Genomic DNA, 123,275 nt, shown 5'->3' with positions numbered 1-123,275 from the left:
TCCTGTTGATTCTGCCTTTCAACTATGTCTCTTGAATCTTCACATTTCCACTAACACCAGGCTAGTCTAAGCCACCATTCCTTTCTGCTTGGGATAGGATAACCATGAACTATAATGGTGTGTACATGTCCACTCTAGTTGTTTTACAGCTCTTGCTCTCCATCTCACAGTGGTCTGCATTGCTGTGGCCCACTCTGACTTGGTCAGAGGTGGAGGAAGGGGTGCTGTCCCCTGATAAGACCTGAAGCTGCTATATCCTTTTGGATAACGCACTTACCCACTTCCTCCTTCCAGGGCCTTGGTCAGCCATATTGGTGTAGCAGGTTTCTCCACTCTCCCTCCATCTCAGGCCAAGTCTTAGTGTGGTCACAGCAGTGCCGCTGGTGCTGGTGAAGGGGTGGCGAAGGGGAAAGGAGATGAGGATAGAGTTGAGTCTTCAGGCTCACAGGTTCTGGGACTATACACCAGCTTCTCTGGTTGAAGGCAGACCCTCAGTCTTAGGTGACAGAGCTCTTGTCCAATTAAGACTTAATTCTAGTGGGGTCACTGCCTAGGGGAAGCCTCCTTCAAGTCCTCAGGCTGGTATTCTGGGGTTGACACACATGGGCACAGCACCGATCATGCTGTTTTGTAATGGTCCATTCATGGACATGATTGTGTCCACGACTCCCTTGAGAGCAAGGTTCCTTTCTGTGTCCCCAGGACCTAGCCAAGAGCCCAACACTTAGTAGGTATTGCTGATAGACTGAATGGGAGCACGGAAACATGAAGTCACACAGTGGAAAGAGAAGTAGTTTTGCGCAGAAAGGCAAGGTAATTTTCTCTAGAGGACAGGAAGAGGAGTGACAAGTCTTATTGGCACTGCAGGTCTTCCTCCAAAAAGCAGTTTCACAGTAAGGAAATTCAAGAGATCTGCTCCAAGTAAAGGAAGACTGCCACATCCTCCTTCTGCTCTATATTTTCTAACCAAACTTAACCATCATCGCATCCTGCCCAGCTATCCTGTGCCATTCAGGTTTCCTTTCAGCTCCTCTGTTCTCATAATTCAGCACACAGCTCAAAATCCTATCCTTTATTAGATTAGAAGCTCCTTGAACTTTAGTCTGGACTTTCTTCACTGCTGAATTCCCAGTGCTAAGCTTGTGGTGGGCATGCAATGATTTGCTAGAATGAATACTTAATTCTGTCCTATACTTACCTTCCACTCTCTCCTTGTCTTCAACCAAGTGGTATTACTGCTGTATACTGTATAGCCCAATATTGTCACATCCCACTGAGGTCTTTAATAGGTATTTATTCTGGGGGGCCTTGGTGGCTCAGTCGGTTAAACGTCTGCCTTAAGCTTAGGTTATGATCCCAGGATCAGCTGCATTTGGCTCCCTGCTCAGCAGGGAGACTGCTTCTCCCTCTTCCTCTGCCTGCTGCTCTGCTCCGCTTGTTTGTGTGCTTGCTGTCAAATAAAAAAATCTTTTTTTTTTAAAGATTTTATTTGAGAGATAGAGAGAGAGAGAGAGAGAGATAGCAAAAGAGAGCACGAGTGCGGAGCAGAGAGAGAAGCAGGCTCCCCACTGAGCAGGGAGCCTGATGTGGGGCTCGATCCCGAGACCATGACATGAGCTGAAGGCAGACACTTAACCAACTGAGCCACCCATGCACCCTTAAATAAGTAAAATCTTTATTTTATTTTTATTTATTTATGATAGTCACAGAGAGAGAGAGGCACAGAGACACAGGCAGAGGGAGAAGCAGGCTCCATGCACCGGGAGCCCAATGTGGGATTCGATCCCGGATCTCCAGGATCGTGCCCTGGGCCAAAGGCAGGCACCAAACCGCTGCGCCACCCAGGGATCCCAAGTAAAATCTTTAAAAAAGGGTATTTATTCTGCTCAAGGCACTGAGTGATAAATACAAAGATAATGGTCAGGGATCCTTAAAGAACTTAGCTCAGAATTAGGACATGAACACATGTAACTGCAGCAGAGGGACAGTGAAGAATGCCTTGAAAAGAGTGGACATTATGCCTAACTGAAGTCCTATCTTTGTTCTTTTTGACAACCCTATGAAATAGGTACTATTATGCCCATTTTATAAATGCAGAAACCATCGCACATAGTTTTAGGTAAATTGCCTAAACTTACATAGCCAATGGGTGGCCAAACAAGGATTCAAACACTTGAATCCATGTTCTTCACCATTCTACCATGTTGCCTTCTGTCTGAGAATGAAGAGGTTTTCAGGCACAGGAAATAACATGAGCAAAGAGAGCAGAAGACCATAGAGGTCGATTATAGGGAAGAGACAGGGATCCCTGGGTGGCGTGGCGCAGCGGTTTAGCGCCTGCCTTTGGCCCAGGGCGCAATCCTGGAGACCCGGGATCGAATCCCACGTCAGGCTCCCGGTGCATGGAGCCTGCTTCTCCCTCTGCCTCTCTCTCTCTCTCTCTCTCTATCATAAATAAATAAAAATTAAAAAAAAATTTTTTATAGGGAAAAGGCAAGTGGCCAACTCAGCACTGGGTGTCCAAAGGTGAGGATTGGGGCATGAGGGTGGAATGGAAGGCTGGGGTCAAATCGCTGGAGGTCCTTGAATGCCTTAAGAAATTTGAACTCTAAGAGTTGGAAAATCATAAAGATTTTTTAAGTCAGGGAATAAGAGCTACATTGACCAATTGTGCTCCATTTCAGATGATTACACGGTTTCTCTGTGGATAGAACGAACTGAAAAAGGCAGGACTTAGTGGGAAGATCAGATGGGCAGCCACTGCAATCCCCTCCATTAAAGGTGGTGAGGCCTGAACCAGGATACTGATGACAGGAATCAGAAAGGGGAGATTACACCATCAGTAACTGGATGTGGTAGGGAGGTGTCAAAGTAATTCAAAGCTTTGGTGCCTGACTGGCTGGTAGGACATACCATCAGCTGAAACTGGAATTATGTGAAGGATCAGACTTGAGAGAAGTTTGGTAATTCGAGAATTTGGTTTCTCATGGGTATTCCTCTGGAGCCATAGCTGGTTGATCTCCCTTCTGAGATAGTAGTCAGAGTGCTCCCACTTTCCCATCAACGTGGAGTCCTAGAATTCCTCAATGAATCCAAAGTTTTGTTCAGGTTTCGTGAAGTCAATAATTATTGAATTTCAGGGACGCCTGGGTGGTTCAGTGGTTGAGGGTCTGCCTTCGGCTCGGGTTGTGATCCTGGGTACCCTGGGATCGAGTCCCGCATTGGGCTCCCCACAGGAAGCCACTTCTCCCTCTGCCTATGTCTCTGGCTCTCTGAGTAAATAGCATCTTAAAAAAAAAAAAAATTATTGAATTTCTATGTGCCTAGCACTGAGCTAGGTGATGTGGAAGATATATAAAAATCCTTTATCATCTTTGATGCTTCCTTGTTAAATCCTTGCATAATTCTCCTTTAATATTTTCTTTGCTCATATTTAAATAGTCAAAATGTTTATGTGTTCAACTCTACCTAAAACTCTCTAAAGGACTAAAAAAAAAAAAAAAAAAAAAGTATAAAAATCAGTTCTTGTCCTGAACTTACAATTTTACTGGAAAGCAGTAAATATAAAATGAATTACACCCAGATTCTGAAGAGCTTACATGGGGTAAGTAAGCTTAAATGGGATAAGGAGTTAGATCCTGGTGAGGCCGGCCAGGAAAATGTGGCACAGACATGAGCTGGTAAAGGGGAGTTGAAGGTATTTCTGGCAAATAAGAATGGAAATGGTTGACAAGGCCTGATTTAGGTATCAAGGGTGTAGGAGAGGGGAGTATGTCCATGTTGCCAGGGCAGGTAGCTGAAAAAACCCTTACTGGGATCAGACACCTGCACATGTCCCTGTCATTCTCTCTACAGGCCAGTCTGCCTCTTGCACTGCACCCTGCCTGCTTAGAATGTCACTTTCATTTTCTAACATGCCTTCTTTCTGGGCAGGGATTTTGCTATTTTATGAAAAGAGGCAGATCTGAGCATCCGACATAAGGTTCAAATTGAACAGCTTCTCTTTCCTCAAGGTGAGAACACAGCTGCATGAAAGAGCATGAAAGAAACATTGTACTACTCCTTCCTGAAAGACTGAGGGAGAGAGGAAACTATCACTATAAACCTATGGTTAGCTTTTTTTTTAAAAAGATTTTGAGAGACAGAAAGGGGAGTGCACGAGAAGGGGGAGTGGCAGGCTGAATGTGGAGCCTGACCTAGGACTCAATCCCAGGATCCTGGGATCATGACCTGAGCTGAAGGCAGACGCTTAGCCCACTGAATCACCCAGGCATTAGCTTTTGTTGCTAAACTTTCTCTTCTTTTTTTTTTTTGGGAAACAGGAGACCGAGGCTTTTATCTGCTCTAACAATTAGAGCACATTTCCTTTTACCAGGTAGCTCTCAAGCATTGCAGTGTAGTATTAAAAGGGTAAGATTAATCCAAGACTGGTTGGGTATACAAATGTCCATCTCGAAGGCAAAGGCCAGGCAGATGACTCCTATTCCCATCACCCTGAAGTTCATCGCAAATCCTAAAAGTTTCAAAACCAGAAATTCTAAACCCATTTAGTAAGCACCTCCATGCCATAGGCTCTACCACACAGAGATTATATATCTAAACTGAGGAAAAAAGTAGACCTAGAAGAAAATTCTTGTGGGAAAGAGTGGAAAGGAAGTGCATTCCAAGACATACCACCTAAGACCGAAAGGAAATTAACCACTATTGTTTCCTCCTATGGCAGTTTTTCCTCTATACTTGGGCAGGCTGTCTTGAGAAGCTCAATTCCAAACATCATAAGCAACTCGTTCACAAGAATCTATTCCTTGATTACTTCACGTTATTTGTAGCCTGTAACTCCATCCCTTCCCAGCTTGAATGGATGGGGCAACAATCACGACAGACTCTGCCAAGTTTCCACAAATCATTGGTTTATTAGAAAGTTCCTTTCCCTAATTTTACAGCATATATATCTCTATCATATGTGATAAAGTTAAATACAATCTGTAATGCTTGTAAGTAAGGATAGGTTATTTTATTTTTCCTTTAAGTTTTAAAATCACTATTCTGAAAATTTAAAGAAAACTGCCCCCAGGAAGGTAGAGAGGCAGCCAGAGTATGGCTCAATCTACAAGCTAATGGGAAGCAGCACAAAAATGTTAATACTGTATTATTTAAATATTTACATGGGCTGAAAGCAAAGAAAAATGAGTCCCTTCACTTCAAACAGATGATTTCATTTTTCCAGTGCTAGTTATCAAAAGTGATGCTTCTCACTCAGATGAGGAGAACTGAACAGGTAGGAGGCTCAGTCAAGAGCCTTGTTTGCCCTTGCTTCTCACTCAAAACTTTTTTCTTTTGGGAATCTGAGAAGAAAGGCAGAAAATGCAGAGCCTTGGCCCAAGTACGTATGGTTTGTTTCTTCCTGTTCAGTAACCACCCAACCAATTCTAGCCACAGGAATAGGTAGGGAAATGCTAACTATGCCAAAGATGAGACCTGCAACATAAATGGGTCAGTATGTTAATTAGTTCTGAGAGCCCAGGTGAAAGGCAAGAGGAGGAAGAGGAATTGAGGTGGTGCTTCCTCTGGTAGGTGTCACGGGAGAAAAGGAAAAAGAACATCTTCACTGCTTAAACTAAGCTGGGCAGAAGGCATGGAAACTATGAAGCAAAAGAATCTGCAGTATCTGTAAATGTGCTCACCTCCCAACAAGAGGAAGAAACTGTCCCAACTCTATGACCCTTAAGTCTACTTCTACTTCAGTTTCTAGCCAACCCAAAAGGCACATTAAAAAAAAAAAATTGTCAGAGGGGGGCGAAGTATTAGGAAGGCAAATGGACTGCCTGGAACAAGGCACCCAGGAACCCTCCCCCTCTCCCCCCCAGGACAACCACTCTGAATCTCACTGCTTCCAGAGAATAAAGCTCTCAAATCTCTCCCTCCTCTGTGGGCCTACCTCTCTGTATAAAACTGCAAAGCACGAGGGAGATGTCATAACTGAGGATCCCTCTGACACCCTCAGCCGACTGCTGCCCATTAGTTCAAAAATCCCAGTGCGGGGCGCACCTCTTACTGCAAATTAAACATTTTGTCCCAGCAAAAAATGTTAAACAATGTTCTTTTTTTTTTTTGTTTTAACATTTTTATAGTTCATAACTTCAAAAAATACATGAGCTTGATAAAATATACATGCTTAGTCATTTTTGCATCTAGCAGAAAACAGGTACTTTATTTTTTGTTTTCATTTTATAACCTTTAAAGTTTCTTAATTCAACTAGGGCAAACATATTTACACAAAGCCACCAGAACAAGGATCACTTAAAGAGCTGGATGTAAAAAATATTATTGCAGTATACTACAAATATGGAACTTTTTTTTATATGAGCTACAAAAAGCAGCATTTACGTTTATAGAGTTCAGTGCAATTTTTTACATTAAAAAAAATCCTATAAATTAAGAAGGAAACATCAACATGACAGAAGAAAATACACCCTTCAGACACATGAGCTCCTCTCTGGGTAAGCACACGGGTGACTTTATGTTCCGCATAGCTTCTATTCATGATAGCATCTTCTTTTCTGGGATATGCAGATATCTCTTCTGGGATGAGGGATATGAGGACAACAGTGCCAATGTGTGGCTGTTTGTGTGGGAAGTGGATTGAATAACAGCCTGAGTAGCATCTAGTTGCAGGTCAGACTCCCTTTCCACCTCACCCGGGATAGCATAAGGTCACCAAGGGATGGTCAAAGACATTGAGAGCGCAGGACCAGATGGCCAAACCGCCGGCCAGAGAGGAAGAAAATGTTTCAAAATTTACAGAAGGGGAGAGCAGAGGATAAAAAGTAGAGGGAGGAGACGAGTATCCAAACTCGAGTTTGGAGATGTTGCCGCAGAGGGGTGGGGAGCACTTACTGGTGTTCCCTAGCTTGGAAACACAGGAGGAGGGACAAAGAGAAAGGGGGAAGGGGGGAAAAAATCCCTGATAGTAAACCCAAAGCAAACCTCAAATCTAAAACCACCCCTGCAAGCCAAAACTTGATTCTTTGGCTGTCAGACACTGCCCATCCCAGCTTGTACTTGCTGGTATTAATGGCTCAACACCCCCGAGGGAAGATATATGGGTCACCTTCCCTGGCCCTACCTGGGCTCCCAATCCCCAACTCATGTGCCATGGCTAGGCGGATGCTGCAGGTCTTGACCTGAGAAGATGGGATGAAGTAGTGGGTGAAGGTGGAGGGCAGTGGCAGCTGCCGCAGCAGGCCGTGGAGCAAGCAGGGTAGGGTAGAGGGCAGCATGTGGGACAGGATGGAAGGTGAAGGGCCCAGGATGAATGGCTGAGGCAGGAATGATGTGAATGGGATGGCTAGCGAGAAAGGTGGCGGGATGGCCAGGGATGATTGAATGAGTGAGGTGGGACAAGGAAATGGGGGTTAAGTGGGGCTGGGGAATATGATGTACTTGGGCAAGTGGCTGGGGATGAGGGTGGGGGTGAATTCCAATTGCAGCAGCAGCTGCTGCCGCATGATGCTGTAGGATGGCATGCTGAACAGTTGTGATCGAGGTGGCAGAGGCTGTAGCTGGCTGCTGAATGTGGATGGGCTGCAGGGCTGGAGTGGCTGGGGCCAGGGCAGCAGAGGCTGGAAAGGCCTTTACTTGCTTGGCCAGAAGCTGCTGTTGGATGTGTTGCTGTGCGGCTTGCTGGAGCTTGCTGTACTTCTCCATTTCCTCAGGAGTGAAGGTGATAGGCTGGCTCTCCAGAGGGGCCAGGGAAGCATCCTCAGCCCCATCAGCCGACTCAATACTAGGATCCCCACTGGGAGGTGCATAACTGGGGAAGTGCTCAAGGTCTGGCGCTATAGGCAGCAAGCTGGATTCCACAGGGCCTGGCTGACTGCCACTATCCAAGGACTCTAGTGTGTCCCCATCACTGGGGTCAGGGAGGTAGTTATGGGAGATGGTGGGGTCCCCAGGATAGCAGTCAGAGTGCACTGGGGTGCCTAGTGGAGCCACAGGATGATCAGCAGTAGCTTCTTCAGACTTTGGCTCTTCTGGGGGTGGGTCTGATAAGGGGCCAGCTGTTTCCTCTGAAGGGAACTGATGTCCAAATGGGGCATCGCTACTCCCTGGAGGCCCTTCTTCTGTCTCTGACTGTTCTTGCTCTTCCCCCCTTTCTAAGCCAGACTCTTCACATTTCTTGGTGGTGGGTTTTCGGGTAGCTGGGAGCTTCCCTATTAGTGGAAGGACAGGCTTATTGCCAAGAGATGGGGGGAGCTTAGGGCCAAAGTAACCTTGTGGGGGGTCTTTGAGTTTGAGCCCAGCTTTATTAGGGGTGGCCAGCACCTCCTCACTCACACTGGGTTTCCTCTCCACCTTCCTTGACTGGATCTTCTCCAGCAGCAGTTTGGCAGTGACGGAATTCTTGTCTTCAGGGCTGCAGTCACCTTCGGATCCCCTTCCTGTGCCAACATTGCTGTTCTGGGAGGGTGGACCTGTCCCTTTACCATCATCTCCTCTGCCATCTTCTTTCTTCCCAGGACCTTCTCCCCGGCCTGATCGGAAATAGTGGGGAGACTGGGAGCGGTAGATTTTAGAGCGGATGAAGTCTCGACGACCAGAACGCCTCTCCTCTGGGCTTTCATGACCCCATGATCCCTTCCTGGAACCCGATCTCTGGGAAGGGCTCCTGGTGCTCCGGCTGCGGTCACGGCTGTAGCTTCGGCTCCGCTGCCAGCTGTGGGCTGTGGTGCTGCGGCTTCTCCGTTTGCTCCGGCTGCGGCTACAACTGCTGCTGCGACTGCGGCCCCGGGACCTTGAGCGCTCCCTGGTGTGACTCCGAGAGCGGCTTCGGGACTGGCTGCAACTGAGGCTATAGTCATCATCGGAAGAGGAGTATTTGTGCCGTTTGGACCGGTGCTTGGAGCTGGCATAATCAGAGTCATCAGAGTCATGGGAGCGCTTGGAGTGCCTTCGAGATCGATCACTATAGTCACTGTAGCTGTCATCAGAGTAGCTGCGCTGTCTACTATAGCAGCTCTGATCTGAAGAAGCATCTGAGCTACTTGAGTAAGAACGCCGGGAGGAACGATGTGAGGAATGGCGCCGGCCCGACCGGGAGCGGCTACGGGAATGCTCACTGCCTGAGTCTTCTTCCTCTTCCTCCTCCTCACTGTACTGGGAAGGAGATTTCTGGTGTAGCCGATGTGAGGAAGCATCATCACTGTCCTCATCTCCACTACTGGGGCGACTCCGATGGCTGGATCGGCTGCTCCGTTTGGTGCTAGTTCTTCGCTGGCAGGACGAAGTCAGAGGCTCACCTCTGTGTTTCCTGCCACCATGATCCTGGGAATCACCACCACCTCCACCTTCATCCTTCTTGCCACTGCTCCCTTCTTCAGCCGGGAGGGGTCTCCGCTGGGAAGCATCTTGAGCTCGCCTCCGCCGTCTGGGCGGTGCAGGGCTACCACTCCCAGGGGGCTCTGGTTTGGGTCCCCGTTCAGAATCTGCTGGAGCTGATGACTTATTCTTCTTTCGTTTTCGTTTCTTGCGCTTCTTAGACTTCTCCCCAGACTCTGTCTTAGAGCTTTTCTCTTCTGGGTCAACCTTGTGTTTCCGTTTGTGTTTGTTGGATTTTTTGTGTTTCTTTTTCTTTTTGTGTCGGTGGGACTTCCCAGATCGTTCTTTCTTGCTAGGAAGGCTTCTCCCTGTGTCCTCTGTCTCTGACCCATGGCTACCCCCAGGTTCCTGCTTGTTCAGATTGCTACAGGCAGACCCTGAAGCAGGTACATCCATTCTGCCTCCCGAGGAATGTTCTATATTCTCTCCTCCTTCCTTGATTTTATTTGGCTCACCAGCATCAAGGCCTTGGAGATGGTCCTTTGAGGAGCCTATGTCCTTTGGTTTTTCTGTCCCTTTAGCTCTGGCATCTTTGTTCCTTGAAAGTTTAAAGTCAAAGTATAAAGGGTTACAACTGTATGAAATGGAGGGTTCTGCCTTAGTAAAAATTAAGAGTTCTGATGGCCACTGGAGGGCAGTGCTTTCATCTTTGCTCAAAACTGGAAAGAAGGGACCAGTAGGATGTTTGGGTCCCTCCTGGCTTTCTTTCCCTGGTGTGGTGATCTGAGAAGTTTCTTTAGAAGGGTTAGACTCACATATTTGGTTCTCTGAAACCTTCTGACTTGCACTCTCTACATCCTGCTCACTCACATCCCCTCCTGAGGACTTCTTTGTCTCAGCTTTGCTTCCAGGCTCTGAGGGCTCTGTGACACTGGTTTCTGTTTGTTGCTCAGAGACTTCATCAACTGTCTTCTCTGCTCCTTGGCTTACTGCCACCTTGACACAGCCCTTAGGCTTGGGAGAACTGCTTTTTTTGCTCTCTAGGGCATTTTTTGGGTGTATACTATTATCACCTTCCATTTGTTCACTGGCTCTCATAAAGAGTAGGAAGGGGAAATTTGGTTTTACTTTGCAGTGTGCTGGGGGAATGTAGTGGTAATACTCTGGCTCTGCAGCCCCAGCTCCTTCTTCTCGCTTCATTCTTTTTAACTTAGATAATGTTGAGGCAAGGGACCCTCCATCCTGAGGGTCTTCATCGTCTTTTTTACCATCAAGATTACTGCTACCATCAGAGTCTCCCATCTTCTGCAGTCCTTGATCAGAACCCTTCTCATCGGCTTTTGATCCATCTTCAGAGGTCCCTTCCTCTGCATGGTCCTTGAAAACTGATGCTATTGACTCGAGTTTGACAGGAGCCTTCTTGGCAAAGGAAAATGACACTCCCAATTTTTGCAGTGGGGTCCCTAAATTATTCTTAATGCCAAAGCTGATGCCTTGGGAAGCTAACCCAGGGGCCTGTGTCAGTCCAGTGGTATTAGTGATTTGTACTGCAGTGAAAGGGCCTCCTTTATCTGTGGAGAATTCAGATCCTGGGCCACAAGTGGCAGTGGCACTTGTGCCACTGTTTGTAGCTGATTCATCTTTATCATCATCTCCACCTTCTTCATCTACAGCCACTGTGGTTGGTCTGAACATGGGACCACTTCCAGGTGCACTACACAATGGTTTAGAGAAAAAAAAAAAAAAAGTTTAGGGGCACATTTCATACTTCTTACTTAGCACTTATCTCTTATGTTCCACCATTCATTACAGTAGGCTTCAAAGACACTAAGTGGTGGCTGTTTCCTAGCCTTGTACTAAAAAGAGAACTTGCTCTGTGAGTTTAGGCAAAGTCTCATACTGTTAATCTACTAATTTGCTGTATTTCCAGCGCCAGCCAGTTACTACTATTTCTTCCTAAACTGATTAAAATTTAAAAAGGAAAGACATATCACACAATTTTCTGTTGTTACCACCTAGTATGGTTGACCCATCCCATATCTATCTATCTATCTATCTATCTATCTATCTATCTATCTTTCTTTCTTTCTTTCTTTCTTCTTTCTATCTATCTATCTATTTATTAAAAATTTTTATTTATTTATTTATGAGAGAGAGAGAGAGAGAAAGAGAGAGGCAGAGACAGAGGCAGAGGGAGAAGCAGGCTCCATGCAGGGAGCCCGACATGGGACTTGATCCCAGGTCTCCAGGATCAGGCCCTGGGCTAAAGACAGCGCTAAACTGCTGCACCACCGGGGCTGCCCCTCTTTCTCACCTTTTTTTTTTTTTTTTTTTTTTAAAGATTTTATTTATTTATTTATTCATGATAGACACACACACACACACACACACACACACACACACACACACACAGAGGCAGAGACACAGGCAGAGGGAGAAGCAGGCCCCATGTAGGCAGCCCAACATGGGACTCGATTCCAGGATTCCAAGATCATGCCCTGGGATGAAGGCAGGCACTTAAACCGCTGAGCCACCCAGGCTGCCCCTCTTTCTCATTTTTAAAAGTTTGTTTATTTATAAGTAATCTACCTCTATACCCAATGTAGGGCTTAAACTCATGATCCTGAAATAAAAAAATCACATGCTCTACCAACTGAGCCAGTCAGGCACCCCTGTTCTTCTTTCTTACTGAAACATCCTGCCCATCAGTATGCCATCAAACGTGTGTCTGAACATCTATTTACAAAGGTTGAATTTCACCCAGCTAAAACAAAACCAAACCAAAAACCCTCTAATTTCCTCTGTATTTTCAAGTTTCATTTTTTAAAATGTGGGTATTTTCTGAGTTCAACATAGTCAGAAACCTCCACCATGGTTCTCTATGGTAGTCTATGGTTAGTATGTCTGTTTCAGAAACCTAAGCGGCTGTACCTATTTCTTGGGCACTACACAAAGCGTTTGCTTTGGTTTTGTGGTAATTTCTGGGCATTCTATACAATGATCATGATGCTATCAAACACCTACCCAGCTTTGAAAACAGGAACATGGAGGAGCCTCAAAGCCAGTATTTTAAACTCATCATGCCTGAAATTTTTAGTGTGTAGACTATACACTTGAGGTACCTTTCAAGCCAAACTCAAGAAGTGAGGAGAATTAGGTATCTGTTTGGATGAAGCCTCGTTATCTGATTCCTAGCTACTAGCTGTCTTAAACTCAGGAACTAAATATATTTGGATAATCCCTTGCTATCTAGACTCTCGGTAATGGAAGATATGAACCCAAAAGATTTACATAGCAAGAGATATTTATACTGTGCCACAAAACCCACCCTACAGCAAAGAGACCCTCAAGGTGAATAAAAAGGGATTTTTAAAAAAAATTTTTTATTTATTTATGATAGTCACAGAGAGAGAGAGAGAGGCAGAGACAGAGGCAGAGGGAGAAGCAGGCTCCATGCACCGGGAGCCCGACGTGGGATTCGATCCCGGGTCTCCAGGATCGCGCCCTGGGCCAAAGGCAGGTGCCAAACTGCTGCGCCACCCAGGGATCCCTAAAAAGGGATTTTTATTTAGTCTTTGCCATGTTAATTTCTTCAATAACACTTATTGTGGGATCATGCATTAATTCTAGGACAGTGAAATACCTGATGATGGGTCAAAACCAAGAGATCACTTGGTCATATTTTAACTGTTTACTTAATAAAACTGAGAAGTACAAGCCACCTGAAGAAAAATATGTATTAAAATATGTCTCACATTATAAAGTGACCTGGTATATACTTTTTGAAGAGGTACCCTTGCAATGTACCCAAGAGGAATGTGTTGTGATATAAAAAGCTGCCAAAGTTTATAGGCAGCTTAACTCAACATTAGAGCTCACTGGTTAATTCTGTTTCAAAACTCATACTACATGTTCTCGCTCTTCCTTCTTCCTCTAAAACACTAGAGAAGTAAATAAGTAAAAAAAAGGATCCTGAGACAAAAATGAACTTAGTAAGTCCAGGAACTTGGAAATTGGCCCCAAGTTGGCTGTGAACTTTTGAAAACCACAATCATAGTTTCTCTTTCTACTATAATCAGTTCTGTCCTTTGGTCCTGGCTAGCCATTAAAAACAAACATGGGGGCCTAAGTCTTTCTGATCGAGGCACATACCTCATGAATCCTCAGATGCTCAAAGACTGGGTCCCCAAAGTCTAGTTGCTTGGAAATTCAGCCCTAGGTAGGGTAAATTCCATCTAAGGCTAAATACCAGCCCCTAAATTGATAATAATCAAGAATCATGAAGGAAGGTTAAAAAGAACACTCAAGAAGGCAGGAACCTACAGAGAAATAAATGGATAGAATTCCCTAGGTTTCAGTGATTAGAATGGACTGTATAATACTTAAAAGGAAGTTAAAACACTTGAATCTCTGCCCCCTACTGTTTATAAAATAGAATATTGTAATATGTATACTTTTCTATAAAAAATAGGTTGGAGAATGGGAACAATATTTGTATAATTTATTGAGCAGCTTCTATGGCACTCTTTTATAAGGCATTTCTGATGTAAAGATAAACTACTCACAATGACTGCAAGAAGTAAACTGTTATTATCATCTCCCATTTCACAGATAAGGACACCAAGGCATAGAGCTTAGATAGCTAAAGTCACACAGATAGGCTATGGCCTCAGAAGTATACACTCATTCATAAATCAGTATATTATACTCTAATAACAGATACGCTTTCAGTTTGAAAGATTTACTAATAATAATTCTTAAATCTTAATTTAGGTCTTACAGTTATAATCTTAAATCTATAATCTTAAATGTTAAGGATTAAAACTATCTAATAGAACTCTCTGAGAGAAAATATCCTCACCATTCAGCTTGTTTCCTTTGCTCTGCCAATTCATGGAGCCGCCGAAGGGCTTTTTCCTGTTTCTTCTCATCTTTGCGGGATCTCGAAGAGACATTTCGAGCAAACTCTCTCTGCTTGAGATCTTTCAATCTCTGGGGTAACAAAAAAAGGGGAATAGAGGGTGGGTGATTTAAAATAACGTAGGGGTCCAGAAAACAAGGCCTTTAGAATATTTACCTCAATCAGTGGTTATAGTGCTAGCATAGAACACACTGTTACATTCTTATAGTAATTGAAAACACAATGGCTGATTACTTTGGATAAAACACTTGTAGTACCTGCATTTCTAGTTAGGACAGCATACCATTTGCTTTATGGGGCAAAATTAAATGATTTCAAGAGCAATAAGCAAATTTTAGAACACTAGGAGGAAAGAAAAGGGACTATTTAATCACCTGCTCCTCCAGGATGCAAAACTAGACAAACAGAACATGAGATAAACTGTAATAACACAAGCCAAAGAGAACAGAAAGGGGTTAGGCTAGTACAGAAAATTACCCAGGTGTAAGATCTTAAAAAGCAATGTACAGCTTACATGGGGAGGTTATTTGAATAAAAAATAACAAATAGAAAGCACACTTTTATTTCACCATAAAAAGGTGCTATTATTTCTTTTCAGCATGAAGAGTTTTCCTGTGACTATCAAACAAACCGTCTTCCAATGCTTGCATGTTCAGAGCTCACCAGTCTGACCACTTGCATCTGGTCAGTCTGCTGAAATCAGAGAGTAATATACATAGCTCTTTCATTCCTTCATGGCCCTGAGAGGAACATCCAGGGGATGAGGAGGGAGAATAGAGATAAGTCAAAGAATTTATTACTTAAAATCCTGATAGAAGAATGGGCTTTTCATTCTCAGAAACTCTATATAATTTTCCTTAAAACAAAACAAAACAACAACCAAAAAAGAACAGTGCTAAGACACACTGGTGACAAAGTCCAGACATATCTGCAATGAAGACAGAACTAAAATTATTTCCAACACACTAGATAATATAGAAAACAAACCAAAACAAAACACATACATTAGCCTATGCTTTTACAATAGCATTAGGAAAAGGAATTTGACCCAATATAAAGTGGACATTGCTTTGTGGAAGGGCATGATGTTCAACAGACAGAGGAATTTTCTTATCTAATATTTATGAAATGTGTTTTGAATATTTTTGAATTGGGAGGGGAAAAGGGTGGAGAGACACACACAAAAAAATATATACAGCTAAAGACACTAGTAGAAAAACTCACTCTTGTGATCTGGGCTCCCAAATTAGAAGGATTTGCTTTCAATACATCAGCTGAAAATGTCACATCACAAAGAAAAAAAAAAGTAAAAATAAAACAAGAGTGGAAGAGAAAAAAAAATAAAGCAAGCATTACTACACAGGCTCTCTTAGTGAATCTGCAAACTATTATACTGAACAATCAGGGACAAAGCCATCAACTCTAAAAGGGTTAGGGAGAAGGGAAGCACCTGTACAACACATATATGTGTACATACACACAGACCAACACAGTAATCATCTCTCCTAGATAAACAGACCTAACTGCATTCGGGAAAAATAGTTAACAGAACTTCAGGAAAGACCATTTGTGACCTAAAAACAGTCTATTTTCATTTATCTTTATTTTGGGAATGTTTAAGTAACCAAAAGAAGGCAAAATATTTTACTAAAGTTGGCTATCCAGAATTAAGGTTTTTATAAAAACCACTTCAAAATGGAGAATCAACTATTTTCAGTAAATATGAATTCCAATTTCTTTTCAAGGAGTATGAGGCAGAAAGAGGCTGTCAGGACTATTATACAATTATTTCAGGTGACAAACCTAGATTTTTTCTATGCCAAACGTTTACCAAGTTTTCCAGCCAAAATTTAAATTCAACGTATCTTTCTCATACCTTTCATTTTCTCTCTCACCACCCCAGAGGCCTGCAAAATCTCCCTGTGCCTCATTACTTCTTTCCTTCTTACAAATATTTCATTACTTTTAGGAGTTATTTCCCAAACTAAACGACACTGTTTAAAAAATAATGAGTATTTTACCAAAGCCTGGAGTTTCTATGCTAAGTCAGACATAGGTTAGGCTTTCTAATCATTCAGCAACCACATGGTACAACTTTAAAGTTGAAGGGATAAAACCATGTCCATATCATTCTGAAGATGCCCTATCTCAAATTCCTACCACAACATAATCGGAAGTAGAGAGGGAAGACAATGGGATGATACCAGTACACAAAGCGGAGTTGCAGCCCCATTCTAGGCAAAACTATATACCTATATAGGGTGTAGCAAACATTTCTAAATCACCTTTACAAACTTTATTTTTAAAAAGATTTTATTTTTAAGTAATCTCTACACCCAATGTGGGGTTTAAACTCAAACCCCAAGATCAAGAGTCACATGCTCTACCAACTGAGCCAGCCAGGTGCCCCTGCCTTTACAAACTTTAAAGTCTAGCGTCACAAATGTAAAACTGGGTACCCCAGAATTTTTTTTAAATTTATTTTTATTTTTTTTGGAACCCTAGAATTCTAACCCAAACTTTACAGGGCTTGGCAACTCTCCCAAACTTGAAATGTTTGAGGTCTCTTAGATCTAGAGGGCATTTTGAGGATAAAAATGGATTCCTAATTCCAAGTTTCTCCTTCCTACCCAAGGTCAAACTAAATTCCCCTCACAAAGTCTCAACTCAGGGCAGCCCCGGTGGTGCAGCGGTTTGGCGCCGCCTGCAGCCTGGGGTGTGATCCTGCAGACCCGGGATCCAGTCCTGCGTGGGGCTCCCTGCGTGGAGCCTGCTTCTCCCTCTGCCTGTGTCTCTGCCTCTCTCTGTGTCTATGAATAAATAAATAAAGTCTTAAAAAAAATAAACAAAGTCTCTACTCATACCTCAAATTTTTCTTCTTTCTGAACTTAGTACTTTGTCAAGCACTTATCTGGCAACCATCATCATATTTTGCTCTGACTATACCTATTTCTGACTTTCAGAAAGGCAGTGTTTATGTCGTTTCAGAGTCAGAAAGACTTGCGTTCAAATTCATTAATTACCAGGCAAGTGATTTCATCTCTCTGAGCTCCAGTTTCCCCATTAGAAACACAGGACCATTCTGACACTATGAGGGTAAGTGTCAAAATAATGTATGTCAAAACTGTTCATATTCCTCTCCCTTTTTATTAGGGGCAGAGATTGTCGCTTATCTTTTTAAATTTTATTTTTATTTTTTAAGTAATCTCTACACCCAACGTGGGGGCTTGAACCCACAACCCCGAAATCAAGAGTCCCATACTCTACCAACAGACCTGAGCTCCCACTTTTTTAAATCTAAAACATTTTTTTTTAATCTAAAATTTTTAGGTAATTTCTACACTCAACGTGAGGCTCACATTGCTGACGTTTATCATCAACCCTGCAGTGCATGGAACAGTATTAAGTCTACAGAAAGCATCTGGTAAATAATTTGGCTTAAATATTGAATCCAAATATTGGATCCTTGATTTTTCCTCATTTGTAGTAAAGTTTGATATGAAATATTTTTTCTTTTTTAGAGAGGGAGAAAGCAGGGGGAGGGACAGAGGTAGAGGGGGAGAGAGAATCTTAAGCTGGCACCTTGTCCATTATGGAGCCCAAGGCAGGGATCGATCTCAAAACCCTGAGATTGTGATCTGAGCTGAAGAGTTGCTAAACTGAAATCAAGAGTCGAATGCTTAGCCAACTGAACAACCCAGGGGCCTCTGATAGGAAATATTTTTGTATCTCTACCAGAGACATAGGTTAACATTGTGTGGTTTTCCTAGCTATTATTCTCATCTAGTAAAGAAGTCTCATTCTTTAGAATCAAAAAGATTAAAATGTTAACCCCTTACTTCTAGATAAAATTAGGCCAGGGGTGCCTGGCTGGCTCAGTTGGTAGAGTATGCCACTCTTGATCTTGGGGTCATGAGTTTGAGCTTCATGTTGGATGTAGAGATGATGATGATTAGACAGAGAGAGAAACGTAAGCAGACTCCAGGCACAGCGTGGAGCTGACACAGGGCTCAATTTCACAACCCTGAGATCATGACCTGAGGTGAAATCAAGAGTCAGATGCTTAACCGACTTAGCCACCTAGGTGCCCCTAGAAATTACCTTAAAAAAAAAAGAAAAAGAAAAAAAGGCCAAATAGGAAAAAAGATATTAACCAGAAAGTTCTCAATTTCCTATATAAAAAGTAATTTTTATAAAGGTAAAAGTCCCTAATTCAGCATCAGGTTTTCTAAAGTTGGCTATTTTATTCTAAAAGCCTGTCTCGGGCAGCCCTGGTGGCGCAGTGGTTTGGCGCCGCCTGCAGCCTGGGGTTTGATCCTGGAGACGGGGGATTGAGTCCCACATTGGGTTCCCTGCATGGAGCCTGCTTCTCCCTCTGCCTGTGTCTCTGCCTCTCTCTCTCTGTGTCTATGAATAAATAAATAAAATTAAAAAACAAAACAAAAAAAAAACAAAAAAAAACTTAAAAAAAATAAAAGCCTGTCTCATTAGCAATTGCATGTTCATATGAAATTACGTGTCCTATACTTTTATTTTCCTCCTAAATTCTAAAGAGGAACACAACTTCAGATAGCTTCTAAGGTAAGAATAGAGCAGCAACACACCTGCCTGTCAAAGATACGGAGCTCCTATAAGGAGACTAAATATTATCGATGTGTTATCAACCCAAAAACTTTTCGAAGGCTGAGCAAATTTCATTTGATACTTAAAAATAAGTTAGATTCCAAATGGGGACACAGACTGAGTGGATATAATTAATCATTTAAGCTAACTCCAAAGCTACCATGTCCTTATCTCTGAAAATTATAAAGTATGCTTCCTCAAGTGTTGCTAATAACTTTCCTTCTTCTTTGAACTATTAGTACTTATTAATAAAATTTAAGCCATATAACACCTTTTTAGCTGGACAATAAGGAAAAGGGAGACTAATTCCCATTCAAAATGAAAGGGTTTGAAGATCCTGTTCTGAAAAACCAATAGTATGTTTCCCAAAAAAGTACATACTTTTGTGGCAAAGAACAAAATGGCCATTTCTCACTGATTCTCAATCACATGATAGCTGGTATTTCCACTAAATTTCCGAAAAGACCAATACAGGTGGAGACAGACCTTAACAAATAATCCAGCACTTGAAATACCCAAATAACCATGGCTTTTTGGGCTAAAGACCCCTTCAATGCAAATGTCATGCCAATTCTTAAAACATAGCCTAAATAGTGCTGTGTTGGCAGCAAAAATGTGTACTCCAGACATAAACTCCTGCTCCACTGTCCAACTCTGAACAAATTAAACCAGAGAAATGAGAATCTGGTAAATCTTACCAGGTTTTTAATGTGGGTGATAGATATGCCCATATTATCAATAATGTGGGATATGAACAGCAAGGAGTGGCACTGTGTTTGACCTGGGAATGAATGAGACAAAGATATATCTGCACACGGTTTTCTCTAATAACAAAACATGGGTCTGAATTAATAAAATATTTTAATATATATTTTGATGGTACTCTTTTCTTTTTCTTTTTTTTTTTGATGGTACTCTTTTCTAACAAAAATTGATGCTGTAATTTTTTTATATTTGATTTGGTATAATCTAGGAATAAATCTCTTTCTCAAGTATTTTAAATCTAGTATCTCCATTCAAATAAAAACAGGCTACTGTTTCCAGATGAAGGGAATTTCAGACATTGGAGAATAGAGAATACTTCCTAATGCCATTAAAAATCCTATGTTCTAGGGGGATCCCTGGGTGGTGCAGCAGTTTAGCGCCTGCCTTTGGCCCAGGGCGCGATCCTGGAGACCCGGGATCAAATCCCACGTCGGGCTCACGGTGCATGGAGCCTGCTTCTCCCTCTGCCTATGTCTCTGCCAATCTCTGTGTGACTATCATAAAAAAAAAAAAAAAAAATAAAAAATAAATAAATAAATAAATAAATAAATATCCTATGTTCTAATATTTAGTCAACCCTAAAGAGAAAACCTGATTGTCTCTTTAGGGTCAAAAGATTACCCATGGTTTCCTCCACTTACCAAACAACCCCACTCTCCCAGAACAGGGATCAAAGCTTACTCTTCCTTTGTACTAACCCTGCATTGCACACACTGCTGTCTATGGCACAAAAGAGATGCTCAATAAACATTTATCAAACTGGTTTGTTTTAAAATGAGTTGCTGGGAAAAGGAACACATACAAATACTTTATGGATTATTTGTTGGTTATAAACAGAGACAGGAAACAGCGAAGAAACTGTATGCACCTCAATCTCTTCTTCTGGTTAAGTATAATGCAGCACACACACACATACACACCCGCCCCCTTTTTAAAATAAAATCTGCACCCGACATGGGGCTCAAACTCACAATCCTGAGATTAAGCGTTGCACGTTCCACTGACTGAGACAGTCAGGTTCCCCAATCCAGGTTTTTCTGAACCTCAGCCACTCGCTTTCCCCTGTCATCAATTCTGCATATCCAAAATCCATGGCTCCTTCTCCCCAGTTTCCTGCCTCTTTCTCATGACACAACATTAATCTCCTCTCCATTCCCAAAGTGGAGTAAATTATGCTCTAGCTATTACTTGGCCAGGTTACCTGGATACAAGTCTTGATGTTTGATACTTCTGAATGAGACCATCTAGAACAACACACCATGTGGTGAGGAAAGAAAAAGACCAAGAAAGAACAAAGAAAGCCTCAGTATTAAACTACTCAGGGAAGGAAGACTGTAGCTGAATGGTTAAGGAAATCCAAGTTACTGGGCATTAGATGTAAACTCTTTCTTTTAGCACATGCTTATGAGTAAGTGATGACAATAAATTTTATTAAGTAACAGAGAAAAACAAATGTTTGGTAACAAAACTAAAATGCTGATTATAGATCTGAAAAAAAAAATCAGACGGAAATAGAGCAGTATACATTCTTTTTGCTGGCTAAGAGTAGTCCTAATTAGTCATCTGACAGTACTTACCACTTATGCCCCATTATTTTGCAATACAATGCCTATTAATATCATTTGGTGAATATCAAATAAATATGTTACAAAATTGTTAATCATCTTGATATGTTCAGGAATTCAGCAAAAAGCCTTAAAACATGGTGTATTTTTACAGAACCAGGTGTGTCTGCTTTAATTTTTTTTTCACACACACACATACTATGTACATACAATAATCACCATCACCAAAACTTAAGCTGGATAATGAGGTTTTAAAAATAAATTTTATTGAGATACAATTCACATAGCATAAAATTCACCCATTTAAAGTGTAAAATTTAGTGGGTTTCTCAGAATTGTGTAACCATCATCACTATCTAATTTTAGAACATTACTCCCAGAAGAATCTCCATGCTCATTAGCAGTCACTCTCCATTATCCCTTTCTACCCAGTCCCTGGGAACCTAATATGTTTCTCTATAGATATGTTTATTCTAGACACTTTATATAAATAAAATCATACAATATGGCGGGGTGGTTACTCTCAGTATATTATTTTTGAGGTTCGTGTATGTTGTATTTATCAGTAATTTATTCCTTTTTATTGCTGAAGAATATTCCATTGAATAGTTATACCACATTTTGTTTATTCATCAGCTGATAGATATATGGGTTGTTTCCACTTTTTGAATACTATGAACAATAATTTTTGTGGGGACATATATTTTCATTTCTCTTGGGTATATATAGGTCATTTAGTAACTCTATATTTAACATTTTGATGAACTGCCAAACTGTTTCCCTGAGGAACTACATCATTTTACAACTCCACTAGCAGTAACAGGCACATTCCAGTTTTTTTTTTTTTATATCCTCTCCAGCATACTACAGTGTCTTTCTAACTCTGGCCATCCTAATAGGTATGATATGGCATGCCACTGTGGTTTTGTGGATAATGATTTTTAAATATAACTATATTATGGGGCACCTGGATGGCTCAGTAGGTTGGGCATCCAGCTCTTGATTTTGGTTCAGGTCATAATCTCAGGGTTGTGGGACTGAGCCTCACATCAGGTTCTGAGCAGGGAGTCTGCTTAAGTTTCTGTCTCCCTCTCCCTCTCTTTGCACCCCTCCCGCCCTAGTGTGTTCACTCTTTCAAATAGATAAATCAATTTTAAAAGATACATATAACTATTTAGCCCTCCAGATCATATCTGGAGGCAAAGGTCTGCCCTCTTTGTAAAATATAAAGGAGCATAATTCCTAAGAACTACTTAGGCCTATAGCAAATGGAACAGCAGCATCTCGGTTCAGAGATCTCTGATCAGAACTGTCACTCAGACCTATCATTGTTTCTTAGGTTGTTTTACCTTTTCAGACTACAATAGAACATAGAGCCTAATGCAAGAATCTTTACCACAGTGCATCACTGTGATAAGTATAAATTGATAAGTATAAATGTACAGGGGCAGAAAACAGGCTGAAAACTGCAGAACATAAATAAGGTAGAATCATTTTTATTCATATTGGGAATGTGTGCCAAGATGAAGAACAGTTAGAAATTTCTACGAAGAAAATGTGGGGTTTACCAACAAAGTTCCCAAAGGATCTGTTTAGGGTTACCCTTGCCTGCTCACAAAAGCAGAATTTTCCTAAACAGAAACAGAGTTTTCCAAGGTTAACTAGGTTATGAGAGGTGGATATAAGAAGTTTATTCCCAACAAAAGCAGAGGTAGCAAGTATGTAAGATTCAATAAGTGAAAAGGCTCAAAACATGCTCAGTTTTTGGAGGATGAATAAATGATGTCAATTCTTTTATATTAAGCAGAACAGTCCCCAAGAAAAATAACATACACAGTAGTACAAACTTTCATCTCCGGTTACAGGTTATTTAAATAAAACTACAAGATGCTCAAATTCTTTTCATACTTGCTTTGCTTCTCACATAATCTCTTCAGAAGTGAATTATGCTGTTTAAGTCAATATTTATGAAGCTTTCGGATTCATAAATACTTTATGGTTTTCCTAATCTATTTCACACCTCTGCCATAATTTATGGTTTTCTAAGGACAGAAATTCCATAAAATATGAAATACAGATGATGTGTAGAGTATCTTTACTGGTATCTAATCTTAGTGGTTTCCTTTTTTTTTTTTTTTTAAACACTTTGAGAGAGAGAGAGACACATAATGAGAGACAGCATAAGCAGGGGGGAGAGGGAGAAGCAGGCTCCCCACTGAGCAGGAAGTCCGATGTGGGGCTCGATCCTAGGAACCTGAGTTCATGACCTAAACTGAGGGCAGATGCTTAACGGACTGAGCCACCCAGGGGCCCCTTCTTTTCTTAAATTATTATTATTATTTTAAAATTATTATTATTTTTAATGTAAACTTGATGCCCAATGTGAGGCTCAAACTTACAACCTCCAGATCAAGAGTCATATGTTCCACCAACTGATCTAGCCAAGTGCTCTTGTGGTTTCAATTCTTTTATTTATTTATTTTTCTTATTAATACAGTATTTATTTGTCTTTCCTCTGTCAAAGGTTTCAATTCTTTTAGAAGAGTTGATTTTCTTTTTTATTTTAGCTCTGGAATTATTTCTCAATTTTATTTATTTTTTATTGTCTTTTAAAACTTTACTCTCATGTTTCCCTTGCACCAAATATCATAGAAACACTGAAAAAGGGAACTCAGTCTGAATTTCCTCAAATCTGTAGTGCCTTGCCAGAGGTCCAACTGGTTTTGATGTGCTTATTGTCCTAACACTCTCCCTATGTACCAGAGGATCAAAAGCAGGAAAAGATCCTAAGAGGCAAAAATGCAACCAGTAAACAGTGAAACGTCAAGTGGAAAGTGCTCCAAGTTTGAATGGAGTCCATGTGAAGTCTAAAAATGTTCATTCCTTCCATCATCAAGGAATTTCTCAGAAACACTTCAATTCAGAACCTATTTCATTTTTGAGTAATGAAGAAAAACTAAAATTTCTGTTCCATGGTAATATGCATTACCAGATACTGTAACAGTCAACCAAAAGTAAGCAATGCTGTCAAAAAGTAATTGTAACAGTTTAGACAAAGTTAACTAAATTATGCAGTAACAGATTCCATTCTGTATAATTCAGAATAGAGCAGTCACTGATAAAACCACTACTATTATAGTTGAAACAGACCTTGGTACTAAATGAGAGTTCAGTCTTTTCAAAAAACACAAAAGGAGTTTCATATTGAACTGATTTTAGCAGAAAGAAAAGGCAGGCCGAAAGCATTCTTTCCTCTAAGACACGGACTCTTTCTACAAGTAAAAAGAATTTCTCAAAGCTGCTTTAAAGCACCAGATTTTGAGAACTGGATCAGACTACAGCAGATAGTTTTGAAATTGTAAAGAAGTTGGACCCACACTTAAAGAGGAATAAGGAGGCAGCTTTTCAATGTGCTACTTCCCAATGTCAATTAGAATGCTGAGGTTAGAAGTCTGTGTGGAGACAAAAGGGAGGTACAGGCCTGGGTCACAAACTCAAATGTTTATAGATTTGACAGTTAACATAATGAGTCACAAAAGGTGATGTAAGAGAAAAGATAAAGTGGAAACCACAGCTAATTGAAGAGTGAGCATTGTGCCTTTCTGAAGAGATAGCAACTATTCAGCTTTAGCCAACTATTATATTAAAATGTATGCCCAATGTTCTTAGGTATTTCAATTTTTCAAGATAAGACAAAGTTTGAATTACATAGGATCTCATTTTTAAAAACTGGGGACCAACCAAGATTAAAAGGAAAAAATCTAATACTTATGAAGGCCAGGCAACATACATCTGTGGGACAATTTGTGATCTCTGATTTATGTACTGGAGGCTGGCTGGTAAGGAAGAGCCTTCGTGGCACAAATAAAAGAAAGTGAGGTTGGGAGAATCCTTACTAGGTAAAGAAAGCAAAAAAAACAATAGCAACAAAAAAACAGTGTTAAAATAAGGCACTGAGTATTATTACTGTGTTGCTACAAATTTACCTCTGAGAAAGAGAATGCTTTTTGCAGTTTTAAATTTAGACCCTATGAAAAGCTCAAGAAAATTATTTCTGTGGTCATATCCACTAGTAGACATGTTTTAAGATACTCAAGGTGAGGAGGCAGAGATGGAAAAATGTTTAGTTTCAAAGTAACTGAGTACAAGCCAAGAGGGACAACAGGTGGGTACTAATATTTATTAAGCACTGAGGCATATCAGGACTAAATTATAAAAAATGAATCAGATTGGGTTATCTCTTGAGGAATGGAGAGGCTTTCCCTTCAAAATGTATTGAAATTATCCCCTTAAAATGAGGGTTAAACTGCTAAAAAGAGCCAAAATGTCTAATGAGTTTTTTCATCTTTGACAATTAGGCTGGGTCTTAATATTTGCGAGTTAATGACTTTCTTCACAAAACTCTTGGAAAATTTGAGAAAAACTACTGTGTAGTGAGAGGCACATAACCACTCCAAAATCACCACAAATGAGGGTGACCATGTAGCCTTTTTTTTTTTTTTGAGAGATTATTCTTGCTTAATAAAGATAAGGGTGTGCTCAGAATCCAGTCTATACTAGTAGTTTACCATTATCATGATAGATTATTTCTCTGGAAATTTTTAATGGTGAAAATCTGATAGAAAATGCGAACTAGGGATTACTAATATAGGGTTGAATGTACTTACCTATTATCTCAGATTCATAATAATCCTGTGTGCCTTCCTGGAAGACAAGACAGGGTGTCTTTATGATTTTGAGCATGAATTTGGAAAATGGTAGGTCCACTGTATGGTAAGTTTATGTCCATCAAAGAGGAATAAAAAACAGGACCTACCTCCTCTTAGGGATTATTTAGCTGTGTTATACAAGGGCAATTAAAGGCTCCTTAGAAATTCTAAGTACAGGGAAGAATAGAACTATAAAAAATTTAGTACTGTGCATTTTCTTGTTTATATGTTTTTAGCATTGTTTCAAGATTCTACTATTTGTGCTAAGAGAGCAATATAAAGAAAGATGAAAAAGCCTACATTTCAACCAAATAAAGAACACTCCACTAAAAACAAACAGAACAACAAACTCATACCAACTCTGTTCTTTTTTTAATACCTAAGATGGGCTTTTGATCACGGTAAAGAAATAAGCTCACATGCATTCATTAATCATACCAGCTAAAGATTTCTTCCCAGACCAAGGATCACAAACATATTTCTATATTAATGGAAAGGCAGTCCATGAATTCCCTATAAGAAATCCTTATGTTTTTATTTTCATTTTGATGATAATCTTAAAAAAAAAGTAATAAATGAGTATCTGGGATCATCTAGATGAGTACTTTATAAATGTTTAGAACATAACTGGGGACTTAAAAACGATAGTGATTCGTTTGTACCAAGCAAAGGCGAAATGATATCACAATATCATATACATATTTGAGAGTTTTTCAATAATCCTAACAGAACAGCGTTTCTCAACCTTAGTATTACTGATATTTTGGGAAAGGTAATTCTTTGTTGCAGGGAACCTTCAAGCGCATTGTAGGATGTTTAGAAGGACCCCTGGCCTCTACCCACTACATGCCAGTAGCACCATCCCCCTAATTGTGGTAATCAAAAATGTCTCAAGGCAGCATTCAATGGTCCTTAGAAGACAAACTCTCCCCGTGTGGAAAACCAGTGCAAAAGAGAAAAGTGGAGAACTGGGTCATTCCAAGGCACACAGGAAAACAAACATGTCAAATTCAAATGAACCAGAACTGTAACAATTACTACTACTCGCAAGTTGAAAGCAACATCACTAAAACATCACTCATCATATTAATATTGTCAATGTGCAATTCACTAGTTCTGTACTTCTGCTCATACTTAATTTGTAAATCTGTTGCTTTGATAAAAATTTTTTCCCTTTAAGGAGCAACCTAAACATTGTTCAGTCTGAATTACAATTTTCCTGATTTATCTTTTCCTAAATAGAAATTATTCAAATTTCTCATTTACTAAGAAGTAACTTTTTTAGGGATGCCTGGGTGGCTCAGTAGTTGAGTGTCTGCCTTCGGCTCAGGGCGTGATCCCGGGGTCCTGGGATCGTGTCCGGCATGGGGCTCCCTGCGAGGAGCGTGCTTCTCCCTCTGCCTGTGTCTCTGTCTCTCTCTGTGTCTCTCATGAATAAAAAAAGTGACTTTTAAAAATGTCCTTTTGGTGCCTTAAAGTTTCTTTTAGAGTCTTCTAATTTGTCACAATTTTTATTTTTATTTTTTGTTAAAGTAAACTTTACAGCCAATGTGGGGCTGGAACTCATGACCCTGAAATCAAGAGTCACATGCTTGACCAACTGAGCCAGACAGGTGCCCCATCAGTCCATTCTTAATTGAAGACATTCTCAAAAACCCAAAAAGGCAGTCATATGTTTAGATGTTAACTGTCTTAATTCTATAAAAAATAACCCCCAAATATGAATTATATATACATTGATAAGGTAGAAAAGTTACTGAATAAGCAGTATTTGCTGTTATAACTTTTTTCTTTACACAGGACTCTTTGGAAAAGATAACTGCCAATATATCTTATCCATATATATCCTAAATTTCTCTTCTTCAAATTAAGCAGAACTGACAATATAGTATAACAATGTCCAAAGGTGTATGTCTGTCTTGAATACAACTCTATCAGTGGAAGAATCTTAAAATAGTTAGATGAGTTAAATGTAGAAGAGATTGTTACAAAAAGTATAATAGCTTACAAACTATCTTTGTGCTAGTAATCAAAGCTTGCCCTTTACCTGTGCACTGAAATCTTATGGTTGGTTGAAAGATGAAGCAAAGGTTAAAAAAAAAAAATGTTGGTTCAACAGATCCACTTAAGAGAATACTCCAGCAATGCTCATAAATCTTCCAAGTTTAACAAATATGACTACTATACCTCCAAAGACCTAGCAAGTTCTGCTAAAATCACCCAAAATCAAATGGTTCCATGGCAGCCTGGGTGGCTCAGCGGTTTAGCGCCGCCTTCAGCCCAGAGTGTGATCCTGGGGACCCGGGACTGAGTCCCATGTCAGGCTCCCTGCATGGAGCCTGCTTCTCCCTCTGCCTGGGTCTCTGCCTCTCTCTCTCACTCTCTCTCCCCCCCTCTCTCATGAATAAATAAAATCTTAAAAAAAAAAACAAAAACAAAACAAAAAACAAAATCAAACGGTTCCAAAATTCTTTAAGAACTGTGCTTTAGGGCAGCCCGGGTGGCTCAGTGGTTTAGCGCCGCCTTCAGCCCAAGGCATGATCCTGGAGACCCAGAATCGAGTCCCGCGTTGGGCTCCTTGCATGGAGGCCTGCTTCTCCCTCTGCCTGTATCTCTGCCTCTCTCTCTCTCTGTGTCATGAATAAATGAATTTAAAAAATCTTAAAAAAAAAAAAAAAAAAAAAAGAACTGTGCTATAAGATATAAAGATTCATTTCTTCCTTTTAAAAAATCCTACCTTGGGAATTACTGCTACCTTCTTTATGCCTATAACTAGTTAGGTATAATTTTATTTTCTAAATATGAAATTCAAATGAAAGCAAAAAAAAAAAAAGACTTCAAAAGAAAGTATAAATCACTTTTGAGCAAGCTCTTAAAACATGCAGCATCAGAGGTTTTTATTAAAGTTAAGACAGCATCTAATTCTGTTTTTCTTCTCTAAAATTTATCTACCTTTGAAGGTATACCAAATAACAAAATGACTTACTGATAGGAAGTAGTAGCCAATAAAGCATGAACTCCTACATATAGAAGATGAAGTGACCAGCAACTGGGAGACCAGCAATTGTTCAACGTTTAAAATGTTCAGAGAGACAAAAGGAAACAAAGCTCCTAGTGATCCTCAGTTGAATTACCAGATTAAACACAAATGCAGGAATCATTCAAAGGCATAAACTTTTAGTAATATTTATGAAGCTCACAATTCTTCACTCTACATAAATTCTTGGAAAGGGAAGGTCTGTCAGGACTTCTGTCACTGAAAAAAAATCAAGTAAGTCAGATGGACCTCAGACAAAGACTGGCAGATATAAGAAAGCATAGACATGAAGCTTTGGGTACATTTATAAAGTTTAATAGTTGTAACAAATAAAGTATCCTCTTCTTTGTTAGCAAGTAATTCCTCACCTGCTTGTGTGCATGATCATAGGAGTTGATATGGTTGTCAAATTCCTGATGTTTCTGATATTGCTTATCACAGAGTTCACAGTAGAAGTTGGCTCGGAGGTCTTCCAATGCTTTGGCAATTGCCTTCTCTTTGTCAACATAATCCTATAAGAACCACAAAATACAAACAAAATGAACTTGGCAGAATTTTTTTTAAAGATTTTATTTATTTATTCATGAGAAACACAGAGAGAGAGGGCAGAAACATAGGCAGAGGGAGAAGTAGGCTCCCCAGGGGAGTCCAGTGTGGGACTCGATCCTGGAACTCCAGGGTTACACCCTGAGCCAAAGGCAGAAGCTCAACCACTGAGCCACCCAAGAGTCCCGAACTTGGTAGAATTTTAAATAAACCTTATAAAGAGGGAGTCTTACCTGAAGAGACAACAGGGGGCTTATTTAGTGGCACCAGTAAAAGCCAGATGGAACACAAGACACAATTTGGTGGGGTAATTTGTGTGGAGTGGTACAAAGAGCTGTCTTCAAATAAACATTCAAAAAGAGTTTTTTTTTTTTTTAAAGATTTTATTTATTCATTCATGAGAGACAGAGAGAGAGAGAGAGAGAGAGAGAGAGAGAGAGAGAGAGAGGCAGAAACAAAGGCAGAGGGAGAAGCAGGCTCCATGCAGGGAGCCTGGTGTGGGACTCAATCCTAGGTCTCCAGGATCACGCCCTGGGCTGAAGGCGGCACTAAACCGCTGAGCCACCTGGGCTGCCTCCCACCTTTTTTTTTTTTTTTTAAGAGTTATTTATGTATTTTAGAGAGAGAGAGAGAGAGAGAGAGAGAATACCCACGCATGAGTAGGGAGAGGGAGAGAAGTAGATTCCCTGCTGGGTCGAACCCTAAGACACAGGGCTTGATTCTAGGACCCTGATAACATGAACAGAGCCAAAACCAACAATCAGACCTCAACCAACTGAACTACTCAAGTACCCTCAAGAGGAGTTTAATTTTACTTTGCCTTTTGGCATTATGGTGGCATCCCCTACTCCTACCCTTGGCTAAAAGAAATAAATAAAACACCCAACCAACCAGAAATAAAAAACACAATTTAAAAAAAAGTAGGTTCCACATTCACCGTGATGCCCAATGAGGGACCTGAACTCACAACCCTGAGATCAAGAACTGAGCTGAGGGCAGCCCCGGTGGCCCAGCGGTTTAGTGCCACCTTCAACCCGAGATGTGATCCTGGAGACCTGGGAATGAGTCCCATGTCAGGCTCCCTGCATGGAGCCTGCTTCTCCCTCTGCCTGTGTCTCTGTCTCTTTCTCTGTCATGAATAAATAAATAAAATCTTAAAAAAAAAAAAGAACTGAGCTGAGATCAAGGTTGGACACTTCAACCAACTGAGACATCCAGGCACGCCAAAACACAATTTTTATTGCACTGTAGAAACAACAGAAGTATAATCCATAAAAGAGGCAATAAAAAACAAAACAAAGCAATCATCACCTCAAACTAAAATCAGGGCTGTGATGGGCAAGGGCTCTCCTTAGGACATATGGTGACACTGAGGCTTGGCGTTTTTTTTTTTTTTGTCTGTTTGTTTGTTTGTTTTTAGGCTTGGTGTTTGAGTAAGATGGGGGAGCTAGACCAGAGAAGCCTCATTAATAAACGAAAGGATCTGTAAGTGGGCTAGAGAGTACCCAAGGACCTCTGTGTCTTTGCAGAGGGAATAAAAAATACTCCCAGAAAGCATCCTTCATTTTAGCCCTTTAACATTTTCCTAGATTAAGACCAAGAAAACAGGGGTTACAATCAAAGATTACTACACATGAAAGAAAATAAGTCTATCTACAAGTGAGAATCATAGGAAACAAGCAATGGATTTAGGTGCCCCAAATCTCAAATATTGGAATAGTCTGTTATAGAATATAAAGCAACTATAAAATGTTTAAAATATAAAATGGGATTACAACAATGAGCAAACATAAAACATATTTAAAAAACCAGGCAGACCGTAGGGGCACCTGGCTGGGTTAGTTGGTAGAGCACGTGACTTTCAATCTTGGGCTTGTGAATTCAAGCCCCATGTTGGGTGTACAAATTGCTTAAAAATAAATTTCTTGGGCAGCCCGGGGGGGGGGGGGGGGGGCTCAGCGGTTTGGCGCCACCTTCAGCCCAGGGCCTGATCCTGGAGACCCAGGATCGAGTCCCGCATCGGGCTCCCTGCATGGAGCCTCCTTCTCCCTCTGCCTGTGTCTCTGCCTCTCTGTGTGTGTGTCTCTCATGAATAAATAAAAATCTTAAAAAAAAATAAAATAAAATTCTTTTATAAAAAATCTTTAGGGACGCCTGGGTGGCTCAGTCAATTAAGCATCTGCCTTCAGCTCAGGTCATGATCCCAGAGACCTGGGATAGAGCCCTGCAACGGGTTCCCTGCTCAATGAGGAGTATGCCTCTCCCTCTGCCCCTCTCCCATGCTCGTGTGCTTACTCTCTTGCCCTCTCTCAGATAAAGTCTTTAATAAATAAATAAAATCTTTTTTAAAGATTTTATTGACACAGAGAGAAAGCACAAGCAGGAGAAGCAGCAGGCAGAGGAAGAAGCAGAGAAGCAGGCTTACTGCTCAGCAGAAAGCCCAACTAATACTAACTCAGGTCCCTGGGATCACAACCTGAGAGGAAGGGGGACACTTAACTAAGCCACTCAGGAGCCCCTAAATAAAATCTTTGAAACAAAAAAACCCTAGAGGTGCCTGGCTGGCTCAGTTGGTAGAATATGCAACTTAATCTGAGAGTTTTAAGTTTGAAGCCCTATGTTGGGCGTGGAGCCTACTTCAAAACAAAACAAAACAAAACAAAACAAAACAAAACAAAACAAAACAAAAACCTAGGCAGACTGCAGAAAGAACTAAATGAGACTTTTATAACTAAGAAACCTAATTGTAAAAAAGAAATGAAAAAATTATTCAGCTAGTCAGATGATAGATTAAAAACACAGACCAGGGCAGCCCCGGTGGCTCAGCGGTTTAGCACCGCCTGCAGCCCAGGGCCTGATCCTGGAGACCCATAATCGAGTCCCACATCGGGCTCCCGGCATGGAGCCTGCTTCTCCCTCTGCCTGTGTCTCTGCCTCTTTCTCTTTCTGTGTCTCTCATGAATAAATAAATAAAATCTTAAAAATAAATAAATAAATAAATAAATAAATAAATAAATAAATAAATAATAAAAACACAGACCAAATACAGCTCAATATGTGTAAGAGGGTGTTTGGGTGGCTTGGTCAGTTAATAAGTGTCTCTCACTTTTGATCTCAGCTTAGGTCTCGATCTCAGGGTTTTAAGTTTAAGCCCCCACCTCAGGCTCTGTGCTGGGCGCGGAGCCAACTTGATAAAAAAAAAAAAGATAGTAATAATAAATTTTTAAAAAATATAGTAGGGAGGTAAAAATGTTCCGGAATTAGACTGTAGCAATGGTTGCACAAACTTATGAAATATATTAAAAACAAATGGACACCTTTAAAAGGTGAATTTTATAGTATATAAATTATATCTCAATTTTAAAAAGAGGTAATATAAAAAAATAAAATAAAATAAAAAGAGGTAATATAAAGAGGTAAAACAGATTGAAATTACTTAGAATGGCACAGGGACAAAGAAACATAATATGAAAAAGAGGCTTAAGGAGCCATGGAGAATAATTATATTAACATGAGTATAACTGGAATCCCAGAAAGAGAATAGAGCATAGATGAGAAACATAATTGAAGATACAAAGGCTGAGGATTTTTCCAAACTAGTAAGACATAACTCAACAGATACAGGAAGCACAACGTACACCACATAGACCAAATAAAAATACGCGCCTAGGCACACTGCAGTGAACCTACAAAGGGACCAAAGACCATCAAATCATAAAATATCAAGAAAAAAATTAAAGATCACCCACAATCAGATTGACAGATTAAAAAGTAACAGAAGCTAGAAGACAGTGTGCTTCAGTGTGCTGAGAGAAAATATATTTTATTTGTTGTATACCAAAATGACCTATTTTTCAGAGTTGAAGAAACGAAGGCATTTCCAGATAGTTTTACCAGCCAAAAAGATTCATTAAAAAAAACCTTCCTAAAGCAGTATTTCTGAAATCACAGGTTTTGACTCACCAATGGGTCACAACATTAACATTTAGAAGAGTATAATAGGCATGAAAAAGGGGAAAAATAGTAAAATATGGAGTGTATTTCACATAAGGGTAAATACTGTCTTGTAAAACTTTTGTTTCAGTTCTAAATGGTTGCAATATTAAACCTATTTCTTACTGTAGACCTGAAAGTCACTGTATCCTTAAGAATGTATTTTAGGGAAGAAGGAAAATGACATCAGTGAAAAGGTCTGAAATCTCAAAGTAAATGGTAGGCAATAAATATATATTTATTATAAATATAGAATAAATATATACTTATTATATAAACATATATATTACATATATAATAACAAAAACACCTAGTTTACAGGACTGAAAAAGGATAAAAGCAAAATGCTAGCTGACACAGCCAAGTATAACAAAAGAGGGAATTCAAAGTTTAAGTGTTCTAGAGTTCTACTAATTGAGATAGAGTTAACTTTAAACTTTGTTAGACTTTGTTAAAAAATAAGCATAATTTATATTAAAATTCCAAAAGTAATTATTAGAATAGAAAGAGTAAAGGGGGGAAAAAGGTAAGAAAACTTCAATTTTATAAAACTAAGACAGACCAGAAAAATCAGGAAAATAGAAGTAAAAAGATAGACTGATAAGTAATCACCAGAAACATAAATATACTAAAAAACTGCCAGAGGGTTCCCTGGGTGGTTCAGCGGTTTAGCGCCTGCCACCTTCAGCCGGGGCGTGATCGAGTACCACATCGGACTCCCTGCAGGGAGCCTGCTTCTCCCTCTGCCTGTGTCTCTCGTGAATAAATAAAATCTTAAAAAAAAAATAAAATAAAATAAAAAAAGAATTGCATGCTCTGCTGATTGAGCCAGCCATGAGCTCCATCTTTTTTAGACTTTAAGGCAAAAAGCATTACTTGAGACCATGGCCAATTATGAAGTTAAATATTAAGAGGCTATTCTCTACATAAATTGCACTGCTAATCTGAAAAGCCAACATAGATATGTTGGTTATCCACTGATCTTTATGAGGTTTTGGTTCAAAACTCTAAGACTGACCCAAAAAAAGGTGGTCCAATTTGCCTCAGCAGTTCCACTTAAAAACTAGACACCAAAACAAGCTAAGTACAGCTGAACATTGAACATCATGGTTTTGAACTGCATGGATCTGGTTATATGAGAATTTTTTCTAATATATATATTTTGGAGATTTGTAACAATTTGAAAAAACAGATAAACCACGTAGTTTGGTTTATACTAGACCACAGACTATTATAGTCTAAAAATATTTTAAAAATTAAACAGTATATCGTTAATGCATAAAATACATGTAGATACTAATTTATCTTTTACTACCATAAAATATATATAAATCTATTATAAAAAGTTAAATTAAAATTTAGGGGGATCCCTGGGTGGCTCAGTGGTTTAGTGCCTGCCTTTGGCCCAGGGCATGATCCTGGAGTCCTGGGATTGAGTCCCACATCGGGCTTCCTGTGTGGAGCCTGCTTCTCCCTCTGCCTGAATCGCTCGCTCTCTCTCTCTCTTGCTCTGTCTCTCATGAGTAAATAAATAAAATCTTAAAAATTAAAATTTAAAGGCATTTGGGTGGCTCACTCAGCTAAGCATCTGACTCTTGATCTCAGGGTCATGAGTTCATGCCCTGAGCTGGGCTCCACACTGAGCATAGAGCCTACTTTAAGAAAAGGAAAAAAAGGAAAAAGAAAAAAAAGTTATAGTTTATCAAAACTTACACTTACAGATCTTTAAGGCACCAGTGGCAGGGAGAAGTGTAAACAAATGTAAAGATAATGTATTAAATCATAATTGCATAAAATTAACTGTAGTACATGCTGTACTATAGTAACAATTTAATTTAAGGTCATCTCTTGTTGCTACTGGGGTGAGCTCTAGTATCCACTTACATAGTTGTGTGATGCTAATCATCTGCATGAGCAGTTCTGCTCTCTAGCAAATTTGGTATTGCAATAAAAAGTGATCTCTCCCACTTCTTTTGTATTTTTTCATCATGTTTAGTGCAAAATTGTAAACCTTGAATCACACCACAGGACCCATAGAAAGTGCCATCAGTGACACTGGAAGTGCTCACAAGCAATTGCTTGATATAGACCATAGATTCAAATCTGCAACAATGGCTACCTGCCATTTCAAGATAGATGAATCTTCAAATATAAGTGTAAGGACCACTGTGGGGGGAAAAAAAAAAGAAAAGAAAAGAAAAAGAAAAGGAAATCCATGAAGCTGTTGCTGCAGCTATATTAGCAGGTGCAAAAATCTTGCACTTTTTGTGTAAAACCATGCATTCATTCATTGAGAGGGGGAGTTAGGGGGTTGGGGAAAGGGAGGGGCAGGAGGAGAAGGAGAGAGACAATCTTAAACAGACTCCACACCCAGCACAGAGACCAATGTGGAGCTCAATCTCACAATCCTGAGATCATGACCTGAGCCAAAAATCAAGGGTTGGACACTAACCGACTGAAATACCCAGGCACCCCATTTTATGCAAAATCTTTTAATCTCATATTGAAAATGCAAATTTTTTGTGGGTTTAGGATTGCTATTAGAAAGGAATATGTATAGACTCTGGTAATGTTCCAAAAAATCAAAGGGATTACACAACAACGTACAGCAAAAGGTGAAGGGTCTAAAGCTGGAGAATTAAATGCCAGCAAAAGAATGGTCTGATAATTTTACAAAGAGGTTTGGCTGAAAAATGTCAAGATAACAGGAAAAGCGGCTTCTACCAACTAAGAGGAGCAGATAGTTCCCAGACGCTCTTAAGAAAGTCACTGAGGAGAAAGGTTAACTGCCTGAACAAATTTTTTTTTAATTTTTAAAAAAAGATTTTATTTATTCATTCATGAGAGACAGAGAGACAGAGAGACAGAGAGAGAGAGAGAAAGAGAGAGAGAGAGGCAGAGATACAGGCAGAGGGAGAAGCAGGCTCCATGCAGGGAACCCGACATGAGACTCAATCCTGGAACTCCAGGATCACGCCCTGGGCCGAAGGCAGACTCAACCACTGAGCCACCCAGGTGTCCCACAAAAAAAAAAATTTTTTTTTTTAATAAAGGAAGGGAGAGAGAGAGAGAGAGAGAGAGGGAGAGAGAACACAAGCAGGGAAGCGTAGAGAGGGAGAGAGAAGCAGATTCCCCACTGAGCTTGAAGCCTGATGTGGGGCTCAATTCCATTATACACAAAACACTATAGAAAGCACCGTCAACACTATGGAAGAACCTCCAAAATGAGATCAGGAAAGTCTAGAAGGATTATACCACTGAAGACGCCACTGTTGTTACAGAAAAAGCCCTGAAAACCTTAAAAGCCCCAACAATAAATTCCTGCTGGAGAAAACTGTGTCCAGATGTGGTGTGTTACTTCACAGGATTTACAATACAGCCAATGAAGGAAATCGTGAAAGAAATTGTAGATATGGGAGAAAAAAAGGTGGTGGTAGGAGAAGGGTTTCAAGATACAGATCTTAAATTCAAGAGCTAAAAGATACCACACCAGAGGAATTAACACGAGACAAATGCTTCCAAGCCAGTGACAGACAATAAGGAAGCAAATGCAGAAGCAGCAGTGCCAGAAAACAAATTGACAGTACACTATCTGGAAGATGGGTTCTGATTATTCAAGACTGCGTTGACGACTTCTGCCACATGGACCCGTCTATGATATGGACACCGAAATTACAGCAAATAGAAGGCTATGTATAGAAACATTTAAAAAATATTTTATTTATTTATTCATGAGAGACAGAGACAGAGAGAGAGAGAGAGAGAGAGAGGCACAGAGATACAGGCAGAGAGAGAAGTAGGCTCCACGCAGGGAGCCCGATGTGGGACTCGATGCTGGGACTCCAGGATCACGCCCTAGGCTGAAGACAAGCGCTAAACTACTAAGTCACCCAGGGATCCCCTAGAAACATTTTTTAAAAAAGATTTTTATTTGAGAGAGACAGAAAACGCATGAACAGAGAGAAAGAGAAGCAGACTCCTCCTCAAGCAGGGAGTCCAACACAGGGCCAACCCCAGGACCCCAAGACCACAACCCAAACCAAAGGCAGAAGCCCAACTGACTGAGCCACACATGTGCCCTAGTGACATATTTTTAAAAAATGAAAAAGCAAAAAGTCACATAAAAATAATGACAATGTTTCTTTAAAGTTACACTAAGTGTGCCAGCTGCTTTTCTTTTCTACATCCTCCACACATCCCTCATCTTCCTCCTCAATGTGAAGACAATGAGGATGAAGACCTTTAAAATAATCCACTTCCACTTAATGAATAGTATATAACCATCATGCTGTACAGTTAATAAACTTATCTCGTGTCTTTTTGTGAAAATCCAGTAACTATATAGCAAAAATTGTGTGAGATGTTTTTGTGTCATCATCGCCTGAGTATTATGTGGGACATCATGCACAAGACTAGTATGGAAGTGGGTAGACTATCCTTAAATAGCAATAAGGTAAATGACATTTGACAGGCTTGATCCCAGGTCCCCAGGATCATGACCTGAGCCGAAGGCAGACACTTAACCGACTGAGCCACCCATGCGCCCCTATCTTTTCATTTTTGATGTCTAGTATTAGTAATAAGTATAACATCTACAGTGTTTTATATCAAATAAGACAATATTGATGCAGGTACTGACAGATGGCTCATCTTCTAAACAGATGACAAACATATTATCAACAAATACTTTTAAGTGTATCTTCTCTTATGATTTTAATATTTGCTTATCTAGCTTACTTTATTATAAGAATACAGTATATAATACATATAACATATAAAATATGTGTTAACCAGTGGTGCTGTTATTGCTTAAGACTTTTGGCCAACAGTAGGCTTTAACTAAGTAAGTTTTTGAGGGAATCAAAAGTTATCACAGATTTTTGACTATGGGAGGATCATGCTCCTAACCCCTGTGTTGTTCAAGGGTCAATTGTGTATTCATTTGCTAAAGGTAGTACAGAAGAATGAGAAAAGGAAAGGAGTAAGTGATGACTTGTTAACCCTTTACAGCAAAGGTGCATACATTAGTCTCACAGTTAGTAGATACTTCTAGTTAACAGATCTAAAGAGAAGTCTCATTTCAAAGGCTTCTAAAAAGATTTATTCTTCCAAAAGAGAGATCAGAGGACTGGATTAAATAAAACACAACACCTCTCTCACTTAAATACTGTTTTGTAAGAGATTCTTCCTTCTACTTCAGGTCTCTAAATAGGAATCACATTCCTCCTTCCTAAAGTATGTTCTTTAAAATTTCTTTTAGTCTTTTGGTGGCAAAATTTTCTACCTGAAAATTTATCTACTTTTATCTCTAATCTTAAAAGACATTTTTGCTGTGTGTACAATTCTAGGATGATTATTGTTTGCTCTAAGTACATTTAAGATTCCATTACACGCTAATAGAATCAACTTTGTATTTTGACTTCTTTGTTACTGCAACAATTCTTTGAAGATTATGTTTTTTGTTATTATTGTATAGTTTTGCCAGACTGTGACTATGTATAAACTTTTTTTTTTCTTGCTTGAGATTTATTAGGCTTACTAAATCTGAAATGTGTTTTTCGTCAATTCTGGAATCTTTTCTTTGAGCCTCTGCCCTACTTTTTCTTTCTAAAACTAACATATTAGAGCTTCTCATTTTTTATCATCTAACTGAAACTCTTTCACATATTTTCCATTTATCTTTCTTTCTTGCCCTCTCTCTTCTCTTTTTGCTACATTCTGGGTATTTCTTCACATGTATTATAGCTTAACATTTAGCTTTGTGTAATCTGCTATTAAATCCTCTCATTGAGGTTTTATACAGTTTCTTGCCCTTTACTCATAATCTCAATTCTTTTCTTTTTTTTCCCTAAAGATTTATTTTATTCATGAGAGAGACAGAAAGAGGCAGAGACATAGGCCGAAGGAGAAGCAGGCTCCATGCAGGAGGCCCAATGCGGAACTCAATCCCAGGACTCCAGAGAACTATGTCCTGAGCTGAAGGCGAGTGCTCAACCACTGAGCCACCCAGGCGCCTCCCCTATTTCTTTAAACATTATCTAATATGCTTTTTTATATGCTATATCCGAGCTGACAATTCCAGTATCTTCAGCCTTAAGGGGTCTGATTCTGCTCTTTTTCTCCCCTCCCTGGCTAACTTTAGCCCATAACGTCTAGTTTCTCAGTCGGGTTTATGACTATGATCTCCTATTTTGGGGGGTTTTATCCAGAAGTTCTTTGATGCTTAAAGTTGCTCTAGCGAAGTCTGAATTTGCTTCTTCTCAACGGCACTATCTACCCGAGACCATTTTATTTTTTTTTTTATTTACTCATGAGAGACACAAAGAGAGAGGAAGAGACATAGGCAAAGAGAGAAGTAGGCTCCCTGCAGGAAACCCGATGTAGGAGTCAATCCAGGATTCCAGGATCATGCCCTGAGCCGAAGATGCTCAACTGCTGAGCCACCCAGGCACCCCCACCCCGGCAACTTTAAAGCACATATTTGTTCTTAAAATGTCATTGACTATTTCATAAATATTTCTCACCATACAAAAATAATTGAGGAAATATTATTTGCACAATCCTTTTTAAAGAAGTTATTGGGATATCAACTGTAGGAAATCATGAGGAAAAGACTCAGCAAAAGGACTGGCAGGCTTTGAATATATTTATACATAGAGTTGAGGTTCAGAGAAAGGGGATAGTAAGCAGTGTGTCAGAGATCAGAAGGTACATGCTATACGCCTCACAAAATAGAAATGGAATCAACTATTATAAAACAGGGTAGGTAGGGCAGCCCCGGTGGTGCAGCGGTTTGGCGCCACCTGGGTGCAGCCCAGGGCGTGATCCTGGAGACTCAGGATGGAGTCCCACGTCGGGCTCCCTGCATGGAGCCTGCTTCTCCCTCTGCCTGTGTCTCTGCCCCCCCGCCCCCGTTGACAATAAATAAATAAATAAATAAATAAATAAATAAATAAATAATAAATAAATAAATAATTAATCTAGGGGAAAAAAACAGTAGGTAGAGGCAAATGGGAATTAGAGTTTTGCTTATTATTGCATTTGTAATAAAAGTAAAAAGAGGGATCCCTGGGTGGCGCAGCGGTTTGGCGCCTGCCTTTGGCCCAGGGCGCGATCCTGGAGACCCAGGATCGAATCCCACATCAGGCTCCCGGTGCATGGAGCCTGCTTCTCCCTCTGCCTGTGTCTCTGCCTCTCTCTCTCTCTGTAACTATCATAAATAAATATAAAAAAATTAAAAAAAAAATTAAAAAAAAAAAAAGTAAAAAGAACTTTATTCAAAGCTGAAAGTATTATAAGTATTATAACCCATATTTAATTGTATGCTACATACTGAGTGTATTTATTAGCATTAGCTGGTAGATGAAATGAAAGGAAATAAGAAGAGGAAAGCAAGTTAACCTGATGCTTCTAACAGTACAAAAATAATGGACACTCTTAAAAAAAGAGAACAAAGGGTAATTTTATTAAATTAAAGGTAACTACTGGGCAGCCCGGGTGGCTCAGAGGTTTAGCGCCACCTTCAGCCTCAGGTGTGATCCTGAAGGCCGGGATCTAGTACCACATCGGGTTCCCTTTGTGGAGCCTGCTTCTCCCTCTGCCTGTGTCTGCCTCACTCTCTCTTGTCTCTCATGAATAAATAAATTTAAAAAAAAAATTTTTTTTTAAAGAGGTAACTACAACAAAAATACAATCCATCTATATCTATACCACAGAGTCAGGGACCTTAAAAAAGGTGTAATATGGGGATCCCTGGGTGGCTTGGTGGTTTGGCGCCTGCCTTTGGCCCAGGGTGCGATCTTGGAGTCCCGGGATCGAGTCCCGTGTTGGGCTCCTGCCATGGAGCCTGCTTTTCCCTCCTCCTGTGTCTCTGCCTCTCTCTCTCTCTGTGTCTATCATAAATAAATAAATAAATAAATAAATAAATAAATAAATAAATAAATCTTAATAAAAGAAAAAAAAAGAAAAAGAAAAAGGTGTAATATAAAATAAACCAAACTTATCTGTCACATAAAACATAAAAATTGGGGCAGCTGGCTGGTTCAGTCAGTTAAGCATATGACTCTTGATCTTGGGGTGGTGAGTTTGAGAGATTTCTTAAAAAATATATACACAGTTAATTCATTAAAATTTTTTCATATTGTGGGATCCCTGGGTGGCGCAGCGGTTTGGCGCCTGCCCTTGGCCCGGGGCGCAATCCTGGAGACCCGGGATGGAGTCCCGTGTCGGGCTCCCTGCATGGAGCCTGCTTCTCCCTCTGCCTGTGTCTCTGCCTCTCTCTCTTTGTGTGTGACTATCATGAATAAATAAATAAAATCTTAAAAAAAAAAAAGAAAAGAAAATTTTTTCATATTGTATCATAAAGCAAAACCCAAGTCCATGATGATTATAAGACACACATCCAGAACAACATCATTCAGAAAGACTGAATAAAATAAAGGCGGGGGGGCGCCTGGTGGCTCAGTCTGACGCTCAACCAACTCTTGATTTCAGCTCAGATCATGGTCTCAGCATTACTGGATGAAGCCCTGTGTTGTGGCGGGCTTTTCACTCAGCAGGGAGTCTGCTGGAGATTCTTTCTGTCTCTCCCCCTCTATCTCCACCTGGGTCTCTCTAAAATAAATAAACAAATCTTTTTTAAAAAACATACCAAAAAACCCCCCAAAACCCAAAGATATACAAGGCAATATACACAGAATGAAAGCAGGAATAAGGTCTTACTTTCACTCGAGGTACAGATTACACTATAAAGCTTTAAACAAGATAAAGGCACTTTATAATGTCAATGATGGCAACTCATGGTATCTAAAAATTTTAATATCATAATCTAGCAGCAACATTCATGGAGAAATTAGAGGAGATTTATTAAAGTAAGGAGACTCAAATCATCTCTCATTTAATGACAGATTAAAAAGATAAAAATTAACAAGGACATAGAACACCTTGATCTATTAAGTTGTGTGGCTTGAAAACAGGAAACACACCTTTTATTTTTTTTTATTTATTTTTTAAAATTTATCTCTGATAGTCACACACACACACACACACACACACACAGAGAGAGAGAGAGGCAGAGACATAGGCAGAGGGAGAAGCAGGCTCCATGCACCGGGAGCCCGACGTGGGATTCGATCCCAGGTCTCCAGGATCGCGCCCTGGGCCAAAGGCAGGCGCTAAACCGCTGCGCCACCCAGGGATCTCAGGGAACACACCTTTTAAAATACTCATAGAATGTTCAAAAAAAGACCATATTAGGCTATAGAAGAAACTGTAATAAATTCCAAGAAGAGATAATATAAAGCAACATATATGAATACAGTAAAATAAAACTAGGAACTAATATTTTTAAAGGTTTTTCTATAAATCTGAAATCACAGAATTTCTAGAGGAAAAATGATAATGACTACATTATTTATCAATATATACAGGTGTCAAGTGTAGCTGCAGTCAGGAAAAATACATAGGTAGAACTACTTAAAGTAACAAAATAATAAAAACAAAAGCCACACTCTGGAGAAATTCATACATGTATACTAGGAAATAGGTTTCCATTTATATAAGGTTAAAAACCATGTAAAATTAAACAATACATGTTTAGGGATACAAAACAGATTGTAAAACCATTTTAAAAAGTAAAGGACAACAGGCACCTGGGTGGCTCAGTCAGGCGTCTGACTCTGACTCTTGGTTTTGGCTCAAGTCATGACCTCAGGGTCCTGAGATCAAGCTCCGCATCAGGCTCTGTGCTCAGTGCAGAGTCCACTTGGGATTCTTGCTCCCGCTCTCACTCTCCCTCTGCTCCTACCCCTCTGAGCTCTCTATTGCTCTTTAAAATAAATAAAACCTTAGGGGGAAAAGGTGGGTGTCAATAAGAGATAACATTTCCTGAATCACTATATGAGACCAGTATTACCCTTATAAAAACACTTCACAAGAAAACTACAAACTATAACTACAAATTCATATTTCTTATGAATATAGATGCAAAAATCTTCAACAAAATGCTAGCAAACTAAATCCAGCAGTATATTATTATTATTATTTTTTAAATTTTTATTTATGATAGTCACAGAGAGAGAGAGGCAGAGACATAGGCAGCGGGAGAAGCAGGCTCCATGCACCGGGAGCCCGATGTGGGATTCGATCCCGGGTCTCCAGGATCGCACCCTGGGCCAAAGGCAGGCGCCAAACCGCTGCGCCACCCAGGGATCCCCCAGCAGTATATTAAAAGGATTATACACTATGACCAAGTAGGACTTATTTGAGGAATGCAAAGTTGGTTCAATACATAAAAATGATGTGATGCACCATATTAAAGGGGGGGAATCCTTATTTTTTCAATAGATGTAAAAAATAAAGCATTCAACAAAATCTAATACCTTTTCATGACAAAAACACTCAATAAACTACAAATTGAAGGAAACTTCCTCAATCTGATATGGATATCAGTGAAAAACCCCTGGCTAATATACTTAAAGGTTAAATACCAAAAGCCTGATCCCACTCTAAGATCAGAATGGAGATATCTGCTTTTGCCACTTCTACGTAATACTATACTGAAAGTTCTAGGCAGGGCAATTAGGGAAAAAATAGGCATCTAGATTGGAAAGAAGAAAGTAAAAGTATCTGTATTCACAGATAATATGATATGTAATAAGTCCTAAAGGATTCACACAAAAAAAACTATTAGAGCTAATAAATAAGTTTAACAAAGTTGCAGAAAATACAAGATCAATATATGAAAATCAAAAGCATTTAAAAAATAATATTTAGGATTCAATTTAACAAAAGAAGTACAACACTTAAATATTGAGAGAATTAAAGAAGATCTAAAGAAATGGAAAAACATCCTGTGTTCATGGATTGGAAGATTTAACATTGTTAATACTCCCAAAACTGACCTACAGATTCAGATTCAACATAATCCTTATTAGAATCCCAGCTGACTTTTTTGTAGAAATTGACAAACTGATTCTAAAATTCATACAGAATTGGGAGGGATCAAGACTAGCCAAAACAATCCTGAAAACGAATAAAATAGGAAGGATGCACACTTCCCAATGCAAACCTTACTACAAAGCAGCAATAAGCAAGACTCTCATTTTTTTTTCCTTTTTTATTTATTATCAAATAAATAAATTTGAAAGAGAGAAAGAGAGAGAGAACAAGCAGGAGGGGCAGAGGCGGGGGCGGGGGGGGGGGGCAGAATTCCAAGCAGGCTCCCCGCCAAGCCAAAAGCAGGGTTCAAACTCAGGACCCTGAGATCATGCATGACCTGAGCTGAAACCAAGAGCTGGATGCTTAACTGATTCCAGGACATCCGAGGACCATGACCTGAGCCAAAGGCAGACAAAGACACTTAAACAACTGAGCCACCCAAGCATCCCAAGACTACTTAAGAAGTTTAGTTCTAAATTTATGTAAATAGAGAAAATGGTGGCTACAGAGAGTGGGAGGCAACAGTTTTCTTTTTTTGTTAGTGGTTCTCTTTTCCCACAAATGTGTGAGCATGTTTACTGGTGATAGGAAAAGAGCGAATAATAAGAGAGGCTGCCAAGGTTACACCTTTACAGAGATATAAAGTCCTTTCATAAGATAGAGATCTAGGATCTAGAATTCATAGGTAGGAATTATGCTTTGACAACTGGTAAAGCAGGAGAAATACTTAAGGACAGGAATATGTGGGTCCAATGTGGATATTATAGGCAGATGATGCACTCTCACCTGATGGTCTAAATTTTCTTTGTTAAATTTTCTATTAGGGGTAAGGGAAGGTGGAAGAAGGACAAGGGGTGGCTAAGGGAAGATGAGGGCCTGAGAACAAATGCTTAAGAAAGAAAGCTGAGGGGATCCCTGGGTGGCTCAGCGGTTTAGCGCCTGCCTTTGGCCCAGGGCGTGATCCTGGAGTCCTGGGATCGAGTCCCATGTCGGGCTTCTTATATAGAGCCTGCTTCTCCCTGTCTCTCATGAATTAAAAAAAAAAAAAAAAAAGAATGAGGGGACTAAGCAGGAAATTACATATGAAAGGATTATCTGGCAGTTCTGGAAGCCCAGTGAATCAGAACCAGTCTCATACTGCACTATAGTAAAGATGTAGAAATGCAAGTATTTGTACTGAATGGGGAGATAGGCTTTTGGTAAGTAGTAAGTAGCTATGACACAAGGATTAGGAAGAAAAAAGATGGGATCAAAGTGTTGAGGGAAGTAAAAAAATCTGTGGTGCTTGAGAAGTGCAAATTAAGGACAGTCTAAGTTACTAACATCAAGGTTCCAAGGTCATGTGAAGGTGAAGAATAAATATAGTGAAATAAATTAATAACAAGCAGGAAGGGGAAAGGTTTCATAAATAATACAGTTCAGAGTTGACAAGATTTCTATGAATTCAATCAATAAAATGGGGATAAGTAATTCTTGTTCTACCTAATGCAAAGAGTTCAAATGAGAAAAAATTTTAGTACAAAGAGCCTCAAAACATAATGCATTATCTTAAGAGGCTGTGAATTACTCAGCTATTTCATTTATTATTTACTTTGACTTGAAAACAACATATTCTTTACAATATTTCTATTTCTGACAGTAAACCAAACAAATCTGGCTCTTCTCTTTATTTCAAAGAATTTTATTCAACACATACTTATTGAGTATTTATGTGCTAGGCATCATGCTGGTACAGTATACTGGCAATAAATATGTGCAGTCTCTCCCCTCAAGGCCATTTTTGCCCGTACAGTAATCAGACTATATAAACAAGTGAACAAACAAAACTTTATAATTAGAAATAATTAAAGACAGTGTTGCAAGAGAATAAGGCAGAGTGGAGGATTTATTTAAACTGAGTGATGGGGATCCCTGAGTGGCTTAGCGGTTTGGCACCTGCCTTCAGCCCAGGGCATGATCCTGAAGTTCCGGGATCGAGTCCCACGTTGGGCTCCTTGCATGGAGCCTGCTTCTCCCTTTCCTTGTGTCCCTGCCTCTCTCTGTCTCTCATGAATAAATGAATAAAATGTTTAAAAAAATAAACTGAGTGATGAGGGAAGGTTTCTAAGCTGAGTCCTAAAGGATAGAAAAGAACCCTGTGAAAGATGAGGAAACATAGTGTCATAACCATTCAGGGCCTAAGGACAGTGTTTAGACAGAAAAATAGGGCCCAGGTCTGAATATGAAGAACTCCAACATCTAAAGTTCATGGCGAAAACAAGGGACCAACAAAGGAATCTATACAGAAGCAGCAAGGGAGATGGGAAGGAGGAATCTAGGAGAGTATGAAATCTTCAAAAGCAAGAGAAAAGAAAATGTTTTAAATAGAACAGAATGGTCAATTGTATTCAATGCTGCCAGGAAACAGAATATGGGATAAGAATTTTAAAATATCTACTGGATTTAGCAAGTAGAGGTATTTTGTGGCCTTAAATAAAGTGGTTCCATGAAAAGTGCTAAACCCAGCCTAAATGGGTTGAACAGTGCATAAAGAAAAGGGCAGGGAGGGCAGCCCAGGTGGCTCAGCAGTTTGGCGCCTGCCTTCGGCCCAGGGTGTGATCCTGGAGACCTGGGATCGAGTCCCACATCGGGCTCCCTGCGTGGAACCTGCTTCTCCCTCTGCCTGTGTCTGTGCCTCTCTCTATCTCTGTGTCTCTCTCATGAATAAATTAAAAAAAAAAAAAAAAAAGAAAAGAAAAGAAAGAAAAGAAAAGGGCAGGGAGAAGAGAATAGGAAAGGAAAAAAGGAAGAGGAGGAAGATTTCACCATTTTACACTTCTGGATAAAAATAAAACACACAGGGGGCCTAACTCAGGCTCCTAGGATGAAGCCCCATGTCAGGCTTCCTGCTCAGCAGGGAGTCTGCTTGTCCCTCTCCTTCTGCCCCTCCCCCTCCCCCATGCTCTCTTACTCTCTCTCAAATAAATAAATAAAATCTTAAAAACCGCACACAAATGGGATCCCTGGGTGGCTCAGCAGTTTAGCGCCTGCCTTCAGCTCAGGGTGTGATCCTGGAGTCCTGGGATCGAGTTCACATCAGGCTCCCTGTGAGGAGCCTGCTTCTCCCTCTGCCTGTATCTCTGCCTCTCTTTCTCTCTGTGTCTCTCATGAATAAATAAATAACATATTTAAAACACACACACACAAAAGTACAAAATTTAATATGTAGTTGAGCTCAAGGCAGGGCAATCCGTAGATGCTTGAAGATGACGCTATTAAGTTCTCCTTGTGAAAAGTTCAGAGATATAAATAGTTGTCTCCATGGGGTACCTGGTTGGCTCAGCCATAGAGCATGCAACTCTTGATCTCAGGGTTGTAAATCTGAGCCCCACACTGGGTGCAGAGATTACTTAAAAAATAAATAAAAATTAAAAAAAAAAAAAAAAAGAGTTGCCTCTATCCTTGAAACAGGAACTAGAAAAAATTACACTGTATCATTGCCTGCTGTCCATGAAAGCAACATGAAACTCACCATGTATCAGGGTATAAATGGAAAGGGTCATGTATAAGAGGTTGAATTTCAGACCAGTCATTGGTGGAATTGAAGGATTTACAATTTCTACTCACAGCAGGAACCCTTAATTTAGGTATTAACATTTTGAAACCAGTCTACCAGTTAAAGACCCTAGATTTTAGCAAAGGCACATACGAAAGAAACTACCTCATAAGAACTCCCTCCAGCTGAGTGAAGTAAGTCAGTCGGAGAAGGACAAACATTATATGTTCTCATTCATTTGGGGAATATAAATAATAGTGAAAGGGAATATAAGGGAAGGGAGAAGAAATGTGTGGGAAATATCAGAAAGGGAGACAGAACGTAAAGACTCCTAACTCTGGGAAATGAACTAGGGGTGGTAGAAGGGGAGGAGGGCGGGGGGTGGGAGTGAACGGGTGACGGGCACTGGGGGTTATTCTGTATGTTGGTAAATTGAACACCAATAAAAAATAAATTAAAAAAAAAAAAAAAGAACTCCCTCCAAATAAAATCCAGGATACAAGAAACTTCCACAGAAGATGATGAGATGACAAAACTGCAAGCCACCCAGGGAGACAAACCACTGTGAAAAAGGAGAACCAATAAACTAGAAACACACTTATCAAGTACTACAGGTAATTGAAGGTTTGAAAGAAATTATGAAATTAAAACATTAATATGTTTAAAAAGAAAAAAGGGCACAAATAGTGCCACAAAGACAAAAGACAGGCATTATTAAAAAACAAAAAAACAAATTGGAAATAGAATAAAAGATATTTCAAGGATTTTTTTTTTTTAAGATTTTATTTCTTTATTCAGGAGAGACGTAGAGAGAAAGAGAGGCAGAGACACAGGCAGAGGGAGAAGCAGGCTCCACGCAGGGAGCCTGATGTGGGATTTGATCCCTGAACTCCAGGACCACACCCCAGGCGGAGCAGGTGCTAAACCGCTGAGCCACCCAGGGATCCCCTATTTCAAGGATTAAAAAAAGCATTGCTAGTAAAGCTGTTCTTAAGAAATCAGACATGTGGGGCACCTGGGTAGCTCAGTCAGTTAAGTGTCCAACTCTTGGGTTTCTGGCTCAGGTGATGATCTCAAGGGTTGTGGGATAGAGCCCCATACCCTCCATGCTTAGTCTGCTTCAAGAGTATTTCTCTTGAAGAGGTGGACGTTTTTAAACGTAAGTCAGATACAGCTAGAAGAAAGAATCCTCTGAACTACTGTATAAACTATGTTTTTTCCTTTTAAACAGATTATTAAGGATGTGATTATCATATCATATTGTATGGTATGTATGGTCAAATATATGATGGTCTGTCTTCTAATTCCTAGGTGCTTCATAAATTTTTTTGCTATTACGCATGGTGATACATTTGTAATGTCCATTTTCTTTTTGTTGATATATAGATACATAAATTTAAATTTATGATTTTGAAACTAGCATCCAGCTAAACTCTTACTAATTTATATAATTTATATGTAAATTCTTTCAGATATCTATGTATGTGATCATACCTACAACCAAAAACAGTTTTGTCTCTTCCTTTCATCTCATATCTTTGTTTCTGCTTATCTACCTTACTGTGCTGCTTAGGACCTCAAGCACAATATTTAACAGAAACAATGAGAGCAGGCATCTTTGTTATCTCCCCATCCTAAAAGAGAGTTTTCAACTTTTATTTACTCACTGAGTGGCTGACTCAGGGATTGAAACCAGGAACTAAGATCATGACCTGACCTGAAGGCAGACAGACACTTACCCAACTGAATCACCAGGTGCCCCGAGTTTTCAACTTTTAAATATTAAAATCGGGATCCCTGGGTGGCTCAGCAGTTTGGCACCTGCCTCTGACCCAGGGCGTGATTCTGGAGACCCAGGATCGAGTCCCACATCGGGCTCCCTGCATGGAGCCTGCTTCTCCCTTTGCGTATGTCTCTCATGAATAAATTAATTAATTAAAAATATTTTTAAAAAATTAAAATCAACATCTTGTATATGGTTTTTTGTTTTTGTTTTTGTTTTAAATTTTATTTATTTATGATAGCCCATAGAGAGAGAGAGAGAGAGAGAGGCAGAGACACAGGCAGAGGGAGAAGCAGGCTCCATGCACCGGGAGCCCGACGTGGGACTCGATCCCAGGACTCCAGGATCACGCCCTGGGCCAAAGGCAGGCGCCAAACCGCTGCGCCACCCAGGGATCCCCTGTATATGGTTTTTGTAGGCATTCTACATGATTAAGGAGGGGACGCCTGCGTGGCTTAAGCACCTGCCTTTGGCCCAGGGCTTGATCCTGGAGTCCTAGTCCTGGGATTGAGTCCCACATCAAGCTCCTTGCATGGAGCCTGCTTCTCTACCTATGACTCTGCCTCTCTCTCTCTCTCTCTCATAGATAAATAAATAATAATCTTTAAAAAAAATTACTATATGGTTAGAGAGGGTTCTTTAAGAATATGAATAAGACTTTTCATCATGCATGCATGTAGAACTTTATATAATGCTTTTTTTGCATTTATTGAGATGGTCATATAGCTTTTTTCCCTTTAATATCCTAATATGATTGACTATATACATTTGTAACATTAAATCAATCTTGCATTCTTTGCATAACTTGGTCATGATATACCCTGAAATGGTTCTGGTATTTGCTAGTGTTTTAGGATTTGCATCTGTGTTATAAATCAGTGTCATGTAAGTATCCTTGTCAGGATTTAGCATCAAGGTGGTATTAATTTCTCATGAAATGAGCTGGGAGTTTTTCTTTTCAATTATCTGGAAGATTAGAAATTGCTGGTTAAGACTGAAGTTATTTCTTGTATGAATTTTGCTAGAATTCACTAGTGAAGTTATTTGGGTTTTATGGAAAGACTTCGTACTATGCATTCAATTTATATAATACATACAAAACTACTGAAGTTTTCTATTTCATTTTTAGTATATTTTAGCAAGTTTTATTTCTTAGGAATTTGTCCATTTAAGCCTAATTTTTGGGACACCTGGGTGGCTCAGTGGTTGAGCATCTGCCTTCGGCTCAGGGCATAATCCCAGGGTCCCAGGATCAAGTTCCACATAGGGCTCTCTGTGGGGAGCCTGCCTTTCCCTCTGCCTCTGTCTCTCTCTGTGTCTCTCATGAATAAATAATATCTTAAAAATAAATAATAAACTTAATTTCTGCATTCCATGGCATGAAGTTATTCACAGTATTTTTATCTTTTAGTGCTGCCTACTGCATCTGCAATGGTGTCTTCTCATTACTGATACTGGTTTTCTAAGTTCTTTTCTTTCTTAATATCACCACAACAAGTACCTCAAACAGCTAACTTTGGCTTTGTTTTTTGTTTCATTTCTGTTACCTTTTTGTTTTTTATTATTTCTTTACTTTTACATTCTTTGGATTTACTTTGTTATTCTTTTTTAAAAATTATTTTATTTATTTAGTCATGAGAGACAGAGAGGCAGAGACAGAGGGAGAATCAGGTTCCCCACAGGGAGCCTGATGTGGGACTGATCCCAGGACCCAAGGATCACGCCCCAAGCCGAAGGCAGACGCTCAACCACTGAGCCACCCAGGCACCCCTACACTTTGCTATTCTTTTCCTAACTTCCTAAGAGAAATGTTTACTTCATTTTCTACTTTAACACAGCATTTAAGGATATATATTCACTATTACCTAAGACACTGCTTTATGTTATCCTATAATTTTGGATATGTAGTATGTATATCTTTCAGACAAAACATTTTCCAATTATTGAGATTTTTTTCTTTCACTGATTGAAAACTAAAGGCATTTTCTCATACTGGAGTTTTTCTATCATCTTTATTTAAAAAATTGATTGCTTTGTGGTTTAACTAGACTTCTTCAAAATCTGTTGATACTTTATGATGCCAGGCTATGGTAGAAAATATTATTTAAATAAATGTTCCATATATTTTTAAGATTTCTGATTTTCAAAGTGATCAGACTCACAGTTCTATATAACAAGTAGGTGAAATCTGTTAACTGAGACCTTTCAAATGTCTTTGCTGAATTTTTTCTACCTTTTTTTTTTTTTAAAGATTTTATTTATTTATTCATAGAGACCCAGAGAGAAAGAGAGAGGCAGTGACACAGGCAGAGGGAGAAGCAGGCCCCTTGCAGGGAGCCCGACGCGGGACTCGATCCCGGGTCTCCAGGATCACACCCCGGGCTGCAGGCGGCGCCAAACCGCTGCGCCACCGGGGCTGCCCTTTTTCTACTTTTAAATCAATTATTTAAAGAGATATATTAAAATCCCCCACTATTTGGTAGATGTAATATTTCTCCTTATAATTCTGTCAGTTTTTATATTAGTTATTTTTTTATGATAGAACAGATTCTTAAAAATAAATCCCTTTTCCCTCTTCCCCCTTTAAGGTTCATGACCAAAATCGGTTTCTGTATGATAATCTTAACTAGTCAAATTTATATTTTATAGTAGAGACTGAGCATATTACATCTTGAAAGGCATGTTCCTTGGTCAGTCTATTTGAAAGCTAATTTACGATATGGTCTAAATTGCAGTTTTCTGTAATTAATCCCTTTAAAAGGAAAATACTGATGTTCTCAAAAAAAAAATTTTTTTTTAAGATTTTATTTATTTATTCACGAGAGACACGGAGAGAGAGAGAGAGAGAGGCAGAGACACAGGCAGAAGAAGAAGCAGATTCCATGCAGGGAGTCCAACATGGGACTCGATCCCGGGTCTCTAGGATCATGCCCTGGGCCGAAGGTGGCGCTAAACCGCTGAGCCACCCAGGCTGCCCTCTTTTTTTTTTTTTTTTAAGAGCAAGAGTGAGCAAGCACGGGATGAAAGGGAGAGGAAGACTAAGAATCTTAAGCAGGCCCCATGCCCAATATGGAACCCAACTTGGGGCTCAATCTCATGACCTGACCTGAAGTCAAGAGTCAGATGCTTTACCAACTGACCCACCCAGGTGGCCTCTCTATTTGTTATTCTTAAAACCATCCATCCACTGGAAAACAAAAAGTTTGCCAATAGGTCCAAGTTCTCAAAGGACTCTTAAATAATTTTTACTGCTACTACTCCCTATTGTGTACCTGGCACTCTGTTTTCAAATGTCAATATAATCACCATTCCAACAGACTGATGAAGTGGGTATTAGCCCTATAGTTTTTACAATGGCAGTATAGGAAAGTAACAAAAACCTGAGGCCTACTACTAATCATCACCAAACGTCAAACAAATGCTGTTATCAACAGAGATCCTTTTCACCAAAAGGAGTATCTCTTGAACTGTGAGCACCCAATATGTAAGAATGGCTTCATTTAAGTACCTTGTACTTCTGTCTCAATTCTTCTGTGTCTTCCTTTTCTACTTCTAGGACACGGCGCCGTTCGGTAGCATCTTCAGCATAATCAAGCTTAACAAAAATAGATATAATTAGTTTTAATTCCTAAAGTACCCCCAATTAGCATTAAAAAATCATCTACACAACTACAGTATTGCATGAAAATAAAAACTTCCTATTTTACTCAGCTACCTCTTTATTGTCACCCCACAGAGAAAAATGTGTGCAAAATAGTTAATTAATCCTTTCATGCTGGTAGTTCCCAATGAGCACATTTTTTGATGATAACAGACTTAACTTTAAGGTTCGATGCCAAAGAATTAGGAGTAAACGGAGAAAATTTTTTAGTCAATGAAAAGAAAGTATCACAGATGACAGCTATACACAGGAGCAAAGCTTCTACAATGGCAAATATTTCCAGAGTTGAAAAACACTGCCTAATGAGCACCAGGAACTGGGTTTTAAGTCTGGTCTTGCTCTGTGGCATAATCCTGGGCAAAGCATTCAACTTCCTTATGCCCCTGTTAAAACAGGGGCATTAAAAACAAACAAACAAAAAACCAGGGGCATTATTTCTGCCATCTACCTACCTCAAAGCCAGCACTAAATGAGACTGTAAAATAAATTTTTAAATTTTCAAAGAAAAATATTACAACTACATTCTATCTAGTAAATGTATTCTTGTATTAGCATCTGAATTTGGAATTAATATCAATTTTAAATACACCATTTAAAAAATAAATAAATACACCATTAAAACAAAAATTAGCTAACAAGATGAACTTACCTCCATTTCCATGCGACCCATGCCCATGACATCATATTTGACGACAATTGGAATGGGATCTGTTCTCCCTGTAACAGGAACACATAATCAAGGTAAGAGGCAAAGCTAAGCCAACAGTTCACTTTATACATTGGGTTTGGGTGGTTAGAGATCTTGCCTTGGAGTGCAGAGACCAGAAAGCTACAGTGAACCAAACACAAGCCATTCTCACAGCTTACAACCAAACCTACCTCTCCCAGTTTAATCCCAACTAACCAGTTAACCTTGGTTGACATTCCAGTTGGGGAAAATTCCAGATTACTATGGCAAAATTAAATACATAAGTAATGCAAAGCACTTCTAAGCAATGGCACCAGGAGATTTAAAAATCAAAAGCTTTAGAAACTGCTTTTTAAGAAGATCCCCAAATAACTTTCATCAAGAATCACTTCACTCTTACTGTCCACGGACATCCTCCCACACACACTTTTAAATCTAGTAATAAATATCTCAACTGACATGCTTACATTAAAAAAAAAAAGCATGGTTTCAAATATAATTCAGGAAAACTCTGTAATTGCAATTCAGCATATTTAATTTGTTTTCAAAAGATGCTTTATAATTAACTGAGGCTAAGACAAAATTTAAATAAAAAGCAAAAGTTAGCTGCCCTTAGGGACAAAAATTGTTTTACTTTTAAACTGGTGCTCTGAGGTCCTATTTTCCAGAATGGATTTAACACCGGCTGTGGCAATCAGTAAGCTGTGAAAAGGACTAGTTGCGAAGAAAATTGACTTTAAACTAATCAATCTATGCTGGAGATTTTTAAAAATGTATATTTAATCCACTCATAACCAGCCAAACAAAGCAAAATGGGGCAGACAAGCACTTTACTACCACAGCTGTTTTACATCACAACTTGCGCTGTTTATTGTGATGTAAGCCCACTGAAAAGAGGACTTACTTACCTTATCCGTTGTACACCTTTAGTGAAAAAACACAATGTTTACTTCCCTCATCATTTCACTCAGGCTGGTGTAAACAATTGTTTTTTGTTTTTTTGTGTTTTTGTTGTTGTTGTTATACACACATATGTATTATACCTTTGGGCTAAAAGTTGAGTTTTGTCCGGCTAAATCTGAGGTACTACCAAAACCAATTAAAAATAAATAAATGCCATATTCATAACTAGGCTTGGTCCTGGGGAAAAAAGAAACTGTTTTCAAAGTGATTGGCAACCACTTATATCCAGTTGCTCCATATATGTGTTTAATTTTTGTCTTTAAAACATAATGAAAAACTAATTCAGAAGTTTACTTATCACCAATATCCCATTATAGTTTTCAAACAATAAATAAGGAGATATTTAGGAGTAATTATCACAATGAAAGTTTAATATAGATCCTTTCATGCCAGAAAAAAAAAAAAAAAGGAAAAAGTTCTAAAATACAGCCTTCTTTTGGAAACTATCAAAGACTGCCAGTTAAAATGAAAATACATTACTACCTTATGCCCAATGGTATAATAAATAAGCAGTGACTGCAATCTTTAGCAAAAGGACCAAATTAAAGACAGGTTATAAAAATGACTTCCTAGGTGCAATATCACTTTCATAACGTCTCAATCAGGGATTTACTGGTAAAATACACAAATGCTCCAATGAAACAATTGAAAAGAAATGTCAAAGGAATTTACTTTTTTGGTTTTGGTTTCTTTTTGGTCTGTCAGAATTTGTTTTGCAAGAATCAAGAAAATTTTGGTATAAATTCATTACCTCTGTAAACCCCTGTTTATAAACTCTGCATTAGTACTTTTGCCTTCTAAGGCAGTCAAAGTTTTAATTTATTTATAAATTGCAGTAGCAAGTGCTAGTGCCCATTACATTGTGGGAAAATCAAGTTTTTGACAGTATTAGAATTTAATGTTTTAACTGATTTTTTTTTTTTTTGGCAGTTCTAACACAAACAGATACATCCCTTCTTAACAGTACCCTTTAATGAACAAGGATCAGACAAGTTGCATAAGGAAAGGAAAGGAAAATGAAAAAGACCAAGCAGAAGGATGAAGGCTACAACAGAGAAAGTAAGCCTAACATATTGGTGCACTGATGACAAAAGGAGTAATTCAGTCTGAAAATAAAAAATTACCACTGCTAAGTTTACCATCACCACAACAAGTCCAGGATCATAATGCTGTAAAAAAGAAACACCATTTGTTAGGCAGAAACCATCAGGGTAGGAAACAGGCCTTCTAGCAGGCAGATGGGAAGGGGTAAAGTAACCATTGGTTTGTCCCTCCCCCAATTTCAGCTGAAGAAGAGGAAGGACACTTTGTGCTAAAGCAGTTGTTTTCATATTGGTTGGCCCAGCCTGTGAGATTTTTGCCTGCGTGTTGCTACTTGAGAACAAGTACAACCTCCTCTTTAACAATTCAGGGAGTGGGGCGAGGTGTTAAAGCGAGAGCACTAGCTCTAGCTTCCAATCTCTTATTTAACTACTATTCATTCTGGTAAATCAGTATTCAGGCCCCAAGTTGGGACTTCTCCTTAAAAAAATAAAATCAAAGACAGTCAGATCAACTGGACAGTGATCAAGTCATTTCCTTAATTAAAAGAATTCTAAGAGGATTTGTGGTTTGGGAAGGGAGTCATCAAGACCTTGTTAAAAAATATATAAGTAAAAGGTCTGGAAAATAAACCTTTACACATTAAGTGCTTAGAAAACTAATGTATATTTGAGTTCTGTTATGAATGAATAAAACTCTTGAAGTAGCTTTCCTTAGAAATTTGTTTCCTTCTAATGAAGTCTTCCCAGGCTTGCCAACATCTTTCTTTCTGCATACAACAAAGCCAAGCTTTGAAAGAGACCAGGAACTCCAGAGAAAATGGCATCGAAATGGCTGTCACATTTATAATTAGTCTACTCAGAGGTAACTCATCACAGAAAATAAACAGTCTGGCTTTGAAAATAATCTGAAGGTACTATAACAACACTGTTTGGTGACAGAGCTACACTTATCGTTGAGCACTGAGTACTGGACAGAACTGCTGAATCATGTTGTACACCGAAACTAATATAATACTGTCTGTTAATCATATTTCAATTGCCTGGCTGGCTTAGTTGGTAGAGCATGCAACTCCTCAACTCAGTGTCATGAGTTCAAGCTCCATCCTGGGCAGAGAGCTTACCTGTAAAATAAATATACACGACAACAACAAAAACACCTCAAAACAAAACCAAAAAAATCTGAAGATGACATTATTGTCTGAGCCAAGCAGTAATTTCTTTCCATTATTAAATAGGCTCCAGACCAAGGAAAAATCCTAGTGGGAAAAAACAAAGAATATATAATACAGGAAGGGACTGCAGCTTAAAAATAAAAGAAACCTCTTAATTTATTCATTTGTAATCGATAAATCTATCATAAAGTACACTACATGGAACACCTGAATAACAACTTATAGCAATGACTTTTCAAAAGGTAGGTAGCAAACAAATACTTACTAATATGATATTCTCTAGAAAACTTCTTTTTAAAAAAATAAACTCTACTAGAGGTACCTGGCTAGCTCAGTCAGTAAAGCACGTGACTCCTGATCTCGAGGTTGTAATTCAAGTCCCATGTTAGGAATATATATGTCACTTAAAAATAAAATCTTTAAAAAATAAAGATTAAAAACATTATATAAAGGAGTGCTTAGGTGGCTCAGTAGGCTAAGTGCTCAACTCTTGATCTCAGCTCAGTTCTTGTTTTTTTCCAAAGATTTATTTTATTTTATTTTATTTATTCATGTATGTATGTATGTATGTATGTAGGTAGGTAGGTAGGTATGTATGTATGTAGGTATGTATGTATTTGAGAGAGAGAACATGAATAGGGGGAGAGGCAGAGGCAGAGGGAGAGGGAGAAGCAGGCTCCCCGGCAAGAAAGGAGCCCAATTCAAGGCTGGATCCCAGGACCCAAGGATTATGACCTGAGCCAAAGGCAGGTGCTTAACTGACTTAGCTAGCCACCCAGACACCCCTCAGCTCAGGTCTTGATCTCAGGGTTGTGAGTTCATGTTGGACTCCATGCTGGATGTGGAGCCTACTTAAAAAAATTAAAAATTTAAAAAATTAAATTAAAATTTAATGAATTTATTTTTTTTTAATTTAAAAATACATAAAATTGAATTTAAAATGAAATAACAAAAATAAATTTTTTTTAATTTTTAAAAATTAATTAATTAATTAATTTATTTATGATAGTCACAGAGAGAGAGAGAGGCAGAGACACAGGCAGAGGGAGAAGCAGGCTCCATGCACCGGAAGCCCGACGTGGGATTCGATCCCGGATCTCCAGGATCGCGCCCTGGGCAGGCGCCAAACCGCTGCGCCACCCAGGGATCCCACAAAAATAAACTGAACTAAATCCTAGTTCCCTACTTCGTTTCCTTTAAAGAGAACATGTTATTGTTTATTTCATTCCAAAGGAAGCAACTTCAACCAGAACGCTAAAAACTTTCCTAAGAAGAAACTGTCCTCCTCAGCCAAAGATCAATAAATACTATGACTGTAATCAGGCCAACTAGAGAAGGGGAGGAAAAAACAACAACATACCAGATCTAGAATACGCCAATACTATTCATGTGATGAAAAAAATTTGATATTCATATTTTCTAAATCAAAATTTCAAATATACATACAAATACTGAATTATGTAGTATACTTGAAACTAATATTTTGTATGATAATTATACTTCAGCAAAAAAGTGTTTAAAGATTTTATTTATTTATTTAAAGATTTTATTCATGAATAAAATGAGAGACACAGAGAGAGAGAGGCAAAGACACAAGCAGAGGGAGAAGCAAGCTCCATGCAGGGAGCCCGACGTGGGACTTGATCATGGGTCTCCAGGATCACACCATGGGCTGAAGGCGGCGCTAAACCGCTGAGCCACTCGGGCTGCCCTTAAAAGATTTTATTTGAGGGGGAGAGAGAGAGAGAGAGAGAGAGAGAGAGAGAAGATGAGCCATTGGTGGCAGCAGGCAGAGGGAGAAGCAGGCTCCCCACTGAGCAGCGAGCCTGATGTGGGGCAACCCTAGGACCCTGGGATCATGATTGAAATGAAGGCAGATACTTAACCGATTGAGCCATCCAAGTGCCCTTCAAAAATGCTTTTTAAAGAGAAGAAAAAAACGTTTCATTAACCAAACTGAATTGTACTTTGTATATTTTATTTTTTTTTTATTTTTATTTTTTAAAGATTTTATTTATTTATTCATAGAGAAGGGGGGGGTGGAGACACAGGCAGAGGGAGAAGCAGGCTCCATGCACGGACTTTGTATATTTTAAAAGGTAGTTTTACTTCTATAATGACAAAAGTATTAAATGTGCATGTATGCATCTCTTGCTAAAATGTGAGGCTATTACGACTTACCATAACTGAAGAGAAAATAAGGCCAAACACAAAAATTCGCTGACTACAACCACCTTGTTTCTGAAAACAATCCCTCATAAATCAGTTTTGATTTGAAAATAATTAAATATATACTAGTCTACAAAATTGGCCCCAAAAATTGCACTAAAGAGAAATACTTTTTAAAGAAATGCTATTTTTAGAGACAAACTCCAGGGGATAGAACAATTGAGAGGAAAATATTATAGAACAACCATAATTTGGTAAACAGCCACACTTCAAAATCAGAACATGTTTAAGATTTTCTGAGAGAAACAAATTAGAAATGAAGAAGCTTTCAAAGTGATTAGAACACTGGTTAGACAGCCAATAGATGCAAGAACACCTTAATTTCTCTCTGCAGCCTTTCCCCTTCCTAAGATTGATTCAACAACAAACACCTGTTACAAATCAAGCTGCTACTACTCTGTTGGAAGGCATTGGGCATATGGCAGTGATCAACACAAAGTCTTAAATCCCATTAATTACCAATAATTAGGCAAAATAATCTTACCAACTTAAACTCCTGTTATGAGTGGGTAAAACACAACATTTATAGAGCCAGTGCATATACCTGAAAACGCTTAAAAATATCTGATGCTGTCTTAAGATGTCTAAAATAGTTTTAAAAGACTGATCCTCATAAGCAGAAATAAATATAAAAGCCATCAAAGTCACAATATCCACTCGCAAAAGGCCATTAAACTGATTAAGCCCTGGGGCGCCTGGGTGGCTCAGTGGTTGAGCATCTACCTTTGGCTCAGGTCATGATCCCAGGGTCCTGGGATGAGTACCACATCGGACTCCCTGCAGGGAGATGCTTCTCCCTCTGCCTGTGTCTCTCATGAATAAATAAAATCTTAAAAATAAAATAAAATAAAATAAAATAAAATAAAATAAAATAAAATAAAATAAAATAAATAAAATAATAAATAAAATAAAATAAAATAAAATAAATAAAATAAAATAAAATAAACTGATTAAGACCAAGAGCCTGACTTGACATCTTTAAATATATTTATTTCTTACTAAATTTAAGCAACTCAAATAGATGTTATGAAATATTCTGATTTGCAAAATAGAACTTTTGGTAAGCTATATCTGTGCATTTAAATATAATTTCAGGGATCCCTGGGTGGCTCAGCGGTTCAGCTCCTGTCTTTGGCCCAGGGTGCGATCCTGGTACCCCAGGATCAAGTCCCATGTCGGGCTTCTGGCATGGAGCCGGTCTCTCCCTCTGCCTGTGTCTTTGCCTCTCTCTCTCTCTCTATGTCTATCAGAAATAAAATAAAATAAAATAAAATAAATAATAAAATAAAATAAATAAAATAAAATAAAATAAAATAAAATAAAAAGATAGATAGATAAATAAAATTTCATTTATTAAAACAGTGATTACACACAACTCGTAGAAACACAGTAAAAATGGTACATCTATTTCCAAGCCAAAGCTTTTTTGCAAATTTCTCCTGAAAATAAGTTTTCGGTACCATAAAAACAATGATTACTTTCACTTAAATATTTTTTCTTAGTAACTATAATAAATGCTACCTCTCTATAACACTAACTGGAAACATCAACATTAACTATTCCCTACAGAGTTTCTAAGGTATTTTGTTCTTTTTTTAAAGATTTTATTCACTTATTTGAGAGAAAGAGAGAAAGCATGAGCAGGAGGGAGGGGCAGAAGGAGAGAAGCAGGCTCCCCACTGAGCAGGAAGCTCTCCTCCTTCTGGGATCATGACCTGAGCTGAAGGCAGGTGCTTAACAGACTGAGCCACCCAGGCCCTCCCAGAGTTTCTAAGGTTTAGGAAAAAAAAAAAAAAGAGAGACTTCCACTTCCTACTCAACAGAATTCAGATTCTCCAGTATAAAACTAACTATATTGCTGCCATAGCCAGTTTAGTGGTCTATACAACAACCAGATTAGTTTGATTTTCAAATACAGATGTTTCCTAAGAGCAAAGAAATTTAACTGTGACCTGAAGGAATCCTCATCCTTCCATCTTTCCAGGGTATCAGAGTTGGCTTTCCAAGATAAAATAGTTCAATTTTAATCACATAAGGCTAATACTATTAAACAAGGACAGAGAAGAGGCAAAAAGACTTCACTAATAAACATGTTATGGAATCAGAATGTTAAACCTGAACAGGATACCTCATCATGGATGACAGGAGATAATCAAGCCTTTCTTTTTTTATTATTATTATTTTTTTAAATTTATGGTATATATATATATAGAGAGAGAGAGAGAGAGAGGCAGAGACACAGGAGGAGGGAGAAGCAGGCTCCATGCCGAGATTCCGACGTGGACTCGATCCCAGGACTCCAGGATCGCGCAATGGGCCAAAGGCAGGCGCTAAACTACTGAGCCACCCAGGGATCCCCTAATCAAGCCTTTAGAAGAGATTCAGAAAGGGCATTCAGGAGGTGCTTTTAATTGAAAAAAAGAAATCCTAAAGAAAATCATACTTTTAACCCAATAAGATTGTTTTAGCTAAAATTTTATCAGTTTACTGAAGGCTGTCTCATACTAACCATTGTGGGAAGAACAATTTATTTTTTATTATTTATTTATTTATTATCATCATTATTTTTTAATTTAGGATAGTCACACACACACACACACACACACACACACACACACACACACACAGAGAGAGAGAGAGGCAGAGACACAGGCAGAGGGAGAAGCAGGCTCCATGCACCAGGAGCCCGACGTGGGACTCGATCCCGGGTCTCCAGGATCGCACCCTGGGCCAAAGGCAGGCGCCAAACCGCTGCACCACCCAGGGATCCCTATTACTTATTTATTTTTAATATTTTATTTATTTATTCATAAGAGAGAGAGAGAGAGAGAGAGAGAGGCGCACAGTGACACAGGCAGAAGGAGAAGCATGCTCCATGCAGGGAGCCCGACATGGGACTCGATCCCGGGTCTCCAGGATCACACCCTAGGCCAAACTGCTGAGCCACCCAGGCTGCCCTCAATTTATTTTTTAAATGGGAAAGCCAATTTAATAAATACAATTTCGGGGGTACCTGGGTGGCTCAGTCAGCTGAACACTGGGCTTTTGATTTTGGCTCAGGTTGTGAGATCAAGCTCCATGTCAGACATAAGCCTGCCTGGGATTCTCTCTCTCCCTCTGCCTCTCCCCTCACCCTGCTTATGCAGACACACACGTTCTCATTTTCTCTCTCTCTCTCTCTCTCTAAAAACCAAACCAAACATACATACATACAATTTCATGTTAAAATAACCACCAAAAAAATGGGGCTCAAGAAGTGAGGGAAAAATATTAGGTCCCTAAGTTTAAAAAATAATGTTGGGTAACACTTCTATGCCCTGAGTTTTACTTATGCTTGTATCCGGAGTAATTGACACAATATTTGGGATAGAGTGGTGTTCAATTAAAAAGCATTTGTTGGGATGCCTGGGTGGCTCAGCGGTTGGGTTGAGTGTCTGCCTTTGGCTCAGGCTGTGATCCCCGGGGTTGCAGGATCAAGTCCCATGTCAGGCTCCCTGCATGGAGCCTGCTTCTCCCTCTGTCTGTGTCTCTGCCTCTCTCTATGTCTCTCGTGAATAAATAAATACTATTTTGGGCAGCCTGGGTGGCTCAGTGGTTTAGCGCCACCTTTGGCCTGGGGCCTGACCCTGGAGACCTGGGATCGAGTCCCATGTTGAGCTCCCTGCATGGAGCCTGCTTTTTGGGTTATTGAAGGATCCTGGAATAGTAAAAAATTCTCAGTGTAATTACAGAAAACTTAACCAATAGGAAGAGAATACAACTCTAAAAAGGTGTTGGATTGTTACAATACCATAGAACTGGCTACTATTAACCCTCCCAAATATTATCTACTTAGATATTTTCTACTCTTTAAACTTTCTAAGAATTGAAGTGAGCCAGGTTGCCTCTCTGGCTCAATCCGAATATCATGCATCTCTTGATCTCAGGGTTGTGAATTCAAGCCCCATGTTGGGTGTAGAGATTACTTAAACTTTAAAAAAAATATTGAAGTGAGCCTTAAGTCTAACTCCTTAAACATGTGATGCCTGCTTCTTAATTGCTAATAAGTGGCAGTAAATAAAACAAATTGAACAAGCCTCTAATGAACAGTAATGCAAAATTCAGATATTCCTTTATGATAGCTTGTATATTTTTTTGAGATATGAAGGCCTGTATAACATAGCCCTGTGTTCTACTTGATGAAATAATTATTTGATTACAAGACAGTTTAATTATCAGAATTTCATGGTACTAAGCAGAAAGTACTATGATAACTAAATAAATAGACCTGAACAAGTTCTAGACCTACTAAGAATATATTTGTTCGTTTGAGTCAACAAATGCTTTTTATTTATTTTAAAATTTTTAAAAAATATATATTTAAAGATTTTATTTATTTATTCATGAGAGACACAGGGGAACAGAGAGGCAGAGACATAGGCAGAGGGAGAAGCAGGCTTCTTGGACTGGGACTTGATTTAAACTGTTCCTCTTGGGATCCCTGGGTGGCTCAGCGGTTTGGTGCCTGCCTTTGGCCCAGGGCGCAATCCTGGAGACCTGGGATGGAGTCCTGCATTGGGCTCCCGGCATGGAGCCTGCTTCTCCCTCTGCGTGTGTCTCTGCTTCTCTCTCTCTCTAGGTCTATCATAAATAAATAAATAAAATCTTTAAAAATAAAAAAATAAACTGTTCCTCTTTACTTTCCACATTAACCCTTCCCCCGATTTATTTTCTTTCTATATTTTTCTAGGTAGTTTCTTAAAAAGCTGGGCAAAAAATCTCAGTTCTCCAGTAAGAGATCATTTCTAACTACTTTGTCACCTTTGACAACCAGAGCCTGAGTCTCAGCAGCCTCCCCTGCAAAATGGAGATATTATCCTCACTTTCAGGATGGGTATACAGATCAAGATATAACAAGTAGAAGATGCCTTGGAAACCATAAATCACCATGTAGGATGCTGAACTCCAAACCAGTTATCTCCTTAAGGCCTCAGAAAAAAATTTTAGATGAAAAAACTTTAAAAAGAAAGAAAATTTAAAAAAATCTATTTGTTTTCCCTTCATTTCCAAATTTGGCATTTTTTTGAAATGAAATGAATGCTACTCTAAAATAGAAGCTATGACAAATTATGTTTTACATGCAATTTGGTGATAATGAAACAAAAGGTTTCTCCCAATAGGTGGGAGAAAATTATACAGGATCAATAACCAAAGAATCATCCAAAAATGTTTCCCATATATCATTCCATTAACAAAATGAGATTGAGTTTGAAAAGCAATGTTACATAACTATTAAACCCAACGCAAAAGAATGAACTTAAGCATAATTTTAGCAAAATCTTCTCCAAATTAAACATAGAGTTCAAATCATCTAAGAAAATATATTTAGCTTAAGCAAAACTAAATAAATTGGGCAGCCCTGGTGGCGCAGTGGTTTGGCACCGCCTGCAGCCCGGGGTGTGATCCTGGAGACCTGGGATCGAGTCCCACGTCAGGTTCCCTGCGTGGAGCCTGCTTCTCCCTCTGCCTGTGTGTCTCTGCCTCTCTCTCTCTCTGTCTCTATGAATAAATAAAATCTTTAAAAAAAAAAAAAAAGCTAAATAAATTTAACATTGTCAAAATGCTTACTATTTTACTATTATTGCCACCTGGAAGACAACAGCAGCTATGTATGTGTACTAAAGAACAAGGTACTAATCCATAGTGTGTCAAATTTGTAACAGATGAAGTCCACATGGAATATAAGAAAAAATTCAGAATGCACAGTAGATTGAGATTACTCAAAATCCCCCTAATTTCCTTTGGAGTTTCTGCTATGAATCCAAAGATACTAGGTCATACCTTAAAATTTTTTTTTCCTTGCAGTTCTAAAATCTATGATTCCATACAGCTTTGAAAGCAATTCTGTCTCCTCTTAATTCCTATTTATCAAATACTGAGTTCACTAGTGAATTTTTATATTTTCAACTATTTCTACCCGATTGGACTATTCTAGTTAAAAAGAAATCACTACCACACTATATACTCTATATACATTTAAGTTGCTCGTTTAAAAAGATTCTTGGAGGGGCACCTGGATGGCACAGTGGGTTAAGCATCCAACTCTTGGTTTTGGCTCAGGTCGTGATCTCAGGGTCCTGAGATGGAGCCCTGAGTTGGGGGCTCCCATCTCAACTTAGGGCTCCATGCTCAGCTTGGCATCTGCTTGAGACACTGTCTCCTGTGTTCCCCTCCTTCCAGTGGAGGTGTAGAATAAATACATCTTTAAAAAAAGTTTCTTGGACATTCCACTTTCTTGCCTAAGAAATCCAGTTTCTACATAAACCAGCTTCATCTTAATCACATAAATTAACCCAGGGCAACAAGGGCAAGAAGTCCACAAGTTAGAGGGTAGGAAACAATGTAAATCAGGCTTAGACTATAAAGAAAAATAAACAGCATTACACTAATTCAGACCTCAAATCACTAATACATTTTAGATATAGTAAAAGAACCAAGTCTACCCTACTTGTTCTAGTGAAGGTAATTTTCTCAGAAGCTCATTTTTTATTAATTTTTTTTCTTTTTTCTTTTCTTTTTTATTTATTTATGATAGTCACACACACAGAGAGAGAGAGAGAGGCAGAGACACAGGCAGAGGGAGAAACAGGCTCCATGCACCGGGAGCCCGACGTGGGATTCGATCCAGGGTCTCCCGGATCGCGCCCTGGGCCAAAGGCAGGCGCCAAACCGCTGCGCCACCCAGGGATCCCTACTTTTTAAAGATTTTATTTATTCATGAGAGAGAGACACACACACAGACATAGGCAGAGGGAAAAGGCAGCTCCCTGCAGGGAGCCCAATGTGGGGACTTGATCCCAGACCCCGGGATCACAACCCTAGCTGAAGGCAGATGCTCAACCACTGAGCCACCCACACATCCCATCTCAAGAGCTTATTTTATTCACATGGCCCAGAGCAAATTCTTTGGGAGAGCTTGTTTAAAATGAAATCTCCTGGGGGCACCTGGATGGCTCAGTTGGTTAAGTGTCCAACTGTTGATCTTGGCTCAGATCTCAATCTCAAGGTTTTGAGTTCAAGCCCTGATTTGGACTCCATGCTGGGCATGAGGTCTACTTAAAAAAAAAAAATAAATAAATAATAAAAAATAAAATGTAATTTCCTGAACCCTACCCCAGACCTGCTGAGTTGTGCTGTTTAGGAATCTACATTATTAACAAAGCACCCAAAGTGATTCTGTGGCTCATGAAAGTTGGAGAACCATAAAGCCTGATGGAAATACTACTGGAGTAGAGGTCAAAATACTTGTGTGTTTATAAACATAGTTGTTAGACTCAGCAGTTTGATCATGGATAAACATCTAAATTTCTCAATCTATTAGGTGGCATTATCTCCCACTCTACATACTGAGGAGGAAAATGAAATTGTATACAGGTATAAAAGTCATAAACCATCATGCTCAATTCCTTACACCTCCAAATCTTTAAAAAATATAGGTATACTGAGAGTATAGCAAGGAAACACTGCTTACTAGTTACAGAGCTCAAATTCAAACCCGGGTCAAATTTCAAATGAGATCATAAAGTGGTAACTTTAAAGTGGCTCAAATTTAGGTCTTCTATATGTTTTGTTTCTCCCAAATTATTTTAAACTTTGAGCCAATATTTATTAAGCAGGGAATACACCAAAAAATCTAGATTTCTGGTTCCTTTTTAAAAATTCAGAAGCTCGGGCAGCCCGGGTGGCTCAGTGGTTTAGTGCTGCCTTCGGCCCAGGGTGTGATCCTGGAGACCTGGGATTGAGTCCCATGTCAGGCTCCCTGCACTGAGCCTGCTTCTCCCTCTGCCTATGTCTCTGCCTCTCTGTGTGTGTGTGTGTGTGTGTGTCATGAATAAATAAATAAAATCTTAAAAAATTTTTTTCAGAAGCTCTGGGTGCGGGGGCGGGGAGGAGGTTCAGTTGTTTAAGCTTCCTAACTCTTGATTTCAGCTCGGGCTGTGATCTCTAGGATTGAGCACCCTGTGGAGCTCTGCACTCAGTGTGGAATCTGCTTGATTTTCTTTCTCTCCCCCACTGCCCCTCTCTCACACACACGCTTGCTTGCTCTAATAAATAAACCTTTAAAAAAAGTTCCACCAGAGAAATATAAAGCGTAAGAAACAATAAAGAAAGAAATTCAAACATGAGACAGAAGTTATAGCATCCCCCTCACCCCCGCCTTGGAGACCAATTATCAACCATCTCTTAAAATATAGCCAAACTTCTTACCAAGCAATCTAGCCTTAAGTTTCTAGTGACTTTAGGGATGACTGGGTGGCTCAGTGGCTGAGCATCTGCCTTTGGCTAAGGGTGTGATCCCAGGATCCTGGGATCTGAGTCCTGCATCGGGCTCCCCATAGGAAGCTTGTTTCTCCCTCTGCCTATGTCTCTGCCTCTCTTTCTATGTCTCTCATGAATAAATAAATAAAATCTTTTAAAAAGGGACACCTGGGTGGCTCAGTGGTTGAGTGTCTGCCTTCAGCTCAGGGTGTGATCCCAAGTCTGGGGATTGAGTCTCACATTGGGCTCCCTGTGGGGAGCCTGCTTTTCCCTTTGCCTATGTCTCTGCCTTCTCTCTGTGTCTCTCATGAATAAATAAAATCTTTAAAAAATATATTTTTTAAAAAAGTTTCTACTGACTTTATAAAAATTTATGTTAATCATGAAGAATATATAATCACTTCAAGTGCCTTAAGACTATCTCTAATTTTTTTGGCCAGAATAACTATTGTGTATTTTAATTCTGTAATACTTGCATTGCTCACCATCATGTCTTTCCAGAACAGAGAGGTGAGCTACCACAGACTACAGCATATTGATTAAAAGCACAGTTTTGGCACCATTATTCTACCACTTATTTGCTCTAAGTTCTTGAGCAAAGCATTGCTCAGAATGTCAATTTCCTCATCTAAAAACCAGGAATGGTATCTACACCTGAAAGAGGATTTAAATTAGATAATCCATATGCAAGCACTCACTGAATACTTAATAAATGCTAGTAACTATTATAAATGATTAAAAGGTAAACCCAGTGAACAAGAGCTTGCCAGACAGACCTGCATGAACTGTACACTATACTTCTTGATTTGCTTCATTATCCTTCATCACTGTATCTTCTTTTCCATTTCCACTTCCATCACTCTACTCTAAGTTCTCATCAACTCATACCCAGACAACTTTCTAAACAGTCTTCCATTCATCTTCAGACATACTTTGATCATACTACTATTTAACTTCTACCACAAATATCCTGGTAGGTGTATTGGAAAGAACAATAGATCGCAAATCAGAATTTAGGGCTGGGTTTCAGCACTATCACAAAGACATTTAGAAATCCTAAACCCTTGGGATCCCTGGGTGGCGCAGCGGTTTAGCGCCTGCCTTTGGCCCAGGGCGCGATCCTGGAGACCCGGGATCGAATCCCATGTCGGGCTCCCGGTGCTTGGAGCCTGCTTCTCCCTCTGCCTATGTCTCTGCCTCTCTCTCTCTCTCTCTCTCTCTCTCTCTCTCTCGGTGACTATCATAAATAAATACAAATTAAAAAAAAAAAAAGAAATCCTAAACCCAAATTTTTCCATCTGTAAAATCAATTTTAGGTAAAATTATCTTTAAGATTTTATTTATTTATTCATGAGAGACACAGAGAGGCAGAGACATAGGCAGAGGGAGAAGCAGGCTCCTTGTGGGGAGCTCAATGTAGGACTCGATCCCAGGACCCCGAGATCATGACCTGAGCCAAAGGCAGACACTTAACCACTGAGTTACCCAGGTGATCCAGGTAAAATTATCTTTAATTATCTTTTTTGCTATAAAAGTCTCTCTTCTGATCAAAAACTGCCTTTGGCTTACAAAATGAAGTCTAAATTGGGAGCAGTATTAACAATTCATTCAGTGTGAGTAGTTAAGAGCATGGTGTTGGAGTGTGGAAAAAAACCAAGATTTGAATTCTGATACTGTCATTTACTGGTTGTTTATCCTTGGGCAACTTACTAAGCTTTTTGAAGTATCAGTTTCTTCTGCAAAATGAGAACAAAATTCTCATAGACTTGTTTTAAGAATTAAGTATTTTTAAGTGCTTAGCACATAGTAAACACTCTATTTCATTTGTGCCTATTCAAACCAATTTCCCATCACTGCCGCCTTCTTATAGTTTCCAAACTGTTCTTGGAGACCAGAACTCTGCTTCAACGAAAACAACTGTGTCATCCACCAACCCCCACCCCACCTTTTATATTATGAAGGTTCAACATCAAAAAAAATATCTGGAGGGGTACTTGGACAGCTCAGTCTATTATGTGTCTGCCTGCTTCTCCATCTCCCTGCCCCTCCCCCTGATTGTGCGCTGGTCAAATAAGTAAGTGGCACTTGGATGGCTCAGTTGGTTAAGCATCTGCCTTTGGCTCAGGTCATGGTCTTGGGGTCCTGGGATCAAGTCCCACATAAGACTCCCTGCTCAGCAGGGAATCTACTTCTCCCTCTCCCTCTGCTGTTCCCCTGCTTATGCTCTCTCGCTCACACATTCTCCCTCTTAAATAAATTATTTAAAAATAAACTTTAAAAATAAAAGCAGAAATAAATACATACATACATATATACATGCATGCATGCATACATATATACATGCTGTATGAAAGGTCTATGGGCATTCCCTACTCCAGCCAGCTATGCCTACTCTTTGCTAACTGTAATCACTTGTATACATCAGTATCTCCTGTTTTTGGTAATATCTATTCTTCCCTCCTCAAGACTTCACTGTGAAGTCTTCCCTAGTCATTCCCTTCTTCTGAGGACTTACAGCGTTTACTCGAAGATTTCCCCACCCTTAACTCCTAAAATAAATAGCAGTAAGAGCAGTGTCTTACAATATTATGTATATTCTTTTAATGGTCTCTTGAACATAGGAAATATTCAATAAGTGTACAAATAATTCCATGTAATTCTTCACCAGAGCGCCTCCTTAAAAGTAATCTACCTTGATAATGTCCTATCTGCTTCTCTTAAGTGGTCCACTCTCTTTTCTTAGTTAAAAAAAAAAAAAAAGAGTTGCTGGCTGGCTCAGTCAGAAGAGCATACAACTCTTGGTCTCAGGGTTTTGAGTTTGAGCCTTATGTTGGGTATAGACATTACTTAAAAATAAAATCTTTTGGGATGCCTGGGTGGCTCAGCAGCTGAGCGCCTCCCTTTGGCCCAGAGCATGATCCTGGAGTCCCGGGATTGAGTCCCACATCAGGCTCCCTGCATGGAGCCTGCTTCTCCCTCTGCCTGTGTCTGTGCCCCTCTCTCTCTCAAGAATAAATAAATAAAATCTTAAAAACAAAACAAAAAATAAAAAATAAAATCTTTAAAAAAGATAAATAAGTTTACCCAGATTCACTTTAAAAAAAAGCACTAGAGGGATCCCTGGGTGGCGCAGCGGTTTAGCGCCTGCCTTTGGCCCAGGGCGCGATCCTGGAGACCGGGGATCGAATCCCACATCGGGCTCCCGGTGCATGGAGCCTGCTTCTCCCTCTGCCTGTGTCTCTGCCTCTCTCGCTCTGTGTGACTATCATAAATAAATAAAAATTAAAAAAAAAAAAGCACTAGAATAATAAAAAAGCTTTCTATACTTAACTATTCCAAATTTTCATTTGAAAAATTTGCCACTTCTTTTCTAGTTATTTTGCCACCACCTCAACATATATTTAATGTTTTCTGATGTATCCTTTAAATGTGATGATCTCTATACTGTGAAACAAGTAGTTCATACAGAATTTGAGTTCATTTTTCCCCTCCTCTCCTCTAATCCCTCTTCCTTTTTAGTCCAGCCCTAAGACTCAGACCTCTTACTGCAGACTGCCAATTCTCACTAATTTTATTTACTAAATGGGCTTCCTCTTGTTCATATTAATGAAATCCCATTCAGAAGGTCAGCTAGACCAGCTTCAAGTCTAACTAAGCCCTTCTGACAATCCATACATTCATGCTGGGGGAGCTACATGTCTGTCACCCCCCCCCCCCAACTACTCTTTTTTTTTTTTTTAATTTTTTTTTTTAATTTTTTTATTTATTTGTGATAGTCACACAGAGAGAGAGAGAGAATGAGTCAGAGACACAGGCAGAGGGAGAAGCAGGCTCCATGCACCGGGAGCCCGACGTGGGATTCGATCCCGGGTCTCCAGGATCGCGCCCTGGGCCAAAGGCAGGCACCAAACCACTGCGCCACCCAGGGATCCCCCCAACTACTCTTATTTACAGTTACCAGCTTTTTCTGAGAAGGGCAAAGGTATATATAGGGACACTGATTCCAAAGTCATGCTTATACTCGAATGGCAGAGACTCAGTAGCTATATAATAACCTTTGCAGGGCAGCCCCGGTGGCGCAGCAGTTTAGCGCTGCCTGCAGCTTAGGGCCTGATCCTGGAGACCTAGGATCGAGTCCCACATCAGGCTCCTGCATGGAGCCTGCTTCTCCCTCCTCCAGTGTCTCTGCCTCTCTCTGTCTATCATAAATAAATAAATAAATCTTAAAAAAAAAATAATAACCTTTCCAAAACTGTTCATTTATGCAATGAGTATACTAGTATTTATTTCATTAAGTGGAACATAGAAAATACTTAGATTTAAATCAATGTTTGGAACATAATATGTACTAAGTCTAATATCCTTTTCCCAAAGGAAAATAAATTTCAAAGGGAAACTAATATAGAAGGACAACAACTTAGATTTTACAAAGACCCTATTCACAAAACTTATCAGTCATTTATAATATTAAAGGAGAGCTGGGATCCCTGGGTGGCACAGCGGTTTGGCGCCTGCCTTTGGCCCAGGGCGCGATCCTGGAGACCCGGGATCGAATCCCACGTCGGGCTCCCGGTGCATGGAGCCTGTTTCTCCCTCTGCCTGTGTCTCTGCCTCTCTTTCTCTCTCTGTCTGTGTGACTATCATAAATAAAAATTAAAAAAATAAATAAATAAAGGAGAGCTTACTGGAACACCACCTGGCTGGCTCAGTCAGTAGAGCACGCAACTCCTGATCTTGGGACTGTGAGTTTGAGCCCCATACTGGGTACAGAGATTGCTTAAAAATAAATCTTAAAAAGTGGGCGGGAGAGCTTATTTTTATCAACTAAAGAATGATCTCTCTTAGGAAGTCAGTGTGGTTTTAAAGATCAACATTCTAGTTTAACAATAAAGTCTATTTTTTCTTTTTTCTTTTTTTTTTTTTTTTAAGGAATGGGAGAGGGTCACAGAGAGGGGGAGAGAATCTTTAGCAGGCTCCATGCCCAGCGCAGAGCTCAATACCAGGCTCCATCTCAGAACCCTGAGATCATGACCAGAGCCAAAATCAAGAGTTAGATGTTTAACTAACATCCAGGTGCCCCGTAAATCCTAAACTATAACACTACATATTTCTATTCTGGTGTACTGAATTCAAGTCTAGTTTTTCTCCAGTCATAAAATGTAGTAAGAACACTGTTATGACTAGCAAATATAAGCCCTACCCAGCTATATTTACCACTTATTTGCTAAATTAAATTAGAGCAGAGATGAAGGGAAGGGATATACACACAAAACCAAAGAAACAAACCCTACTCTACTACTCTGCTTTAATTTTGCCTACTGTTTTTCAAAGTAATTTTCTCTATATACAGATTTTTAAAGTTGGCTCCACCCCCAGCGTGGGGCCCAACAAGGGGCTTGAACTCACAATCCTGAGATCAACACCTGAGCTGAGATCAAGAGAGTTGGACACTTAGGGATGTCTAAGTGGCTCAGTGGGTGAGTGTCTGCCTTCGGCTCAGGGCATGATCCTGGAGTCCTGGGATCAAGTCCCACATCAGGCTCCCTGCATGGAGTCTGCTTCTCCCTCTGCCTATGTCTCTGCCTCTCTCTGTGTCTCTCATGAATAAATAAATAAAATCTTAAAAAAAAAAAAAAAAGAGTTGGGACACTTAACTAAGAGCCACCCAGGGGCCCCAATTTTTATATTTCTAAATAGTAAGCATAGTGTATCAAATTTTAAAAGAATACAGTAAAAAGCAACTTAGTTTCCCTTCAGAATCTGTCTTGACAAGGATTTTTTTTTTCTCTGCATAGTCAAGCAAATACAAACATAAATGTACAGGTATATCTCACAGAATGTACCTGTTTAAGGTTTTGTAGCGGAATGTCTCAGTTCATGGCTCTCAACATAGTATTATTCAATGATTTTTTTAATAGTAAAATGTTTACATTTCATTCTCAAAAATCTAATTCAGTATTTTTAAGAAAAATATATGTGAGAAACATAAAAATACTTTCCACATACACTAGTAGAACTCTGGAAAAGCTTCTTAAGTTTTGGGACAGACATGTTACTACACAACCATATTAATTATCTGACAATAAGGAGGAAATGTTTAAGCACTTTATATCCTAATAATTTTTTTTTTAATCACAAAAAGGAACCTATACTTTGAAAATTTGCTGTTTTGGGGTTGACAGGTAACTCACATTAAATAATGGTAAATAGGGCAGCCCGAGTGGCTCAGTGGTTTAGCGCTGCCTTCAGCCCAGGGCATGATCCTGGAAACCCAGGATCGAGTCCCACATCGGGCTCCCTGCGTGGAGCCTGCTTCTCCCTCTGCCTCTCTCTTTCTCTCTCTCTCTCTCTCTCCCATTCTCTCTCTCTCTGTGTCTCTCATGAATAAATAAATAAAATTATAAATAAATGAATAAATAAATAAAGGTAAATAGGTACCCAAGTAAACTTTTCACACAGATAGTCTGATTTAGGGGGAAAAATACTGATTTTAAGCAGGAGATGTGTGTCTACCAGTACATATGCATGTATCTGTGTATATAATTTAACACAAATGGTAGTTTAGTATATATCACACACTATTCTGCATATTGTTTTTCTACTTAATGTTCCTTGGAAATTGTTCTACATATAACGAATACATCCTAAACTACTTCAATCCTTTTAAAGCATCATAGTTTCCCTCTATACAATCCTGGTATTCTATTTCTTTAATCCAAAATGCCATTAACCATAAAACACACTATTTTATATGCTTGAAAGAAATTTAAAAGCTGCCAATTTTAACTATAATGCCATTAATAAGATGCATTTAATCTTACCTCTCTATTAAAATACAAAATAAATGTCTTGGAATCAATGAAATATGGTGGACTGTTTCCAATGTTTAGTTATCACAAAATAATAACGTCAATCACAAATTATTTTGTGCATTTCAAAGAATAAGTGGAGAAAATTAGAATTGCTGACCCCAAGGATACATGCATTTTATTTTAGAAGATTTTTTATTTTTTTGAGGGGAGGAGGGGCAGAGGGGGAGAAAGAGAAAGCACTCCAAGCAGACTCTCTACTGAAGGTACAGAGCTCAAAACAGGGCTTAATCCCTCCACTCTGAGAGCACAACTCAAGCGAAATTCAAGATCCAGATACTCAGCTGACTGAGCCACCTAGGAGCCTCAGGATTCATTTTAATCTTTAAGTAATTCAGACCTTCCTCTGCAGTGGTTTACCAATTTATATGCTCACTGGCTATGATGTAAAGATGTTTTCCCATCTTTACATCAATTAGCCAATATGACCAGGCTAATTTTTTTTAACCTTTCCAATGCAAAAGCGAAAAACTATATCTCATTTGGTTTGTTTTTTTAAAAATGTCATTTACTTATTTGTGAGAGACACAAAGAGAGAGGCAGAGACACAGGCAGAGAGAGAAGCAGGCTCCACGCTGGGAGCCCAATGCGGGACTCGATCCCAGAACCCCGGGATCATACCCTGGGCCAAAGGCAGATGCTCAACTGCTGAGCCACCCAGGCATCCCTATCTCATGGTTTTTAAAATGCATATTTCTATTATGAAAAAAGAACTGAAAAAAAAAAAAAAAAGAAAAAACTGAGAATATTCTATTTGTGTTACTTTTCTATAAGCAGTGTTCATATCATTTCCCCTTTCCTCTTTAGGCTGTCTTTCATGTAACAGATAAATACATGAAGGAAATTTGTCCTTTGTCTATAATGAGATGTTGCAAATATTTCCCCCAGTTTGTTATATTTTTTTTTATTTTATTTGCAATGAAATACAGTAAAATGTATCCTTTTTAAAAATGGCTTCTGGGTTTGAGAGTAAACTCAGAAAAGATTTCCTCATTCCAATGTTTTGTTGTTTTTTTTTTTTTTAAAGTAAGCTCTATGCCTAACATGGGGTATGATCTCATGACCCCAAGATCAAGTCACACGCTTGACTGACTGAGCCAACCAGATTCCCCTCCAACATTATTTTTTAAATCATAAATATCCCAGTGCACACTCTAGTGATCTTATGATTTCTTTTTTTTTATAACATTTAAATATTTTAATCATCCAGAATATATGTTAGGGTAAGGTAGCACAGTGTAGATCCAACTTCTTTTTTATGAGTTGGTATCCAGGTTTCCCAATGCCACTGTTCAGGGACTCTTCTTTGATGTTATGAATTAGGCTCAGAAGTGGCAGTAACTAATGACCTAGGAATTAGTGACATAGACACCAAACTTAGGGGTTTAGGGACCCTAAAATGCACGCAGCATTAAAAACAGATCTGAAAGTCAATTATCTAGCACATATTGAGCACATTATGGCTACTATATTGTAAATTCTGGGAAATACAGAGTAGCAAGACAGTGCTTCTCTATTTTTTTAAATGACATTTAGGTTTCTGATTAAGATCTAAAGATGGGAGGCACGTGGCTGGCTGTCAGTGGAGCATGCAGCTCTTGATCTCAGGTTGTAAGTTCAAACCCTATTATTGGGTGTACAGATTACTTAAAAATAAAGTCTTGAAAAAAAAAAAAGGAAGAGAAAGATCCAAAGATGGGTTATCTCCAATTCAGTTAAAACATCTAAATAAATACGAGAAGTATTAATAACTTATCAGCAATTATTTAGCATTTTACAGTTTTTACAAAGTAATTTCATCATTTACATTAATTTACTTCACCCCATAATTGTGAATAAATGAGCAAAGATTTTAATTCCCATTTACTGGAATGAAAAAATAACTGTGATGGTAACTTGTCCTTTACTTGAAGTGGCAGAGCCAAACTCAAACCTAGATCTTATATTTTCTTTTTTTTTTTAAGATTTTATTTATTCATTCATCACACACACACACACACACACACACACACACACACACACACACAGAGGGGGGCAGAGATACAGGCAGAGGGAGAAGCAGGCTCCATGCAGGGAACCCAATGTGGAACTCGATCCCAGGCCTCCAGGATCACATCACGCCCTGGGCTGACGGCAGCGCTAAGCCGTTGAGCCACTCAGGCTGCCCGATCTTATATTTTCTAAATGCTGCTCACATTGCCTTCACATCCTACACCAAGTACTTTTACACAAAACCAGACAAGAATCCCCACATTCAAGGAACTTGGAGTGATCAATTAAATTCAAATTGATCACATACTTAATTCTAAGCATGAAAAGAATACATAAAAGTATAAACTTAAGAAACCATTAAAGATCTAGAGTTGTTTAAAAGAGCAAGACTGGGGATCCCTGGGTGGCTCAGCGGTTGAGCGCCTGCCTTTGGCCCAGGGCGTGATCCTGGAGTCCCGGGATCAAGTCCCACATGGGGCTCCCTGCATGGAGCCTGCTTCTCCCTATGCCTGTGTCTCTGCCTCTCTCTCTGTGTCTCTCATGAATAAATAAATAAAATCTTAAAAAAAAAAAAAAAAAGAGCAAGACTTGGGGAAACAGGAACAATTTCTTACGTACTTCGTCCATGGCTTATGCTATTTACAGCTAGTATAGCTAGAATACATTATTAATTCAGTAAATATTTCTTGGTTGTCTGTTACTGAATGAATCTTCTAGACTGGGTGAGGTATGAAACAGTATCAGAACCCATCCATTTCTCCCAGGGGCTGACCTTTTGTTTTTGTTAAAAAATAAAATATAATAATCAGTAAAAGCACTGAAAAGCACCTAGACAGGATCCCTGGGTGGCGCAGCGGTTTAGCGCCTGCCTTTGGCCCAGGGCGAGATCCTGGAGACGTGGGATCGAATCCCACATCGGGCTCCCAGTGCATGGAGCCTGCTTCTCCCTCTGCCTATGTCTCTGCCTCTCTCTGTGTGACTATCATAAATAAATAAAAATTAAAAAAAAAAAAAAAAAAGCACCTAGACAACAAAGAAGTTCAAGTACCCCCACTTCTGGGCTACACCTACTGACTAAACATTTCACAGCAAAGTAAAGATTTTGAGCTGCATTCCATTCTATTTTAAAGCTGCCAAAAGGTTTTAAAACAATTTCAAGAGATACATCTAGTCCAACTGCCACAAAACTGTCACTTAATTCCAAATTAAGTATCTTCTGCTTCTACAATAAGCAATTGTCCACATATTTATCAACAGGCCTTTCTTTGTGTTGTTCCCGTCAGATACCTTATCAACCTATCTTTTCTACAAGTCTTTTTTTCTTTTTAATACTAGCAATCACTTATCAGCCACACACAATAAAGTTCTTTTTCTAAACTTTAGAAATATCTTAATACCAAGGGAGAACAAATGGTAAGAATAAAAGAAATTCAACTACAAAAATAAATCCAATTTCTGCCACAGATAATCTCATTCTAGAGTCAGCATATCCTATTCCCCAATCCACCTAGTGACAAGATATTTGCACTGTAGTTTCTAAGGACTGACACTCTTTATAAAAACCTTATATGGGCTGAAATAATTTTTTTCTAAGATTTTATTTACTTATTCGTGAGAGACACAGAGAGAGAGGCAGAGACATAGGCAGAGGGAGAAGCAGACTCCCTGAGGGGAACCCAATGCAGGACTCAACCCCAGGACTCCCGGGATCATGCCCTGAGCCAAAGGCAGACGCTCAACCACTGAGCCACCCAGGCATCCTGAAATAACTTTTTTAAAAAATATTTTATTTATTTATTTGAGAGCAACAGAGACAGAGTGTGAGGGGGGTGGGGCGGCAGGGGGAGAAGAAGCCGCAGACTCCTCATTGAATAGGGAGTCCATGACTCAGGGCTCCAATCCCAGGACCCTGAGATCAGGACCTGAGCCAAAGGCAGATGCTTAACCAACTAAGCCACCCAGGCGTTCTTGGTTGAAATATTTAAATGTTAACCAGAAATCCTGAAGGAACCAGGTTTAAACTTAAATGATCATTATGTTTAATATGTCAGAGCCCTAAAATCAAATAAAAAGAACTGAAAGAATTTACAAAGCTGTGACCCCAGGAATTACAGGCAGTGACTAGTCTATGCAATACTAAAAAAGCATTATCACTTTCACTAGATCAACAGAGCTTTCTTCAGTGGTTATCTATAGCAAAGGTTTGGTACAATGAAAAAAATGTCATGAATTACCTCAACATGCCCTAAATGTGGCTACATTCTAGGTCAGATCATGTGGGTATTATAGAAATATCTATGAAAGGGAAGTATGCACACTGCTGAATCTGATACTAAAAAAAATAGCCATTTATAAGACAATTAAACTCAACCTTTAATGCTGGCAAGAGAATAAGGTTCTATTCTTTTCCAGGGTAAAGATATTGTACTAGCCGTTCAAAACAGATAGGCTTTTTTTTTTTTAAGATATATTTATTTATTCATGAGAGACACTGAAGGAGAGGCAGAGACATAGGCAAAGGGAGAAACAGGCTCCTCACAAGGAGCCCAATGTAAGACTCGATCCCAGGACCCCAGGATCACAATCTAAGCTAAAAGCAGATGCTCAACCACTGAGCCACCCAGGCGTCTCCAAAACAGGTAGGTTTGCACAACAGTGTGAATTTAGTGAACACTATTGAACTGTACTTTAAAATGGTTAAAGATGGGGGGAGGGGGAAGGTTAAAATGGTAATTTTATATACTTTTTTTATCACAAAGAAAAAAGAAAGAGATGAGCTTCAAATTCCTTTGTAATTTAGATAATAGACTTAGGAGTTATTGAATGCTTATATGCTTGCAACTGTGGAGATAGAGTTAAGATATGGATTAAAACCAAATTCCTGGGACACCTGGGTGGCTTAGCAGTTAAAGTGCCTGCCTTCAGCTCAGGGTATGATCCTGGAGTCCCAGGATCAAGTCCCACATCGGGCTCCCTGGATGGATCCCGCTTCACATTCTGCCTGTGTCTCTGCTTCTTTCTCTCTCTGTGTCTCTCATGAATAAATAAATTAAAAAAAAAATTCCTCTCTTATCAAGGAGCTCAATGTTAAAAACCAAAATTCTAGAGTAGTCTTAAAATGAAATAAAAATTAAATTAATATTTTCCAGGGCATCTGGGTGCCTGACTAGACTCTTGGGATTGATTGAGCCCCAAGACGGGCTCCCTGCTCAATGGGAAGCATGCTTCTCCCTTTCCCTCTGTCCACCCTGTCACCCCCGACTCATGCTCTCTTTCTCATTCTCACTCTCTATATCAAATAAATGAAATCTTTAAAAAAAATAAAAATAAAAAGTGGGCAGCCCCAATGGCCCCGTGGTTTAGCTCCACCTTCAGCCTGGGGCGTGATCCTGGAGGCCCGGGATTGAGTCCCACATCAGGCTCCCTGCATGAAGCCTGCTTCTCCCTCTGCCTGTGTCTCTGCCTCTCTTTCTCTCTCTGTGTCTCTCATGAATGAATAAATAAAATCGTTAAAAAAAAAAAGGTAAATAAATAAATAAAATAAAAAGTAATTAAAAATTTTCCATCACTGAAAAATGAGTATTCAATTACCTCTCCTTTCTTAAATTCACTTTCTCTTTTCCTCTGCTAGGTGTACTTGTAAGTAAGTCTCTGATGCTTACAAATGAAAAATTCTGGGATTCAGATTTGCTAGCCCCTATGAAATGCCCTGAAATTCTAATGCTTTGTGTGCCTGAACAAAAAGTATCAATCAACAATGCTCCTTGGAATCTCTGAATAGGAGGAATGTAAAGATGGTAGGTAAAGATCATATCCAGACTTCAGAACTTCCTCTAAGCAATCACCTCCATTTAATTTTATCAACCTAACACTTAACAATTCTGTAAAATACTGAGACAAATTTTATCCTTTCAGTCCTGATTACCCTCTCTCTCTCTTCTGGACTCTTACAAATCCATGGTCTTTGTCAGACAAACTGCTCTCAATTGCATTCTTTGTATCGAATGCAATGAGTTCTTAAGCCATTGAGAAAACAAGTTTAATGGTAATCACATCTTTCTATCTCCTCCCTCAAAATAGATATGTGCTTAATAATAGATACTAATTTGAGATATATTTATTGAGCATCTCCTTTGTATCACCACTGAATAGAACTTATAGAATTATAATTTAAAAAGCAAAGGTTTTAGGGGCACTTGGAGAGCTCAGCTGTATGAGTGTCTGACTCTTGGTTTCAGCTTAGGTCATGATTTTGGTGAGATCAAGCCCTCATCCGGCTCCATGGTCAGTAAGGAGTCAGCTTGCCCCTCTCCCTCTTCTCCCCCTCACCATGGCAAGTACTCTATCTCTCCCAAATAAATAAATAAATACACAAAATTATGTGTGTGTGTGTGTGTGTGTGTGTGTGTGTATAGCAAAGGTTTTAAAGACTAGAACGTCCTGCTTTATGCCCTGTCCTGCGCCCCTTAACACACACACTTGAACTGATTAGCCTTCCCATTCAAATTGTGAAAATCTATTTCCAAACTTCAAAGAATTAGTCAATAAAAGTACACCTCTCCCCAAAGATTTCTTTATACAATGAGCGCCCCGCCCCCCAATGACCAGAAGTAGAAGTGCCAATGATTCCCATTATTTCTGAGGTAGTGTTCACATCTGCGATGAATAAACAGTAGCTCTTTAACATGAGGGAGCTAAAAAGTGAATGGAGTTGGTTTCCAACTAACAAGAACTCAAATGCAGAAGTATTAGTATTTTGTTTCTATCCACATGTTTACTAGTTAAAAGAAAAAATAAATACAATGGAAACTTTAAGCCATGTATTTTCCAGAGCCTGATCTGAATCTGAGAAATGACCTTGGCTTAGAGAGCTGTAGGAAATAAACCTCTGCTTCCATTTTATGTTTCATGTGGGTTGTCTTCTCTCTACTACTACATGGATTCTGATGGCAGAGAAAAAGAACCAGGGCAATCACCAGCTTCAGGGAGAATTTGGAAAGGCAAAAATTAAATTCCCCTGTTAAAGCCAAAATACAACGTTGCTAAATGACACAAAGCACACTCTTGCTGAGTGAAGTAAGTCAATCCAAGAAGGACAAACATTATATGTTCTCATTCATTTGGGGAATATAAATGATAGTGAAAGGGAATATAAGGGAAGGGAGAAAAATGTGTGGGAAATATCAGAAAGGGAGACAGAACATAAAGACTCCTAACTGGGAAACGAACTAGGGGTGTTGGAAGGGGAGGAGGGTGGGGGCTGGGGGTGAATGGGTGACGGGCACTGAGGGGGGCACTTGACGGGATGAGCACTGGGTGTTATTCTGTATGTTGGTAAATTGAACACCAATAAAAAATAAATTAAAAAAAAAAAAAAGAAAGCACACTCTTGAGACTGTGTGTTTCTTTTACTCTACCCACCCATCACCCCCAACAAAAAAATTTTAAACTAGTTCAACCATACATTCAGAATTGTTGACCTGAAAGTATTCATGACACAGCAGCTTATCCTTACAAACTATTAGCTTAACAGTAACTTAAAATACAGTTATAGGAAAAATATAGACTGTTCTAAGGGAGAAAAGGTGGGGAGGGGGGAGAGCCCAGACCAAAAAAAGACAATAAATATATTCAAGCATAAGATCAAATCAAAAACATTGTTTTTCTTTCTTTATTTTTGTATATTTAAAAAACTTACCCTGAAGAGATTTTCCCAATCCCTGGCCCAGCTTCCACCCATGTTTCTGGAGTAAGCGATGTCCAATATTATCCTGACAGACAGAACAGAGAGACAAACCAAAAATATTCCAATAATATATTCTTCCCTTCCTAGTGACATTTAAACAGGTGATGAGCAAGAGATAATTCTACATATATGCATGCAAAAAGATGCTAATAATAGGGTAAATGTGCCCAATTAAAGGGGCATTAATGTAAAAAGAAATGCTGGCCAGTATTTTATATGGTAAGAACATAAGGGTAAGGGTCCTTTCTGATGGTGTGCCGGGCAACTTTTGTATATAACACTTTAAAAAGGAGAATAAAGGGAAGGGGAAAGGGGGAAGAATACATTTATGAAGTTTAAAACTAACATTAAAAAGCATAAAATCAAGGTACTTATACAATCATATCCACCACCTAGACAGCACCACTTTAAGATTTTTTTTTTTTTTTAAAGAAAATCTACACTGTGTTTAGTTATTTTGTTTATGTGTCAGGCTTTCATGATACAAAGTAAGTTGTAAGTGTAAGACTGCCCCACCACTAGAAATGAAAACACAATCAGAGCAAAATCCAGGCTAGACTTGATTGGTTTTTTTAATATATATATAATATAAATATTTAACTAGCATGCAGCCAATATTAAACTGAAAAAACAGTGAGGTTAGTAAAACAAGAAATTAAATTGATTAAACAGAAAAATAAAATGAGCTCAAGCACAGACTGAGTGATGCATTTCAACATGTAATCTAACAAAAATGCTAAAATGTTAGAATGAAACAGGCCTAGCAATAAGTTAACAGTAAAGAACCATTAGTGCATGTAGGGGAGAAAAAACCAATATACATAATGTCTCATCTTCCTAGGAGCACATCAGAAAAGGTATTTCAATGTAAATTGTATGAAAAGACACCAGAAACAACAATTAATGTCAGCCTCTGTGTAAGGGTTCAAGATCTTAGAAACCTCTGCATACCTTTGTCCCATTTGCTTTTTACAAATACTGTGAAATATGGAGACAAAACTAAAATAACCATTAACTACATCAGATAAAACGCTGCTAAACTAATCTAAAGGGAAACATTTAAAAATAATAAACAAATTGTTCTATATGCATTAAAATGTAATTTATAGTACTAACCCGGTATCACCATTTGAAAATAATCTATTTCCTGAACCAATCTTAGAAAGCTAAAGCCATAAATCACTGATTTAAAAAAATCAAGCAGCTCCTATTAAACTGCTTTTTATCTTCTAGTTCCATATTCAATGATAAAATGCTCTTTAGAATTGCAGATGAAAGAAAAAATTATTTTACGGTTATCTTTGCTGATAGTAAGTTAGAAGAGGAAGATTAAGCCTCCCAATGTTCTGTTTAAGTGGGGGTGGGGGAGGGACAGTGAAGGACAATTTCCTTCCACAAGTTTATGACATGCAAACTGCAAAGTCAAAAACTGCAAAAAAAACAAAACAAAACAAAAAAAAAACAAAAAAAAACCTGCAACAGATCAAGCAGTGGGGAAAAGATCAGGATACTTCTTTAAAAACAAAAAATAAGGCAAATGATAATGGAAAATTTGTTTCCAAAAAGAAAAAAAAAAAAAAGAAAATTTGTTTCTAAAATAGAAGTTATAGGGACACCGGGGTGGCTCAGCGGTTTAGCACCTGCCTTCTGCCCAGGGCATGATCCTGGAGTCCTGGGATCGGGTCCCACGTCGGGCTCCCTGCAGGGAGCCTGCTTCTCCCTCTGCCTGTGTCTCTACCTCTCTCTCTGTGTCTCTTATGAATAAATAAATAAAATATTTAAAAAAAAATAAAAAAATAAAATAGAAGTTACAGTATGCCTGGGTGACTCAGAGGTTGAGTGTCTGCCTTTGGCTCAGGGTGTGATCCTGGGTCCTGGGATTGAGTCCTGCATTGGGCCCCCTGCGAGGAGCCTGCTTCTCCCTCTGCCGGTGTCTCTCATGAATAAATAAATTAAAAATCTTGGGATGCCTGGGTGGCTCAGTGATTGAGCATCTGCCTTTGGCTCAGGGCATGATCCTGGGTCCAGGGATTGAGCCCTGCATTGGGCTTCCTTTGAGGAGCCTGCTTCTCCCTCTGTCTATGTCTCTGCCTCTGTGTCTCTAATGAATAAATAAAATCTGAAGAAGAAAGAAGAAAGGAAGAAGAAAGAAGAAAGAAGAAGGTCTTTCTTATACTACTATGAAGATATAAACTTACCTGTACATAAAATCCTTATTTTGTATAACTTCTACAAGTGAAACTATGCAAAGGACAAGGATAGCAGAATGCCTTTAAGATTATGTAGTTGACTAAATTATTATTTAATCTTTAATAATAATCTGATGTTTTAACTATATTTGACACAGAGGTTTAGGGTATTAAACCACACTGACAAAAACTGTTGCTCCCTTTTTTAAGAAAACTCAATCTTTGGCTAAATGGAGATGAGACATTATGCTGACTGTGTTATATTATGAATGCACTAAAATAAACAGACAGATGAAGCAGTATGCTATTTCCAAAAGCAGTGCAAGTGGAGTGAAAGCATTTCCATACGAACCTGGCTTTAAAAACTGGGCTGTCAAAAGAACAGTTAAATGTAACACAAAGTAAGAAACTGTCCAATCACTAATGGTCGTTTTTTTTTTTTTTGTCTTGTTTTCAATTCACTGCTTGCAATTAATGTATTTATTAAAGAAGAGTGAAAGCATAAGTAAATCCACGAGTCAAGACCAGCTGAGAGATTCAAGAGCAGCGTGTTGTGACTGACAACAGTGAAAGGAAAAGCAAATGTTAAAGGAAGAGGAAGAAAAAAGAAAACTTTAGGATTATACACATTAGCACCACTTTTACAAAACCACTCAAGATGGCTGTCACCTCAAAAAAAAAAAAAAAGCTACTGATACAAAATGGTAGTGGCATTTTTCAAACTTCAGGTGAAAATCATTCATTAAGTTTATTTTCCTAAGTATGAATAAGGAATGAAATGTCAGGATCTATATTAAAATTATTAACATGCCACTCTATGTCCTTATGATTACAAAAAAGGCAACAGAAACAATGGACATATCTCTCCCAGAAGCTCTTCCCCTTACCACATCCTAGATTAAGTGAATGGCTAATACAGAAAATCTGGACCTTTCCTATCATTCCAGACTACCTACTTTTGGAGGAAAAAAAGGCAGCTCTGTGACTCTGCAGAAAGGGCTAGTATTCAGTTTGGTCCCTTTTCCTATCAAAAAAAAAAAAAAGTTTTATAAATACTTGTCAAAAATCCAATAGGCTTAGGGGATGATGGATAACACAAGCAAGGCACACCAAAATACCTTAAAACAAAATAAACAAAGCAGACTTGCTTAGCTCTGAAATAATCAAAATGTTCATTGAATGCTCACTGTGAAAGAACAAGGGACTCCCTCGTAAGCCTGTGAAAATAATAATCTCCTCTCTTTGGAGTTGTGATTTTGCTAATTATTCCCATGGATGTTACTTATAGGAATAAACTGAAGTAATTTAAAGCCCAAATAAGTAATCCAGACATAACAAGGGCAATGAGCATTAAATTTCTGAAATAGTAACAATTTACTGTTTCAGTCACTATAGTAGTAACTAAAAAAAAAAAATTTCAGTTTTTTATTTTAAAATAAAATATATAATTTGAGATTTAATTATAATCTCATAGAACTAAAAATAATAGAAGAAAAATTTAACACTGTCTGGTTTATAACAAATGGGCATGACAATGACAGGCTGCTTATAAATTGTACATGGAAGAACTGTCAAGAAATTCTATCTCATCTACCTACATATTTAAGTAAACTCCATCCCAAATATGGACTAAACTCATGACCCCAAGATCAAGAGTTGCATATTCTACCAACTGAGCCAACCAGGCATCCTAAGGCAAATACTAAATTTAAATTAATTGATAAAGCAACTGACCTTTGCCCAAGGGACACAGCCAAAAAACTGGTTTTCCACTTGATTCACAGAGTTCTCACAAGCTATTTGTTCCTCTCTGTGCCCAAGACCAAAATGGTGGCACTGTGGCATTTTCTTTGGCTAGACATGAAGTTCTTCTTTCTGGTCAAACTAAGAAACTGAGCTGAAAATCCAAACTTTTTTACCCCTATCACCTCAGTTGGCCTTTTTTCTCTTCTATTTCTAAACAAACATATAAATAAATTGCTATATTTTTACCCTTTGTTCCCTTCTACTGTATGTGTAAGAAAGGAGAATATAATTTTTAAATGGGAAGATCTCTGAAAGCAAGAAATATAAGTATTATAAACTATTGACATGCTGAAACACAATACCAGAAAAAAACAAAAACACCTCATTATTGTTTCAGCCATTCCTCAATATTTCTATTATTAACTATGGAGTAGAAAATTTTCCCAAGAAATTTTCTCTTCTCCATAAAGCTATATTCCATCATAGTAACAATAACCATTTTGGCAATAGTACCACCAATCTGAATAATGGGAGCCTGCCAAAATACAGATAAAAATTTACTTTATTGTAAGAGGCTGATTTCCAGTTTTTATAGCAGGAAACAGAATATCATGTCTCAAGAGAAAACTATACTACAATTATGTCCGTGACTGGATAAATATTAACTCCTCACTCAATTTTCTTTTAGTTGACAGCCACATTAAATTTACACCATTTGCCCTTTTTCAACAGTGACAAAAATAGTAAGTCTCTTGAGTGGATTGTAAGCTTTGCTGATTGTGTATTAAAAGATTCTATAAGCAAAAACCAAAGGCTACTAGGTGAACCCATGCAAACAACAAGTTGTAAAAATTCCCGAAACAAAAAATCTATAGCTCACTACAGATGACACAATGAAGACTAGAGAGAAAAGCCATATAGTAATGCTACACCATTCAGCTCCAAGAAGCACATTATTTATAGTGCAGTCCACATATGGTCACTGCTAAATGTCAAATCAGCAGTCTTATAGTTACAGTTTGGAACTAGTGGAGTCCACAGATCTAAACAGATATGCAACAGGACAAAACTCAATTATACATATACTTCTAAATCCCTACATGAGCAAAGTAAACATCAGCAACTGGAGTTTGGAAACTTACATTATTTTTTTAAAAACTGTTCAGTCAACCTAACAACTATAAACACGGGATTTTAATCAGGTAAAACAAAGACCAACTAACGGCTGGTGGTAGTTTTACTTCCAACTGCAACGGTGACAACATATTTTACTATAGTGCAGGTATTTTGCCTTCTGCCCCCATCTCATTTCTCCTATTCTATGACAAAGGCCATAAAAACCATATATCCTAAATCACACCAGCCACAGTTCTTGGAACCATGGTGGAATTCCAGACTGAGCTACGGCTTTAAATTAAGTTTTGTTTTCTAAGTATTTTATCCTTATTAAGAATGTAGAGGATATAATTATAATGGCTGGGACTTTAAAACATCATTAAGCAATAACTTAAAATTCAAGCTCTAAAAAGTTTCTTTGTAATAAGGGTAAAATAATACTTTCCATCTTCTCTGTAATTCAGATAATCAAGTTGTCTGGCAATTCATAATTTTCTTAAAACAAAGTTTTATTCCTGATCAAAAATTTTATTGAAAGATATTTGGTTGGTTGAAATAAAGCAGGGGAAATAAAACTTTTTAACAAAGATTATGAAATACTTTACAAATGCTGGATTTTGAGGTGTTTTCAACATTTCCTGATTGAAATGGAAATACCTGTATCATCTCACTAGCAAATCTAGGCTTCAAAGTTTACTAAAAGCATAATGCATTATTGAGTCTTTGTATTTCATTCCTCATCTTGTTGGTTTGCAACAAATTTACCCTATTACCAAAGAAAAAGACCTTAATCCTATACTCACAATAACCTTTCACACAGGCATATTTCTTGGCACAAACCTGTGCAGAGACTTCCACGGTTACCAGCTGCTGCAGATTACCTTTGTTTTAAAAAAAAAAAAAAAAAGACTAGACCTTTAGCTCCTGCAATGATCTGTAGACTCCCAAAGCTGCATTATTTCCAGCCACTTTTGAGTTGCATGCTGTAGCAAAACAGTCAGCACCTCTCAATAGATATTGCTGCAGAGAAAGATTTTAATTCAGCAGAGACTTTCTATGTGTGAGAAGTAATGCCATTTCCCCCTAAGAACAAGAGAGTTCAATATAGTCAGCCATATAACTAAGACACGCTTATTTGGTGGGCATTCCTTAGGTGATAGGGCACTTCCTTTTTGGGGGGAGGTGGAAGGGAAAGGGGAATTGATACCTCAATACCAACTTTCATGCCAATTGTTTTAGCACAAGTTTCTTTAAAATCCTTTATAAACTTTCAATTTGTCCATAAGTGATTTGGTAATAGAAATAAAATCCCTCCTGTGTTGTGTGTTCCCCACTTCCATCTAACACAATGTAGGCTCTGAAGCTCCTCCTACTACCTAAACTACCATAATTAATAATATTTACTTATGTGTTTCAGGAATAAACTTTCATTACAAGTATAGTTTATTAATATACATCTCTGAACATACACTTATGTATAAAAATAATTAAACATTCAGTCTAAGGACTATACCATTCATTATTCTAAGTGCAGAAGATAATACTATTTAATAAATAGAGCACTTATCAATTCCACTCCTACTCTTTGAGATTACTCAACAATGACTATTCAGTCAGATTGTCTTCTGATAGCATTCTTCCTATGACATGTGCTAGAAAAAATCCTGGACAGTGTGAGAGGAAAAACAGCATTAGTCTCACACACCAACGGAAGGAACTTTCCAAAAACTTTAAACTACACGTAGCCCTAAAATGCTTTTAAAACGTTAAATATTAGAGTTAAAAAAAATCTTTATTGAGTAATAAACTGCAAATTTAGTCTAATTAGCATATGTAAGACTATTAATCATGTACCTTGTAGATATGGTAGTTAGGTCTTGCTTTTGACAGCTATCTGTTCTTAAACTATAACCCAAAGAAACATTTAAATAAAACAGAAAAGTTAAACTATTTTTCAAATACAAAATACTAATCCAGCTAGCTTACAGATTTCATTGTAAAATTCTGCCTTGTGATAATTCCCAAGATAATACAGAACAAGGCACAAACTTCAGTGATTTTTAACTTAGCAATGCGGGCTTGGCATTTTATCCTCAAATCAAAACAATACTGGGCTTTCAGCACAATATCAGATGTGAATTCTCCCTCTGCAGCATTATCACATGCGTCATCAATTACTGCCATGCCTAAGTCTAGCATCATGCCAGCACATTAAGACAGAAAGTACTATATGCAGTGTTCACTGGACCAGAAGAACAGAAATAAGAAGGGGAGGTGGGGAGAAAGAAACCCTAGAGAAGAAATTAAAAAAAGGCAGACCGTGCAATACAAACCAGATCATGGCTGCTTAGCTAATATGGGCCAACTGCTGTGGAAGAAAAATGTCGAACACCCCAAGTTGTGTAAATTTCCGTAAACATCTAAACACACACACAAACACACACACAACACCAACCTAATTAGGAACATAAATATATGTTGATCCTTTACTATGTTACAGTTTTGAATAAAAGCTAAGTTAAAATATCTGTGCTCTCTAAACTGCCTTATTTTCCTGAGGAAAGAAGAGAAGCTAGTGTTTCTTAAAAGGAGAGGGGAAATGTCTTGACTGCTAAAAAGATTAAGATGTCCTCTTCGATCATATTCACTCAAGTTTACTAATTCACTGAAACCCTTATTAAAATATGTACACTTAAGCACAAATGTTAAAATACTGACGATACCGACAAGTTTAGACATTTTAACAGTGAACTGCGTAATTTACAAAAAAAGGGCTTTTCAAAATGAAAATAATGTTCAAAAGTTAAGATTTTTTTAAAAAATTAACAATCAGGAAAATAAATCTTGTCGTATTGTTTTATATCATTATCCAAACTAAGCCATGTGAAGAGACAAAGAATCAGCTTTTCACAAAAACCAGACATCTGCTTAAGCTACCAAATTTGTCATGTTTCACAAATGTCTGGTAAATATATTAGTCCTTAACTATTCCTGATAGAACATTTCACATGTGATTGTGTTGCCCAGGAAAGTGAAACTTTTAAAGGATCAAAATACATTTTACTCCTTTATTCAATTTACAAAAACACTAAACTTTAACTTGCTATCTTTAACAGAATATTAGTATGGGCCAAAATGATATTTTTCTATCAAATTCTAAATTGTTTCTAGATTTTTCAGACTGAGTTCCCAAAATATTAAATATTCGATTACATCCCAAATTCTATTTGATTACTGTAGGGCATGCAAGAAAACAGCTCTAAACTATACTATAAATTATTAATAAGTTTAAATTCATTCACATCAAGTGTCACACGAACACTACCTAACTAACTATGACCCAAAATTAAGCACTGATCATCTTACCGATTCTATAGGCTTGTCAAGTGATGCTTGTTCAATTTCCAAATGTCCTTCTTCATACTGATCAAAGTGATTACCCTGAAAAAACAAGACTACAGTTATTTTTCAAAAGTAATATATGCCAAAATTACTAATAATCTAATCAAGCTAAGGGTTATTTTTAACTTCATTTTCAGTAGACAATCCAAACTGTGCTACAAAATCAGACTTTTCTAAATCTATAAAAATAATTTATTAGGAGTCTAGGCTTAGTAATATGAATTCTTCCTGTGTCTAACATTGAAATTGCTAACTAAAATACTATCAAGCATTTAGGATTATCAACTTCTTCTCAGACTGACTATATTATGAAAACTGCAGATCTTCAAAACAAAAGCCATGTTCAACTTTTCATGAACAATCTTGTACTAAAGAAATAATAGAATGAAAATTAAACCTGTAATACTGTTCAATGTGATAACACTGTTTTTAACTAAAACTGCTAAAACATTCAACTTTAAGTGCTAACTACTCCCAAGTTTCAAGGAATCCAAAAACACAATCTCTTAACACATAATTCCAAATACAGCTATTCCTCAAATGATCTGCCAAGAGAGATAAACATGTCTGGATAATGCCATATTTGACCATAATCAAGCAAGCAGTCACTGCAATGAGAATAAGTCAAAACAGTTCAACTGAGGATAGGTGGGGACAACTCGGATATTCTCTCTAATCATGGTTTTCTCTGATCTCCCTTCTCCAATAGAAAGAAAGAGCTCATAATTTGGCTTTAAATCAGAATACCACTTTTCTGGTTCCCTTTTTGTTACAAAAGAAGAGGTCGTGATGGTTTGTGAGTCTTGAATTGACCTAAATCAAAAGACTAAAGACTTCAACCTAATCTACATTAATTCAGTGTGTGGAGTGAGTATGACAACTTGAATGTTAACCTAACAAAAGGTTACTTTATTTTTTCTTTTTCTTTCTTTCTTTCTTTCTTTCTTTCTTTCTTTCTTTCTTTCTTTCTTTCTTTCTTTTTCTTTCTTTCTTTATTTTTTTTTTACTTTTTTTTTTACTTTTACTTTTTCAAGGTAAAATCTTAATTGAATAATTAAAATTCAAATATAGAGACCTAGAACATAATTTGCCACACTGTATCATTAAATACTAGGTTACTTATTTCCCTCATGAGACTGTAAAGTCCTTAGGAACAAAACTAAATCTTGTTTCTCTCTTAAAACCCTAAAACTTAATACAGTGGCTAAACATTAAAGAACAATTAAGTGCTAAAACTGTGTAGTATTGGGCAGCCCAGGTGGCTCAGCAGTTTAGGGCCGCCTTCAGCCCAGAGTGTGATCCTGGAGACCCAGTCAGGTTCCCTGTATGGAGCCTGCTTCTCCCTCTACCTGTGTCTCTGCCTCTCTCTGTGTCTCTCATGAATGAATAAATAAAATCTTAAAAAAATAAAATAAAATAAAATAAAACTGTAGCACTATAAAATTCTGGAATTAGACATTGATGGTGGTAATGGTCATACAACATTGTTAATGTACTTAATGCCACAGAATTTTATACTTTAAAATAGTTAAAATGGTAACTTTTATATTGTATTTTACCACAGTAAAAATAAAAATAAAATTGCGCAGTAGGGTCTATTCAAAAAAAGGAGTAACAGGAATGGGTTTTCCAAAGAAAAACAGCAAATCCTAAAATTGCAGAGCAGGCATTCCAAAAATGAGGAAAAGCAATCATCAACAAATACTAAAAAAGGAAAAAAAATAGCTGTAAATCCTGAAAGTCTGTCTTAATCTCCAATATTTTGTCCAACAAGCTCTTTAAAATTAACTTTGCCTCTTACTTTAACTTCTAAAGCAACATTTAAAAGTTTAGAAACAATTACTTACAAGGTGTTAACTGCAAAGCACTTGAAAATTCCCAAATAAACATCCAAATACTTAGATTAACTCAAAAACCTCACATTATAGAACACCACCATTGTTCCACTTAATTCTTTAAACCAACAATTACTGGATACTATTTTTCCCCCTCCTCTCCTCCTCCCTCCGCCCCCCTCCTCCTGGATACTATTTTGAAAGTAAATCTTTAGAGTAACTTAGGACATGTTTTAAATCAAAAGAGAGCTGCCCCCAAATTTATCACTATCTTTATCACTATCAAAGATGATATAATAAAAACATGAACACATGGAGATATTATGAGAGAACTACCAAATAATTCTACAAAAAAGAACATGGACATTTAGGAAAAGCCATTCTAGTTCATCCTTACTGCATGAGAAAGCACTCAAATTTTTCCAAATAGATAATGAACCATTAGCAAAATCCTTTTATCTGTAGATTTGAAGTCATTTTAAAGATTTTATTTTTAGGGCAGCCCTGGTGGCGCAGTGGTTTAGCGTCGCCTGCAGCCCGGGATTTGATCCTGGGGACCCTGGATCCAGTCCCAAGTCAGGCTCCCTGCATGGAGCCTGCTTCTCCCTCTGCCTGTGCTCTGCCTCTCTCTCTCTCTGTCTCTATGAATAAATAAATAAAATCTTAAAAAAAAAAAGATTTTATTTTTAAATTAATTTCTATACCTAACATGGGGCTCAAATGCACAAGCCTGAGATCAAGAGTTGTGTGTGCTCTACCAAATGAGTCAGGTGCCCCAGACTTAAACTCATTTTAGAAAAACCTTCTGTAGGTTACAAACAATAGATTCCAAATGAGGTGCTTAACAAATTTCTAAAAACAGCTGGCTAAGCTTTCAAATCATTCTGGATCTATCAGACACAATACAAAACAGGATTAATAATACAGTTCGAGTCCAGAAAAAGACCCATCCACTTATTATTATTAAATGATCTTCAACAAAAGTACAAAGATTTCCATTGAGAAATAATAGTATTTTCAATAAATGGTGCTGGAAACTCAGCATCCATATGCAAAAAAAAAAAAAAAAAAAAAAAAAAAAAAGCCTCGACCCATACCACAGATAAAAAAAAACAAAACGAAACGAAACCAAAATATATCACAAACCTAAATGTAAAACCTCAAACCAGAAAGTTTCTAGAAGGGATCCCTGGGTGGCGCAGTAGTTTGGTGCCTGCCTTTGGCCCAGGGCGTGATCCTGGAGACCTGGGATCAAATTCCACGTCGGGCTCCCGGTGCATGGAGCCTGCTTCTCCCTCTGCCTGTGTCTCTGCCTCTCTCTCTCCCTGTGTGACTATCATAAATAAATAAATTTTTAAAAAAATGTTTCTAGAAGAAAATATATAGGAGAAAATCTCTGTGACCTTGGGCTAGACAAAGGTTTCTTTTCTTTTCTTTTCAAGATTTTATTTATTGGGAATCCCTGGGTGGCTAAGTGGTTTAGTGCCTGCCTTTGGCCCACAGCATGATCCTGGAGTCCCGGGATCGAGTCCCACATCAGGCTCCCTGCATGGAGCCTGCTTCTCCCTCTGCCTGTGTCTCTGCCTCTTTCTCCTCTGTGTCTTTCATGAGTAAATAAAATCTTAAAAAAAAAAAAAGATTTATTTATTCACAAGAGACACAGAGATAGAGGCAGAGGAAGAGAAGCAGGCTTCATGCAGGAAGTCCGACACGGGACTCTATTCTAGGCCTCCAGGATCACACCCCGGACTGAAGGCGACATTAAACCACTGAGCCACCCGAGGTTCCCTAGACAAAGGTTCCCTTTTTTTTTTTTTTTTAAAAAGATTTTATTTATTTATTCATGAGAGACACAGAGTCTGGGAGAGAGGCAGAGACACAGGCAGAGGGAGAAGCAGGCTCCACGCAGGGAGCCCGACGTGGGACTCGATCCCCGGTCTCCAGGATCACGCCCTGGGCTGAAGGTGGCGCTAAACCACTGAGCCACTCGAGTTGCCCTAGACAAAGGCTTCTTATGCTACACTGCCAAAGCACAATATGTAAAAGAAAAAAACTGAAAAAAAAAAAAAAAAAATGGACTGGGGGAAAGTAATTACAATTCTCATACCTGATATAGGACCTGTATATCCAAAACACACAAAGAACTTTCAAAACACAGTAATAAGAAAACCCAATTTTCAAAGTGGGCAAAAGATTTAAACATACTTCAACAAAGATGATATACAGATGGCAAATAAACACTCAACATCAAAAAAAAAAAAACCACACTCAACATCATTCATTAATCATTAGAGAAATACAAACTAAAGCCACAAGGTGATACCACTACACATCTATTAAAATGGCTTAAAAGAAAAAAAAACTAACAATATTAAGTGCTGCTGAAATTGTATGGTAACCCTCACAGATTGTTGGTGGGAATGTAAAATGGTACAGCCACTTTGGAAAGTTTGGCAGTTTCTTATAAAATTAAACACACGTTAAAAAAAAAATTAAACACACACTGGGGTGCCTAGGTAGCTCAGTCGGTTAAGCAACTGACTCTTAGTTTCAGCTCAGGTCAGGATCTCAGGCTCATGGGATAGAGCCCCGCGTGTACGCTCCACACTCAACTGTCCCTCTCCTTCTGCTCCTCCCCCTGCTCACACTATCTCTGCATGTACGCTCCATGCTCAACTTGTCCCTCTCCCTCTGCTCCTCCTCCAGCTCACACTATCTCTAAAATGAATAAATCTTAAAAAAAACAGTGTTACCATGTTGTTTATTAAACATGCATAGACAGCTCTAGAATACATAAGCAGCTGATACTAGAGACTAACTCTGAGAGAACTGAGTGCCTAAGAGACAAGAAGAGACTGAGAGGGAGGTCCTGTTTTTAATTGTATGTTTCTTCCTTTTGAATTTTATACTTAATACCCTAAGACTCAAATACTCTAATAGAAATCACAACCATTCTGTTTATCTTTGAATGCTTAATCAACTCCATTAAAAATTTCTGATAAAATTATTTTAAAATTTATTTTCAAGTGATATTGATTCAAAAATACATAATTTTCATTTTAAATGTTTATAAAAACAAAATGAAATCATGATTTGTTTGGGTATTTGAAATTTTTTTAAAAAGCATATACTTCGCACATAAAGGTCACAAGTTCTTTTTTGCCAGTCTTCTCAATAATTGACACCAGAGTTGCTCTTTTGCTGCTGAGTTTGACTATTAAAAAAAAAAGGCATCTACCAATCATGCACAATGTAATCCCAACTTTTTTTTTTTAATTATTTGAGAGACAGAGAGAGAGAGAGCACACAAGCTGGGAGTGGGGAGCAGTGGCAGAGGGAGAAGCAGACACTCCACTGAGAGTCTGAGATCATGACCTGAACCAAAGGCGGATGCTTTGGTTCACCAACTGAGCCACTCAGGTGCCCCATAATCCCAACTTTAATAAATTTCAATTAAAAAATTGAATCAGTTTAGATAGAAAAAATTAATAGTGAAAGACACCAAACTATCTGAACTCAAACTTAGAAGTTAGAAGCAAATGATCTCTTCAATGAAACCAACAAATTTATACATTAAAAAATAAAAATACAGGATGCCTGGGTGGCTCAGTGGCTGAGCACCAGCCTTTGGCCCAGGACGTGATCCTGGGGTCCTGGGATCGAATCCCGCATGGGGCTCCCTGCGTGGAACCTGCTTATCCCTCTGCCTATGTCTCTGCCTTTATCTCTGTGTGTCTCTCATTAATAAATAAATAATATCTTGGGCAGTCCCAGTGGTGCAGCGGTTTAGCGCCGCCTGCAACCTGGGGTGTGATCCTGGAGACCCGGGATCAAGTCCCACATCGGGCTCCCTGCATGGAGCCTGCTTCTCCCTCTGCCTGTGTCTCTGCCTCTCTCTCTCTCTCTCTCTCTCTCTCTCTCTGTCTCTGAATAGATTTTAAAATAAATAAATAAATAAATAAATAAATAAATAAATAAAATCTTTAAAAAATAATAAATAAAAATACCTTTCTGGTATTTTTGACTAACAATACTCTAAATTTGTGTTAAGGAAAGAAAGCTCAGAGGGGAACACAATTTTAACAGTTTACTCCTGTGGTCTTGCTAAAGCAGTACATTTATTTGTTCCAGCTATCTTTTGAGTACCTATTAATAAGTCTTAGGAACTGTGGACTTCACAGGAACGATAGCAAGAATCCTCTCAATAACCCGGCATGAACTGGGTGCTATTCTGTATGATGGCAAATTGAACACCAATAAAAAATAAATTTATTATTAAAAAAAATAAAAATAAATATTTTCTTTTTAGAATAAAAATAATAACCCAGCATGATATGTAGCATTATTTCCTTTTTCATATGTATAATTCAGAGGGTGTAAGAAATTTGCTCAGTTACTTAAATAACAAGTAAAGAAGCCCAAATTCTAAGCCCCAGTCTTAAAGTCTGTGCTTTCTGGTATGCTACCTTTGTGATTTTTTTTTCCCCAGGAGATAGAGTTAGGAGGAGGAACACTGGAAGACAGCACATTTTCCATAGCTATTACAAATTTTAATGCAGATTATATTCACTTCTCTAATATATTTAAAAAAAAATTAGAGGGTTGCCTTGGTGGCAGAGTCGGTTAATCATCCAACTCCTGGTTTCCACTAGCAATCTCAGGATTGTGGAATCAGGCCCTGCGTAGTTTGCTTAAGACTCTCTCTTCCTCTCCCTCTGCCCCTCCCCCCCCCAGCAAGGGGTGTGGTGGTGCTCTCTCTCAAAGAAATAGAAGAAAAAAGAGAGAAGAGAAGAGAAGAGAAGAGAAGAGAAGAGAAGAGAAGAGAAGAGAAGAGAAGAGAAGAGAAGAGAAGAAAAGAAAAGAAAAGAAAAGAAAAGAAAAGAAAAGAGAAACAAAGAAAGAAACATCGAGGGATCCCTGGGTGGCGCAGTGGTTTGGCGCCTGCCTTTGGCCCAGGGCGCGATCCTGGAGACCCGGGATCGAATCCCACGTCGGGCTCTCGGTGCATGGAGCCTGCTTCTCCCTCTGCCTGTGTCTCTGCGCCTCTCTCTGTGACTATCATAAATAAATAAAAATTTAAAAAAAAAAAAGAAAGAAAGAAACATCGAATAGGGGGAAGAGTTCAATACTATTTTATTAATGCAACGATTAGGGAGTTACAATAAAGGTTTTGTTTTTTTTTTTAAGTTTTAGAACTATACATAAACAGGTTAAGTTATACAGAAGGGGTAAAAAAATCAAAAAGGTAGTTCCTTGGGCAGTCTGGGTGGCTCAGCAATTTAGTGCCCCTTTCAGCCCAGGGCGTGATCCTGGAGACTGGGGATCAAGTCCCACCTCTGGCTCCCTGCATGGAGCCTGCCTGTGCCTCTGCCTCTCTCTGTGTCTCTCATAAATAAATCAACAAAATCTTAAAAAAAGAAAAAGAAAAAAGGTAGTTCACTAATTACAACTGTGTAAATTTATGTGGACAAAAAGTGAGTGGTATTCTGAAAATGTGACAGGAGCAGATAAATATACCTCAAGAAACACACCTAACAAACACCTAAAGTTTAATTTATTAAACTTTAATAAATGTATATACAATTTTACAATTGTATTTTAATGTATATACAATTTTAATACAATTTTAGGGGCACCTGGGTGGCTCACTCAGTTAAGTGTTTGCCTTAGACTCTAGCGTGGGTTGGGCTCCCTGCTCAGCAGGGAGTGTGCTTGCTTCTCCCTCTAACTCTGCACACCCCCACCCCCGCTCATGCTCTCAATCTCTTTCAAATATATAAATAAAATATTTTAAAAATATATTTTAGGGGAACGCCTGGGTGGCTCAGCAGTTTAGCGCCTGCCTTCGGCCCAGGGCATGATCCTAGGGTTCTAGGATCTGGTCCCCAATTGGGCTCCCTGCATGGAGCCTGTTTCTCCCTCTGCCTGTGTCTCTACCACTCTATCTCTCATGAATAAATTAAAAATCTTTAAAAAAGTTTTTCTAGGGATACCTGGATGGCTCAGCGGTTGATCATCTACCTTCAGCTCAAGACGTGATCCCAGATCCGGGGATCAAGCCCCACACTGGGCTCCCTGCAAGGAGCCTGCTTCTCCCTCTGCCTGTGTCTCTGCCTCTGTGTGCCTCATGAATAAATAAATAAAATCTTAAAAAAAAAAAAAATTAGTGATAGAAGTTGATTTTAAACAGTCTGAAAAGAAATATTCCACAACTAGCCATAACTATATTAGTGAACTGAGATTATTTAACATGAGCATCTGCTTGATTTGCCATAATAAGCCAATGAATTAGTTGCAACATCAGAAAAATATAAAAACTGCTCATATTTTTTGCTGTTTTAGAACTTATCCTTTTAAATATTAGGAGTATAATACCAAGTCACAAAAAGAAGCACCCACCAACAAAAATGTACTTTCCATAAAAGAAAAATTATTACAGCTTTAATCTTAGAAATTTAATCAAACTGGTTATCACCAATTCTAAGTCCTGTATTTATTCCTTATTTACTGTATGTCTTCAAACAAATCAAGTTATATTTTGCATCTACTGTGTACTCATTTACAAAATGAAGATCTTTATTTTTTTTAATTTAATTTAATTTATTTATTCATGAGAGACACACAGAGAGAGAGGCAGAGACCCAGGCAGAGGGAGAAGCAGGCTCCATGCAGGAAGCCTGACGTGGGACTCGATCCCGGGTCTCCAGGATCATACCCCAGGCTGCTGGCGGCGCTAAACCGCTGCACCACCAGGGCTGCCCAAAATGAAGATCTTTAACTGGACACTCTTTTTTGTCATTTCTTGATCTAAAATTTCATAAATCGGAATGCCTGGGTGGTTCAGTGGCTGAGCATCTGCCTTCAGCTCAGGGATTGGTCTCGGAGTCCCGGGATCAAATCCCATTATCAGGCTCCCTGCATGGAGTTTGCTTCTCCCTCTGGCTATGTCTCTGCCTGTCTCCCATGAATGAATAAATAAAATCTTAAAAATAAATATAAAATTTCATAAATTTGCAAATTTAAACTTAATTAAAGTTAGCCTCTAGAAAATGGTTAAGTCATTTAAAATTTGTTAACACAAAAACACATAGGTCATCAATTCCTACAAAAGAAAAACGTTAGCCACATTGGCAATAATCCTTGGTGGTGAAATATAAAACATTTTCACCTACCGTCAAAACAAATGTAGTCTTATTCCATGACATTTAAACCAAGTAAAAGCAAACAAATGCTCTTGGTTTAATGATGACTTTTTAGATTCAACACCATAAGCATGAGTCCTGAAAGAAGTTAAGTTGGGCTTTATTAAAATTTAAACTTTTTTTTTTTAAAGATTTTAAACAGTAAAACAAAACAAAACAGGTTGCCAGGGACTTTGGGGAATAAGAATGGATGAGTAGGTAGAGTGCAAGAGATTTTTAGAGCAGTGAAACTATTCTGTATGATACTATAATGGTGGATACATGTCATTATACTACATTTGTCAAAACCTACAGAACTACACCAACAGTAACAGACATACCACTCTGGTATGAGATATTGATGATGGGGAGGCTATGTGTGTGAAGGGGGAAATGGATATATGGAACTCTCTGTACTTTCAGCTCCACTTTGCTGCAAATCTAAAATTGTTCTAAAAAAAACAAAGTCTAGGGACACCTGGGTGGCTCAGCGGTTGAGCTTGAGGGTCTGCCTTTGGCTCAGGGCCTTTTGGCTCAGGCCGAGATCCGAGGGTTCCGAGGGTTCTGGGATCCAGTCCCACATCAGGCTCCCTGCAGGGAGCCTGCTTCTCCCTCTGCCTCTCCCTCTGTCTCTCATGAATAAATAAAATCTTAAAAGAAAAAAGAAATAAAATGAAGTAGGGCTTTCTTTCACTTTCTACCATTAGGCTGCATTTTAAAAATATTCACTTTTATTTTTTTTAAAGATTTTATTTATTTATTCATAGAGACACAGAGAGAGAGAAGGAGAGAGAGACAGGCAGAGGGAGAAGCAGGCTCCATGCAGGGAGCCCGATGTGGGACTCAATCCTGGGTCTCCAGGATCACACCCCCGGCTGCAGGCGGGGCCAAACCGCTGCGCCACTATTCACTTTTAATATTACATCTGTACTGTTTTTAATAATGTATTTTAATAAAGTTGGGGCACAGTGTTTTAAAAATTAGACACAATGTTAGTTTTTAATTTTTTAAAGATTTTTAAATTTACTTATTTGAGAGACAGAGTGAGAAAGCACAAGCAAGGGGAATGGCAGAGGGAGACAGAGTGGCAGGGGGAATGCTCAGCAGGGAGCCACCCTGGGATCACAACCTGAGCAGAACTCAATTGACTAAGCCACCTAGGCGCCCAAGACAATGTTAATGTTAACACAGTTTTCTGACCTGTAACAAGAGGCTACTTGATCAAGTAACATACCTAAACTAAGTATAAGATTTAAATTCTAACTACCAATTCAGTCTAACAAAATGTCTGGAGAAAAGTATTTTACAAAAAAACACCCTTCCTTGGAGACGCCTGGGTGGTTCAGTCAGTGACTCTTGGTTTTGGCTCAGGTCATGATCTCAGGGTCCTGGGATCAAGCACCGAGTGTGACTCCACACTCAGCAGGCAGTCTGTCCTTGTTCTTCTTCCCCTGCTCCTCCCCCCATGCTTTCTCAATAAATAAATAAAATCTTTTTTAAAAAAACCAACACCCTTCCTTAATGGACATAATCTGAACAGTGCAATTCACCTTAAGAAGACTGAATAGTTAGGAGGCAAGAGAAAAAATGTGGAAGTATTACATCTTTGCACTAGTTAACTTTAAAGAAAAAGTTGTATGAACCAGCCTCTTCACTTTTATTACATAAAAGGACACACAATTCTAGCCCAACACATAATATTCATTAATTATATGCCATCCACTAAGAACTGTTCTAGCACAGGGCATACAGATGAAGGAAAAGGTGCCTGGACTTAAGGAATATGGAGAAGGAGACAGGAAAAAAGTGAATTGTAAGTTTGGTAAGTACCATAATAGATATAAACAAAGACCTGGAGGAACAGAGTCAGATATGACTTCAAAGTGGAAGTAAACTGGATCTTAGCCAGGTTCAGGAAAGAAGTGTGGGGACTCCCATTGAGGGAGTAAAGGGGTACAAGGCTGGCTTTGTATGATGTACAGCTCAGTAGAGTGATATAGTAAGACAGGTTTTTAAAACTGTTTAGTAGGATGGGGAACCTGGGTGGCTCAGTCGGTTGAGCATCTGACTCATGGTTTCAGCTCAAGGTTGGTGAGATCAAGTCCCACAATGGGCTCCATACTCATTGGGGTGTCTGCAGACTGTCTCCCTCTGCCCCTCCCACCAACTCATGCTCACTCTCTCTAAAATGGGTATGTCTTTTTAAAAATAAAATAACTTTATTAGGATTTAAAGGGAAGAAAGCAAATATACAGAAAACAAAAGGGGAAACTGTTGGAGATCAAACACAATGGACATTTATTGGGAGGGACAGACATACCACCTTCCTTAAAGAAAGAGAAGTTAAGAAAGACTATATTTAAAAAAAAAAAAAAAAGACTATATTTGTTGGCCATTAAGGTACTCAAAGAAGGGGCACCTGGGTAGCTCAGTCAGTTAAGCGGCTGACTTCAGCTCAGGTCAGGATTCCAGGGTCCTGGGATCGATCCCCGCATTAGGCTCCCTGCTCTGTGGGAGCCTGCTTCTCCCTCTCCCTCTGCCTGTCACTCCCCCTGCTTGTGTCAAATTAAAATTTGACAAATTAAAAAAAAAAAAAATCTCCCCTCCCTCCCGAAAAAGGTGCTCAAAGAAATATGAAACTTAGCTTCTTTCTTTAACCAGAAGCAGCGGGCAGCCCTGATGGCTCAGCGGTTTAGCGCCGCCTTCAGCCCAGGGTGTGATCCTGGAGACCCAAAATCGAGTCCCATTTCGGGATGGAGTCCCATGTCAGGCTCCTGCATGGAGCCTGTCTCTGCCTCTCTCTCTCTCTCTCAATCTCTCTCTGATGAATAAATGAAATCTTAAAACAAAAAAAAAAAAAGCAGCAAGCAGTTCCTGGTTTTCCCTGAACCAGATCACTTAAAAGCAAATCTTTTTCCTAGAGCAACAATGTTCAATTACAGATCCATGCTCCTAATGAAGGCTTATATATCAGTAAATTGTTAAGTGTACCTAACAATGTCATAAACACAAATGTGTAAGTCAAAGTGTTTGCTTTAAAAGAATAAACAAATATGGGTGTGCCTGGCTGGCTCAGTCAGAAGAGCATGACTCTTGATCTCGGGGTCATGAACTCAAGTCCCACCCACATGCGGTACAGAGATTACTTAAAAAAATTTGTAAAAGATTAAATGAATATACAATAAAAATTAGAGGGTCCCTCTGTGCTATAGAACATATATAGGAACTGAGGGATCTGGGTGGCTCAGTGGGACATCCAACTTTTGATTTCTGCTCAGGTCATGATTTCAGGGTTGTAAGCCTACTTAAGGTTCCCTCTCTTCCTCTCCCTCTGCCCCTTCTCACCCCCCCATCCCCCGCTCTTAAAAACAAAAAGCGGGGATCCATGGGTGGCTCAGCAGTTTAGCACCTGCCTTTGGGCCAGGGCGTGGTCCTGGAGTCCCAGGATTCGGTCCCATGTTGGGTTCCTGGCATGGAGCCTGCTTCTCCCTCTACCTGTGTCTCTGACTCTCTCTCGCTCTCTCTCTCTCTCTCGAATATATAATTAAAAGAAAAAAAAATCTTAAAAAAAAGCCCAGCAACACATATGGGTACTTAACACAAATTGAAAAATTTTTGAAATTAGACCTAAAATTAATGTCAATAACAACATTAACTAAATTTCTGCCCTTAAAAAGTTTTATTTTTATTTATTTATTTATTTATTTTTAACAAACTCTCACAGCCAAGAAGAGTCTAAAGAGACATGACAACTAAATGTAATGTGGTATCTTGTGTAGGACCCTGGAACAGAAAAGGTCATGAGGGGAGTACTAAGGATACAGGTATGGACTTGAATTGATACTGTATCAGTGTTGGTCCATTAGTATGGTAACATATGTGCACACACTAATATAAGATGTTAATGAGAGAAATTTGGTGCATATCTATGGGAGCTCTTACTATCTTAGTAATCTTTCTATAAATCTAAAACTGTTCTAAAATAAAAGGTTTATTTAAAACAAAGTTTTCAGCGGCACCTGAGTAGCTCAGTAGTTTAACGTCTGCATTTGGCTCAGGTCGTGATCCTGGGGTCCTGGTATCAAGTCCTACATCGGGCTCCTTGCAGGGAGCCTGCTTCTCCACCTCTCTCTGTGTATCTCTCATCATGAATAAATAAATCAAATCTTAAAAAAAAAAAAAAAAAAACAGTCAGCCACTTAAGTGACTGCGCCATCCAGGTGCCTAAGGGCGGGGGTGGGGGGGTGGAATATGAATGAATCTTAACCAGTCTCTAAGCCCAGCACAGAGCCCCAGGCAGGGCTCAATCCCCCAACCCTGAGATCATGACCTGAGCTGAAATCAAGAGTCAAACACTTAACTGAGCCATCCATGTGCCCCTTAATCATCTCTATTTCACAAATAAGAAAACTGACACACAGATTGTCCCAAATTCACAAAGGCTTCTGATTCTTTGGGTGGTCGTAGGGGAGGTGGAAGGAATGGGGCGTATGGTAGGAATAAATGTAATTTTTAAAATTTTTTTTAAATTTTTATTTATTTATGATAGTCACAGAGAGAGAGAGGCGCAGAGACACAGGCAGAGGGAGAAGCAGGCTCCATGCACCGGGAGCCCGACGTGGGACTCGATCCCAGGTCTCCAGGATCGCGCCCTGGGCCAAAGGCAGGCGCCAAACCGCTGCGCCACCCAGGGATCCCAATAAATGTAATTTTTTAAAAGATTTTATTTATTCATGAGAGACACACGCAAAGAGAGAGAGAGAGAGAGAAGTAGAGACACAGGCAGAGGAGAAATAGGCTCCATGCAGGGAGCCTGAAGTGGGACTCGATCCCAGGTCTCCAGGATCACCCCCTGGGCTGAAGGTGGCACTAAACCACTGAGCCACCCAGGCTGCCCAATAAATATAATTTTATTTGAGTATAGTTGAAACAGTGTTACATCAGTTTCAGGCATGTAACTTAGCAATGTGGGGCTTGATTCTTAGTCCAATGTTTCCACCATAGTTTTATTCTATATGAAACTTAAAGATTAAAAAATAATAATAATAACCTTGACCATAACTCTGAAACAACAGCCATATGGAAAACAGGGTTAGGGACGCCTGGGTGGTTCAGTGGTTGAGCCTGTGCCTTTTGCTCAGGGCGTGATCCCAGAGTTCCAGATCGAGTCCCACATCGGGCTTCCTGCATGGAGCCTGATTCTCCCTTTGCCTGTGTCTCTGTCTCTCTCTCTGTGTCTCTCAAGAATAAACAAATAAAATCTTAAAAATAAAATAAAATAAAATAATAATCAAATCAAATCAAATCAAATCAAATCTTAAAAAAAGAAGGGAGGGGGACGGATGCCTAGGTGGCTCAGTGGTTGAGTGTCTGCCTTTGACTCAGGGCGTGATCCCAGAGTTCCGGAATCAAGTCCCACATCGGGCTTTCTGCATGGAGACTGCTTCTCCCTCTGCCTATGTCTCTGCCTCTCCGTGTCTCTCATGAATGAATTAAAAAAAAAAAAAAAACTTAAAAATTTTTTAAAAAATCATTCCTTAATTTAAGAAAAAGGAAAACAGAGTTAGTCAAAACCTAGTTATCACAAAAGATATGGAAAGACTAAGGAAATATTACAGATTAGAGGAGATAAAGAAAAATAACTACATGCAATCAATTTAGAATCCTGGGTGGGACACTGGAATAGAAAAAAAACATTAGGGGATCCCTGGGTAGCGCAGCGGTTTGGCGCCTGCCTTTGGCCCAGGGCGCGATCCTGGAGACCCGGGATCGAATCCCACGTCGGGCTCCCGGTGCATGGAGCCTGCTTCTCCCTCTGCCTGTGTCTCTGCCTCTCTCTCTCTCTCTGTGACTATCATAAATAAAATAAATAAATAAAAATAAAAAAAGAAAAAAAAAAAAAGAAAAAAAACATTAGTAGATAAATGTAAAATTCAAATAAGGTCTATGGTTAAATTAACATTATTGTACCAGTACTGGGGCATCTGGGTGGCTTATTCAGTTAAGAGTCCAACTCTTAAAAAAAAAAAAAAAAAAAAAAAAGAGTCCAACTCTTGATTTCAGCTCAGGTCATGATCTCAGAGTTGTGGGATCAAGCCCTGCATCCAGCTTTGAGCTAGGCATGGAGCCTGCTTGGGATTCTCTCTCTCCCTTGGAACACCTGGGTGGCTCAACTGGTTAAGTATCCAACTTCTGAGTTCAGCTCAGGTCATGATCTCTGGTGTTAAGAGATCAAGACCCATGTGTTTGAGATTCTCTCTCCCTTTCCCCTTCCTCTCCTGCTCCCATTCTCTCTCCTGAGCACTCTAAGCAAGTAAAAATAAAAAACAAAAGCCTTTTCATTATGGTTTAATCTCCACACATTAGTACTGAGAAAAAAAAAAAATCAAAGTGCCTCTCTCATGAATAAAAATCTTTAAAAAAAAATTCATTCTTTCTAAAAATAGTCAATATGGCATTTGGTTATCTGAAGGCTTCAAGAGAGATCTTAAGTATTTTTTTCTGCTTCACTCTGCTTTCGAAATTTCATTTATTTTTTTTAAGATTTTTATTTATTTATTGAGACACAGAGAGAGGCAGAGACACAGGCAGAGGGAGAAGCAGGCACCACGCAGGAAGCCGGACGTGGGACTCAATGCCGGGTCTCCAGGATCAGGCCTTGGGCTGCAGGCAGCGCTAAATCACTGCGCCACCAGGGCTGCCCCAAAATTTCATTTAGATCTCTCAAATCCCATTAGATCCAGGAGGATCACATAATGTATCATACAAACCAGGGTACTTTGAGAGTTAAAGGCAGTACTAACAGTAAACATGCTAGGAAATGCTAGGCATAAAGTATAACATATGGTCATCCTAGTGAAAATTCACAGATCCTATGTTAGAGTATTCCTAAAATTTAGTTTTAATGACTGCTTGAAACACTTATTCCATTGCCTAAATTAACTCTTCCTGTCTACAAACTATCTGCTTTCAGAGTTGAAATATAGTTTTTTTTTCTTTAATTTTTATTTATTTATTTATGATAGTCACAGAGAGAGAGAGAGAGAGAGAGAGAGAGAGAGAGAGAGGCAGAGACACAGGCAGAGGGAGAAGCAGGCTCCATGCACCGGGAGCCCGATGTGGGATTTGATCCCGGGTCTCCAGGATCGCGCCCTGGGCCAAAGGCAGGCGCTAAACCGCTGCGCCACCCAGGGATCCCCTCAGAGTTGAAATATAGTTTTTCATTTATGCTACTCAGAAATATAAGTTGAAAAGGATCAAACTAGAAGCAATTTCACTATTCAAAAAAAATTATTTTAAAACATACACCCAACAGACTTTTCTCAACTGCCTCTCTCAACAAAAGCTTCAATTTGTGGCAGGTCTAATTATAAATGAATAGAGAACCTGGCTGACCTGCATGTCATTAAAATACACAGTAGCTCTTGTTCCTTATAGGTCAAGGATTCTGCTTCCAAGCACAGGACAAATGTGGAAACTTCTCTATTATAAATTTAGCTGTGATGATCATTTCAATATAAATAGAGACAGAGACTGCCCTAAATTTATCCATATAAGTGGAATGTTGTTATTTGCTAACCAGTGATGATTTTGGAATTTATACAATCCCACGTGTGTACCTTTTCCAGTGGTTAACTATATGATAATTAATAGGGAAAATTAAAACTAGAGAAGAGGATAAGTTATCGGGACAATTCTTAAAGATCACAACCAAACAGACCATAATCTCAAATAGCAAAACACAATATTCAAGACCCTAAAGAGGTGATATTCTCCTCTATCTTCCTATGACTATTAAAGTTTAACACAAGTCCCCCCAAAATAATGAAAAAAATATTACTCATAGTCAAAGTCACAGATCCAAGATCTCTGATCAACAGTCAAATCCATTATTTAACAAAAGGATTATATACACTAAAGTTTTAAATCCTTTCTAATTTTTCCCATTTATTTTATTTTTTTTTTAAGACTTTATTTATTCATGAGAGGCACACAGAGAGAGAGGCAAAGACACAGGCAGAGGGAGAAGCAGGCTCCATGCAGGGAGCCCAACGTGGGACTCAATCCTGGGACTCCAGGATCACACCCTGAGCCAAAGGCAGATGCTTAACCGCTCAACCACCCAGGGATCCTTGTATTTTTCCCATCTAAACTAGGTATGAGCCAAGGTTAAAATAGTTTTATCATTGGCAATATTGTACCACTCATACTAGCCCTATCTTTTAGCACCTGGCTCTGGTTATTAGGCTGCATATTATGGACATTCCTATCTCTCTGGTTCAAATCTCTCCAACCAACATTTATCTTTTATACTATACTTATATTATCCCCTTAGAGACTGTCTAATGTCACTATCGGGATATATTGATCATTGCCCTACCTGACAAATAACAAGCATGTTTATAATTTGGACTTTCTAAATTCAAAACATGTAATGAAGCTGATTTTACCTGCAACAGACCAAAAAAAAAAAAAAGTAGGTTTAACAAACAGAGTCATACAGGATAGCTTCATATTCCATCTGTGGACAAAACTAGTCCTCCTCTGTCACCAAATAAATAAGAGACTTTCATTTTCATCTCTGTCCCCCTCCCTCTACTCATTTCAAATAAACTAATTCTAGTATTATCCTAAACAATTTAGAAAGAAAATGTCTCAGGAGGAAAAACTCTATCCAGAAAGAAATGAACATTCTAGGGGATTATTGTCTCATTTTATTAGTATACTTAAAATTTATTTCCACTTAGAAAGTGGACAGGAACATTAATGTGGTCAATTCCTCAAAAACCCCAATTCTTCACTTTTGTTTTCAGAATCATATGGTCTGATTTACAATGACTTCTGGTATACTATTATTATAAAAACCAAAGATCTCTGAAGTCAGAGACACCAGAAATCTGATCATAACCATTTGGTAGCCGTAAAACCTTAGGCAAATTACCAAAACTGTCCAGGCCTGGGCCTGTTTCCTCAACTGTAACATCCAGATTATTACACTATAGCATTACTGCATTACTGTTTAAAGAGGTACAAAATAATTATTTTAAAGCACTGTTGACACCAGGAGAAAAATTCTTTATTAAATTTAATTCTATGTAAATTGGCAGGAAAGAGAATTGGCTAGCCATCTCAGCAAATAACTAAGAACTTGAAAACATATTACACTAGGTCAAGGGTATGAGCATATCACATACTAGTCTAAAAATACAGGCACACCTGTTTGACATATCAAATTTTCTAGATAATTTGAACAAGAAAGAACTGGTTTTCAATAAAAGCCATACACTGAAAAATTAGCAACTTGTAGGTGACTGGATGGCTGGGTCGGTTAAGCATCTGACTCTTGATGTCAGCTTAGGTCATGATCTCAAGGTTGTAAGTTTGAACCCATAGGGCTCTGTGCTCAGTGTGGAGTCTGCTTGGGATTCTCTCTTTCCCTCTGCCCCTCCCCTTGCTAGCTCTCTAAATAAATAAATAAAATCTTAAAAAAAATTCATCTGGGACCCATAGTAATATATATTATTTCTTTTACCACTGGCTGGTCTGATAGATCTCTATCCAAAAGTGTGACAAAACTTCTGTACTAGTTCAGAGAAAAACAAGTGTATGTACAGTATTTCACACAAAAGTACAACTAAAAACTGATTGCTGTAATTACATACAGTATATAATAAAGTGAAGTTATAACTGGCCATAGTACAGCCTCCATTTATGAAGTGTCCCTTAACTGACTTTATAAAATATCACAGAAAGTAATAGTTCAACCTAGATATCCACAGTACAATAGGAAGCTGAGTCCCCAAGTCTACATTCTTCCCAGGCTCTACTAAGTCTCTCCTTACATATCTGACTTAACCATTAATTCAAATATCTGAGCAACTTCTAGGTGCTAGACCTTGGTTCGATGCTAGAAAAATAAAACAAGACTCCACATTCAAGCAGTTCTAAGTCCAGTACAATGAGATAAATCACAAGGAATTACACAGGAGAGGTAAAACAAAAAAACAAAAAACTACAGTGCTTAAAGGCTGAGACTGGTCCAAACTATCTGAAAGCTACCTCTTCAACTTGCTAGCTGTGTGATCTGGCTAAGTTTTTCATTGTAAAATGGGGATAATAAAACCTGCCTTACTGGGAGATTACATGAAATAATGGTGCACACAACAAAGAATAAGCACTCTATACTGTTAGCTGCTACTATTACCAGTAAAAGTGTTATTACTGAATGAAATGACCATAGTGCTGTGGGAACACAGAAAATGAAGTAACTCTACCTAGGAAGACGTCTGAGGTGACACCAAAACAGAGTTGAAGAACATAAGTACATTAGTAGGAATTCCAAATAGGTAAGAACATATGCAAAAACAAAATAATAAAAGAGCCTAGTGGGGCACCCAGGTGGTTTAGTTATGTGTCTGCCTTCAACTCAGGTCATGATCTCAAGGTCCTGGGATTGAGCCTGGCATCAGGCTCCCTGCTCGCTGAAAATCTGCTTCTCCCTCTCCCTCTCCCCCTCATTTTCTCTCAAATAAGATCTAAAACAACAACAACAACAATATTTTTTTTTTTAAATAAGAAAAGAGCCTAGCATATCCAGGTAACAATAGAAAACTGATGGATGGCAGGACAACAAAGGGAAAAGAAAAGATACATACCGGTTGCAACAGGACCAGATGCTCAAGAGTCTTTAAGATTTTAATTAAATAATCTCTATGCCCAACGTGGGGCTTAAATTCACAATCCCAAGATCAAGAGTCACATACTCCATTGACTGAGCTAGCCAGGTGCCCTGTCCAGATGCTCGAGTCTTTTTTTTTTTTTTTTTTTTAACCTGGATGGCTCAGGGGTTGGGCGTCTGTCTGCCTTGGTTCAGGGCAAGATCCCGAAGTCTCAGGATCGAAACCGAATCAGGCTCCCTGTATACAGCCTGCTTCTCCCCTGCCTGTGTCTCTGCCTCTCTCTATCTTTCATGAATAAATACATAAAATCTTTAAAAATAAAAAAAATTATGCATTTATTGGGGGGTGCACTTGAGCATGGGGGAAGAGCCAAGGACAAGTGCTTGATCCATGGCCCCAGGATCATGACCGGAGGAGCCAAGGGCAGACACTTAATTCACTAAGCCACCCAAGCACCCCTCCAGATGCTCGAGAGTCTTAAAAGCCAAGTTAGTGAGTTTGAATCTGATACTTAAGAAAATCAAGAACAGGAAAAGTCCTTAGGAGTGTTCAAGGTTCAAATCTGAGTTTTCTAACTGTGGCCTCAATTTCTCTGATTTTCATTTTTCTCACCTGTAAAAGGAGGGATACCACCAACTGGTTTGGAAGTTATTTCGATTAGGTATATATCTCCAAAATACCTTGGCATAGGGTCACAAATGTAATACATACCCAACAAACAGTAGCTGATAGTATCATCACTAGATATCACAGCAATCAAATTCTGATGCTGCCATAGTCAAGGGTAAGTTTATAGTACCCTAATTTGACAATATCCAGTAGAAGTACCATCCTCCTCTCCCATCTACTTTTTTTTACTGAAACAAATGAACAAAATGCATTGATTTTACCTTGTTTCTTATCCTTTATGATGACATGCTAACACATGGGCATTCAATAAATGTTTGGAAAATGGAATTGTCTGGTAAACCTACATATAGTGAAAAGGCCAGCAAGAAGCCATAAATAACCAAGTGAGTTTATAAAACCAAAATTTTATCAGAAAAAAAATTTATTTATTTGTTCAAGAGAGACAGAGAGGCAGAGACATGGGCAGAGGGAGAAGCAGGCTCCCATGGGGAGCCTGACGCGGACTCGATCCCAGGAACCGGAATCACAACCTGAGCTGAAGGCAGACACTCAACCGCTGAGCCACCCAAATGTCCCAGAAAAAAAAAACAAAAAAAAAAACGATAAACAGGGATCCCTGGGTGGCGCAGCGGTTTAGCGCCTGCCTTTGGCCCAGGGCGCGATCCTGGAGACCCGGTATCCAATCCCAAGTCGGGCTCCCGGTGCATGGAGCCTGCTTCTCCCTCTGCCTATGTCTCTGCCTCTCTCTCTCTTTCTCTCTCTCTCTCTCTCTGGGATGACTATAATAAATAAATAAAAATTTTTAAAAAAAAACGATAAACATATCTAACATTTCCTACTAGTTAGCTAATTGTTAGAAAATGCTGTCACGTATTAAAAGGAAATGGTGCTTTGCATACCGTAGGCCATACCAACACTCATCTCCAGAAGAGGCCAATCTATATACCACAGCAAAAAAGAACACCAGAAAACAGGGACGCCTGGGTGGCTCAGCAGTTGAGCATCTGCCTTTGGCTCAGGGCATGATCCCGAAGTTCCAGGATGGAGTCCCCCATCAGGCTCCCTGAATGGAGCCTGCTTCTCTCTGCCTGTCTGCCTCTCTCTTTGTGTCTATCATGAATAAATAAATAAAATCTTAAAAAAAAAAAAACCACTAGAAAACAAAACAAAAATCAGAGACAAAGTTCAAAATCCTGCTCTGTATTAGGCAAAATACTTGATTTATATGGGTCTCAGTTTCATCACCTCTAAAATAGAGTTCCCACTTAACTCATTGAGTTACTGGAAGAATTAGACAAGAATGTATACAAGGGCACTTACTAAAATAAACCATGACAGTATACAACTATACAATACTACCATTCTTATATCTGGTTAATTTTTTTTTTTTAGGTTAGATGATTTTATAACACTCTGCTTAGTTTCCTAACTTCCTTTCCTATGATCTTGTCCTCCATCCTACTTTAGCCATTTTACTCTCATAGTCATTACCAATAATCTCAATCCTTCCATTACCTCTATTTCAAACACTGTGCTCTCCCAATCACAACAGCTGGTTCCCTCTAGCACCTCCCCTCCAATAATTGTTTTTAATTGAAGTGTAGTTAACAATGTTATTAGTTTCAAGTGTACAATATAATGATTCAACAAGTCTACACATTACTCAGTGCTCATCACAGTAAGTACACTCTTAATCTTTTTTATATTTTTCCCATCTCCCACCCACCTCCCATCATTCCAATTCTTTTTTTTTCCATCATTCCAATTCTTAAACCCCATCAGAGCCTACAATCCATTGATCTAACTTTTCCCTCCACCCCTTATCCCCACCACTAAGCTTAAAATCACAGTCCACTGTTACAATCTACCCTCTTGCCCCCACTCACATTAACTCTGATTAATGGGAACTGGTTATCACAGCTTTAACTGTATGTATAGCACATCTAACAATTGTATCTGAATTCATCTTCCAATAAGAAAAATTGTTTTGATGTCTATCTCCTGTTTTTTTTTTAATTTTTTTATTTACTTATTTATGATAGAGAGAGAGAGAGAGATAGAGAGAGAGGCAGAGACACAGGCAGAGGGAGAAACAGGCTCCATGCACCGGGAGCCCAATGTGGGATTTGATCCCGGGTCTCCAGGATCGCGCCCTGGGCCAAAGGCAGGCGCCAAACCGCTGCGCCACCCAGGGATCCCTATCTCCTGTTTAAACACCTTACTTAAATAGCTAGGACAGGGGCACCTGGGTGGCTTAGTTTTAAGCATCTGCCTTCAGCTCAGGTCAGGATCCCAGGCTCCTGCTCAGTGGGGAGGGAGTCTGCTTTTCCCTCTCCCTCCGCACCCCCCCCATGCTTTTTTTGGGGGGGGCGCTCTCACTCTCTCTGTCAAATAAAATTTCTAAAAATAAATAAAACTAAATTTAAAAAATAGCTAGAACAATTCTTGTTCCACTTCCATACTTTTGCCCTGCCTATTTTCTCCCAGCTGAATGCCTCCCATTCTTTTCCTTGCAAAGATGCAATCCTATCTTACAAGATCCAGCTTAAATGCTAATTTCTTCATAAAGGTATGCCCCAACCATTCCATTTGAAGGGTTCTCTCACTTACTTTGAATTTTGCATTTACTGACTATACTATTCATCTGTTAATCATGCTGAAAAATCAGTGATGAATTTAAGTTGAATATTAAGTATGAATAATAAGTATTGTTACTTTTGTTATCTCTCAAACTATAACAAAACAAAAGCTCCTTGAAAAACACTTTTAAAAAATATTTTATTAAAAAAAATAATAAAAATAAAATAAAATAAAATAAAATAAAAATATTTTATTTATTTATTCATGAGACACATGCACACACACAGGCACAGACACAGGCAGAGGGAGAAGCAGGTTCCATGCAGGGAGCCTGACATGGGATCCCGGGTCTCCAGGATCACACCATGGGCTGAAGGCGGCGCTAAACCGCTGAGCCACCCAGGCTGCCCGAAAAACAATTCTTAACCAAGTTTCCTTCACAAACATATACATATTTCTTAGTACAACCACCATTCAAATATTATTTTAACAATCTTTTAAAAAATAAGTTCATCTATTAGAAAATACCCTGAAGGTGGGCAGCCCTGGTGGCGCAGCGGTTTAGCGCCGCCTGCAGCCAAGGGTGTGATCCTGGAGACCCGGAATTGAGTCCCACATCAGGCTCCTAGCATGGAGCCTACTTCTCCCTCTGCCTGTGTCTCTGCCCCCCCCCCTTCTCATGAATAAATAAATAAATAATTCTTTAAAAAAAAAGAAAAGAAAATACTCTGAAGGTAATCTCTTGTTGGAGATACCCTAAAGTAGTTATTAAACCAATTAAATTTTCAAGCATTTTGCTCCTTCTTTTAAGATACCTCATAATTTTACTTATAGCTTTACTAATAGCAACAAGGGAAATTACTGACACTACAACATATAATCCACAAGCATCAGCGTTAGCTTCTTGTATAGTCAAGATCTAAAATATTAATTTTTAATCAGTACTATTTACAAAAAAGGGCGAAAAAGTAAGCTACTCCTCCCTCTCAACACTGGAAAATGTTACCTGAACCTTAAGAAAGTACTGACTTTTTCAACGATCATTGTTTAAAATAATATCATGAAATACAAACATGATCAATGACTTTTTTCTATTACAACTTCAAATCTGAAGACCTGTTTTGTACTTCAATTCTATGAAACAGATAAATTGAAATTCCTCTTTGAAATCAATGTCACTGCCAGAGTGAGAAGGATTATGACAAATAATTGACAGTAATTATGACAAATAATGAGATGAGACCAAATTAATATTACAAAGATACCTTCTGGTTGTTTAAGTGACACAACTCAAGATTTATCTTACTCCAACACTGTTGGTAAAAATAAAGTAACAGGAAACTACTATTCTGGCCCTTTCTTACTATCTATGGCACTTACTAAAATATTATGTTATTAACCTACGCACAATGCTAAAGCAACTTTGGCTATTTTTTCTTCCATAAATTCCTATATTATGTCTAATAAACTAAATGCATTTGTTAAGTCCTAAACAAATCATTTAGTATAAGCATGACAATATGATACATTCTTTCAGCTAGATATATTTAAATTTTTGCACTAATACAATGCATTAAGCACATTTGGTTAGACTTCCACAGTTAAATGGACAATTCACTTTTTATAACTGGAAAATCATTACAACATCTTCTGGTGTTCACTGCAATATCAAATCAATGACTCCTTTCAGTATTTGTGGTGGTCATTTGTAATTCCTTTGGTAATTAACCATGAGTCAGCTCTCAATGCTAAATGGAGATGCTAATATGAAAAGAAATTTAATGCCAGACATACAAGCAAAACCAAACTGTTTCAGGGAAGGAATTTTAATAGATTCAAGAACTGGATGTCTACCTCAAGCTGGGACCCATTTTCATTAATAAAATATTAGAAACTTATTAAATCACAAGAAAAAAAGATGAAATCTCTACATGAGTTTCAGATCCATAATTCAAGATCTCATGAACTCCTATTCCTTTTCAGAAAATGATTTTTTTTTCTTTAAGCAGACTCCACAATGTGGGGCTCGAACTCATGACCCTGAGATCGAATCACATACTACACTAAGCCAGCCAAGTGTCACAGAAAATGAACATCTTGTCCACAAGAAAGCACTGTCCTTTTTTCATTTTATCATGTACTCAAATAGATGGAAATTATATGGAAATATATCTCGGCTATGAAGCAGCAGAATCAGTATAGCTAATTATATGTGTCTAAAAAAATTTTAAGTCACAAATTTTATTTTATTTTTAAAGATTTTATTTATTTATTCATGAGAGACACACAGAGAAAGGCAGAGACACAGGCAGAGGGAGAAGCAGGCTCCCTGCGAGAAGCCCGATGTGGGACTTGATCCAAGGACCCCGGCGATCACGCCCCCCTGATCCAAAGGCAGATGGCTCAACCGCTGAGCCACCCAGGTGCCCACTAAGTCACAAGTTTTAGTTCTAGTTATATAATTTATTATGAAGACCTACAAAAATGTGAAAAATGAAACCCTCTGTAGTACTCTGAGAATTGTGTGATATGTATAGAAAAAATAGAATGATTTCAATAGGGATACCTATTTTTCTATAATGCTGATGGCACCAGAACAGCCCCATAAATAATCAGCCTGAGTATATTTGTCTAGATCTGCTTCTTCTTGGTCTCAATGCCTACTTTGAAAACAAATAAGCATACAATCACATGAAGCCCTGTGATCACAATTCTTGCCAACCCCATTCTCCCTCCAATGCATCTTATGCCTTTCTCCGTGATGTTATTCCTTGAAATATCCCTTTGTAAGTACTTTTGCCTTGAATATATATTTTTTTTTAATTTTTATTTATTTATGATAGTCAGAGAGAGAGAGAGAGAGAGGCAGAGACACAGGCAGAGGGAGAAGCAGGCTCCATGCACCGGGAGCCCGACGTGGGATTCGATCCCGGGTCTCCAGGATCGCGCCCTGGGCCAAAGGCAGGCGCCAAACCGCTGTGCCACCCAGGGATCCCGAATATATACTCTTTATCCTTCAAATCACCATCAGAACTTTCCCTAATGCTGACCTTACATAGTAATTCTTGAACACCTGAAAATATACTAATAATTTTCCATCTGCTAATAATCATGCTGATTTATCATCAGTATTTTGAGATCAATACAGCCTTGGTTTCAATCCTTCCCACTTATCATAATATGTATGGGAAAGGGAGTAGTAATGATTTTGCATAAGTTTCAGTATCCCAAGCAAAGCACACATTGATTGTCAGTAAGTGGCCATCTCTTCCAGATGATGGAAGACTCAGGAAACAGGGATTAGAACTCTTGCCCATATGTCATCTCCAACAAGTCTGCATTAGAAAGCCAACTTTATTACAAGATACCACACAGAAAATATATGAGCACGCTTCTGTGACCTAAGTATTTTAAAACTACAGCCTTCTCATTTAATGGCCTCAACTAAAAATCATCTGAAGGTCGCATCCTGGTATCATATATGAAACACTAAGAAGAATCTTTCAAACACAGTATATAAAAATAATACGTGAGGGCAGCCCCAGTAGCCCAGCGGTTTAGCGCCGCCTTTAGCCCAGGGCATCATCCTTGAGACCCGGGATCGAGTCCTACTTCAGGCTCCCTGCATGGAGCCTGCTTCTCCCTATGCCTGTGTCTGTCTGTCTCTCATCAATAAATAAATTTTTTTAAATCTTTAAAAAAAATACATGACATTACTATTTACCATTATGCTTACATAGATTATAGAAAATCGGGATCCCTGGGTGGCGCAGCGGTTTGGCGCCTGCCTTTGGCCCAGGGCGCGATCCTGGAGACCCGGGATCGAATCCCACGTCGGGCTCCCGGTGCATGGAGCCTGCTTCTCCCTCTGCTTGTGTCTCTGCCTCTCTCTCTCTCTCTGTGACTATCATGAATAAATAAATAAAATCTTTAAAAAAAAAAAAAAAAAAGGTTATAGAAAATCCTTGAGTAATTTTATTTTTATTATGAATTTTAAGATGTTTGCTTCTGATTTTATTACTCATTTCTTAAATTTTTTAATTTTTATTTTTTTTAAAGATTTTATTTATTCATGACAGACACAGAAAGACAGAGACATAGGCAGAGGGAGGAGCAGGCTCCCCACGGGGACCCCAATGCAGGACTCAATCCTAGGATCAGGGATCCCTGGGTGGCGCAGCGGTTTGGCGCCTGCCTTTGGCCCAGGGCGTGATCCTGGAGACCCAGGATCGAATCCCATGTCGGGCTCCCGGTGCATGGGGCCTGCTTCTCCCTCTGCCTGTGTCTCTGCCTCTCTCTCTCTCTGTGACTATCATAAAAAAAAATAAAAAAAAATAAAAAAAATTAAAAATCCTAGGATCACATGACCATAACGTGAGCAGAAGGCAGACTCAACCACTGAGCCACCCAGATGCCCCTGATTCTATTATTCATTGATCTATTATCATAGCTCTTTTTTATTAAAAAGCTAATGCAAAATACATTCAGAACAAGAATGAGTGGCTACTTTAAATCACCAGTCCTCTGCAGAAACACAAACTGAAGAACGAATTTCCTCACAGCATTCAGCAGCATCACCATTAATAGCTGCACAACCACCTTAACACCTTATGGTTGTACATCTCTGTACAAACAAAACTTTCTTTAGGGAACCTGTAATTCAAAGAATTGAACACAGATGTATCTTATACTACGTATTTTCCGTGATACACCTTAATCTGATAAATGTAGGCAGAAGTCCTATCTCATTCAGAAATTGAGGTCAGATTCTTAAAGCAGTAGTCAAAACTTAAAACATTAAAAAAAATACATAAATATATCAGCCTAAACAAAGATTTCCAAAGATTAAAAAAAAATCACTTATGTGGGACACCTGGGTGGCTCAGCGGTTGAGCGCCTGCCTTCAGTCCAGGGCATGATCCTGGAGTCCCAGGATCAAGTCCCACACATCAGGCTCCCTGCATGGAGCCTGCTTCTCTTTCTGCCTATGTCTCTGACTCTCTCTCTCTCATGAATAAATAAATAAATATTTTTTAAAAAATCACACAAAATAATGTCTAAACTAAAATAACAATTAACAATATATCCTCTATAATAGTGTAACTCATCACTGTCAAAAGTCTCCTTATTAAGTCCTTGGGAGACCAACAAGAAACAGTTCTGGACAAAAAAGAACAAAGTAAAAACTAATTGTATAACCTCTCTAAAAGCTCACTTGTTCTTTGTAATCTATAAATTTATCCTCCATATTTGATGACTCAATTACAGTTACATAAAATATGTAATTGCCAGTAGAGATAACAGTCATTAGCACAGGTTCAAGAATCTTAAGGGCCAGGGTGTGATCTAGGCTCTGGTATCTATCAGCTGTATGTACTTGGCTAAGTTTTTTTTTTAACTCTGTGCCTCAGCTGCCTCAATTGAAAATGAGCGTTAATAGTACCTACCTCATAGGGTTATTGTGAAGACTACAATACACATAAAGCCTGTAGAATGGTACCTGTTTATTATTAAAATAAAGCTAAATTATTGCCCTAATAATGATTACTCCTTATATTCCTAAGTGTTTCAGGTAGCATGCCACAATTAATATAGGTATAGGTAGCATGCCACAATAGCATGCTCACTATATTACACAAAACACCTTTAAAACTTCAGGTGTTCACAAATAAGTGAATCCACCTCTGACTCAATACTAAGTTCAAGATACCACAAACTCTCCAAAATTTGCAAGTGATGGTAAGTTGGCAAAGAGTGAAATTTTATAATTACAAATCATCTTGCCAAATTCAAGGCAAAGAAAATGAAGTCATCTAGAACTTACCAGAGAAAATGCACAGAAGAATTTCTAGTGCTGTAAGAAGATCTTTTAAAGCAACAGGATCCATGCACTGTTTGGAAATCTACTCTGGATTTGTTTTCAAGTGTATTCAATGGCTTCAACCTCATTTATCACTTAAAACCTTAAAAGGAGGCCACATTTAATTTTAATAAACCAACCTTAAAATGTTCCAGATATACTATATGCAGGAACATGATATTACATTTCCTCTCCAATAACTTTAAATTGAAGGACATCATTAATGAAAATCAACCTTTATCCTTTTACTAAAACATCCAGAAAAAAAATATGTTAAGTATTTTTAATTTTTAAATTTATTGTAGTTGACTACTTTATTTATAAATGGATGTTTAGAAATGTTAATCGATAATTTACAAAAACTTTAACATCTTATAATTGTCTAAAAAGCTTTCTTTCCAAATACCCTATTTTACCCATAATATTAAGACAGCTGAATTTTAGAAAACCATATTCCTGGCTCACCCAATACTGGCGTCGGTTATTCCAACATACAAGCAGGAAATAAATGTAAAATATACCTACTATCTTCAAAGGACTACCAACCAGATTTCATATAAGCCCAACTAAAGCATCAGAAGAGAAAATCATCTTACTTGAAAAGGCAGAGGCTTTCTCAATTTTTTTCAGGTGACAGCATTCATAATCTGCCAACCAGTTTTCAAATTTTTTCAAGGCCTTGCAAATTCTGTTTAAGTCTGCTGAAATTCTGTGGTTGACAGACATTTTCCCTCAAAACTTAATTGTCCATATTATTTATTTTCAATTCTATTAGGTCACCTTGAAATTCTCTCCTCTGAAAAACACTTGAGGATTTTAGTTAACATGTCTCTTTAAAGATTACCAATAAAGCCCACACATCTTGTAGCCTACTCACGTTTTAGGATGCTCGCTAAAAAGAAAAGAAAAAACAAAAACAATCTCTCAGGGAGCAAATGGCTATAGAGAACTACTTCAACTTCCCTGCACCTGCATTATACTCTTAAGCCGCCGTGAGATTCTGTACTGGGCTGCAGCTATACAGCAGGCGCAGATCACAAGGCTTTTTTCAACAGCCCCCAGATGCCTTACTGCTGCAAAACTTCTCTGTGAGGAGCGTTCTACGCACTGAACTGTTGTTGTTTAACTGCTTTCTTTACGTGTTTATTTACCAACCCCATCTCGGAAAAATTTAACTCCTTCAAACAGCCTTCTGAAACATATCCAGAGTATCCCGTGTGACTGAGAGGAAGATCTGCAGCGGGATAAAAACTTGAGTTGTGATGTTCATCCCCTGACCCAAATTGCTGTTGCCAGGATATGCGGTAGTAATGCAGTGGTTTGAGACTCTGAGGATGCATTTTACTCTAGAATCAGCCAGCCTCTACTAAATCCCTCTTAGTCGCCGAGATTTCTGCAGTAACCATGCTCAACAGGAAGGTATCTTAAACGGGAAGACGAGTTATTGTAATTTAGCCTTTATTTGCTCCTCGGTAATGCCTGCCATCACAAGGACACTTTTCCATACAGCGTTTGCAACTAAAGAAAGAAAAAGGGAGCTTCTGGCGCTAATTATCGCACTTCAAAGGTTAGTCCATGATCATTACACTTGTTAAAAATCTTTCGAGGTAGGATTTGGGGCTAAGCTTCCATCGACAACAGTCCTCTAACTTACTCTTTTCCAAGCAAGATGAACGGCCTCATGACAACAGCAACATTTACGCCTAGGGAAATCTCAATGTTCGACCAACCAAGAAGGCGTCTGATAACTCAAGCATCCTTTTCCCATGTGAGGAAATAGACAATGAAAGGGACTTATCGTACTGAGGATAGACGAAGGACGACCCGAAAAAGAGCCTTGCGAGCAAAACCCGGGGGGCTCGGAAGCCCTGGTCTCAGCAACACCAGCCCGAAGCCCTCCCGACCCATCCCTCTTCTCCCCCGGGAGCCCGCCCGGCGCCTCCACAGGCCCGGCGGACCCGAGCGGAGCGCAGTCCCGAGTCTGCGGCCCGGCCAGGCTTCCGAAACCCGCCCCAGCAAAGCCGAAGCCGCAAACCCGGGGGCCGGAGTTTCACAGGTAAGAGAATACGAGCTGAGAGGGGATGCGGCCTCGCCTCAAGCTGGGAGGCCCCTTGAGGAACTGGGAGGCGGGAGAAGAGCAAGCCGGTTCGTAAGCCGGAGCCGAGCTGGGAAGGAAAAGCGCTAGGAGCGGGGGAGGAGGTGGTCCCGGCTCTGCGAGCGCCTTCCCGGATTCTCGGCGACGCCCGTGTTTACCTGAAAGTCTCGATCCTCGTTGAAGCGGGAGAAGCGGTCCGCCATTTTGCCGCCTTCACTCCTCTCAGGACGACGCTCTCCGGTTCGCTCCTTCCCTCCCGCGACACCCGCCCCCTCGCTCCCCTCCCCAGTTCCCCGCCTCCTCCCACGCCCACCCAGCGCGCGCAGGCGAGGGAGGGAGGAAGCGAGAAAGCGCGTCCAAAAAGGAGCCCCGCCGGCGCAGGCGCCTTTAGGCCCTGGAGGCGGAACCTTTCCTTAAGTCCCCTCTCCGCTCGCGGCCCAGAGCGACCCCGGTGGCCGCGCGTGCGCACTCGTGCCGGGGAGCTGCAAGCGCTTCCGGAGAGAAAGGTCACGGGGCACAATACGCCGGGGTCCGGGTGTTTTCCACCTGCTGCTTTCCCCGGCTACGATCTATTTTCTCGCCCTCTTGTTTCCCTGGGTGTGCAGAAGCCCATCGTCTGCCTTATTCACTAAATACCAATGTAATGTCCGGGTTGGAAGCGCGGATTTTGGAGCGGGACTGCTTCCTTTTCGAATCCCAGTTTGCCCTGGGGATTAAATGGCAAACGAGACGGGGAAAGACCCCTTCGGTCATAGGGCTTACATTCCAGTGGGGGAAAATCAGATACATAGTAAAAATAATCGCGTAATTTTAAATGTTAACGAGGGCTACAAAAAAATAAAACAGTGCGGTGATGAGACCTCTGAGATGACCTTTGGCCTTTGAGGAACAGCAGGCGGCAAGCCCCCCACCCCCACCCCCTACCCTTGCAGCCTTGGAGCAAAGGGAACGTTAGACCCACAGGCCCCTTGACTGCTAAGAGTTGTCATTTCTAAGAGATATGAGAGTAAAGATTTTTCAGGAGACCAAAGGTGATCCAAATCAACTAAAGCTCTCTGGGTTTCAGTTTCCTTTTTATAAAATAAGGAAATCGAGTTTGGTAATCTCAACTGCCCCTGCCCAGGAATGACTGTGGATTATGATTCAGATTTTTCCATCCTATGGTTTTCCTGAGGTCCCCACCCAGCTCCCTTGGCCAAAATACATAAAACACGTGGGAGGGGTATGAGGACTTGCCTGCTTTTGAAAAGAGTAGTTGACAGAAATCATAAAATGGAAAATAGCCCTTACCCTCCCCTGAAAGAGTCCAGTGGAATGTACATTTTTGGAAGAAGGATGTGTATCTCATATTCCTTTGTTACTCTCTGCCTCACCCAACCCCTAGTCTAAGCAGAATACAATTTTAAGCAGTGAAAAGAACTAAGTAGAGGCAGAACACAGACTGAAAACATTGTAAAGAGAGTTGAGGGTAAATGGCAGGTTGAATCACATGGATACACTGGACAGGTTTACCTCTTCTCCCTCACCTAACCCTACTAAAATGACAGTTAAAGAATGAGAAAGACATG

The 123,275-nt window shown here is 39.0% G+C and overlaps 1 protein-coding gene across 7 annotated transcripts; it reads right to left on the bottom strand.

Annotated features, from left to right (window-relative positions):
* Positions 1–4,893: 4,893 nt before the first annotated feature.
* Positions 4,894–122,011, bottom strand: GPATCH8 (G-patch domain containing 8). 7 transcript variants are annotated; one of them, XM_038547102.1, is made up of 11 exons: positions 121,866–121,933; positions 90,812–90,886; positions 89,779–89,813; positions 84,936–84,953; positions 82,347–82,419; positions 56,170–56,214; positions 54,044–54,111; positions 53,242–53,328; positions 29,307–29,450; positions 14,180–14,310; positions 4,894–11,032 (listed from the first exon to the last, which is right to left on the bottom strand). In XM_038547102.1, exons 7-11 carry the CDS (start codon positions 54,068–54,070, stop codon positions 7,147–7,149), a joined length of 4,275 nt encoding a protein of 1,424 aa, XP_038403030.1. In that variant the 5' UTR covers positions 54,071–54,111; positions 56,170–56,214; positions 82,347–82,419; positions 84,936–84,953; positions 89,779–89,813; positions 90,812–90,886; positions 121,866–121,933; the 3' UTR covers positions 4,894–7,146. The 7 variants fall into 7 exon arrangements, with proteins under 7 accessions (XP_038403030.1, XP_038403028.1, XP_038403029.1 ...); XM_038547100.1 differs by lacking the exon at positions 56,170–56,214; XM_038547101.1 differs by lacking the exon at positions 89,779–89,813.
* Between the last annotated feature and the right edge of the window lie 1,264 nt (positions 122,012–123,275).

This window comes from Canis lupus, chromosome 9 (assembly GCF_011100685.1).
Source record: "Canis lupus familiaris isolate Mischka breed German Shepherd chromosome 9, alternate assembly UU_Cfam_GSD_1.0, whole genome shotgun sequence".
Taxonomy (NCBI): Eukaryota; Metazoa; Chordata; class Mammalia; order Carnivora; family Canidae; genus Canis; species Canis lupus.
This window is presented reverse-complemented; position numbering and strand designations above follow the sequence as displayed.

Excerpts from the sequence above, each read along its gene's own strand:
- GPATCH8 (XM_038547097.1), bottom strand. The coding sequence starts at position 121,910 with ATGGCGGACCGCTTCTCCCGCTTCAACGAGGATCGAGACTTTCAG. Across the intron at positions 90,887-121,865 it reads ACGAGGATCGAGACTTTCAG|GGTAATCACTTTGATCAGTA; the intron begins GTAAACACGGGC and ends TTGTTTTTTCAG. Across the intron at positions 82,420-90,811 it reads TTGACAAGCCTATAGAATCG|GATAATATTGGACATCGCTT; the intron begins GTAAGATGATCA and ends TCTGTCTGTCAG.